At 44.3% G+C, this 143,819-nt stretch overlaps 2 protein-coding genes, 1 long non-coding RNA gene and 2 other non-coding genes across 6 annotated transcripts; 4 read left to right on the top strand and 1 right to left on the bottom strand.

The window, feature by feature from the left end:
• Positions 1-4,475: 4,475 nt before the first annotated feature.
• CLMP (CXADR like membrane protein) lies at positions 4,476-109,695 on the top strand. Of its 2 annotated transcripts, none has more exons than XM_066365306.1 (8): positions 4,476-4,571; positions 11,474-11,781; positions 91,540-91,697; positions 104,362-104,563; positions 105,624-105,791; positions 106,617-106,739; positions 107,316-107,457; positions 107,927-109,695. In XM_066365306.1, exons 2-8 carry the CDS (start codon positions 11,751-11,753, stop codon positions 108,225-108,227), a joined length of 1,125 nt encoding a protein of 374 aa, XP_066221403.1. In that variant the 5' UTR covers positions 4,476-4,571; positions 11,474-11,750; the 3' UTR covers positions 108,228-109,695. The 2 variants fall into 2 exon arrangements, with proteins under 2 accessions (XP_066221403.1, XP_066221404.1); XM_066365307.1 differs by lacking the exon at positions 4,476-4,571 and adding an exon at positions 11,271-11,320.
• LOC136392754 (uncharacterized) lies at positions 65,440-108,430 on the bottom strand. The gene is made up of 3 exons (XR_010748978.1): positions 108,347-108,430; positions 70,371-70,415; positions 65,440-66,499 (listed from the first exon to the last, which is right to left on the bottom strand). It is a non-coding gene; the product is annotated as an uncharacterized lncRNA (long non-coding RNA).
• A 4,385-nt stretch (positions 109,696-114,080) lies between the features above and the next one.
• On the top strand, positions 114,081-118,932 carry HSPA8 (heat shock protein family A (Hsp70) member 8). Its single transcript, XM_066365303.1, has 9 exons — positions 114,081-114,237; positions 114,947-115,156; positions 115,500-115,705; positions 116,130-116,282; positions 116,402-116,957; positions 117,172-117,374; positions 117,605-117,803; positions 117,998-118,230; positions 118,503-118,932. The coding sequence occupies exons 1-9, from the start codon at positions 114,096-114,098 to the stop codon at positions 118,686-118,688; spliced, it is 2,088 nt and encodes a 695-aa protein (XP_066221400.1). The 5' UTR covers positions 114,081-114,095; the 3' UTR covers positions 118,689-118,932.
• LOC136396392 (small nucleolar RNA SNORD14) lies at positions 117,019-117,105 on the top strand. The gene has a single exon (XR_010749680.1). It is a non-coding gene; the product is annotated as a small nucleolar RNA SNORD14 (small nucleolar RNA).
• LOC136396393 (small nucleolar RNA SNORD14) lies at positions 117,436-117,521 on the top strand. Its single transcript, XR_010749681.1, has one exon. It is a non-coding gene; the product is annotated as a small nucleolar RNA SNORD14 (small nucleolar RNA).
• Positions 118,933-143,819: the final 24,887 nt, after the last annotated feature.

Genomic DNA, 143,819 nt, shown 5'->3' on the forward strand with positions numbered 1-143,819 from the left:
GCCCTACCACTGAGCAAACCGGCCAGACCTACAAATATTTCTTTGAGTCTCTGCCTTCAATTCTTTTGAGTACATACCCAGAGGTGAGTAATTCTGTTTAATTTTTTGAGAAGCCATTGTACTGTCTTCCACAACAGCTATACCACCTTACGTTTCTACCAACAGTGCAAAGAGTTCTTAATCTGTACACAGCCACACTAAGACTTATTTTTTGTTTGTTTGTTTTTTTGTTAGTCATCCTAATAAATGTGTAGTTGGGTAATTTTTAAACCCATTACTGTCTGTGTCATTTTTTTCCCAGATTGGTCCTAGTGAAAGCAGGTTAACTTCCACTTGACATGTTAGCCCTAATCCCAGTCAGGAATCCCACAGAAGTCTTCCACTGGTCACCAGTGAAAGCACTCGAATAACTTGAGAAAATCTACGTCTTGTTCTTCAGGATAACAAAGCTGAAGTACAGTTCCTCCTCATAGGAATGTCATACATCTTTACTATGATGCATATTTGATAAAGGTACTTCCCTCCATAACCAGAGGGGGGGTGTGTGCGCGCAGGTGAGGGTGTGAGTCTACATGGATGCTAAGTGATGAGTTCCAAGAAGAATAATATGGTTGAAGGGATTGGCAGGCTGTCCTCCCAAACAACTCTAGAATCTGAGGATGTCATTTCATGTCTATGAGCTTCCTTCTTTAGTCTTTATCCACCCCTGCTCACATCAGCGGGATGAGCTAGATTGTATCTTTAAAGGATTTTTTTATTTTTTTGTATTTTTCTGAAGTTGGAAACGGGGAGGCAGTCAGACTCCTGCATGTGCCCAACCAGGATCCACCCAGCATGCCCACCAGGGGGCGATGCTCTGCCCATCTGGGGCATCGCTCTGCCGCAACCAGAGCCATTCTAGCACCTGAGGCAGAGGCCACAGAGCCATCCTCAGCACCCAGGCCAACTTTGCTCCAATGGAGCCTTGGCTGCAGGAGGGGAAGAGAGAGACAGAGAGAAAGGAGAGGGGGAGGGGTGGAGAAGCAGATGGGTGCTTCTCCTGTGTGCCCTGGCCGGGAATCGTACCCGGGACTCCCGCACACCAGGCCAATGCTCTACTACTGAGCCAACCGGCCAGGGCCTCTTTAAAGGATTTTGAAGAAAGTGCTCTGGGTATACAAGATGTAATTATATCTGATTATGTCCAGTGTTACCATTACATCACCTGGCAAAAACTGCTGGCTTCCCTATAAGTGGTTCAGAATATTGGGGAAGCTTGGGGCTGGTGAGCTTGGGGCTGGGAACCATTCTGAATCTCCCAACCTTGGGTATTCAAACCCTACCCACCCCAAAGGCCAACTCCTACATGAAGCAGTCCCTGATCACTACGTAGGAAGAAATACCTCCCTCCTTTTAAATTCAACAGCATTTCACCTATGCCTTTCTTAGGAGAAGGGTTGTTTTACCTGTGGTTTATGGTGATTTAAGAACATATCCCCTTTAAACTGGATGCCCCTTAGAGACAAAATCCAGTCCTGGTTTGCACAGAGTAAAAAGCAAAAGTTACCAAAAGCTCCCTGGCAAACCTATCTTGCTCTTGATTGATTGGCCAGAACTGTGCCACATGGCCTTCCACGTGGTGAAGGAAGCTGAGAAAGTGCATCCGTTTCTTAGCCTCTATGGTGGAAGTATGCTGGGAATAGGGCTGGTGAACCAGTGAACAGGGTCTTCCAGAGCTGTTTTTCTGCTCAGCACAGCCTCTGGAAGTCAGAGGAAAGAGACCCCAACCTGAGTTCTATGCCAGGTCCTGGGGCCCCTCTGTGTGTGTTATAGGTACACATTCAGCACTCTTGAATTGATTGATACTCTGACTGAGAAGCAGGGGGAACAGAGAACAAGGACCAACTCAATTAGATCTGGCACTGGCCTACAATTCACATTCTTAATAATACTTACCTTATATTCATGCCTGACCAGGTGGTGGTGCAGTGGATAGAGTGTTGGACTGGGATGCAGAGGACCCGGGTTCGAGACCCTGAGGTCGCCAGCTTGAGCGCGGGCTCATCTGGTTTGAGCAAAGCTCACCAGCTTGGACCCAAGGTCGCTGGCTTGAGCAAGGGGTCACTCAGTCTGCTGAAGGCCCATGGTCAAGGCACATATGAGAAAGCAATCAGTGAACAACTAAGGTGTCGCAACGAAAAACTAATGATTGATGCTTCTCATCTCTCTCCATTCCTGTCTGTCTGTCCCTGTCTATCCCTCTCTCTGACTTTCTCTCTGTCTCTGTAAAAAAAAAAAAAAAAAAAAAAGTAAACTTATATTCATAAAGAATAAAGAGTTTACAGAGCATTAGCCTCCCTGTTTTCTTTAGTAATGAAGACTTAGAGAGGTTGAATAATTTGTTCAAGATAACTCAGTAAATGACAGGTCTGAGAAGGGTATAATCCCAGTCTCCTGATGGTACACCTTATGCTCTGTCCACCACTCTACTGTCTCTCAGACAGTGGTGTTAGCCCACAGCTGTCCTACACCTCATCCCACCTCCTGGGAACAGCAGGGTCAGAGAGACACAAGACAATGCAAGAGGCTGTAAGACAGAAGCCTGAGTTTGTGTCATGTGTTTGTGGGTGTGTGGTGGTGGGGAACGTGAACAATATTTCTCCACCCCTCCTGTCCTTTCAGCGTGGCCACTGCAGACATCAGTCTTATCACTAAGCAGCTGCAAACAGCTGCTGACAGCTCCCAGCATCTCAGCCCACAAAAGTATGAGTTCCCCACAGGACACCAGTAGCATATCCAGGCTTTGCACATATTGTCCTCAGTTTCATTCCATGACTTCAACAGCCTAATCCATTTCTAGATAAAAATCCCAGCTCTTCCTTGGATCCAAATCACACCTGTTTTTGCTAGCAGACCCCATGGAGTTTTCTGTTCTCATTCTAGACCTTTCAGGAAAAGACAGAACCACTCTGTGGTCATTTTCCACACTGCTGGAAAAAGAATGAGCTGGTTGCTAGGCAACTGGTCTCAAGCTTGACTCTGTGTCTAACTTGAGCATGACCCTGACATAACACATCCCCTGGCTGAGTCTCAGTCTACAAATGAGGAGGCTAGACCAAAAAGAACTCCAGGGACCCATCCGGCTTGATAGCAGAGACAGCATGGCACGGGGGTGGAACTAACGCAGGCTTACAGCCTGGACGGAACTCGTCTCTGAGTGCAGAATGAATGAAAAGTACATCAGAGTGTCTTCTGGTTTGGTGGTTCGTGTCACAGAGGGAAATGTGCAACAGGATTCTCAGAAAATTCACCCATGTCTCTGGCAGCAGAATTGAAGCCAGACATAGGTTTGGTCACCCATGAGATCACCATTATGAGACAGTAACATGAGCACTGAACTCAGAAACAGACTAAAGTTTTTATAGCTTTCACGTCACCAATTAGCTGCGTGGCCCTAGACAAGTTTCTGTTCCTCACTGAGCTTGGGTCTTTTTGGTAAAATAAGGAAGTTAGATCAAATGCCTCTGGCTCCAGTTTCAAAATAATGATATGAAATTGAGTGTTTCATCTTATTTCTTTCTTACAGCTTCCTTATGACAGCTTGTGTTGTGGGCCATTCAGAGTGTTTTTAACCAAAGAAACACCTTCTTCTGATTTTGATCTCAACTCAGAGATGGGGAATTATGTGAGGAAGGGAGAAAGCACAGGATTACTTTTTAGTACTCCTTTTGCTGTGTGCCTCGAAGGAAGTCACTAGACTTCCATCACCCTTACAGGAGGGAGATTCTATCTTCCTCTTCTGTGGGAGGAGCTCCTGCAAAGCCAGTTACTGTGTCCTGCAGTCACGAAGGATACTGTTGCACTACTTAAGGGGTAGCCCTGGCTGGTTGGCTCAGAGGTGGAGCATCGGCCTGGCGTGCAGGAGTCCCGGGTTCGATTCCCGGCCAGGGCACACAGGAGAGGCACCCATCTGCTTCTCCACCCCTCCCCCTCTCCTTCCTCTCTGTCTCTCTCTTCCCCTCCCGCAACCGAGGCTCCATTGGAGCAAAGTTGGCCCGGGTGCTGAGGATGGCTCCATGGCCTCTGCATCAGGTGCTAGAATGGTTCTGGATGCAACAGAGCAATGCCCCAAATGGGCAGAGCATCGCCCCCTGGTGGGCATGCTGGGTGGATCCTGGTCAGGCGCATGCGGGAGTCTGTCTGACTGCCTCCTCGTTTCCAACTTCAGAAAAATACAAAAAAAAAAAAAAAAAGAGGGGGGACTAGAGTAGGAGTCTGCACTTTACTGAGTGCCGGTGTGCCCTGTGCTAGGTGCTTTCTTTGTATAGTCTCACTTTATGTAGTCTCGTGTATTCTTAACAACCATAATAGAAATCTCATTAGTGAAATGATGTAGGCTGAAAGAGGCTAAGAAGCTTGCCCAAATTAGCACAGTAAGGAGGGTTAAGGGATTTCAAAGTCAGCCTGTTTTGCCTTTCAGTTATGAGAGGATACAGTCAGAACTTGGCAATCTGCAGCCCAGAAGAGGGTCTTTTCAAGAACCGAACCATGTTGGCACCGTGATCCTGGACCTCCAGCCTCCCTCCAGAACTGTGAGAGATGAATTAGTTGTTTATTTTTTAAAAAAAAGAATCAGCCAATCTTCCCAAAGCCTGAACTCTGAATTGAAAGTAGGGTGGAGGGAGGAGCTGGGGAAGCCCAGATCTAATTGACCTCAGGAAAGAAGGTGGCCCGCAGAGCAGATTCTGGCTGTAAATCCTTAGGTCAGCAGCTATATAAACCATCTCTGTTTTCCATCTTGGTGCTTGACTCTCCCACTGGCCCCCTGAAAACTCCGCTGGTGTTGAAGGACAGACCTATGCATCTTGAATCCTGGCAGGTAGAAAAAGGCAGAAATCATGTCCTCTCTAACAAATGTCCTACAGAAAACACTAGCCCCACAGAATCCCTGCCTCCTCAGCTGGCCACACAGATCAAAGCTGGGGACTATCCTCTCATGGTGTGGGACAGAAGAGTGTCCAGCCATTCTCACCTCTGCCTTACTCCCAGGTCCTCTGAGAAGAGGACAGCTGCGTCCTCTACCGAGGTGACAACTCCGTTTTCCTTAGCCTCCATTCATAGACAGTGTTCCTCAGACACAGCCCCAGTAAAAGTTGTCCCATCAAGACTCTGAAAGCCAGCTGGGACCTCTTACCATCCAGTCATAAAAAGAGCCAGCACACTAAATGGCCAAGTCATTAAGTATCCTTGTGGGACAGGGAAGAATATATAAAGATAACTCCATTTTAATAGGAAAAGGAAATGAGACAGAAGTTGGCTCCTTTTTACTGCAGGGAATGGAATCCTATGAACTAAAAGGTTTATTGGAACAAATATTTATTGAGTCTCCCACATGTTAAACACTGTGGTAGGTGCGTTCATTACAGTCTTCCTTGTAACAGTGTTAGGAGAAGAGGAAAGGAGGACTCACTAAAGTGACCTATTCAAGGCCACTAAGAACCTAAACTGTCTGCCTACTAGCCCAGGGCTCTTTTTATTATTCCACAGCTGCCTTCTCCTAAATGCCCTCATGAGCACGAGTCATCATTAGAGACAACTGGGCATTGCTGGATACTGAGCTCAGAGTAGAAAGACATGGTCCCTGGACCCCAGCGCCCTATGAGATGAGACAACAGCACAGATCTCCCTCTTCCTCACTGTGCTCCCCTCCCACTCAGTTCCGAGGACGTCACCCCTGCCCAGGATGTCCTTGACTCTCTTACACTGGGTACAGTGTCCTGCTATCAGCTTCATAGGATGCTGCATTTTCCCCTTCTGAGTATTTCTCCTTGACATCTGATCGCTTGCTGGAATCAACATGAGCACCTGGAGGGCAAGGCCAACTTTAGCTTTATTCACCATTGACTTTCCAGGGCTTGGCACAACTAGATGCTTAATAAAGACTCACTGAACTATAAACTAAAAAGAAAAAAATTCAAAGATAGATGGATGGATGAATGAATTGATAAATGGATAATGATTTATCCTCCCCTCAAAGTTACCATGTCTCAAATTAAATGTATCTTTCCCTTCCTGACAAGTTATCTTACTTGTTAGCAGTACCATCAAAAGAGAGTGATGTATAAGGGCTTCCAATCAGCTGACTGAAAATCCCGCCTCAATCACTTACTAACCCTGGAATGATAAGCAATTTGTTTAAACTCTCCAAACCTTAGTTTCCACATTGTAATATGATACTATAAGGTTTATTAACAATGCTTAGAATCTCTGGACTCTGCTAGCAGGTCAACAATAGCTGCTATTAATCTTAGCATATGTAACAATGTATTACAGGGGTTGGGAACCTATGGCTCACAAGCCAGATGTGGCTCTTTTGATGGCTGCATCTGGCTCATAGACAAATCTTTAATAAAAAAAAAAATAACGTTAAAAATCTAAAACATTCTCATGTATTACAATCCATTCATTTCCTACCGCTCATGTTCATGGTTGCCGGTGGCTGGAGCCAATCACAGCTGTCCTCTGGGACAACACCAAATTTTTATTGGATAATGCCTAACGTACATGGGTCATTGTATAGCTCTCACAGAATTACATTTTAAAATATGTGGCGTTCATGGCTCACTCAGACAAAAAGGTTCCCGACCCCTGCTGTATTATATCTTTTTTTTTTTTTGTATTTTTTTTTTTTCTGAAGCTGGAAACGGGGAGAGACAGTCAGACAGACTCCCGCATGCGCCCGACCGGGATCCACCTGGCACGCCCACCAGGGGGCGATGCTCTGCCCACCAGGGGGTGATGCTCTGCCCCTCCGGGGCGTCGCTCTGTTGAGACCAGAGCCACTCCAGCGCCTGGGGCAGAGGCCAAGGAGCCATCCCCAGCGCCCGGGCCATCTTTGCTCCAATGGAGCCTCGCTGCAGGAGGGGAAGAGAGAGACAGAGAGGAAGGAGAGGGGGAGGGGTGGAGAAGCAGATGGGCGCTTCTCCTGTGTGCCCTGGCCGGGAATCGAACCTGGGACTTCTGCACGCCAGGCCGACGCTCTACCACTGAGCCAACCGGCCAGGGCCCTGTATTATATCATTTATGGTTAGCTTTGGTGCCTCTTTTGTCTTTTACTTCCTCTCCCACAATGACCATTGTATATTTAACCTGTCAAATCTTTCTTCAAAGTATCATCTCCATTCTTTTCTCCACCCTCATCTCATCTCCCCACTTAACGCAACAGGTTCCAACCAGCTCCTCTGGTTCAGAATTTCCTGCCAATCTTTTTATGCACACCCTGAGGCAGCTCTAGAAATCCTCTAGAGAAGAGGTTTAAGGCAGCCCTTGTTGGCTCCCCACAGAGTGGAGGCTAAGGGACATGTCTTCTTCTTTTTTTTTTTTTTTTTACAGTGACAGAGAGAGAGTCAGAGAGAGGGATAGATAGGGACAGACAGACAGGAATGGAGAGAGATGAGAAGCATCAATCCTTAGTTTTTCGTTGCGACACCTTAGTTGTTCATTGATTGCTTTCTCATATGTGCCTTGACCTTGGGGCTACAGCAGACCGAGTAACCCCTTGCTGGAGCCAGCAACCTTGGGTCCAAGCTGGTAAGCTTTGCTCAAACCAGATGAGCCCACGCTCAAGCTGGCGACCTCAGGGTCTCGAACCTGGGTCCTCTTCATCCCAGTCCGATGCTCTATCCACTGGCCACCACCCAGTCAGGGACGTGTCTTGAAGATGCATATCACTTTACAAAATGTTGGGAAACTGTCCACTGTCCATATTAAAGCATGGAGGTAGAAATTTTGATGAACATAAAAGGGGTACTAAAGCTCTTCAGCCTTGCCTGCCCCCTGGGGTCACCTCTGGGCAAACGCTGCCAATTTACATTTCTTAAACTATGCTTTTTCTCATCAAGGTCTGTTTTGCTAAAATATTTTCAATGAGTTTGGAAAAGTTCCAGAATCCTTTGGCTCACATACAGGACTCTTAACAATTTTGCTTCAGGCTAACTGTTCCAGGATATTTTGTTCCACACTAACTCCTCATTTTACGTATTTCAATTCTTTCAGTGTTCCCTGAACACACCCAACTTTATGTCTTCATCCAGGAGTGTCCCCACAGTGGTGCCACTCAGGTCCTTTTATCTAATGAAAGTCACCCCTTAAGGCCTGGCTCAAAAATTGTTCTTCCCAGGAATCTTCACAACCACCCCAGGCTACAGAGCTCCATCCTTTCTTGGAATACCCAGGGCTTCTTATTGTCAGGAAAATTTATCCTGCCACTTTTGAGGGTTGTTGTTGAAAGTTTTCCCATGTTGATGTTTTTTCTCCCACTGGACTGAGATGTCCATGTATGGTAAGGACTGCCATGTCCCTCTCTAGGTCCCCTGGCACCCAGCCCAATCACTGTGGGACACAGTGTAGGTAGGAAGTAGGTTGCTGAGTTACATAGCTGTCCTGAGAGGCACTCTACTCTTCTGACCCATAGATGCGCAACGACAGAAAAGAGGCTTCAAATTTTTAGAGACAGTCCTCTCTAGGGGCCAAGGACTCTCCCCAAATAATATATGCCAAGGGTCCACTGGCTATAGGACTTAGGACCTGGGGGAGCAAAGTGTTTTTGACCCAATAGCATTTCCTGTGCTTGTGACTAATGACTTGGAGCTGACCTCGTCTTGTTACCTTCAGCTTGAGCAACGTGAGTTTAAACACACATCAGCCTACACCCACACACGTCTGCCTTCATGTGCACACCACCCTGAAGCAAGACATGGTGTCACCAGATTCATGAGAAAGGCCACCAGCAATGAAGGATTTGAGATGGGGCCTTTAAGACTTCTGCAAAAAATGCCTTTTTTAGAGAGAAACAAAAGGAGGAATCTGGTGAAGAGCATCTAAGAATTCTTCGTATTATTTTGTAACTTTTCTGTAAGCCTGAAAGTATATCAGAACATCAAAGAGAATTTCAGAGCAGAAATAACAAAAGCCACCATCCCCGTACATACAGTTTCCCTCCCACTTTCCTCAGCCTTTACAAAGAATTAACATTTGAATACATTCATATACTAATTATATTTATGATTTTCCTCCTATTAGACAAGAAGTATGAAATGGAAAATGGAAGTACTCAGACTCAGAGAGAACTTTTAAACTCTTTATAAAATAATATTTTAGAATATTGATATTGTCACATTATATGATCTAGGCAAGATATTTAATCTGTCTAGATTACTGTTTTCCCACCTTTAAAATGGAATTTAAATATGCCTAGAACAGGGCCCTGGCCGGTTGGCTCAGTGGTAGAGTGTCGGCCTGGCGTGCAGGAGTCCCGGGCTCAATTCCCAGCCAGGGCACACAGGAGAGGCACCCATCTGCTTCTCCACCCCTCCCCCTCTCCTTCCTCTCTGTCTCTCTCTTCCCCTCCTGCAGCCAAGGCTCCATTGGAGCAAAGTTGGCCCAGGCGCTGGGGATGGCTCTGTGGCCTCTGCCTCAGGCAATAGAATGGCTCTGGTTGCAACAGAGCGACGCCCCCCCCCATGGGCAGAGCATCGCCCCCTGGTGGGCATGCCAGGTGGATCCCGGTCGGGCGCATGCGGGAGTCTGTCTGACTGCCTCGTTTCCAACTTCGGGAAAAAAAAAAAAAAAAAAAAAGGCCTATCACTTAGCATTGTCATAGGAATTAATTAAAAAGATAAATCTTAAATATTTACTATAATCCTGATTCGTCCATAACCTCCTGACCTGTGGTGGCACAGTAGATAAAGCGTCAACCTGGAAATGCTGAGGTTGCCGGTTCAAAACCCTGGGCTTGCCTGGTCAAGGCACATATGGGAGTTGATGCTTCCTGCTCCTCCCCCCTTCTCTCTCTCTCTCTCCCCCCTCTCTATAATGAATAAATAAAATCTTTAAAAAATAATTTTAAAAAATGTCCATAACCAAGTTTTACCCCCCTTTGTGTCCTCCACACCTAAAAGTATCCAGAGCAGAGTAGGTGCACAAGAATTACTGAAGTTGAGGAGGGAAGCAGTGAACAAATGTTAGACTTCTACTAAAGCAATTCTACAGCCAATCCCAATAGCCCCTGATTTTGCCATTTCTTTGGAATGACTTCTTAAAGAGTCCCTTAACCTCCCCAGGCCTCTGCTTTCTTCATCTATGAAATGGGTTGGTTTTCATGACAACCAGAAGCACTAGCTAAGTAGAGTGGACTATACAGATCCTGGGATCTAAAACCTTGGGGAGAGGACTGGCCCCAGCAGCCTGCCAGGCCTGGACAGTTCACCTCTTACAGCAACCTCGCTGCTCAGAGCTCTGGCTCAGATCCCAATATGAGCACTGGTAAGGTGGAAGCTGAGGGCTTCTCAGGCCTGCATGTGACTGAAGGGGCAGCCACTGCTCCAGGGACACCAGAGGCCGGGGTCAGAGAGTGAAGGTCCCGAGCCCTAGGACATGGCGCACTGCAGGAGCTGGATGGAGCTGGGGGCTGCTGTCACTGCCCTCCTCTTCTAGTCTCCTCCAGAGCTGGCTAGCTGCAGGGTCCTCAAGGATAGACTCCCAGAGCCCTCCCACCCCCCACCCCTCCTAGCCAGGTCCTTGGGGCTGCCTTCGGGGAGAGAAGGCCATGCCCTCTGCCTTCTTTTTCTCTCTGGAAGGAGGTGGTGCCTGCTTTGGCCAGGGTTCCTTGCAGTGCGGTTTGCTCCTTGCTGTGCGGCTTGCTCCATTGCTTCCTAGACCAGACACTCACTGCGCCCTGGCCCTTACCCCCCCGAGTGATGGCCAGCTCATCTCGCCCGGATGGGCTCCGGTAAATACTAACCGCAACTCCAAAAGAGCCAAGGCCAAAGGCCCCGGGAGAGCCAGGCAAAGGCGGCTGTGGTGCCAACCCAGGCAGAGTCAGGAGAGCAACAACCACACCGCCGCCGGACTGTCTTAACTGTCACTTTCAGGCTCGATTGTCTGCACCATCAGCCTGTCACTTCGCACAGACAAAACCAGACAAGGAGGCCAGGCAGAGGAGAAAGGAGAAAGGAAAAAGGGAGGGAGGAGGTGAGAGGTGGAGAGGCGAGAAGAATGTAAATACTCGAGAGCGAGAGGGAGAGAGGGAGAGAGGAAGAGGGAGAAAGGGCAGATTTGTGGGCGAAATGAAAGCAGAGGAGTGTTTGTGAGCGAGAAATAGATGCCAGAGAGCAGTGGAGAGGTCAAAGTGGGAACCGACACGGAGCAGCCCCACAAGGCCGCATCCCTCGGCTCTGAGCTCAAGTGTCACCGACCTACTCCCACCCAGAATCAACCCCACACCGCGCGCCCCGCGCAGCCACCCCGCCTCTGCTCGCCCCGAGTCCCCCCTGGCCCCGAGGTGGGGCCCTGCCCGCGATCCCCGCCGCGCACCCAGCGCGGGGAGGGCGGGGGCGGGCGAGGAGGGAGGGGCTGCCGGGAGGAGGCAACCATGTGGTTCCAGCTCACTCTATTTTTTCCCCCTCTTTCTTCACTCCTTTTTCTTTCCAAACAGGGAAAAGTGTTCCGCGAGCGGTAGCGTCCTTCAGCCTCGCTTTTCCTTCCCTAACCCGGGTCCCCGCTCCCGTCTGGGCGCCAGCTGGTGGAACGCGCGCTGAAAGCCTCTCGGCGACCCGGAGCGCGGGGCCGCTCCCGCCGCGGCACATGGCCGCAGCCACCCCGCAAGCACCCGCAGGCGCCGCGCCCAGCTCGCCCGAGGTCTGTCGGCTGCGCCCCGCCGCCCCGGAGCCAAGCAGCGGCTGAGCGGGGAGGTACCCGCGCCGGGCATCGGGATGACCCTCCTCCTCCTCCTCCTCTGGCTAGGTGAGTGCCTTGGGGCGGGCGGGACGGAGATCGGGTGACCCCAGCAAACACTCCCGCGTCCGGGACGAACGCTGGCTCTGGACGGTTGTCCCGCGGCCCCCGGAGTGAGCCTGACGCCTCTGCTCCGGCCTCCGGGCTGCGGAGGAACATCTGGCGGTGGAGCAGACTTGGGGCTGGAGGTGGTTTGGCTATGAACCGTTTGAGGTGGAGGGTCTTTTTCGGCGGCGGGGTGTTTAGTTTCAGGAGTATCTGGAGGAAACTGGAGAATTGGGGGAGGGAAGGTTTCTTTAGGAATTTTTGTGCCAGGTTCCTGAGGGTGGGGGGAGGTTTTTGTTTCAAACAGGCGCCTCCAGGGCCCAGATTGGAAACAGATGTGTTGAAGGGTCAGAGGAAGGGAAGAGGGAAGAGATGGGAGAGGAAAGGAGGAGAGAAAAAGGGCGAGCACCAGAAGAATCAGGAAGGTGCAAACTCAAAATTGACCCAGGAAAGAAAGAAGAGGGGAAAGGACAAGGATTGCAAAGGAAAGGGGAAAGAATGAACGTGAAGAAGAAGAGCAGGATTGAGAGGGAAGAGACAGAAAAATGGAATGGAATAGAACAGACAGAAACAGGTTTTGGGGCAAAAGGAAGAGCCCTCCTGTGCAGCCTTTCTGGGTGCCACCAAGGTAGGACTCCTGAAGCCAAAGAGTCCCTAAGGCATGACTCTTCTGGGCTGGAAGCAGGCAGGCTTGCAGGACTGGGCAGGACAGTACGCATCAGGGTGTGTGCACTCAAGAGCCGACAGGAGGGAGACTGTGACTATCTGAGATGCCAGGGGCAGGGAAGGCAGGCAGGAAAACTGAAGAAAAGTCAAGCTAAGCATGAGCAAAGCGCGGGTTTCACCAGGAGACAGGACCAAAAGTTAGCTAGAATCCAGAAAATCAAAGAGTCAGCCTGTGGAGGTAGAGTGAGCGCCACCCTGGACACCAGGCGGCCAGAGAACTAGCTGAGGCTGGTTTTGAACTGACTAGCTGAATGACCTTGGGCATTATATTCACTACTCATGGTCTTTGTTTCTTTAGCTCCAAAACAGTAGGTGGGTCCTAAGACCCTCCAGGTCTGACAGCCTACACAGCCTAGAATGCCAGGAGTTTGATGGGGCCTGATAGCTAGGAAAAATAAAATAAAAGTGAGAAGACACTAAAAAGTCACCCTGAAATGGCTGTCTAGAGAACTATTGTCTCTCTCTCTCTCTCTCTCTCTCTCTCTCTTTCTCTCCTCTCTTTCTACATTTTGAAACCTTACAAACCAACTAGGGTATAGGCATGCCTTATGCCAATAATCACCAGGTAAGAGGGCTTAAAGGTTGTGGACTAGCCAGAACTATTGCTCAAGTAGGCTAGAGGAGCAACTATTTTCTGAGCTCTTTTAGCTGCTGGCCAAGTATTGCAGTACCGCGCCTGTGCACAGCTAGTATATCTAGATAGCACCTTTGTCATCTTCACTGGCCTCTACCCCTAAGCTGCCAGTCACCAGATACTCAGTAGACCCAAACATCAGAGCTAACTTATTAAAAACAGCTGGAATTCCTTACTTACTGCACAGAGCACTTTATATGTACTATCTTGTTAACTCACTTATTCTTTATGTCAACCCGATTGGCTACCCATGTTATTATTCCCATTTTACAGATTAGGAAAGCAAGGTGGAACAAGGTCAAGTGACTTGCTCAAGGCCATCAGCTCATAATTAGTAGAGATGGGATTTGAATGTAGGTTGTCTGCCTCCAGAGATTGCTTATAAATCCACCATACTATACCACCTTCTATCAGAAGGGCTTTTATTTAAAAAAAAAAAATAGAGTTATTGAGGTGACACTCCTTGTCATAAATTATGCAGGTTTCAGGTGCGCAATTCTATAACACATCTCTGTACACTGTATTGTGTGTTCACCTCCCCCCCCCACCCCCAAGTCAAGTCTTCATCCATTACCATTTCAGAAGGATTCTTTTTTTTGTGTGTGTGGCAGAGACAAAGAGAGTCAGAGAGAGGGGCAGACAGACAGGAAGGGAGAGAGATGAGAAACATCAATTCTTTGTTGCGGTTCCTCAGTTGTCCATTGATTGCTTTCTCATATGTGCCTTGACTGGGGAGCTACAGCAGACCGAGTGACCCCTTGCTCGAGCCAGCGACCCCGGGTCCAAGCTGGTGAGCTTTGCTCAAACCAGATGAGCCCGTGCTCATGCTAGCAACCTCAGGGTCTCAAACCCGGGCCTTCCGCGTCCCAGTTCGACGCTCTATCCACTGTGCCACAGCCTGGTCAGGCCAGAAGGATCTTAAAGATGTTCTCTGCAGTGAAGCTCAGATTAGTCCTCTCCATGGAGCTTGAGATGTCAGCATGCCCTGGGTGGGGTGTGGGGTCCTAGGGTGAGGGAAACAAAACACCTTTGGGCAGAGTTGATAGTGGAAAGTGGAAAGTGACTTTGGCTTAAAAGGTCAGTTGAAATCTTCTGGCCATGATGATGGTTCTCCTCTTAGGTCAAGAGAAAAAGGAAATGACCAAGACATAGGTCAAAAGATGTCACCAAGCCCTGGCCGGTTGGCTCAGCGGTAGAGCGTTGGCCTGGCGTGCAGAAGTCCCGGGTTCAATTCCCGGCCAGGGCACACAGGAGAAGCGCCCATCTGCTTCTCCACCCCTCCCCCTCTCCTTCCTCTCTGTCTCTCTCTTCCCCTCCAGCAGCCGAGGCTCCATTGGAGCAGAGATGGCCCAGGCGCTGGGGATGGCTCCTTGGCCTCTGCCCCAGGCGCTAGAGTGGCTCTGGTCGCAACAGAGCGACGCCCCGGAGGGGCAGAGCATTGCCCCCTGGTGGGCAGAGCATCGCCCCTGGTGGGCGTGCCGGGTGGATCCCGGTTGGGTGCATGCGGGAGTCTGTCTGACTGTCTCTCCCCGTTTCCAGCTTCAGAAAAATACAAAAAAAAAAAAAAAAAAGAAAAAAAAAGATGTCACCAATTCACTGCCCTTTCTTATTGGGTGCCTACTATGTGTAATCACTCCTCTGGCAAGAAAATCTGTTGGGTTGATATTCTGTCTTTATAAAAGAAGCTACCCCTCATCATTTCTTTCTTGATTCTGTCTTTATACATTGTTACAAACTAAAGGCCATATGGAAGAAAAAAGTGGATTGTTGACTTAGAATTCTGCACACCTGGAAGCCCACCATTCACACCTACTATTATGCCATGCCGCATCTGTGCCTGGATCAAATATACTCAGACTCATGACATCTTGACTCTAAGTTGATGAAAATGTTCAAGTAAGAAGTCATAGAGGGCCTGACCTGTGGTGGCGCAGTGGATAAAGCGTCAGCCTGGAAATGCTGAGGTCGCCGGTTCGAAACCCTGGGCTTGCCTGGTCAAGGCACATATGGGAGTTGATGCTTCCTGCTCCTCCCCCCTTCTCTCTCTCTCTCTCTCTCTCTCTCTCTCTCTTCTCTGTCTCTCTCCCTCTCTCTCTCTCCTTTCTAAAATGAATAAAAAAAAAAAAGAAGTCATAGAGGAGATGAGCTGAGGATCGGAACAAAGGACGAGGCAGGAGACCTGAGATGAGGTTGGGGAGACAGAGACAAGCATCTGAGGGGAGCAACACTAAAGAAATTCTGCAAATGACATCCCTGCATGGCTCAGAGCCACTGGGAAGCACTCCTGTGGGCTAGCTGACCCTTATTTGCAAAGTGGCTTAGGGCCATGGTTATGCTTGGGCACTCTTTTTTTACAGAGACAGAGAGTGAGTCAGAAAGAGGAATAGATAGACAGGGACAGACAGACAGGAACGGAGAGATGAGAAGCATCAATCATTAGTTTTTCATTGCGTGTTGCAACACCTTAGTTGTTCATTGATTGCTCTCTCATATGTGCCTTGACCACGGGCCTTCAGCAGACCGAGTAACCCCTGCTGGAGCCAGCGACCTTGGGCTCAAGCTGGTGGAATTTTTGCTCAAACCAGATGAGCCCGCGCTCAAGCTGGCGACCTCGGGGTCTCGAACCTGAGTCCTCTGCATCCCAGTCTGATGCTCTATCCACTGCGCCACCGCCTGGTCAGGCTGCTTGGGCACTCTTTAAGGCAGGGGTCCCCAAACTTTTTACACAGGGGGCCAATTCACTGTCCCTAAGACCATTGGAGGGCCAGACTATAAAAAAAACTATGAACAAATCCCTATGCACACTGCACATACCTTATTTTAAAGTAAAAAAACAAAACGGGAACAAATACAATATTTAAAATAAAGAACAAGTAAATTTAAATCAACAAACTGACCAGTATTTCAATGGGAACTATGCTCCTCTCACTGACCACCAATAAAAGAGGTGCCCCTTCCAGAAGTGCAGCGGGGGCCGGATAAATGGCCTCAGGGGGCCGCATGTGGCCCGCGGGCCGTAGTTTGGGGACCCCTGCTTTAAGGAAAGGCAGAAAGAAAACTCACAGAATTGCCTGAATTCTAGAATCATTTACTGGTCCCTTGAAGGAACCATTCTAGGGCTGCTTCTGGTCAGTGGGAACATGGTTTCTGGCCTGTCTTTTTCTAGAGAATGCATAGTATTGAAAGGAAGTTGGGAGGGATAAGAGTTCATAGTCTGAACAAAGATGGACCAGTTGGCTCCTCTCTGGACGTGCCAGTGAATTAAATCAATTGGTTGTGAATGAAAAACTACTACCTTGAGCCCTATATAGGAGAGGGAGGGGAAACCGCATGGGCTCCCCAAACCTCGACCCCTCCTCTGACTATCACCCCTCCACAACCCCTGAAGCCAGTCCTCATTACCTCCTGAACTTCCCTCCTGGACTTCTGCCACAGTGCTCTCCTGCCTGAACTCTCTCTTCTCCACCCTGTGCACAGCTACCGGGGTCACCTTGTAAAACTGCTGGTATAATGCAAAGAATCTGCATTAGGAATCTGGCAAGCTCTCTGGGTTTTTGTTTGGACTCCCTTGTCTGTAAAATGGGGGTAGAGGCAGCATGAATTCAAAATTTCTGTCGATCTATGACCTTACGCCCCTCTTCCATAAAGCTTTATTCATCTCCATTGCTTATAATATTGAGTACAAACAACTTCATTCTCATATTGAGAGTCTTCTAGAATATCATTCCTGTCCTCTCCTTCCAACCCCCAGACAGCTCTTTAGAAAGCCTGGATTATTTCTTGTGCCCTAAACATGTCCCATACTTTTGTTTATGATCATTCCTACCCCAAAAGTGCCCTCTTAGTCTCTACCCCTTCAGATCAAAATCTTGTTTACTGTCCAAGTCTCACCTCAGATACCACTTCCTCCATACGCCCATCTATGACTTCATCAACAGAATATTTTTTCTTTCCTTCCTTTGCATCCCAATAGCCTTTCTACTATGTTGCTTTTGTCATATAGTGATCTGATACTTGTCTAATACCCAGTTAGAGTGTAAACTCCGTGCAGACAGGGGCACTGTCTCATTCACCTGGGTACCACTTTCAGTGCCTTACATAAACTAAAAACTTATGAACTATTTGTTACGATAATTATATTTTTGAAACATTTGAAAAAGTCAAAAGAGCCTGACCAGGTGGTGGTGCAGTGGATAGAGCGTCGGACTGGGATGTGGACGACCCAGGTTCGAGACCCCGAGGTCACCAGCTTGAGTGTGGGCTCATCTGGTTTGAGCAAAGCTCACCAGCTTGGACCCAAGGTCGCTGGCTCCAGCAAGGGGTTACTCGGTCTGCTGAAGGCCCGCGGTCAAGGCACATATGAGAAAGCAATCAATGAACAGCTAAGGTGTCGCAACAAAAAACTAATGATTGATGCTTCTCATCTCTCTCCGTTCCTGTCTGTCTATCCCTATCTATTTCTCTCTTTAACCTTCTCTCTGTCTCTGTAAAAAAAAAAAAAAAAAAAAATGTCTAGAAAATGTCAAAAGAGGTGAAAGATTTGGAGAATTATTACTCTGTGGGGCGACACAATACGAGGAGCCCAGTTTGAATTCAGCTTGTTGTTGTGCTTCCTTGCCCATTAATGCAAAATAGATCAATACTATTTATTTAAATTATACATAGAGCCATGGCCGGTTGGCTCAGCGGTAGAGCATGGGCCTGGCGTGCGGGGGACCCAGGTTCGATTCCCGGCCAGGGCACATAGGAGAGGCGCCCATTTGCTTCTCCCCCCCCCCTTCCTCTCTGTCTCTCTCTTCCCCTCCCGCAGCCGAGGCTCCATTGGAGCAAAGATGGCCCGGGCGCTGGGGATGGCTCCTTGGCCTCTGCCCCAGGCACTAGAGTGACTCTGGTCGTGGCAGAGCGACGCCCCGGAGGGGCAGAGCATAGCCCCCTGGTGGGCAGAGCGTCGTCCCTGGTGGGCGTGCTGAGTGGATCCCCGTCGGGCTCATGCGGGAGTCTGTCTGACTGTCTCTCCTCGTTTCCAGCTTCAGAAAAATACAAAAAAAAAAAAAAAAACAAAAAAAAAAAAATTATACATAGAACATTCCATGGACAGGAACCAGATATCATATTTGTTAGACAAACCTATTTTGTTATATTGAGTATGTTAGTACCAGGTTAACGATAGACTTTTTTACTGAAACTTCTGCCAGGATGGGGAAGGAGCTTTTTCTCCAGAAAATGAGTTTAAGGAAGGCTAGAATTCTGGTTCTTTGGTCTGTAGTTTAATGACAGGTCGCAGTAGAATTCCTTGTCCTTGCCTCATCTTCCCACATTAATGATGATGGTCATAATAATGATAGATTCCCAGTAGGCACGGATCTTGTCTCATCCTATTTTTGTCTTGTACTGAGCTGGGCTGTGTACATATGAGTGTATTTCATGAACGTACCTAATGATGATGACCTAGATAGACAGTTTTAAAAGGTAAAGTCAAAGATTGTCAGAAATGGGGGAAAGCTCAGAGACTATCTAAATCAATGGTTCAGAGAGATTTGGCTAAAGTTAAACAGCTAGTTTAGTAAAAGGTGGAGCCTAGCACCCTAATTCCATGATCTATCCAATCACACATTCTTGAAATAGAAGATGTCTCTCCCTCCTTTTTAGCTCAAGTAGTTAAGCTCCAAGATCACAGTTGCTCTTCAGAAGCTTCAGTTAAATGATCTAGATGCTGAAAAATTGGCATTGGCTTTAATGTTGAGAAATTGCCTGAAAAATAGGGCAGATGTCGTAACATTTCAATTTGGCCATTGTAACTGGGAATCTTGGAAACTTCTGCAATGCTTTGTATAATGTCTGGTATATTCAAGAAGAAGAGATTATACCCAAGGTCCCAAAGATGAGAGTGTGTGCCTACAAGAAATAGAATGAAGGCCCTGGCCAGTTTGCTCAGTGGTAGAGCATCGGCCTGGCGTGCAGGAGTCCTGGGTTTGATTCCTGGCCAGGGCACACGGGAGAAGCACCCATCTGCTTCTCCACCCCTCCCCCTCTCCCTCCTCTCTGTCTCTTCCCCTCCTGCAGCCAAAGCTCCATTGGAGCAAAGTTGGCCCCGGGCGCTGAGGATGGCTCCATGGCCTCTGCCTCAGGCACTAGAATGGCCCTGGTTGCAACAGAGCGACGCCCCAGATGGGCAGCATCGCCCCCTAGTGGGCGTGCCGGGTGGATCCCGGTCAGGCACATGCGGGAGTCTGTCTGACTGCCTCCCCGTTTCCAACTTCAGAAAAATACAAAAAAATATATATATATATATTAAAGCATGATGACAATGTGTACCCGTTAAGTATGCAGCTTAATGAGTCTCTTGCATAGATCTGAACTTGTCATTGGGTTTTGAAAGATGAATCGTATATTACTAGTTCACATGTAGCATCCAAGAGAGGATTATATGGATTATTATGACAGTAGAATTTATTTCTAACATTTATACAAGGTCTAGAAGTTTACATAGTAAATTCACATACCTTATCTCATCCTAAAATCGCTCTTTGAGAGCACATGTCATTATTATATCATTTTACAGATTGATAAACTGAGGCTTAGAGAAATAAAGTGAGTTTCTCAAGATTACCTTGTTAATACATAGTTGAGCCAGGACTTTGGAATCCAGGAACATTTGCTTTCCCATTTGCCAGGAGGCACGTAGTTATTCTGCAATCGAGGTTTCTGTGCTACAAAGAAGACAAGGGTAGGCTGACGCAGAGGCTTGTCTGACAGGGTTTCATACCATAAATCCCACAGTGGGATACAGAACATTTATCACTCCCCTCCCTTTCCACTTCATTCAAATGGTTAAGAAGTGGTTTGTTTGGGTTAATGACTATTGTATTATATATAACCCAGAATGATTTTGTATATCATATGTAGATTTAGTAATCTTTAGTTCCTTCTAATTAGAAGACTGTTAAAGTTCTCAGGGTTATTGTTGTAGAGACCTTGCCCTGTATTGGAGTCAAATGCATGAGTCTCCAATTATAGCTTATATAATAAGGAGCATGAGCTCCGTATTAACACACAGTCCTGTGGGAGGTTAACATGTGTGATTGGGTATGACCACTCTATCTGTTGCTTTTTCTAGTTAAATCCCTGTTTTCAGCAGGGGTGTTTTTTTGGGTTTTTTTTTTTTTTTTTTTTTGGTATTTTTCTGAAGCTGGAAACGAGGAGGCAGTCAGAGAGACTCCCGCATGCCCCTGACCAGGATCCACCCGGCACGCCCACCAGGGGGCGATGTTCTGCCCATCCAGGGCGTCGCTCTGTTGCAACCAGAGCCACTCTAGTGCCTGGGGCAGAGGCCATGGAGCCATCCCCAGCGCCCGGGGCCATCTTTTGCTCCAGTGGAGCGTTGGCTGCAGGAGGAGGGAGGGGAAGAGAGAGACAGAGAGGAAGGAGAGGGGGAGGGGGGGAGAAGCAGATGAGCGCTTCTCCTGTGTGCCCTGGCTGGGAATCGAACCCGGGACTTCTGCACGCCAGGCCGACGCTTTACCACTGAGCCAACCTGCCAGGGCTGTTTTCAGCAGTTTTGACTTTTTCTTCTCCACCCCCTGCTCCAAATGCAAACTATAGCAAAATCTGAGCTCCCTAACTGTCTGCATTTTGAAAAATAAGTTTATTTTCTTGGGCACCATATAGACCACAATGGGGAAGAATGCTGGAATGAAACAACCTTTATTTTGTTAGTGACAATCGGTTAGATCACTGAGCGTGCAGCCTCAGCCAAAGTCCGATGGTGATAAGACTAAAGACTGCCTTGTTTCACTAGAAGTCCTTTGTGTTCACACTCAGAGGAGAAAATGGACCAACATCTTCAGATGGTTCCCTGGTCATTGTGGAATAAGGTGTTTTTTTCCAAAACCAGGCAATAAAGGAGATCTGGAGAGCTCAGTCATAAAAGGTGACAGAGGAAAGAAAGGGGTAGAGCAGGAGAAAGAGGGAAAAGAGGAAAGCAGAAATAGCGACAGTAGAAGATGAACCAGATGAACTAAAATCATTGACCTGCTGTTTACAGAGCAGTTTCTCTGAGCTCATTGTATTTCAGGATGGCAGCCACAGCTCCTTGATCACCCTTTTAGGATCATTTTGGGAACTATATGTGTGTACTATAACATCTTCTACTTCATTCATGCCTTCTCACTCACCAAACACTTAAGGAGGGAGCTGCCATCGAGAGTTCAGGCTCTGTGCTAGGCTCTGAGACTTCAGTTATCCTAAAGGCAGAGTTTCTACCGTCTAAGAACACCCAATGGATGTGACATATTCGTAAAGAAAGAATTATAGAGCGCCGTAATGGGGGAAAGTACCAAGGTTTCTAGAAGCCCCAAGGAGGAAGCAATTTCATTATGTGCTAGCTTGTGGAGTGAGGGCATTTTTCTCCTGTGGGTCTTCAGGACTGTGCCTGCTATTCCTCCATCCCTTCCAGCACTTGCACGTTAGTGAGATGGGTGGATGGATTACTCCCATCATCAGAACAGATATTTAAGTGGTATGTGTCCTTGGCATTCAGCCAGGTGCTTCCTGGAGGGACTGAACCTCCCAATGGCCTTGCCTATTGAAAGTTATGGTCTCATTCTTCATCACAGCCTGCCAGCTAAATAGCTACTTCAATTTTCTCATCCCTTGTGAGATGTTTAAAAAAAAATGAGAGAAAGAGATATATCGATGAGTTTGTATGTCTTAATTATTAAGAATGTTGGTATATTTGCACAAGGTTGTCATGGTATTTGTCCACATGGAAATCAAATAGGATCAGCCAAGAAGAAATTTTCTGTTTTAGAAGAAAACCATTGTATTGGCTAGAAACTCAGCCCCTGACAGTCTTAATTTTTTCTTTTGTTTGGCGGATAGTGGGGAGAGGGAGGGTCAAATCCCAGTGAGGGAAATTGCTTTGTGATTTCATTGTTTAAATTTAGGTTTGGGTTTGTGGGGATCATTCAGACTGGGAGCAATAAGTCTTCTAACCCAGCCTCTGTCACTTCTCATTACTTCCAGTGACAGTTCCAATTATTTCCAATCACTCTTCAAGGGGTGCGCAGAGGGCACATAAGCTTCCATGTGGACCAGCAATGTAGCAACCTCTGTAACAGCCTGGCCTCAGGGTCCTCAGAGCCTGGCCCTGGGGTCCTCAGACCCTGGTGTTGAAGCTGGGTTGAGTCACTTCATAATTGTGTGGCCTTGGGCAGTGACTTCACCTTCCTTGCTGGGAGAGGCTCAGCCCCTGGATATTTGGAAGGTCTGTTTGCAGTCAGCTGACCTGGTGTTTACAGAGCAGGGTCAGCCGCAGGGCTTCAGACACTGCTGCTTTTCCACCTGCAAATGAGTTCCCAAATGTCCTTCAGGAAACTTCGCCCTGCTCTCAGACCCCAAGGGTTGCATAGAGCCCATCTGTGCCCCAACTGTCTGCAACTTCTCTGTAAGAGAAATGTATGTGTAAGAGATGCCGGCAGGTTGACCAGGCGACTTCACAGGGTGTGGCATCTCTGCTTAGGCTCTGCCCTCTCCACCATGCACTCCTGATTCCTTGTGTCAAGTTGGGCTGCCTCAGCCTGGGCTCACCCTGGATGGTTCATTTCCGCTTTCACTGTCAAGTTGTGTGTGTGTGTGTGTGTGTGTGTGTCAGAGACAGAGAGAGTCAGAGAGAGGGACAGACAAGGACAGACAGACAGGAAGGGAGAAAGAGGAGAAACAATTCTTTGTTGCAGATCCCTAGTTGTTCATTGACTGATTTCTCATATGTGCCTTGACCAGGGGGCTACAGCAGACCGAGTGACCCCTTGCTCAAGCCAGTGACCTTGGGCTCAAGCTGGTGAGCCTTGCTCAAATCAGATGAGCCTGAGCTCAAGCTGGCATCCTCGGGGTCTTGAACGTGGGTCCTCCACATCCCAGTCCGATGCTCTATCCACTATGCCACCACCTGGTCAGGCTTAAGTTGTGCTTTTTAAAGCACCAACTTTGTACTAGGCACTATGCTAAAGGCTTTCACCTGAGTAATTCCTTGTATCCTCATAGCAACCCGTGAGGCAAGTCTTGTGACCCCTATTTTATAAGAAAAGTGAGAAGCTGGATCCGCGGTTGTGCAGCTTGACTATAGCAAAGGGGAAGGTTGGAGCTGAGTTTGCCTTCTGCTTCCCCTCTGATGTGGGGAACATGAGAATGGAGAGACAGATGGATAACGGGGATATGGTGACATGATGCACAGGTAGCGGCCACTCAGGGACCGGGGTCTACCTGTCTGCGACGGTTAGGCCTAATAAGGAGCTATAAGTCCCTGCATTCCCCAATTTCTTGGCAGTCATTTGTCCTAGCCAAAATAAGACCCCAATGAGCCCAGCACCCATATTCAAGATGTGTCAAATTATATTTTCTTTTTAAAATTTGGAAGGAAAGGAAAACCTCAAGGTGAGAAGAAAAATGTTTTTTTTCCCACTGACTCAAACAGCAAAGAGTATGAGTCCTGTCTCTATTAAAAGGGGCTAAGCCGCATGTCCCAGATTTCTGCAGACCTAGAATTACCATGCAGAACGACTTCTTGGGCCAGGCAGGTAGGGTCTGGGTTTCCATGGGCCTGGTGGCCATCTGCTTTCCTCTGGTGGAGTTCCATCCCCTCCCCCTGCCCCAGCCAATAGGGAAGCATGCAGCCTTCCGCCTTTCCACCTCTCCACCCTCAAAGAACGAGAGACTGGAAATGGGGCCACCTCTCTGCAGCCTCCTTCTCTGCTCCACTGCCTCTCACTCTCTGTTCCGGGAGTCCTGCAGCTTCCCGAGCTCTGAGGAGTCCAGGTGACAGTCCCTCACATGTGTGCCACCTTAGGCCAGTCTTGCTGCCTCTCTTCCCTCTCAGGGCCTAGCGTGGCCTTCTCTCAGATCTGCCACTAAATGAGAGAGAGACAGAAAGAGAAAGATACACACACACACACACACACACACACACACACACACACAAAGAGGGACAGAGACAGAAAAAGACAGAAACACAGAGAAATTAACACACACAGAGAGACACAAAGAGAGATAGAGAGGGAACAGAGACAGATACAGAGACAGGTGGAATGAGTTTCTGGGAAGGCTAGAGGTTTAATATGTACAGGGACCAACAATCCAGATCGGCCCAGGATACAGAACACAGGATTTTTAGCACTAAAACCAGGACAGTCCTGAAAAAACCATGCAAGGGCCCACCCCAGTAGCACAGTTTCTCACTGTTGAAAGTGTGATCTTCAGACTAGCAGCCATGGAATCACCCGGGCACTGGTCATCAATGCAGAATCTCAGGCCCTACCCCAGACCCCCTGAACCAGAATCTGCAAGATCTTGCAGAATCCCCACGGAATAGAAAAGCCATCTGAGAACCTCTAGAACAGGACCTAACGCAGCTTTCACCACGGCTGGGGAGTTGGAGGGCTTGAATCTGAATCAGCTGCCCTCTGTAAAGCTTTTTTATAACTTCAGTTGATATATATTGACATGAAAACCTTAGATTTATAGGCAAGAAAGGTCTTATATTTGACACATTTGTGGTGAGACATGGGAGAGTGTCTTGATGCTGTACAAGCACGAAGTGATTGATGGTTAAGCTTTTCTGTCTGTCCTGGAAATGAGGATATTCTTATAAAGGCTCTGAAGTTTCTGGGTTGGTTCTCCCTGTTACTGAGGAGAGGCTGGAGCTGTCAGCAGCGGACAGCAAAGTCACCAGAGTGGGTTCAAGGACAGCAGTCGGCGATGCTCTTGGGGCCCGGGAACTGAGACACGCGACATAAAAGCACAGAAGGCAAAGCCCATCATGGAGCCATATTTGGCAAATAAATAGTGAGCTCTTGGGACTCATTTCCTAAAGGCATGAAGAGGCTATAAAAGCGGTATTCCAAACCTATGCGTTCCCCTGTGTGATGCCTGGCTACTCATCACAGGAACCTAACTGAGCTTTGCAAACAAGTTGTCAGTGTTTAGCTCCTGTCTTTCCCCAAGACCAGCACCATGCTTATCATGCACGGCAGGAACGGAGTCTGTGGTACAGGTGAGGGGCCAGTTGGCCTGGGCTGATCTCAAAGTAAACCTGGGTCAAAACACTGGTTCAAGTGCTTCACACGATGGCGGCGTGTCATCTTTTGTTCATTTCTTTTTTCTTAAAATTCGACTGTTGGATGTGAAAATAACAAGGTAGGAAAAGACATCTGCATTTCTGGAGTTGCAGAGTAGCCTCAAACCAAAAGCATGGTAACCCACTTTTGTCAACTTTCTCTCTATTCCAAGTCACATGCCCAGTAGGAACTCTGCAATAAGGGCAGCCCAGAGGAGGGGGCGACAGGCAGGCCTGGAGGTGGATGTGTTCATCCGTTCAGTTAGAGCTGTTTCAGACTAAACTGATTTCTGCTGTGATATTAACCCCACCCTGACACCAGCTGTCACTTGTCTTGTAATAGGGAGAGTTGGGTTGCTCCTGTAACTATTTCTTCTGTGCTGGTTTGTCTTCTCTGGGATCTCAAAAGGCTTGCTTGGTGTCAGTGGATTTGATAACATACAGATTTCCATCATGGAGCGGCTCCTCCCGGTTGGTTGGTACTGTGGGTGAGGGTGGAGTTGTACGTGACCCAAGACCTTGCTCATCACAGTCTGGCTGGGGGACCAAACTGACAGAGGGAAAAGCAAGTGGCAAAAGATGTCAAACAGAGTGTGATCAGATGCCAAAATATTTGGTACAGGCAGGAAGTGAAATGGGAGTTTTGGGAAAGGATAGTCATTAAGGTGTTAAGATCTGTTTTTGGCCAACAGTGGGGCAAGAATTGTGTAATGCGAAGTGAAGACACCATCACTTGAGGGCATTGTGTCAGAGGGTGAGTGAGGGGGTGGGAGCGTGGAGGGAGGGGGGAATGAGAAGGGGAGAGGGCTATTCAAGGGGGTGGAGACAGTTGTGAAATAGTTATTCTGGAAATGACACGCATTCCTAGTTTATAGGCCAATTTGGGGACCTTCCCCAGGTGGTGTTGAAAAATGACTCTGGGCATCTCACTCACTGGGCCTTTTTTTATACCCTGCATTAGGAGAGACTGGAACACAGAATCTCTAGGTCCTTGCTGCTCTGCACATGGAGGGCTCTGTGCTAGCCTTTGTGGGAGGTGTCCACAAAATGACTGCTCCTTGACCTCCCTGCTGGCTGTGAGCTGATGCTCTCACCTGCACTCCCAGCTGCCCCCTGCTCCCCTTGGCCCCTGCGGCCGCCCTGGCATTGCCCCCGTGCAAGCTCCTGCCCCTGGAGATGCCAGAGTCGCTCTCGTTTCAGGATCTTCACTCATGTTTCTCCCTCACCCTAGAATGCTCTTTCCCCGACCTTTGTGAGCCTGGATCTTTGCCCTCTGGGTTTCAGTGACTATTGCCTCTGAGAGATCTCTCCTGAGCTCCACCCACTCTTCCCAGTCTAACCGGAGGCTCTGCCTGGTCACCCTACATTACCCTGTTCTGTTTCCTTCTTAGCTTGTATCACAGTCTGAAATATTCTTTTCGACCTCTGTTCATGCACTTGTGTGCTGTCTGTTCCTACAAGAGTCTGGATTTTGTGTCATTGATTGCTGTATCCTTCATGCTAGAACAGTGCCTAATGCCGAAAAAGGTACTCAAAAAAGATATGATAAATAAACACATACGCTCTCTTCTGAATGGCATACATAGCAACGGAGACATTTTATAAATGAAAAGAGTCACTTAATGAACCCTTACTATGTGCGCAGCTCTTTGTATGCATTATTTCACTTAATCCTTACAACAGAAAAGGGCACGGAGTGTAACAGTGGTTAAGTCCTTACTGAAGGTCATACACAGCTAGTACGCCATGGAGTCAGGATTACAAGCCGGACAGTCTGACTTTAAAGCTGGTAACATAAGATAATACACTTTTTTTTTTTTCAAAGAAAGAGAGTCAGAGAGAGGGATAGATAGGGACAGACAGACAGGAATGGAGAGAGATGAGAAGCATCAATCATCAGTTTTTTTGTTGTGGCACTTTAGTTGTTCATTGATTGCTTTCTCATATGTGCCTTGACCTTGGGTTTACAGCAGACTGAGTAACCCCTTGCTCAAGCCAGCAACCTTGGTTCCAAGCTGGTGAGCTTTTTGCTCAAACCAGATGAGCCTGAGCTCAAGCTGGCAACCTCGAGGTCTTGAACCTGGGTCCTCTGCATCTCAATCTGATGCTCTATCCACTGTGCCACCGCCTGGTCAGGCGATAATATACTTATTGAAGTAATCTAAGCCAGCACTTCTCAGTCTTTTTTTTTTTTTTTTTTTTTTTTCATTTTTCCGAAGCTGGAAACGGGGAGGCAGTCAGACAGACTCCCGCATGCGCCCAACCGGGATCCACCCGGCATGCCCACCAGGGGGCGATGTTCTGCCCCTCTGGGGCATTGCTCTGCTGCATTCAGAGCCATTCTAGTGCCTGAGGCAGAGGCCACAGAGCCATCCCCAGCGCCCGGGCCAACTTTGCTCCAATAGAGCCTCGGCTGTGGGAGGGGAAGGGAGAGACAGAGAGGAAGGAGAGGGGGAGGGGTGGAGAAGCCAATGGGCGCTTCTCCTGTGTGCCCTGGTCGGGAATCGAACCCGGGACTCCTGCACGCCAGGCCGACGCTCTACCGCTGAGCCAACTGGCCAGGGCCACTTCTCAGTCTTTAAGGTGCTTATGAATCATCAGAGGTCTTGGAATGTAACAGCTGAATTTGGGGTGCCTGGGGTAGGGCTTGAGATTCTGTGTTTCCAACAAGTTCCCAGCCAGTGTTTCTGGTCTATGGAAAGAAAATACATCTCAGGAAGGAAAGGAGAGATGAGAGGAAAGAAACTGAGGCTCAGAGAGGTTAGGTGGCTTTCCTTAGATCATATGCTAGTAAATGTGGGACTCCAGCTCAGCGTCCTGGCTCCTAGCCCAAAGCTCTTTCAACAGTTTAGCACCCCATAGACTTACACACTGATGGAGGGAGACTTGACTTGAGGTGGTGAACATATAATACCATATACAGATGATGTATAATAGAATTGTACATTTGCAACCTATGTAGTACTTTGATTAACCAATGTCATCCCAATACATTCAATTAAAAAAATAAAACATCCACATATCTTCAAAGATCATTTGCAGGAATATAGATGCCTGAATTAGAGATTGCAAAGGGGCCTGTGATACTGGCATATTCCCCCAGCTATCCTGGGTCAAGGTACTCGGTTGCCCCTGGGCTTTCCATAATATGGTATGACAATTCTTGTTTTTGGTTTTGTTTTGTTTTTAGATTTTTTACTTTTATTTTATTGATTGATTTTTTTTTAAGAGAGAGAGGAGTGAGAGAGAAAGAAAGAGAAAGAAAGAGAAAGAGAGAGAAGGGGGAGGAGCAGGAAGCATCAACTCCCATATGTGCCTTGACGAGGTAAGCCCAAGGTTTCAAACCGGGACAATTCTTGTTTTGAGAAACAAAAGTTGTTACCCCAGAATTTCCAAACTTCTTCCTGGCACAGACATTTAGCTCTGTAGGTATGTGATCGCCTGTATACCCACTATCACTCTTTCTGCCTCATGGAAATAAAATGCCGCAATCAGGGGAAGAGCTGGAGGGCAGCTTTCTCCCAGACAGAAGAGCTGGAAGGGCCATGGTTCCTTTGCTGAGCGCTCTCCCCACAGAGCTGGCAGGCAGGTTTCATGTCTGAGTCTCCATCAACCTGGCTCACACTATTTGCCCTGCACTGGTGATTCCCTGCGACCCCATCCCAAGCAACTCGAGGGCCACTCAAACCTCTTCAGTGCTTACGGAGAGCCCTTGCCCTCTGAGACAGCTCTTATTGCTAGAAGGACTTCCCACTCTGAGCTGGAATCACCCTTCCCAGAAATTAGCACCAACCAAGGTAACAAAGATGAGTAAATGTCCTACTGGTTGTCCAAGTAAAGGGTCCTCCAACTTATAAAGTGATGTTTTGAAAACATTCATCTGGGATGGGCACTGTGCTGGACATTTTCCCATACATATCGCTTCATGTGATAGCCACAACACACCTGATATGCATAGTATCAACCTCCATTTTACAAATACAGAAACCAGTGCTCACAGAGAGCGGTGTAAGTGACTTGCCCCAAGAGCGATGGCCGATGAGCTTTAGAGACAGTGTCCTTTCTACTACATCAGAGTCACATGTCCCCCTTCTTCCTAGAAGTAAAGTTGATTCATGTTGGTCTACCATCCTGCTCTTTTCTTTTACAAAGTAAACACTCCTAGTTCCTTAACTCTTTCTCCTCAGTTATCATAATAATTGGGCTGACCATCATTAACTGACATCTTGTTATGTGCCGGCACCCAGTAGGTAGACTGAATTAATTTCTGTAAGAACCCTAAGATATTTCCATTTTATAGATGAGCAAAATGATGAAGCTTAGAGAAGTGATTTGTCTCATGTCACTCCATTAGTAAGTGCCCGAAAGCAAGGGTTTGAGCCTGTGTCTCTTAGACTGTGAAAAGGAGAAAAAGGCTGGAGTGAAGGGATGGAATGAGGACAGTGAGAATCCGAGTGAGAAATGGTGCAAACTTGGATGGTGTCCCATTTGAACTCTCTTTTGTGTGTGTGTGTGTGTGTGTGTGTGTGAGTGAGAGAGAGACAGACAGACAGAGGGACAGATAGGGACAGACAGACAGGAAGGGAGAGAGATGAGAAGCATCAGTTAGTTCTTCATTTTGGCACCTTAGTTGTTCATTGATTGTTTTCTCATATGTGCCTTGACCAAGGGGGCTACAGCAGACTGAGTGACCCCTTGCTCAAGCCAGCGACCATGGAGTCATGTCTATGATCCCATGCTCGAGCCAACGACCCCACACTCAAGCTGGCGACCTTGGGGTTTTGAATCTGTGTCCTCTGGGTCCCAGTCCGACACTCTATCTACTACACCACTGCCTGGTCAGGCTTATTTCAACTATCTTTACTGTGTTGGCAGGCTTGGCTTCCCCCACAGCATAGCTGAACAGTGCCTTCAGGGGAGCCTAATCTGTGTGAGGAAATAGGGCCTTGATTTTTGAGGGCATTGTTATTGAGGAGTGTATTTAACACCAATTCTAAGTACTTAAAAAAAAAAAAAGCTTTAATGAGCTCGAATTGGCACAACAATAAACTGCTCATATAGCAAGTACACAACTTGTTAAGTTTTGGCATCAGCCTGACCTGTGGTGGGCAGTGGATAAAGTGTCGACCTGGAAATGCTGAGGTCGCCGGTTCGAAACCCTGGGCTTGCCTGGTCAAGGCACATATGGGAGTTGATGCTTCCTGCTCCTTCCCCTTCTCTCTCTCTGTTTCTCTCTCTCTCCCTCTCTCTCTCCTTTCTAAAATGAATAAATAAAATTTAAAAAAGTTAAAAAAAGCTAAAAAAAAAAAAAGGAAAGTTTTGGCATCATGTATACACCATGAAACCATCACCATGATCAAGATATTTCTCAGTATGTCACAAATCCAAAAGGATGGCATCCCGGGTAATGAATTTTTGAGGTTCCGATCTTTGCGGAGGGGCCAGTAGGACGAGCCAGGCTGGAAAGATGGAAACTCATTTCTAATCTTTCTTGGAAAGCCTTGGAGGTTTAGACCGAGGCTCAGATATCACCCAGGACCCCTTTAGTCTTCCTTTGCTTCTAGACGTCCATACTGCTTCGCAGTTTTCTGATTTGTTTTGATCTGTTTGGCTTCTCACGATTCTCATGAACCTTCCATCTGGGTTTGAGAAGAAATTAACCATCAACGTTTTAGGTATGAAAAAGGAAGTGAAATGGAATCAAATGGAGCTGCCTCCCAGCTCACACAGCCCTCTTAGGGCTCTCAGCTCAGCCAGGATGAGGTCACTCACAAAGGTCTGCAGGAGAACACTCAGGGGACAGGAGGCACAGGGTGTCCTCTCTCCAGCTTCCCAGCTGCCCTTCTTCACCTCCTGAAACCCCCCAAATACAAACTGCATTAAAAGGAGCATCCCCCCCCCCCAAATAGTAAGAATTTCTAAGAATGGACTCAACGCAAATATAAAAGTTTGCTCTAAGATCACTATATGGCTTAAATACCATTTTTAACCCAAAGCCTTCCTCATTTCCCTCAGTTGAAGTAATCTTGGCTCCAAATTCCCATAAACTTTTCATTCATCACCTTCTACCCTTCGAAATATAACTGTTCACACACACCTGCTTTCACTTCCCGGACTGTAAGCTCTCTCTAGGCACAATCCTGGTTTGATCCATCGTTGCGTCCCCTGAAGGGTCTGTCACGTACTGCCCAATGGTGATGTTGAACAGATGAGTGAATGAGCCACCCTGTCCTAAACTTCAGGGAAAAGCTGTGTAGCTGGGCAATAAGCAGGACTCAGAGCTGCACATAGTGTTACCCCGGGTGTCTCTCACACCAGATATCACACGTGAAGTATTAGTGTATTATACACACCCAAAATGGTGATTCTCATCCGTGTGTTATAAATAGGGCCAAGGAGACACATACACTGCCTTCTTTATGTACACTGTTACTTCTCAGCCAAATTGAGGCTTGGCTGGACAGACTTGACTTAAGGAAGGAGTTGACTACTGTCACTGGTGAAGCAGTCTTTCAGGGGAGACATAGCTCCTGCCTCCAGTGGTTCTAGAAGGTGCTCTTGAGCCAGCACAGAATACGTAGTCAAGTGGGAGAATTGTACTGAGCAAGGTGGGGTGGGGGTTGTCTCAGCACCTAAATTCCCATTTGGAAAGAAGTCTACAAAGTATGGTGCCTGTGGGCCAGCAGCCCAACTTCCCATCCGGAGATAACTACTACTTGTGGATAAATGGAGAATGGCCCAAGTGATCAGGTTCCTTAGGTCACTTAGAAAGGGATTCATCTGTGGGTTAGACAAAATTTTATTTGAATTATAGGCTTGCCCAGATTACTTTTTCAGTTTTAAAGTGTTTTTCAGACTTAGATTTCAGGATCCGGTAAAATTTCAAAAATAAATTTGGGTACAAAATCAAAGACCCACTTTTTAAATATTGCGGGTATAGATATTTTAAAAAAATACACATGGACATGGACAACAGTGTGATGATTGCCAAGATGAGGGGAGGCAGTTGTGGGGGAAGGTAAAGAGGGTATAAGGGGGTAAATGGTGATGGAAGGAGACTTGATATGGGGTTGTGAATATGCAATATCAGTACAGATGATATGTTTAGAATTGGGCACCTGAAATTTGAATAATTTGGTTAACTAGTGTCACCCCAATTAATGCAATAAAAAAGGAAAAAATACAAACTATCATCCTGCTATTAAAATTATTCTTTTTTTTTTTCAAGGATAGAGTCAGAGAGAGGTATAGATAGGGACAGACAGACAGGAACAGAGAGAGTTGGGAAGCATCAATCATCAGTTTTTTGTTGCAACACCTTACTTGTTCATTGATTGCTTTCTCATATGTGCCTTGACCGCAGGCCTTCAGCAGACTGAGTAACCCCTTGCTCGAGCCAGCAACCTTGGGTCCAAGCTGGTGAACTTTTTGCTCAAGCCAGATAAGCCCGCACTCAAGCTGGCAACCTCGAGGTCTCGAACCTGGGTCCTTCTGCATCCCAGTTCAATGCTCTGCCACTGCGCCACCGCCTGGTCAGGCTTAAAATTATTCTTAAAAAAGGAAATGACATTTCAACAACAACAATAACAACAATAAAAAGACAGTTGACCACCATACGCAAACATCTCTGTCTACAACAGCTACATTGACTGAATGCTAACTATATATGCCAGGCACCATTCTAAGTATTTTACTGTTTTCTCATTTTACACCATACATATTACATCCTCTTTATTTTTGCTGACTTCCCTAAGAAGCTAGGAACATTTTATCATGGACCAGCAGTATCGGTTTGTACCCTAGAGTCCGGGGAACCTCTAGATGAGAGAACTTCTTGAAGTACCTCACAGCTCTAGGAGTCAACATTTCTATGAACCTTGAGGTCTCCACCTGTTGCAGAGACCAGGATAAGATCTTTCAGAGTAAACTCTTTATAAAGAATCCAGATGATAAACATCTTCCGCTGAAGTTTTCTTGGATGTTTGAGATCCACTGAGTTGTTTCCAGGTGCAGCTGAGACCCACAAGCTTGCAGCCTTTATCAACAAATGCAACGGCTCTAGTAAATTATAATCTAGCCAAAGCTAAAATGCTTTCAGCTACATTTTTGGGTCATGAAAGATGAAAACTACCACTTTTGTAAGAGAAAGCCTTTTTCCCCATCCTTGCTTGTAAATACAAAAGCTTAACATCAGACTATCATGTTTCACAATAGAACACAAACCAGATGGCTTAAGCCAGAGGAAAAAAAATGCTGGGTTGAGTAACTGGTATGAATTAAATGTCTTAAACAATCATGTTTAAAAAAACAACTAAGAGTGTTCTAATTTCTAACTTAAAGGAAATTCATGGGCGCCTGGAATATTGAGTATAAAGGACCTTAGCATGCCTCCTCTAAGACAGAAGCGTCTTCTTCAGAATGGGGACAATCCAGCAAGGTCATCCATTGTAAAGTCTCCCCAGAGACCAGGCATGTATTCAAAGGAGGAAGCAAGGACGAGGCTCTGTTATTTATTTTTTTGGTGCTTAACAAATCAGTTCAAGAAGACCCAATGTCAAGCCTAGCTGTGAAATATGACATTTCAGGAGACTGCTTCAGTATCGAGATGGAAAAGGAGCCAGGTTCAGGGTGGGGGAGAATGTGATTTAAGTTGGTCTTATCATCCCTCCTCTTTTAACTATCCTGCTTCCTTGGACAGGTAAGGAGGACACAGTTGGAATTTCCTATTGTGCATAGTATGAAAAATGGTAAACTAGTTGCTATTCCCAAAAAACTAGATTTTGGGAGGAAAATACAAGTAAGCATATTGTAGAAGAAAGAGCATTTAAATAAGTGTAACAAGAACTTCCTCTGAAGGACTAGATTCATAAAAGTTTAGACTCATAGGGCTGTAATTTTATTTTTCAATTACATTTGACATTCAGTATTATTTTATATTCGTTTTAGGCGTACAGCATAGAGGTTGGACAATGACATATTTTACAAAGGGTTCTCCCCAATAATTCTAGAATTCACCTACCACCAAACATAGTTATTATGATATTATTGACTATATTTCCTACGCTGTACTTTACATCCCCATGACGGTCTTATAGCTACCAATTTTTACTTCCTTAATCCCTTCACCTTTTTCACACTGTCCTCCAACTGCTCTTCTTTTTTTTTTTGTTTTTTTTTTTTTTGCTCTTCCATCTAACAACTGTCCGTCTGTTCTCTGAATCTCTGAGTCTGTCTCTATTTTGTTTGTTCATGCTTTTTGTTGTTCTTTATATTCTACTTATAACTGAAATCGTATTGAAGAGATTGTCTTTGCCCCATTGTGTATTCTTGCCTTCTTCCTCATAGATTGACCTTATAGGTGTGGGTTGATTTCTGGTCTCTCTATTCTGTTCCATTGATCTTTGTGTCTGTTTTTTACACCAGTATCATGCTGTTTTGATTACTATAGCCTTGTAACATAGGTTGATATCAGGTAGTGTGATATCTCCAACTTTGCTCTTTTTTTAAAATCAAGATGGCTGTGGCTATTGAAGGTTTTTCTGTGGTTCCATACACATTTTTGGATTATTTTTTCTCACTCTGTTAAAAATGGCATTGGTATGGCCCCATCTGGTTGGCTCAGTGATAGAGTATCAGCCCCACCTTGTGGATGTCCCAGGTTCGATTCCTGTCAGGGCACACAGGAGAAGTGACCATCTGCTTCTCTACCCTTCCCCCTCCTCTCTCTCTCTCTCTCTCTCTTTCCTTCCCGCAGCCAGGGCTGGATTGGTTCAAGTGCATCGGCCCCAGGTGCTGAGGATGGCTCTGTGGAGCCTCTGCCTCAGGCACTAAAAAATAGCTGGGTTGCTAGCATGGCCCCAGATGGGCAGAGCATTGGCACCAGACAGGGGTTGCAGGGTGAATCCCGGTTGGGGTGTATGCAGTAGTCTGTCTCTTTGCTTCCCCTCCTCTCACTTGGAAAAGAAGAAAAAAAAATGGCCCTCGTAGTTTGATAGGGATTGAACTGAATCAATAGATTGCTTTTGATAATATAGACATTTTCATGATGTTAATTCTTCCTACCCATGAGCATGGTATATACTTCTATATATTAGTATCTTCTTCAGTGTCTTTTAATTTTCCTAGCATAGGTCTTTTATCTCCTTGGTTAATTTTATTCCTAGGTATTTTTTATGCCATTATAAATGAGATTGTTTTTTAAAATTCTCTTTCTGATAGTTTGTTTTTGGTGTATACAAATGCAACTGATTTCTGAATGTTAATTTTTTATCCTATTACTTTACTGAATTCACCTATTAGTTTTTTGTTTTGTTTTGTTTTGTTTTTGGTAGAATCTTTAGAGTTCTCTCTATAGAATAAATATCATGTCATCTGGAAATCATGACTGTTTTACTTCTTCTTTTCCAATTTGATGACTTTAATTTCTTCTTCTTGTCTGATTGCTATGAGTAGGACTTCCAATACTATGTTGAATAAAAGTAATGAAAGCAAATATTTTTGTCTTTTTCTTGAACCTAAGAAAAATGCTTTTAGCTTTTCCCAATTGAGTACGATGCTGGCTGTGGTTTTGTCATATATGCCTTTATTAGATTGGTATTTGTTCCCTCTATTTCCACTTTACTGAGAGTTTTTATCATAAATGGGTGCTGGATTTTGTCAAATGCACTTTCTGTATCTATTGATGTGGTCATATGACTTTTATTCTTTATTTTATATATGAGCTGTATCATGTAAATTGATTTGCAGACATTGAATCAAACTTGCATCCCAGAAATAAATCCACAGGGCTGTAATTTTAAAAATCTGGTGGGGGAGTGGGACCCCCAGATTGCTCTATTTGTCATCTGCTAATTAAGCTTAGGTAAGTCACTTACTTCTGAGCCTTATCTGCAAAATGAGGATACTAATGCCCATTTTATAGAGGAGTAAGCTTAGGCCCTTACAGATTCAGAAACTTGGCCCAAGTCATGAGCAAATATATATCTTATTGCGAAGCCTTTTCTCTTTTCTCTGACCATACCAAGATGAGATCATATGCATTAAAATGTTTGTTATAAGCCAAGAACTGTGCAGCCATTCCCTTGTGGTGATTAGGCATGGACTTCTATCTGGCATGCACAAAGAGATGTGTCAGCCCACGTCTGAAGTATCCATAAATACACTTATGTGAGACTGTGCTTTACAGATATAAGCAATATTTTGGTCTGACTAGCATTAGAATGCTTTCGGAATCATAGGCCAGAACCAGGGCATCTCCCAGAAATCCAGGCTATGAGGAGGCTCCAGCCATAGGAGAAGCAGTCTTGGATCACAAAAAATTTCTCTTGCTCTGACTAATGGCAGCACTGACCTTCCCAGCATGAGTGATACTTGGCTCGCTCTGGGATGATCTGAGTCCTACTATCCTGTTCAAGAGGTTCAAGTAAACCATGTCTGCTCTTACTGGTCATTATACTGGAGAAGCCTGGGTAGAGGTGTTGACTTTGAGCAAATGATGCAGAGGAGCATGAAGCCAAGGTTGCAAAGTGTGACTTACCTGGTACCCGGGCAAGGTGTCATCAAGAAGGTGAAGAGGACCATGGCCCTTTCATAATGTCCCTCCAGGAACCCTCAGACATTATTGGTGGGGTGCAAATAGCACAGACCGTTTTAGAGAACTGTTTAAATGTCTGCTTCGGGAACTTTAGAAACATTCATAACCTTGGGCCAATAATTCCATCATTAGGAACCTATGCTAAAGAGAGAATCAAATAGAACATATAAAACTTCATGGACAAAAATGTTGACAATGGTAAAAACAAATGAAATGTCCCAAAATAAGTAGATTATGATCCTTAAATCTATACAACTGTTAATAAAACAAATATCAAAAAACTTTCATGATTTGGACAAATGCCCATGATATAAAAAAATAATAAAAATACTACAGAACTATGTATGTAGTAAAGTTTCACATATATATACATACATACATGTATACATAATATATGTATGTATGTATATACATACAAAAATGACTAAAAGGAAATTTTTCAGGTAGTGGCTATCTTCTTCAATATTTTAATCTCTATTTTCCAAGTTTTAAATAGTAAATATGTATAACATTTAGTTTTTAAATACTTGAAAGGTTTCTTAACTATTTAAGTGTCACTTAAATAGCTTTCTCTCTTGCTTGAATTAGTATAACAGCCCTCCCAACTGCCCCGCCTCCTCCTGCCCAACCCTCTTCCCAGCCCCACTTGTACTATCTCCAGGGCTATCATCTATGACTCTAAGCTGGGCAGGTATAATATCTTTGGAATAATACAAGCTGTGGCCACCTGTTGCCTCTAGACTAGAAAATAAGGTTCAAACCCCTTCGTATAAGCCATTGTTCCCCACAGAGGCCAGACTCTTTCAGATTTTCTGATCTTCATGCATGGTCTTCCTTCTGCTCAGAGTACCCTTTTCCCTCTTTTTCTACCTGTAAAGGCCTAGTTAGCCTTTAACTCCAAGCTCAGTTATGAACCCTTCTGTGCAGTTGTACCCGTTAGTCCCAACAGAGCTTGTTGCTGTTGGCTCTGCTTCCAAAGACTTTGCCCATAAAAGAATGTTTTAGCAAATATCATAATATGTTGTGATAAATCTATTTTAATGTCTCTTGCCCTCCTCCAATCTCCACATAAGAGCATAAAATTTTGAGGATGACATTTGAGACCCATTCGTCTTGGTATGCCCGCTGCCTGGCACAGAGGAGTTGTCCCGCGATAAGTATAAAGAAACTGGTGACTTGAGCTGGGACAGTGGAAGCAGCAGGAAGTTCTAATGACATGTAGACAGCATTTATAAGATGGCTGTGAACTGAGCTTCATATTTCAAAGCAGCAAAAAGCCACATAGGCTTCATGTGCAGCTAAACAGATTTAAGTTAGCCAGAAGGAGGAACTTCCACAGGTTGCTATCCCTGGAGTAGATGAATGATGGGGGCTGGTGGTATGCCGTCAGAATAGAGTAAAATTCTCTCTGTATAAGATGGGTTGGACATGGACCTTCCTGGAGACTGGAAGGTGGACAACGTGACCTCAGCCAGACCTAGGCTGCAGTGTACTGTCCGAGGAACCAGGGCAGGAAGCTCTCCTCTCTCCCAGAACCCCCTGTGGTTCAGCCATAGGCCCCGGGCAGGTTTCCATGTCAGCTGCCCTGCCAAACCCAGATCTGCAATTCAAACCTAAAGCCCTGCAGACAAAGAGGACTGTGTTAAAAGTAGGACCAATTGCACCCAAAGCCCAGCAGGGCTCTTGGCTCCCTACCACTCATTAGCATCATAAGTTTACATAAATATATATGAGGGCTGTGGCCGCCCCTGGGAGTCCCAGAGGCCCTTGCAGCCAAAGTAAATCTCTCCCTCCTTGCACCTCCTTCTTGGCCTTCAGAGCCCAGCTGCCTCAGGGAGCCCAGTGTTGTGAAGCTTCTACTCAACATGGGACTGACAGCTCACTTGCAGGATGCAAAAATAGAACATTTGGTCCTCTGGGTCCTCTGTCCTGCCTCTCCCCTCCTTGTAGCGGTCCTTCATACTCAGAGTCTCTGGAGAGAAGGGATTCCCCACTCTCCCTCTCATAGCCGCAATTCTGGAGACTCAAAGGCACAGCGGACCTGCTGTGTGGATGCAGCATAGGCCCATGTGAAGCCCAGACTGTACACTGCAAAACTCGGGGCCAAGGGAGATGAGGACACCGGGGCATTCCGTTTCTAAAGGACTCCAACTCTAAGGTCATATACAAAATAGGGAAGAAACCTGAGACGGCACTCAGAGAAGTGGAAATGAGAACGTAACCAGCAGCATATAAATCTTGTAAGATCAGGGAGAAGGGGTGGGATTTGAAGGAAGTGCTTGCTGCTAGATGCACTCTCAGAGGGCTTCTTGGAAGAGGTGATGTTGACAGGAAAAGGATGGAGTTGGGAAGGGTACTGTTAGGCTGGGACAGCAGCCCTCCTCTCTCCTTGGGGTACTGCAGGGCGATTGAAATGGCAGGAGAAAAGCAGCTCTCGAGGTTCTCAGACTCCCAAGAACAGACCCATCTCATTCCAAAGTAACTAAGCCAACGACCGCTGTTGTTCTAAGTCTGGAGGGAAAGAACGGCTTTCAGAGAAAAGCCACAAAATGAAGCCAATTGAATCCCGATGTATACGGGGAGAGCCCAGTGTGGAAGGCTGTCCCTTGGTGCTGTCTGGCTGAAGCTGGAATGCCCTGGCTCCAGCTGCGGGGTGTGGTGCCACAGCGCTGGCCAGATGCATGGCCCTCCCTCTGCACTTGCTCTGTGAGGAAAGCACATGTATGTATGTATCTTAGTGCACAGGAGGAGGGCAGGGTATGAGGTGGAAAGAGAAAATTAGGGTGGCAGGTTTCCAATGTGTGACAGCATTTTCAGATTCTTTGGAAAAGGTTTCTCTAGTCCCACCTCCTTTGCTGATCTTGGCAGCCTGACTTCCCTCTGTCACTTTAAGAACAGGCATTCTGCTTTCTGACCCGCCTTCCACCCTGAATTGTCTGTCTATCTTTCTTTTCTGAGCCTGATGAGGAAGGCCAGGTTCTGCATTGGCTTCTCCTGGGACGCCATTGTGTCCCCAGCCTTGTTGTGTGTGTGTGTGTGGGGGGGGGGGGGGAGACAGATTTCTCAGCCAGGGAGGCGCTCTGCCTTCCTCTGAGAACTTCAACTTGAATTCACAGCAGATTATGTTGGAAGGGATCCTTAGAGGTCATGAACATAAACTCATACTGCAAGCCCACAGTGAGGAGGTGACTTATTCAGAGCTGGGACTGACATTGGTGGTCATCTCCTGTGACTCTGGCAAGAAGTGACAGAACGGAAGCTGCAGTACAATCTTTGCTATCAAACCGGCCCCTGCTTCACCCCCATCTTTCTTTTTCTTTTTTCACCCCCCATCTTTCTGATTGATCATGTTGAAACCCTGAATAAGTTTTTGAAGTTCTCTGAGTGTCTGTTTCTTCAGGTGCCAAAAATACCCCAAAAGAGACAGAAAGAAAAGAAAAATAATACCTCTTCCTAGGCTGACCTATCAGATAATTGATAATAACAACTATCACTTACTGAGTCCTTCCCACGTGTCAAGTGACCTGCTGAGCTCTGGTGTGCATTACCCCCAAAGTACCTCGTGCCGGGACAAACACACAGTCATGCTCAACTGTGGTTGTTACTACACGTAGACCCGAACAATTGGCGCTCGTCATGGACCTAGCTCACCTTTGGCAGCAGACCCCTGAGATGGTGAAATTCTTACGGCTCCCAGTTTCTAAATGTCAGGAAGACCTAGAAGCGGAAGAGCGGGTCACGTTCAGCGTGAGCAGCACTTTGCTGACCTGCTCTCCTGCAGCGGGGAAAAGTCATCAAGTCCAAACACAGCCAGCTTTCATCTTGTTTAAACAAGGCAAGGAGGCAGGCAGGCAGGCAGCCTGTGGTCAGGGAGGAAGGAACAAGGGCTGTTTGGGATTCCATGTAGACTCTGGGCTATTGAAGCTGTCAGGCTGATACACAAGCTCTGTCAGGCTCGTAGCTCTTGGCTTTCTGGCGCTTCCTCCTGATGACCATTTATAGTCAATTCCTATGAAGAAGCGGTGTAGCCCCAGGGTTGGGTGTAAGTGATGAAGCTGGAGGAGAGGCACCTGGCCTTGGGGAAGCTATGGTCACTGCTAGAAAGCTCCCTATCGCCAAACACCACGATTTCCCAGAATGCGGGCTCAACTGCTCCCCCTTCAGGCCTGAGATGTAAGAGCAAACAGTGCCGAAGGGAGGTTGTTGGGCCGAAGAAATGGAAGGATTGTGGCCACAGATCAGAACAAATTCAGCCCCTATGCCCTTGCATTTTTATTTTATCTTCCCTCGAAATGTCATTCAAGTTTTTTATGAAGTTTGGAAATAGGAACCCTTTAACAGAGCTTGGGAAAGGGAAAGATGTCTTGAGAGCTCCCACAGTCCTGTCTGGTCATTGAACTTAGGGCAAGTTGTGCTTCTTTGCATCACTGATTTCCATGGTATCCGCTTTGAGAGCACGCTCACTACATTACACGGGGACTCTCTTAGTGCCTAGAACGATGAAAGATTAAGAAAAGGGGTTAGAAATAGGCTTGCAGATACGGGGTTGGGTAAAAAGAACACTACTCACTGTTCTCAAGACCAGCTGGGTGGGTTGCCAGCAGCTCAGGTAACTGCAAATAATGATAATTAAAAGGGGGAGGCTTGCTGGCTGCTGAGGCCACAGGAAACTAGTGCTTTGAAGTGGTCACCATGAGCCTGCACTCACATGCAAAAATGCAGACTAATAATAATGTCCTGTTAACTGGCTATCTGGGGGTGGATGGAGGAAGACTGGAGAAAGTCAGGAGACAGACAAGGAGCAATGATATTATTGTGCTAGGTCCCAGATACTGGGTCAGGAACTTCATACATGCTATTTTATTTTTTCATGTTCATGTCTTGGAAGGTTAGTTTCCTTCATATTTTACAGAGGAAGGCTCATAGAGGCTGAGTAACTTGCACAGGTTTCAGAGGAAGCATATGGTAAAACTAGGACTTGAACTTTTTTCTACTCTCTCGCGACACCAGGTTAGTTTCTTGTACAAAGTACTCCCCTGGGGGTGGCATGGGGGTAGGGATTACATGTCCTCAGGAAGCCAGAAGTTGCTACCATGGATAAGAGGATCCTTCCATGAGGCTGGTCTAACTAGAGAAGCTGTCTCCAGTTTGAAGAGGTCTCTTTTTATTAGAAGAACAGCCTGTACTCTGTACAGTGTGGAATGACACTGTCAAAGGCTCATATTTTTGGTTAATTTTTCTAGAATTCTGTAGAGATCATGACCTTTCTGTTATGACATCCTTTGTTGTTTGGCCAAATAAAAATGTACTTGATTATGCTACAACATTCTTTGGTTTGTTGCCTTTTTTCCTCCTCTTTTAGTTAGTTTTAATTCTAAGGATTCCCAGCTTCCTTTTACTAAACTTTAGGAGTTGATCATTACATCTTAAAAAAAAAAACTTTTTAGTACAAACTACAAGTTTCATTCATTCATTCAAATTTGTTGAGCACTTGCTGTATGCCTGACACTGGGTTCAATACTGGGATCAGGAGAATAACTAAACTTGTCTCTTCCTATAAGAGGCAGGTACATAAGCAAGTACAATGTAATATGTACCAAAACAACATGATGTTTAAAGCCCCGTAGAGATAGCTGTACTCATCAACTGGTTTTTCATTCATTAAAAAACAACAAAAACAGTTCATTGTAAGGCTTTATGTTGGGTACTGGGAAAACTTGAGTCTATGCGATCAGGGGAGATAGAGAAATTATATGTGCGAAGGGAGCAAAAATTTATAACAAATAAAGGCAATTTTTGGTATGCATATTAGCATCGATTTGCCTAGTAAATCATCTGTACTTTCCCTGGAAAAGAGCAAGCACTCAGTAAATGGAGGTATATATGGTTAGTTGTTATTATCCTCACTATTATCATTATTGTTGTTGACAACCATTTGGTGAATTGATTTGGATTTTTTTTTCTTATATATGCTGGGTAATATTGTCATTTCTCTGTGCACAGTGTGACTTCACCATACAATGATTTGGAGTAAAGATATAAAAATTAAGCAGACATTCTGGCTTTCAAAATATTCCTCTACCTATAATGGGCTCCTCGACCCATAGGCTGGTCAATGGTCTGGTCTTCTCAGCCTCACTGCAAACATTTTCTGACTCTAACTCCAACCCTTTATGATCCAGTCTTTAAAACATCTGACATTATCTTAGAATCTCCCTCCCCTTACTCCCAGCCTTCAGTAAGTTGTCAAGTTCCAGCAATCAGTGCTTTAGGGGCTCATTCACATGAAGATGCTGACTCAGTAGGGGCCTGAGATGGAGCCTGAGGTCCTGCATATCTAACAAGCGCCAGATGGTGCTGGCGCTCAGGGTCTCAGCACAGTGCTTTGAATAGTGAGCTGTCCATTGTAACCCCAAAGCTTCTCTTTCTTTCTTTCTTTTTTCCCCCTCTTTCCCAAGTGAGAGGAAGGGAGATAGACAAACTTCCGCATGCAATTCAATCGGGATCTACCCGGCAACCCCTGTCTGAGGCCCATGGTCTGCCCATCTGGGGCCATGCTCCCAACTGAGTTATTTTTAGTGCCTGAGGCCGAAGTTCCACAGAGCCATTCTCAGTGCTTGGGGCTGATGCGCTGGAACCAATCAAGCCATGGCTGTGGGAGAGGAAGAGAGAGAGATAGAGAGAGAAAATGGGAGCAGGAGGAGTGGAAAAGCAGATGATTGCTTCTCCTGTGTGTCCTGACCGGGAATCGAACCTGGGGCATCCACACACCAGGCTGAAGCTCTACCACTGAGCCAACCAACCAGGGCCCCAAAGCTTCTCTTTCAACTATCTTCCTCCTGCCATCCCCAGCTCAGGTCATCCTTACTTCTTCGGAGTCTAGACCCAAGTTCTCCCCTTGTTCTCTATCCTACATGCTTCTGCTAAATTCATCTTCCTAACATATAACTTCCCTCATATCACCACCCTGCTGTGATGCCTTCAGTGACCCCCCCACTGACTAGCACACTGAACACAAATTTTTCCCACTGAAATTAAGACTCTCTAAGATTTAGCAACGGCTTGTTCAGTGTGAGAAATCTTGTGATTCCCTTTGATTTATCCTATGCTTTATCCCCACTGCTTCTGTGCCTTGGGGACTTTGTGAGTCCTCTTCTTTCCATGGATGCTCCTTCCTGCTTCCAACTATGCCCCTGATTTCAGCACCCAAACTCTCTCTCTCTTTCAGGGCACAGCGGGCAACCGCTTCCACAGCTGGAAATGAGCTTGACAGTGCCATAGCTCTTTGCCCAAATATGGTTACTTATGTGCACTTTTATCTTCCCTGTGCATTCTAACCTTCTTCATCTCTCTCAGCAAGACCCATAGGTACGTCTTACAGGGTCTTGCTCCCAGCAAGCCCTCAATTCATTCATCCCAAGTGCCTGAAAGTTCTGCTTCCCACTTCCTTTACCGGACTCTCTTCTCTTTGTATTATTTATGCTCCAGTGTTAGATGTGTCTTAACATTATAAGCTACCTCAAGTCCTTTTTGGAAATCAGTGAGCTGTGATTCTTCAATAGTCATCTACAAAAGTAGATGTTTAGGAATGTTTGTGGAATAAATACATGAATGCTTTCTTCAGAGCCCGGTAAAGAGCAGCTTGCTGTCTGCCCTTCCCACTTCTTGCGTCTGGCCCTTTGGCTCATCTGTCCATGTAGAAGGTGCTCCTGCAATTCTTTGGAATTCTGTTCCACTTGAAGATGCTGGGTGAGCGCTCACTTCCCCAGACTTACCCCCAGGCAGAGCTGTTCTGTGGTGTTCAGTGGCACTGGGTTCAATGCCGCCCACTAGACTGTGAACTCCTTCATGTCCAGGGCCATGCTCTCTGCATCCCTGCATCTGCCTTGTTGCATACAGCCCAGTGGCTCCCAGCCCCAGCCCCACATCAATGTCTCTCTGCAACTTTGGAACTATTCAGGAGCCCTAACCTCCACCTCCCACACCAGGCTTATAGAATCAGATGGTTCTCAAATGGGAGTGTATGTGCTCCTGGAGAGCTTGTTAAAACACAGAGTGCTGGCCCCACCTCCAGAGATTGTGGAGTGGGACCAAGAATTGGTTTCTGCAACAAGTTCCCAGATGATGTTGACACTGGTCTGAAAAATGGCTCTTAGAGGACCATGATCTAGGGGTGAGGCCCGGCCATTCTGTTTCTAAGAAATGGAACCACAGTGCCTCTGACCCGCAGGCCGAGTGTGACTGGCTAGCACATGGAAAAGGGGCTTGATAAATAATTAATGGATTAAATGATTCACTTCATCTGTCTCAGTTCTAGCTCCACAAATAGATGATAAGTAACTTGTAGTCAGAGGCCGGGTCTTAGACTACTTCTCCTGCAATCTTCGTTAGGTAGAGCCCGGGGCTGGGCCCTGAGTTCGTACTCAGCACCTACTTTTGGACAAGTCACAGCCCTTTCCTGCCCCTTTTCAGTATTTCTGTCCAAGGAAAGCCAAGGAGAACTAAAGTTGCCTCTTTCAATCCTTGAATAAGAGGAATGCAAGTTCCTTGTCAATTTCTTTGAAGCATTAGTGCCTGAGATGTTTACAGGGAAGTATGCTCTAGCCATTCATTCTCTACATCTTAGGAAAGCAGAAAATTAAAAACCTGTCTCTGACCCAAACTATCTTAAATAATTCAGCATGATTCAAAAGTTCTTGTTCCCAAGGTTCTTGTGTCCCATATCTACTGTGCTTTCCTATTTTTTTTCTTCAAATACACAGTTGGTATTTATATGAGCCAGTGTTCAGGAAATCATTAAAACCTGTAGAGAAGCCACTCAACAAAATATGCTTCCAAGGACTATCCTTCCCAAAATGTCAGTATTTATTTATCTTCTCAGGGAAAAAAAATTAAGTTCATGAGAATACAGTAGGATTATTGCAATAAATTCTTATGACCAAGGTCTGTTCTGTGGTTCTTAGAGCATATACTAGCTTTTATATAAAATAGAATCATCATCATCATCTTCATCATCATCAGGTAGAAGTCCTTATAACAAATAAACATGGTAGATGTAAAAAAATGGATGACTTCTTCATTTTTTTCCCTTTTGGGCTAAAAATGGAAAAGAATTTTTAAAAGCAACAATTGCTAGTCAACTGAGAGTATTTGTAGTGAATTATGGAAAATACCCACTCATCCTGGCAGACTCAGGGCATGACCCCTGGCCCAGGGAGCTGCCCCTCCAATGTGCCCCAGCACAGCTCGGCATCTTTTCATCATGACAACCCTTACCTCACTGTCTTATGATTCGTCAGTTGACCATCCCCCTATTCTGTTAAGCATAAGACAGTTATCCTAAGATTGGAGCCATATAGACCAGCACAGACCAGGCGGTGGCGCAGTGGATAGAGCATCAGACTGGGATGCGGAAGACCCAGGTTCGAGACCCCGAGGTCACCAGCTTGAGCATGGGCTCATCTGGTTTGAGCAGAAGCTCACGAGCTTGAGCCCAAGGTCGTTGGCTCGAGCAAGGGGTTACTTGGTCTGCTGAAGGCCCGCAGTCAAGGCACATGTGAGAAAGCAATCAATGAACAACTAAGGTGTCACAACGAAAAACTGATGATTGATGCTTCTCATCTCTCTGTTCCTGTCTGTCTATTCCTCTCTTCTCTCTCTCTCTCTCTCTCTCTCTCTCTCTCTCTAAAAAAAAAACAAAAACAAAACCCCAGCACAGAACACCAATTTTCAGCATTTGATGACTCCATGCAGCGGGCTCTGCACAGAGATGTTACATACACTCAGATGGTCCACTTGCCTGCTTGTTGAGTATCATTTGTTGCCTGCAGCATGGTGCCCAAATGAGACACAAGGGGACACTAGTTACCCTTGTCACCCACTGGGTCTCTGTTTTGTTTTCACCCCATGATGGAGCCGCACGGCTCTGTCTTCAAAGTGGCCTGCAGGTACCCTGGAATGAGCACATTCTGGAAGGTTCATAGCCTGATATCTTCTGACTGAAAGTAGCTGTTAAATAGTTCTCAAGAGAGACTGGGATTTTGCTGGGCTTTCCAGACATTGTTTCAGTCTCTTTTAAAATCTCACTCTCACACACACACACACACACACACTCTCACACACACTCACACACACACACTCACACTCACACACACTCACACACACACACACACACACACACACACACACTCAAGTATGTTCATTTCTTTTATGCTTTGACAAATCATTGGTCTTTCCCACATTTTTCCAAATATCTTAGAACAGGCCTGTATAGCAATGACTTCATGAACTTCTTAAGGAAATGACTCTTTTATATTTGAATCCCCAGTGCCCAACTCAACTCCTGGCGTATAAAGGGGGCTACGGATCAGATATAGTATAGCAATTATATAGCTAGTATTCATTGAACATTTTTTTCTCGGCCACACTGTGAAGTCCCTTATGTGGTCATCTTATTTAAGCCTCACAGCACACCTTGTAGATGAGAACAACCTAGGACTCAGGGTGGGGGAAAGTACCAAGCCCAAGTTCAACAGCCAGAAAGGGCTAAAGCAGCTTTTGAACCCAGGTCTGTCTAGTTTCAAAGCCTATGTTTAACACAGCACAATACAAGGACAACAGTTGAACTATCCCTTGATTTTAGGGACTGAAGCAGTCTGCTGGCTTTGTTATCTATTGCTAAACTAAAATAATATACCCAACAGCAAAACATATATGAGAAAATAATGAGCAGTGCCTTTTTCAAGAGGGAGCTAAGTGAGACCCAGCTAGGTGAACAGGTCCACCAGGGCCAGCAGGCCGCAGTATCACCATCCCGGAAGTCCCCGAGTCTGATTTCTAGCACTAGGGACTGGTACTCCAATTGTCCACAGTGCCCGAATTCTCCTTTCCTGTTCTTGCTCTTAAATGGTCTTCTCCAGGAGAAGGCATTTTATCAAGATCGCATCATTCTATTATCTAGGCCTGCTGGGAGTTAGCCAGCTAACTCATTAAATGGGATTGCTTTCTCTGATTAATGAGATGGCAGGCTATAATTGGAAGGGCACTTCGAGGCCGAGAGGCAATAGTGACTTGCCTAAGATCCCAGGGGGGATCTTCGGTAGCTGATATTAGAACCCCAGTCACCTAATTCTGTCATCCAGGACTCTTTTCCTTCCACTGTCTTCCTACCTGACTTGCTGGGTACCAGAGTCTGAGCAGAGAACTACTTTTCAGGCAAATTGAACGATCTGTGCGGGAAGGTCTGTAAGACCAAACCTGGGGGTTTTGTGCAAGAGGGACCACATAGAAAGGATCCAAAACAAATGTATTTAATAAAGAAATGGCTGCAGGGACGGCAGTGGTGCAGTGCTAAGTCAGGGCCAAGAGCTCCCTTAGAGAAAGGCAGTCACTTCACCCCTCCCTCCCAGCCCTGGAGGGGGACGGAATAGTGCTCTTCAAACCCAGAGGCCAGAGTTCCAGTCTCTGCTCCATCCTTTACACACACATCATTTACACTTAGGCAAGTGATTCAACCTCTGGGCCTTTAGTTTTTCTGTATTCATGAAATATAGAGGATGTGCTGGGTGACTTCCAAAATATTCTATCACTGACATTCAGGAGGTTAGGCCTGATGTCCTAAAGCCATTCAGAATATTCCACTGCTGTGACGACCACCTCTCCAAGTTCCTCTAAATTTGACTTTAGAATGCACAGCCCACTGATAAATGGGTCCCAGGTATTTACTCCTCTGATTCCTTCATTCTCCTGGGAGTAACTGTATTCCTTAGTGTTTCTGCTCCTGAAACTGAAACATTAATTTGGTTATCAGTCTCAGCTGCAGTAGAAATATTAACTGGACTAATTAATCACCAGAGAAATAGATAGAGTGTCCAAGTAGTGATGCCCTTGGAGGTCTTTCCTGGAGCCATATGCCCTGTGCTCGGGATGCTTAGCAAATCTTTCTGGGAGGAAGGAAGCATCATTTGGGAGATGTTATCTGTGTGGTGGAGCACAGCTGGACATCTCTCTACTACATCTCTCCACCGTTTTGCATAGCTGGGGAAAGGGAGCATCATCTATGAGACTTTACCCTCGGCATGTAGCACAGCTGGGCTTTAGCCTACAAGGGAAGTCTCACAGATACTGCTTCCTTCCTTCCTCTACGCAAAGTGTCCAGTGGTCTATACTGCCTTGGGATAAGTGGCCCTCCTCCCACTTCTTGCATTAGTTATCTGTGGCCTCCTAACAAATTATTGACCCTCAGCTGAGTACCTTAAGGAAACAAAACATTTTTTATTTCTTAGTTTCTGTAGTTCTGGCTCAGGAGTGCCCCTGAGTTTTCAGTCAAACTGAGGTATGGTCATCTGAAGGCTTGCCTGAGACTCTGTATTAGTCTGCCTTAGTAACAGATCACAGACCGGGGGCTTAAACAACAGACATTTATTTTCTCGCAGTTCTGGAGGCTGGAAGTCCATGGTCAAGATGCCAGCAAATTCAGTTTCTTGTGAGGGCCCTTTCCCTGGCTTGCAAACAGCTGCCGTCTCACTATGTTCTCACATGGCCTTTCCTTGGTCCATGGGCACAGGGAGGAAAGGAAGGGTAGGAAGGGAGAGGGAGAAAGAAAGAGAGGGTGCTTTAGTATCTTTTCTTATGAGGACACTAATTCTCTAGATTAGGGCCCCACCCATATGACCTTGTTTAACCTTAATTACTTCCTTAAAGGCCCCATTTCCAAATATAGCCACATTGTAGGGTTAGGCCTTCAACATATAAATTGGGAGCGGGAAGCACAAACATTCAGTCCCCAACAGCTTCCAAGGTGACATACTTACATGGTGCTAGCTGTTGACAGGAGACCTCAGTGCCTCCCATGTGGGCTGCTCCATGAGCTGCTTTGTCATCCTTATGCCATAGAGCCTAGCATCCCCAGCAGAGAGCTATCCAAGAGAGCAAAATAGAAGCCACAATGTGTTTTATGGTCTAGTCTCAGAAGTCACACATCATCATTTCTGCGCAATCCTATTAATTACAAATGTCAGTCATATTCCATGTAGGGAAAAACCTCCAATTCACAAATGTGGGCCCATAAGTACCATAGGACAAGCCACTGCCTACATGTCATCCACAGAAGACTGTCCCACCAGACAATATGCCTACACATTCTACAGTTGTTTAGTAAGAGCATTAGGCAAGGGAGCTAGTGTTATGTCTTCAAGTTTACTGGCCCATATCCATCTGTAAAGCCAGTAGCTGTGGCCACTATCACAGCCGCCTGGCCCATGCAGGTTCTCATTTGATTCAGACAGACGGTAATGAAACAACAGAGCCAGGAACTGGTGGGCCATTACCTTTATCCTAGCTTGCACCCAGTGGGCAAGAAATACACACAGTGGGAAAACACTTCCCTTTCAATTCAGGGCTCCCAAAGCTACTGACTTATCCGAGTTTCCTAGAATCAAAGTTTTACCTCACCAGCCTTATTCACCTCTGTTCCCCATCTCCTTCTCTCTGCACAAACTCTGCACAAACTGGCTTCTCCTTCAGCACTCCACCATCTTGGCTGCTTCTCCTCTCCTCTACATGGCCTTTCTCTGCTCTTTCCTCTAATGCTAATCTCAGGAACCAAGAGAGAGCAAGCTCCCGGTCTGCCCCATTTTATAGTGTAGAAATCAAAACCTTTAATCCAATATACAAATAAGGAAGTCTCTGATACAAAGTCACTTAGAGTAGGAAAGGCTTAGTCTTAAAACTAAGCCTTAAGCTATAATGACCCTGCCTGCTTACAGCCTGTCCCCCATACCCAATGCAAACTATAAGCAAGCAAACCTATATATCATATTTACAAACTTATTTGACCAACACCATCACAAAGAGAAACTAGATTCTCAGTGACAAATGGAAGTCACGTTCAAGAGAAGGGACAGGACTTGAGTCTCAAAACTACCTAAGTGAGGAGGGTGACATGGTACGGCTTCAGCATATACTTTGTCCTGCCATGGAGAACAACAGCTGAGAAGTATGAGGCCTCATTGCAGGCCATCAACCCACCTTTTGGCAGAATGTCAGTATATGACAGATATGACAGGTGTCCAGTCCCAATGTCTTCTCTGAAAAAGAACAGAAAAGAATCAATGGAAGAAAAGACTAGGAATTTATAAGAAATTCCCTCAACCTAGAAGTTGAAAGACTAATACTTGTGAGCAAGTAAAGTGGGTCAGTTGTTTAAAAACAAATACTTCATCAATGTTATGCTCTGTATACCTGTTAATGCTGCTCCCAATTTAATTCACTGTGCAGTTCTTGTGAACGTTCCAGCCTGCCTCTGCTTAACTAGAGGGCAGAAGAAAAGAGGCTTTTGTATTTCTCGTACCTGGGCCAACATTTTAAGAGGGGGAGTAAATGTCTGGGGAGAGATGCGGTCATGGCCACAGGACTCAAAGGAGAGACGCTGGCAGGGGAGCAGAGGAAGTTCAGAGAGGAAGAGCAGGTAAAAGTTTTCAATTGTGCCCCCCCCATACAATAGCTGAAGCTTATATGCTCAGGCCTGGGGAGTGCTTAGTGCCTGCGGAAAGGGAAGAGCGCTGCGTTGCAGACGCTGGGCAAGCTTGAATGTCAGTGCTCTCTGCTGCACAAGCCCGAACCCTCGGGAACTCATCAACAGCGGGCCAGGGAGACGCTTCAATGTCAACTACATTTAATGTCATTGCTCTGTACTCTCTCGGCCAGATGCATTTTATGGACAAGAAATTTAGTTTTATGGAGAAAACCTTTAGGAAAAACACAAAACAAAACATCCTCACCGAACTTCCTTGGAGGGCAATGTCTAGCAGCCCAATGGCTCAAACACTCTTCCATAAGCTTCCCCTTCAGACATTTCTTACACAACCTCTATGCACAAAGTCCCTTCTTGGGCCCTATGGAATATTCAATAGAAGGCATAGCCCTGCACTTTAATCATGTGCAGTCTGGTAGGGATGTAAGCGACATATAACATGAAAGAATACAGGGGGAACTGTGGAGGCAAAGAAAAAAAAATGACAAGATACTTGGCAAATACTTCTCTAATTTGGCCTTTAGAGAACAATCAAAAGAGGTTGTTCTGTAGCGGGGTATTCGTGGGCTTGGGCCACCATACAAAGGACCACAGACTGGGTGACTTCAACAACAAGAGTGTGTTTCCTCACAATTCTGGGAGCTGGAAGTCCAAGATCATGGTGTCAACAGGGTTGGTGTTTTCTGAGGCCTCTCTCCTTGGCTTATAGGTGACCCTCTTCTCTCCCTTGCCTTCACATGGTCTTCCCTCTGTGTGTATCTGTGTCCTAATTTCCTCTTCTTGAGGGACATCAGTCATATTGGATTAGAACTCCACCCTAATGGTCCCATTTTAACTTAATTACCTCTGTAAAGATCTATGTCCAAATACAGTCACATTCTGAGTTATGGGGAGAAAGGGTTGGATTTGGGTTGGGGGGGACAGAAGTCAGCTCATGACAAAGGCTATTTAGTTAAGAGGAGGAACTATCCCACCCATGTGAAAAGTTACATAAATCTATCAATAAGGCTGCTGGCTGTGCTGCCTGCAGGTGTGCAGACTGTGGGCAGGAGCTGAGGTGATGAAGAAATTGCCAAGGACCAGTGTGGTTTAAAGAAGGCTTTACTTGAGAGGCGGGCATTGAGCTAACTAGAAAGGAAAGTGAGATTTGGATAAGAGTAGAGTGAGGGGGTGGGGAGAAGGACAGAGCATTCCAAGTGGCAGGGGTAGCATGGCAAATGATCCAGATGGGGCCCTGAGATGACAGGATTTGACTGCACCAATTATGTGAGACTAGAGCATTCATTGTGGGAGAGAGGTAGGGCTTGCGGAAACAAGCCTATACCGGGGTGTTGGGGGCTGGGCTGCAGTAGACTTTCTCTCCCTGGAGGCTTGTCCACTGGATAGTGAGGTAATAGCAACAGGAACGTTTGTGTATAGCCTCGTTCATAAATATCTCGTTTCCTGTGCACAACACTGAATGATATGAGCAGGGCATCATTACGACCATTCTGGGAATGAGAAGATTGAGGTGGAGAGGGTTTACATTGCGTGACCAGCAGATGTGAAGGCTACAATCAGAACTGTGCTGTGGGCTAATTCATCTGACAGACAGGCTGTGAAGAATGCTTTGGGGTGTGAAGAGGTGGGGGCAGGGAGCAATTAGAGATGAGAACAGGAGTGGTGTGATGAAGGCCTGAGTTCGGGGAGTGGTATAAAAGGAGAAAAATTTAAACAGAGTTACTGCGTTGGTTTTGATGAATAAACATGCTAAAAATAAAACACTATGAAATAAAAATACCCTCTAGAAGGGTAATGCATTTGGTCATCATCAGACTTCTGTATCTCAGCATGAAGTAATTTATCAGATTCCTCTCTGACGTTGGTAAGCAGGAACAGCGGGAAGGTAATGCAGCTATGTTCCCATATGAGTCTGACAAGCACTTAGTATGTACACTAGAGGTATGTATTTATATATCTGCTCTCCCACTAGACCATGAGTTCTTCCAGAAAAGTGATGGTATTGTACTCATTTATGTACCCAATACCTAGTGAAATTCTCCAGTAGTTAGAAGTGCAATCTATACCTTTTGAATGAATGGATGAATGAATGGAACACTGGCACAGGGGAGGAACAGCATCATAAGCAGATAGAAAGAGGCCTGAGGACAGGTATGAGTAACTTCACATGTGTCCCCAAGACTGTTTCATACACACTTAGGTATATTGAACCTACAAGAAATCTCTTACAAGGCCAAAAATCTTTTTCTTTCTTTCTCTCTTTCTTTCTGTCTTTCTTTCTTTCTTCCTTATTTTTAAATTGTTGGTGAAAAGAAAGGAAATAGTGAGGCAGACTCCTGCATTCGCCCTGACCGAGATCCACCCAGCAACCCATCTGGGGCTGATACTTGAGTATCGAGCTATTTTTAGTGCCTGAACCTGATGCATTCCAACCAACCAAGTTATCCTCAGACCCCAGCGCCATGCTCAAGCCAATAAAGCCACTGGCTGTGGGAGGGGAAGCGAGAGAGAAAGGGGAGAGAGAGGGAGCAAAGCAGATGGTTGCTTCTACTGTGTGCCCTGACCAAGAATTGAACCCGGATGTCCATATGCAGGGCTGATGCTCTATTTACTGAGCCACTGGCAAGGGCCACAGGCCAAAAATCTTCAAGTAGTGGTTTTGACCTCCAGGTCACTACAGGCCTTTTTTCACGTATGGACTTTATTTTACAGAATTGCTGGGGCATTAGCACATGGGATGTGAAATAACTTATTTCATAGAATAAGCTTCTAGGCAGAAAGCAGTGGTTTCCTGTCCATGCTTCATCCCATTGGTGCTCCAGGATTCTTTCCCATCTGCTCCCGGATGGTCTTCTGTCCTCTTTCTGCCTCCATCCCCATGCCGTGTCTCTACTTAGCATATGGCTGGGCTCCCAAAACACCTGTTTAATGAACAAAGCCGTCTGTAGAAACTGGTGAGATAAGATGGAAGGACCAAATCATCAGTGTATTGACTTGTTTTCCTCTCGTGATGTCTATCAAGAAGCCCAGGTGGGCTGGAGTCACTTGACTTCTGTTCTTTTATTCCCATGGGATATAACTGTAATCAGGGGCTCCTAAATCAGTGTATTTCAGAAAGTAGGTTCTCTGAAAACTACAAAGATGGGTAAGACAGTCACTGCCTTCCAGGAATTTATTCTCTCTGTGAAAAGAGCAAAGTCTTCCTAATTGGGGTTGAATTTATCCTGTTCTCTTTCTACATTAAGCAAATCCCATTCTCATGCATGTAGCAAAAGTGCTAAGATTTTGAGAAGCTAAACAGCACTTTATTTTTTTTTTAATCATAGCTCAGTGGGCTCTTTAGAGCCACGTGCTGTGGCATCTACTTTAGAGCCATATGCTTTGGTGATCATTTAGACATCTGCCTCTAGAAAATTTGGGGCTCCTAATGTCTGGCCCACCCCTCACTCGCGCCCCTTGCTTGAGCACATGCATTGATTGTACAGGAAATAAAATATACCCTTTGCCTTAAAATGCAATGAGTGAGTGCTATGTGAGGATACAGCCATGAGGGTGGAAGCTTCCCTAAATCTGCTTTTCTAACAAGGGACTGATGTGTCAAGTTGAAGCCGAGACATCAGGCTGATGCCCAGTACGTTGTCAAAGAAGAGGTCTTGATAATTTTTTAAAATTTTAGTATTGACCTTGGCCTTGTACCCAATTGGCTGTCTTCCTTGTAAATGTCAGGGAGATAGAGACAGGACTTCTGGGGAATGAGGGCAGAAGTTTAGGGAATTTGACATTTGGTCTTGGAGTTCTCCAATGCAAGTTCTATTCATCTCTTCGAAGGCCTGAGGTCTGGGGTTGAAAATCCCCGCTGCCCAAGGAAACAGTCCTAGACATCAATATCCATCCTTCATGCTGCACTTATGGATGAGAGTGAGGCGCAGAGAAGTCGAGTAACATGTTCAAATTCACATGGCTGTTAAGTAGCGGGACTTGGTTTCAAGCTCAGGTAGGCTCCAACATCTTCAGGTTGAACCACTCGAACAGATGAAAGCTGACAGCTGGATTGCTCCTCCCGGGGGGGTATCTGGATGTTAACAGGAGAAAAGCATCCTTAAGCCTTTCTGACTGCCTATGGACAGGATTATAAGCATCACTATTAGAATGGAGGAGATATGACGGAGAGCCTCTCATCTGAGTGGGATTGTGCCCTAAGACCCTAACTAGCATTCATGAGTCAGAGGGACTAATGCAGCCGGGGGTACCTGCACTTGGCCCAGAACTTGCATAAATCTTCTCCTCCAGGGAGGGCTATAGGGGTGAACTGAAGAGCAAGAGGTGACATGCAAAGTAACAAAGATAAGACAACAGGTGCTGCTTTCTTGTGCCCTCATCAAGCTCAGTAAGGCTAGGAAGTGCCACCTTGTTCTGCATTTTGTGGTGAGGGGCATGTTCACACCATAGCAGAGCACGCTGGCTCCATCAGGAAATGTGCAAGTGAAAGGGGTGTCCTCCCATTTCAGTTTCCGTGGGTCCAGATCTAGCAGAGCCCTTACTTCACACAGGACAACACAGCGTCTCTCAACTAGCCAGTCACAGTTGGTTGTTAGGATAACAGATCAAAGCACAAAGATAACCCTTTAATGTTACTCTAGAGCAGGGGTCCCCAAACTAGGCCTGTGGGGCGAATGCGGCCTTCTGAGGCCATTTATCCGGGCCCCGCCACACTTCTGGAAGGGGCACCTCTTTCATTGGTGGTCAGTGAGAGTACTGACCACAGTACTGGAGTACTGTATGTGGTGGCGCCACAATGCGGTAGTCACAGTACTACTTCCGGTGACGCTGGACGCATGCTTCATGGCTCCGGAAGCGCGTCATATCACTTGTTACAGCTAGCAGTGACAAATATGGAACCGGACATTGACCATCTCATTAGCCAAAAGCAGGCCCATAGTTCCCATTGAAATACTGGTCAGTTTGTTGATTTAAATTTACTTGTTCTTTATTTTAAATACTGTATTTGTTCCTGTTTTGTTTTTTTACTTTAAAATAAGATATGTGCAGTGTGCATAGGGATTTGTTCATAGTTTTATATATATATATTTTTTTACAGTGACAGAGAGTCAGAGAGAGGGACAGACAGACAGGAACAGAGAGAGATGAGAAGCATCAATCATTAGTTTTTTTTGTGACACCTTAGTTGTTCATTTATTGCTTTCTCATATGTGCCTTGACCATGGTGCTACAGCAGACCGAGTAACCCCTTGCTCGAGCCAGTGACCTTGGGTCCAAGCTGGTGAGCTTTTTTTGCTCAAACCAGATGAGCCCGTGCTCAAGCTGGCAACCTCGGGGTCTCAAACCTGGGTCATCTGCGTCCCAGTCTGACGCTCTATCCACTGCGCCACGGCCTGGTCAGGCCATAGTTTTTTTTTATAGTCTGGCCCTCCAATGGTCTGAGGGACAGTGAACTGGACCCCTGTGTAAAAATTTTGGAGACCGTTGCTCTAGAGCTCTGGAGCAATGCTGTCCAACAGACAATATAGACAAAATGCAAGGCTACTAACAACTTAAAATTTTCTAGGAGTCATTTTAAAAAAAAGGCAAGAGAAATGGATGAAATGAATTTTAAGAATATATTTTATTTTATTTAACCCTAAATATACAGAATATAAATATTTCAGCTTGTGATCAATGCAAGATGTGAACAACATATTTTATTCTCTTTTGATTGCACCAAATCTTCAAAATCCAGTGTGTGTGTTATGCTTAGGGTGCATCTCAATTGCAACGAGCCACTCTGCAAGTACACCAGAGCCACGTGTGGCTTAGTGGCTAGGACAGCTCCATAGTCCCCTCAGTCTGAGGGGCTGGGACAGTGGTCAGGCATAGCTTAGCTGCACCCTCTGCTTCGAGTCTCCCAAGGCCACACAGCCAATGTCTTGGCCGGTGCTGGCTTCTCATCTGGACGCTCAGCCGGGGAAGGATGCTCTCCCCATTCACAGGGCCGTTGGCAGCATTCTGGTTCCGTGGTTATAGGCCTGGGAGTTCCTGTGTTTTACTGGCAGTTGAGCAGAGACTACCCCAGGTCCCTGTCATGTGGCTCTCCCCATAGGCAGTTCACACATGACAGCTTGCTTCTTCAAGGCCAGCAGGAGTACTTCTAACTCCAGGCTGCTGGAGGGAGTTTTATGTAATTAACATAATCACACGAGTGACGGCCTTGGCCATAGTCTCTTGGTTAGAAGCAAGTCATGGTCCCACCTAATGCAAGGGCCAGGTATTTTATTTATAAAAAAAAACCATGAATACCAGGAGATAGAGATCATAGGGCCACCTTAAGGCCTGTCCATCTCAGTGGTATTATGCTCTTCAACACAGGTGGGTTGTGAGGGTCAGAGAGAATGATTGGCAATAGTCACTCAACTTGTAGGGGACTAAGGTCCATGTGTTCTAATTCCATGGCCAATGCTCCTTTCCCTACATCAGGACAGTGAGGTATGGATCCTGCCCTGAGGCAGCTTGCTAAAAAAATTGGGATGGAATCTAGTAATAAGGCCACCAAGTACTCTGCCATGTCCCCACAAAGGCAAGAGGCTCGACCCAGGGAGTAAGTTATCAGTGACTGCCACTATGTTCTTGATATGCTCCTCCCTGGACCAATCAGAGATACCATAGATGACATGTGGCACTTTGATTGTAGATAAGAAATTGTGAGCTCATGTCCAGGAGTAAAATGCTTATTTTATTTTATTTTTATTTTTTATTTATTTATTTTTTTTTACAGAGACAAAGAGAGTCAGAGAGAGGGATAGATAGGGACAGACAAGAACAAAGAGAGATGAGAAGCATCAATCATTAGTGTTTCATTGCAACACCTTAGTTGTTCATTGATTGATTTCTCATATGTGCCTTGACCGTGGGGCTACAGCAGACCAACTAAGCCCTTGCTCGAGCCAGTGACCTTGGGTCCAAGCTGGTGAGCTTTGCTCAAACCAGATGAGCCCGCACTCAAGCTGGCAACCTCGGGGTCTCGAACCTGGGTCCTCAGCATCCCAGTCCGACACACTATCCACTGTGCCACCGCCTGGCCAGGCTAACTGCCTATTTTAGAAATCTATCCAGCCAAGAACCTCATCCAGAACTTTTTCTAGGTGATTTTACACCAGGAATCCCGAACCCCCAATTTTCTTCTTCTTCCACTAGGACTTGAACTGTGGGACTCTGAAGTCCAAAACCACTTGCTCTGCCAGGTGCCATGGAAACTTGCCTAAAGAGTCACTCTCTAATCTTAGGCTCACAGTTCAACAAATTTTAAATCATATTGGTATTCCTCAGGGAAGTGCCCAGATGATCAGAACTCTCATTTTCTCCTCTATCCTACCCTGGACACCCAGGATCAAGGTCAAACCTGAAGTAAAACTTTGATTAACTTAATTTTCTCTTTCAGGCTCTGCCAGGGACAGTAGCCCATCTGCTGGGCCACAGTGGGGAGGAGGAAATTTGAATGAATAAGTTTGACTGAAGTCTTTGTGTGCACCATGCAAAATCATAGGCATTATAGAACACAGTCCCTGTCTTCAAAATGCGTTCACTGTGCTTTTAGGGAGGAAATACGTACATCATGAATGATGATTACAAGATAATGTAAGCCACCTCATAAAAATTATTGCAATTCACTCAGTAATAACTTATCATGGTTAAGTTATAAGTTATAATACAGGGTACATGCCTTAGCATTGCACAGAGGGAAATGCCCACTGTGAACCAAAATCTGGTAACCTGAGCTACTGTTAGAAAGAGACCTAGATTTAGAGCAGTGGCTCTCAAATGGGAACGATTTTGTTTACTAAGAAACATTTAGCAATGCTTGAAAATAATTTCTGATTGTCACAACCCGAAGGAAAGGATGAGGTTACAGAGTGGGTGCAACTAGCAAGCAGTGGACGGAGGCCAGGGATGCTGCTGTACAGGCCACCACACAGAGGACAGCCCCGCCCCCAACAAAGAAATACTTAGTCCCAGATGTCAATAGCACTGTAGGCGAAAAACTCTGATCTAGTGTTAGCAGAGTTTTAGTGAAGCCTTTTAGTGAGGTTGATGCGGGAGGGACCTAGGATTGGGATGAGGAAGGGGAAGGGGAAGGGTATAGAAGAGAAGCAGATGGAGGAACAACAGAGACACCAGGCCACCACCCCACACTCAATCTAGAGGGTTCACTCCATCAACTAATGACAACCCATCTTCAGACAAATGGATTGCCAACAGTAACAAGTGTAAAAATGCCCAAAGTTAGGATCTTAAAACATTACCACTGAAAGGATGCTTAGAGCTCTAGTCTAACCTCTTTGTACTCCAGATGTGGAAAGCTGAGCCCTAAAGTAAGGGACTTGATCACCCAAGGCCACAAAGGTTGTCACACAGCAGAAATGCTCTTGAACCCAGACCCACCCCCCATTCACAGGCCAGTCCTCTTTCTTCTGTTTTATTTTTTATTCTAACTGTGCAATATTAACTTTTTGAATATTTTGCATCCTACTGAGTTGGAAAGTATTCTTTAGCTCAGAGGTTTGCAAAGCCTTTCTGTAAAAGACAAAAAGTAGTAAACATTGTAGATTTGGTGGGCCATGCGATTTCTGGTTCCAAACACAGCGTTTAGGCAAAAGTCGGTTTACAATTGTTCATATGGAAAATAATATAATAATTAATAAGTAGTGATACCAGGAGTAAACTCTGTTTTGCGTACTCACTCACAGCGATAAGCCGACTTTTACCGCACCCTGTACTGCGCTCTTGTGGTGCGTGCTTTGTAGCCTTAGACAATACGGAAGCAGGAAGCAAGCGCTCCAATCAAGCTTATTTATGGACGCACTAAATTTACACTTCATATGATTTGCATGTGTCACAGAACATTAGTCTTTTATTTCTTTCAACTATTTAAAAATTTTTAAGCCATTTTGAACTCCTGACCATCCAAAAGGGGGGCGAGGGAGAGGAGACAGGAAGGCGGAGTGGGGCTGGACTTGGCCCAGAGGCCACCCCCGTGGGTGAGCTACTCTGCGGAACCCCCTCACTTCCCTCTCTCACCTTGTGTCATTATAAATGTCCTTTGGGAGTGGAAGGTAGATCTCTACATTCTAGCACCGAAAAATTTCCCAAACCTACCGAAAGTAAGTTACAGACAATTCAAGGCAAAACAAGGGTTTCTATTTCTGTACATAGAGCAAAATAAAGGAACATCTTCTAGAAGAACACGCATCAACTTAATAACAGAAAATGCTTGGGGGAGGGGAGGAGGATTGTGAAGAATGGCTCATGGGAGACCTTAAAGTGTGTTTACGTTTTATACTGAGAATATATTTATGTATTAGTCTTGTAACTTTATAAAGTTTTACATTTAAAAAGAGTTCATGTGTATCTTATCCTAGTTTGATAAATATGCTTTGCTACCCTCTTTTCCCTCCTCTCAACCCCTCCTTCCCCCCACGCGGTTCTCTCTGAGGGTTCAGGTAGAGAAACCTGGAGAGGGTTCTCCAGGCAAAGGCCCCAGGCCCTGAGGTTTCTATCGATAGCTACTCTCTGTTATTGGGGGCTGGGGAGATGCCCTTCCATTAAAAACCAAACAAAATGAAACGAAAAACAAACACTGCTCTTTTTGCTAAGGCACTGGTGGTCCAGGGCCCTTAGGACCTGACTCTGGAAGAGGAGGGAGACAGAAACGTGAGATTGAAGGCTGTCGGTTCCCTGGTGTCTGGGTCGCGGCTCTGGAAACGTCCAGCCCATGTGGTTTCAATCACCGAGCCTGGCGCCTTCCGCCCCACGCAGAAGCCCAGCAGCTCGGGCGCCCAACTGAATTCTTTGTTTGCGAGGAGCTGGGCCGCCGGCGGTGGCCTCCTTCGGAGAGCCTAGACTGTCCCCTTTGCATCAGAGACCGGAAATCGCAGGACAGCCCCAGGCACAGGCTGCAGGCTGTGCACTGGGAGAGCCCGCTGCTGAGGCTGCTCAGGATCCCTGGGGAGAGAGTAACCCTGAGACCTCTTGGCCCGCAGCGGCCAAAGCAAACAGCCACGCATGTCCCCAGCGCAGCCTCTGGTGAACTGTTTATTCTTAGGAGACGGTCCTCTCCCCTCTGGGACTCTCCCGGCTCCTGTAGCCTTTTCTTCTCTTTCCCTCCCGCTGCCCCTTCCTGCTCCTGAAAGGGCTTCCTCTGAATTTGATACCCCTTTGTGAACTTTCAAAAAAATGTCTGCAAGGAAAATTAAACATTGCAATGCAGAAAGTTATTTTGATTTTCTAGAAAAGTTGTACAGAAACGTCTATGGGGCTCAGGGAACTGGGCACGAGAGGATTACCTACCCAGTTTGGAATGACAGACCTGTCAGTCTATGTTGGCAGCTTTTCACATCTGCAACCAAACAAAGGCTGTTAGCCAGCCTGTAAGTAAACTCCACTTGTTAAAGTTATACTTAGTGCCTACATAGCAGAAGGTATTGCTTGAAAATAATAATCCAGGTGCCAGCTATGAAATGTTACACTGAAAATAAACCTATGGGCAAATAAAACTATGGGCGATCATCTTACTTCAAATAACCCAACACCCAGCCTGTACTCCTGAAAAATATCTCTGACAGGCACTTCACTTGGGACTTTTTCCCCTGTTCTTTCTTGGAACATTAAATGTCAGTCTTTAGCTTTGCACATACATAGCTTTAGTTTCTAGACTCTATAAGATTGCCATTTTTCATAGAAATTTTTTACTTTTGAGAGCATCAACACAACCCCTGCAAAGATGTTTGACATCTTTTCCGGGTATTTCGTTGTTTCAAGGTGAATAAGGAAAAAGGCTGAAAAACAGTGAACTTGTTTATGCTACTCCTGGATTTACTGCAGCTGGCCTCCACGAAACGAAGCCTTCCCCTCGCAGTCTGTTTGTCACATGGCTAACACAGTTCTCATGCTAGAGGGTAAATTGGAGCGTGAAACACCCCTGCTTAAAAGTTCCTTTGGCTCCTCGTTCTCTATGAGCCACAGATAAATGCTGATCTCCTTAGTATGTCATGGACACTGTTCCAGTCGGGCCCCATCCAGCTTTTCCAGCACATACCCAGTCTTTAGGTCCTGTCAATTCTACACCAAAGTGACTTTAAGTTTCTCGTCTTTCCCTAAACACATCTCCAGGTCATCCCAACAACTCTGGAATTCCTTAGTGGGCAAGATTAACCTCAGACCACAGAGAAACAGGAAACGTTAGGGTAACTGCTATTTAGAAAGTAGGTTTCGTGTCATAGGGCTGCGGCCCACTCACTGACTGTGTGCCCTGGTGTGGGACTGGATCAGCTCTGGAGAACAGAAACGATATCTGCAGTGCGCTCAGAGGAGGTGCTGTCTGTGTAGGCAGAGGCCCTGCCTTAGCATTTGGGGTGAGTTCTTCTTCCTTAGAAGTTTCTAACTTTCTTTCCGCTTTTGTACTCCTTATAATAATAGCTAAGATATAGTTTATACTATGTGCTATGTGCTTTAAAACAAGCATTCCTATGTTTAATCCTTACAATAACCTTGTGAAATGGGGACCATTATTATGCATTTTACAGAAGATAAAACTAGATTTAGAAGTTAAGGATCTTATTTAAGGCCATATAGTAAGTGGCAGTATCAGAACGCCTATCTGACCCAAGTCCACTCAGGTGACCACTCCCTATACTGTGTTTAAACCTACTATTTCAAGAATTTGGAGGAGATAAGTTCTATACTTGTTTTGTGATTGTCCATTTGTTTGTTTTGTTTTGCTTCTAACCTTAAATTCATAAAATTAAACTAAAAGAAATTGACAGTGTCCTCTGAGACTCAAAATATTGTTTTTTTCTTATTTATGGTCTAACCACTGTGGCTACTGAGAAATATTTCTTAATGGAACAGATGTGGCAAGTGAAATATCTATGCCTTTTATATTTGAGGGAGAGAACAAAGAGCTAAGACTAAATGGTCAAGCTGTTTTGGGGGAAGGAAAAATGATCATTTACATCCTGTTTTGGAATGCTGCACAGTCGGCCTTTGTATCTGCAGGTTAGCATCCATAGATTTAAGCACCCACAGATGAAAAATAAGGGGGGGGAATGGTTACATTGCTCCTGTTACGACAAACCTATGATTCTGTCCTTAAGCAGTTTATTTGACCTCTCTAAGCCTCAGTTTCATCACCTGTAAAATGGGAATTAAAATTATACCTACTTTATAGAGTGGTTGTACGGTTTAAGTAAGATAACGTTCATAGACCTCTTAGCAACTACTCAATAAAATTAGCTATTAGCATAGAAGTTTCACAGGGTTCCTCCTACCTCTATACATTTTATGACTCAATTTGAAAAAAAAAAGGTAGTAGTTAGGCTTAAAATTATTAGGTCTATAGTGACTTTTTTTTCTTGTCATTATTCCCTAAACAACACAGTGTTACAACTAAAGGTCTACCAGAAAGTTCTGTCTGTTTCTATCACAACAAGTTTCGACACGTAAGCACATGTTTATTTGGCGCATGTGTGCCTCTCTATTTTTATCACTTAATGTATACATACTGACGTAGCAAATTAACTAAAACAAAGTTGATTCACATTAGTCTTATGTGTGAAGCAATAGTGTACCCATGGCTACTGATAAAGTTCATTTATGCCACTGTAATTTTTACGAATTTCAACAAGGAAGAAATGCTACAGAAGCATGTAGAAATTTATTGAAAGTGTTTGGTGAAGGTACAGTTTCTGATAGGACATGCAGAAGATGGTTCGAAAAATTCGAAACAGGTGATTTCGACCTTTCTGATAAGCCACATTCTGAGTGACCATCTTTGATCGATGACGATGTTGTTAAGACCATGTTGGAGCAAGATCCTTTTCTGACAACATCGGAGATCGCAGAAAGGCTTAATTCAGCTCAGCAAACCATTTTGGACCATATTCGGAAGATAGTATTGCTGTGGAAATATTCAAGATGGGTGCCACATGAATTAAGTCAGAAGAATTTGGATGATTGAGGCGTCCAGAAACGGACAGAACTTTCCGGTAGACCTTATATTATACTTATCATTTACATTGTAAAGGTATTAGAATCAATTGAGGGATGATTTGAAGTATATGGAGGTTATGTGTAGGTTATATGCCATTTTCTATAACTCTGTTATTTAAGGGGGGGTCCTGGAACCAATATCCCTCAAATAACAAGAGACAACTGTACAGTATATTCTACTTAAAATCAATTTGAGGAAGAAAAAAGAAGATTATGCAAGTCTTAGCACATTTACCACTGTGCTTAAATATAAGGTGACCAACATTTTTACAATGAAAAGAAGGACAAAAAATAAATTGAAGAAAACAATACTGTAAATGAAAGAAACATTTTATTCATTGCAATAATAATACACAATAATATGCTAAATGCATAATAAAAACATTTGTAATATTTTATATTGTAATTATGCTTACATGCCTTTTAATTTTTAATAATAATTGTAAGAAAAAAGTACTCATTTAGTACTTTTCTATTGAATGAATTTTTTTTGTCAATTTATCATCTTGTAACAATATATTGTAAATATCTGAACAGGAAATATCTTTCATATTGAATTTTACATGAATTGTGCTTACCTGTCTATGATTGAATATTCACTGAGAAAGAAATAATCGTGAGTCTACACTGTCGTATGTGCCGTGTTGTGTTTCAGTAAGAAGTACACAAAGCCATTTGCACACTTGGTATATTGCACGCTCCCTCAAGATCTCCCATGCGAAGCTCCTGCATCTCATAATCGCATCTCGCCGCACTGTACTGATCCTTGACGAATCATCATGTCAAATACAAATACATCACATCACGCGCAATGGATCGGATCGACTCTGCATCGATCGAATACAGACATTTACAGATTAGTCTTCCAATATCAAAAAGGAGGACATGTAGGAGGACACTTTTCGAGGGAGGACGGAACTTACAAAAGAAGGACTGCCCTCCCTAAAGGAGGATGATTGGTCACTTTATATGCACATGTGTACCACAATAGTGTTAAGAAGCAACTTACAACCAAGTTTTAGATTTATGTATTACTTTCTTACTTATGAACTATTTTTTTTTCCAAATACTTTAAAAAAGGTTGCTCTATATTTTCCTACATGGTACAGGACACAGGAGTGGTGCTGGTCACAATGGGAAGGGACCGCCAGGCAGGGAAAGGGGACTCCTTTTTGTCTGGTTGACAGCCTCGCTTTTCACCGGGCTTAAATGAAGGCTGGTGAGAGTGTTTTCCCTGCTGACCTGTGTCGACACCATCCAGCCCATACCATTTTTCTTCTTAATTCCTGTCGCTCAGATTGTGAAGAACTATGTCTTCTTTTTTTCACTTTGCCAAACCTTTCCAGGGCAGAGCAAGGCTCTGAGTCTTGATGGCCCTGAGCCACTGCCAGCATCTCTCAGGTCTTCTAAGAGGCCCTGGTGGCTGTGAAGGTGGAACGGCTTCCAGGGGGCACTTACATCCCCGCAGTCCCCTACTCAGGCACCAGAGCTTTACATTTCCCAGTGATGAATGCCATGTAGTATTCTCTACTCCCACCCCTAACTTTCTTTACCTTCTTTTCTTTTTAATACTTTCACTTCCTCACCATCTGCATTCCTATAAAGGGAGGATTCTTCTCTGCCCTGCTTTAGCACACTCTTTCCTGAGTGTGGGCAGTGTTCTCTGTGTGGCTTAGCGGCTCTGACTGCTAAACAGAGCAAGAGACAACATTCAATTCTTGGCTCCCTAAGTTATATTTATTTCACTGGTATTTTGGGCTTGGAGCTTGCAACAAGGGAGAAATGGGTGTTTTGTTGAAAAGGAATTGGTAGGTGAGTTAGATGTGAAAGTAACATAATAGTTTCGGGGGGAGGGGAACAAACAGTCCCTTGGGAGTTATATAGCCTGGGTTCTGGTCCCAACTTTACCTTTAACTTGCATCAGTGTGAACAGTGGTTAAGACACAAACTTCAAATGACAAACGTATGGTTCAGAAAGTGGCTGTGCCATTTACAGATTGTATTTCCTCAGGCGGTTTATTTGATTTCTCCAAGCCTCAGTTTCATCCTCTGTAAAAAGAGAATAAAAATTGTATCTATTTTATAGAGTGGTTGTTAAGGTTTAAGTAAGATAATGTTCACAGAGCTCTTAGCAAGTGCTCAATAAGATTAGCTACTAGCGTAGAAGTGCCACAGGGTTCCTCCTATATCTGTACATGTTATGACTCAATTTGAAAAGGATCCTTGATAATTAAATTTTTAATTACTTTTTATTATTAACGTGTAGTTCTATTTTTTTGCTTTTGATTTTTAAGATGTTTCTTCCTGGTTTGTTTAGAATTTTTAAAATCATAAATTAGTGTTAAATTTGTTCAATTCTTTTCTTCATCTACTGAAATGATGTTGTTTTCCTCCTTTTGTATAAATATAGATTATTAGAATGATTGATTTTTTTTTTCAGTGAGAGTAGGGGAGATACAGAGTCAGACTTCTGCATACGCCCTGACAAGGATCCACCCAGCAACACCCCTATCTGGGGCCAATGCTCTGCCCATCTGGGTCCATGCTCACAATTGAACTGTTTTTAGCATGACCTGTGGTGGCGCAGTGGATAAAACATCAACCTGGAACACTGAGGTCACCGGTTCAAAACCCTGGGCTTGCCTGGTAAAGTCACATATGGAGTTGATGCTTCCTGCTCCTCCCCCTCCTCTTTCTCTCTGTCTCATTCTCTCTCCTCTCTAAAATAAATGAATAAATAAATAAATAAAAATTAAATTGAACTGTTTTTAGCATCTGAGGTGGAGGCTCCATGGAACCATCCTCAGTGCCTGGGGCTGATGCGCTTGAACCAATCGATCCATGGCTGCAGTGGGTGGGGGAGAGAGAGAGAGAAGGGAGAGGGAAGTGGAGAGAAGCAGATGGTTGCCTTTCCTGTGTGCCCTGACCGGAATCGAACCCAGATCTTCCACACGCCAGGTTGATGCTCTACGGTTGAGCCAACTGGCCAGGGCCAATTGACTTTTTTAATGTTAAACCAACCTTACTTGGTCTGATGCATAATTCTTTGTATTTATTGCTTGATTTGATTATGTTAAGGGATGATTACACCTATGTTCACGAGGAATATTGGTTTGTGATTTTTCGTGTGTGTGTGTGTGTGTGTGTGTGTGTGACACTTATCTGGTTTTCAGGATCAGAGTAAAATATGTTGAGAAGTGTTCTCTCCTTCTTTATTTTTGGGGCTTGGGTAGAATTGCTATCACTTTCTCTCCAGAAAGGTTTAGCTCTGTGAATGAGTCTGTCCTCTTTCTCTCTCTTTCGCTCTTTCAAATTTTGCACAATAGTCCTTAATAGTTTTTCTTTAAAAATTAGAAAAGAGAAAAAAATGTAAGACCTTTCAGCGTGTTGACTGCATAATAGAGTCTGTTTTATATCACACCAAAAGGTAAAGAAAAAATGACTGTGGCTACAGAGAAAACTATGTTAAGGGAAATGCAAAGGAAGGAAAATTTTCATGGAAAAAGAACAGCCTGACAGCTTGCTTCTGGTACTTTTGAGAAACTGCACTGTAAACCGGATTATTTAGCTTGGTTGTAAAACCAGGCAAAAGAAATCTGACACTTCAGAATCTACCACACAAAATCAAATATGTAAGAAATAAAAACTTTAAAATTAAATTTAAGGCCCTGGCTGGTTGGCTCAGTGGTAGCGTGTCGGCCTGGCGTGCAGAAGTCCCGGGTTGTGATTCCCGGCCAGGGCACACAGGAGAAGTGCCCATCTGCTTCTCCACCCCTCCCCCTCTCCTTCCTCTCTGTCTCTCTCTTCCCCTCCTGCAGCCGAGGCTCCATAGGAGCAAAGATGGCCCGGGCGCTGAGGATGGCTCCTTGGCCTCTGCCCCAGGCGCTAGAGTGGCTCTGGTCGCAACAGAGCGACGCCCCGGAGGGGCAGAGCATCACCCCCTGGTGGGCAGAGCGTTGCCCCTGGTGGGCGTGCCGGGTGGATCCCGGTTGGGCGCATGCGGGAGTCTGTCTGACTGTCTCTCCCCGTTTCCAGCTTCAGAAAAATAAAAAAAATAAAAAAATAATTAAATTTAAGTATCTGGATATAAATAAAGAACAAATGTTTTGACAAATGTAACAAGTTTTATGTTGGTGAAGTTGGTTATTATTTTCGAAGCTGCTTCCTCTGGTGTGGACTAATCTAATTGTTCCAATTGTTTTCATAATAGTGAGAAAAACAGAGCTAGTTTCTTCCCCTTGAAGCTTATAATTGTACGAATAAGACTCAGTAATAAAGAAAAATAATTATAAGTATAAAATTGTATTAAACCTGATAAATTAAATATAATTAAATGAATGTTATTAAGGAAAAGTATAGCAAGCTATGAACACGTAGTCCCATAAACCTGGCTCAATAGTTGAAAACCGGTCAATATTTACTTAATGAATGCATAAGTGATGAATAAATTAATTAGTACTTTCCAATGAGCTTTCCAGACAATTTCTGTGTCCCTCTGAAAAATTAATTAGTTCAGCTCCCATTCATTGAAAGCCTATTTGGTAACAAGTATTGAATAACTACATAGATGGATACAAAAATTTCTCTCCCTAGGGAGCTTAATGTCTAGTGGGAGAAAAGATGAGGAAATATATAGGCACAGGAAAATATGAAAATCATCATAGACGTGTCCATTCCCACTATGGGAAAACAGATAAATTCATGCCATTTGGGCAAAGCCACTATTTGACCTGGCTCCTTGGAAGAGGAAAACAGATTTTCCAAGCAGGGAAGGTGAAGTGACAGACAGCAGGAGCAACTTTTTGTGGTTGTGAACTGGACTGTGTCTTTGTCATGTACAAACGCTTACCCCAGCATACTGCCTCGTGGATGAGCAACATGGTCAGTTAGTTACTGGTACGTTTAGGAATTAGTCAATCCTGCTGTAGAAAGAGGGTGGAGGAAGCGAGATGAATGCGTACTAGGGACTGTGGTCTAAGACCATGTCTCGAAAAATCTTGAATGCTCACAAAATTTTCACTTGACCCTGCAGGGAGTGAGGAGACCACTAGAGGTTGTTAAGTAGGACATTGCTCGACAAATTCTTCCACTAAAGTGCTCCTAAGAGCAGAGGAGCACGCATGTCACCTCTGGGGACTTGGAAACATAGCCCAAACCACTTGCCTAAAGAAATGAGAGTATTTTTTTTTTTAAGTCTTGCTTTAGCTTAAAAATGCATAGCTGGATAGCTCAGTTGGTTAAAGCGTCATTGCCATATGCAAAAGTTGTGGGTTCAATCCCTAATCAAGGTTGATGTCAATGTTCCTGTCTTTTTATCTCTCTCCCTTCCTTTCTCTCTAAAATCAATAAGTTAAAAAAATTTTTTAATATGTATGAATTTTGTATTCTATTCCATGTATATATTTTAAAATATAGAACATTGTTTTCAATTACCTACCATTTAGTAAAATGACACTCTAAGAAAATGCTGATTATATGATTGTTCTATAACTCTCTGTGGCCTTGTCACTCTGCCTTTAACCACCCAAGGAGATGAGCATATCTTTTTGAGGAGTACAAAATAAGGAAAATATCCATTTTAGCTTACTACTGTATCTTCAGCACCTCCTACAGTGTCTGACACTTAGCCGGTGCTCAATGAGTATTTATTAAATGAGTGAATGAGGGGCATCGAGTGACACGACAGGACCAGGTATTCTAAAAAGTGACATGGACAGATAGCTGTTAGATTACAGAAGAGGCACACTGTAGATTGGGGATTCGGCACCGCAGGGCAGGTGTCTGCTGCCGCACAGGCCTGTGTGCTAAGTGAAATAAGCCCTCATCCCAATTCACTCACCTTTGACACCACCGCCCATCGAAAGCTTGGAGATTTTAGAGGGCATTGTTAGGTGGGGAGCAAAAGGAAGTCTCCACTTACCTCCAAGTTAACAGCAAAGAATGGTAAACCACTCAGCAGGGAAAACTGTAGATAAAAACAGAGACTATTGTTAAACTAGAAACAATAACCAAAAAATAAAAATAATTAGAGCTGTTCTCTAAGCTGTTCCTCTAGAAGCTTCCCTCTCCTAACTATCACCTCTGGTGACTTACTCCTTCCTGTCTGCCCCTCTTCTCTTTCCTGCGGTCCAACCTTGAGTCATAGATTCGCTCCTGCTCCAACAGCTCGCACTCACTCCTGCATCTCTGTCTTGACAAAGCTCCCTTCCACCTGTCACCTGTCCTGCCTACTGACATGCTATGATTCTTCAAACTGGAAGTCTTATTTCCCTCACTAATTTTCATCACCCATTGCCTGCCATCTCCTCTGAGCTCCTGTGGTTTCACAGGTTGTGCCAATTCTGTGCTGTCTTATTATAGTATTCTGTGATTCTGTCTATAACATATTGAATGCGCCGTGACGGCAGGAATCAGGACTCCCGGGTTAGTCCTCCCTCCATGTCTCCCACGGAACCCCTGTGCAATGCTGGAACATCACACGTGGTCAGGCTGCTGGTTCACTGGTGGACAGGGAGCTAGAAGTTAAGGAGGTCTGCCTGCAGGCCCCATGCAGCTCCTCACAGGGATTGCCATCAATTTCTCATGACCAAGAATCTTCAGATCTCTGCTAGAGTTCTGTAGAGTTCATGCCCCCAGAAAGGTCACAGCTGGTGGCCTACGTGATGTGCCCAGAAAAGCTGATTCCAGGACTAAAAACCACAGTGGCCTTAAAGACATGGAGAAAATGAAAGGTTTAAACAAATATTTTTCCTAGGAAGGCCTCAGTCTCTCGGAGGGTTTCCAAGTTGCAAACACAGCACAAGAGAGGAGGGTAGAGAGCCCTGCTGGGTGGAATGGGGCTTCATTCTCATTGAGCAAGACGGCTTCATCCCTAGGATTGCTGTACTCCTTTAACAAAAACCTAACTCATTTGCTCCCAACCTGAACCAGAACAGTTTAACTTCAATATGCCTGGTGAACAGGAAGGAAGGAAGAAAGGAAAAAAAATACATTAAAATTCCCAAACACGCCTGACCTGTGGTGGAGCAGTGGGATAAAGCGTCGACCTGGAAATGCTGAGGTCGCCGGTTCGAAACCCTGGGCTTGCCTGGTCAAGGCACATATGGGGAGTTGATGCTTCCTGCTCCTCCCCCCTTCTCTCTCTCTGTCTCTCCTCTCTCCCTCTCTCTCTCTCTCTCTCTCTCTCTCTCTCTGTCTCTCCCTCTCCTCTCTAAAATGAATAAATAAATAAAAAAAACAAAAAAAATTCACACACTTTTTGTCTATGGTCAAAATTAGCTAAATGACTGAGAGTTTCCTCATTCTAAATGAGGCTTGCTTTCGCATGTTTCTGCCACACTTCTCAGACAAGCTCATGTGGAGAAGAAGCTTCTGGAAACCAGCAGCTTTCTTTCTCCATTTTTGTCCTGCTGAGCAAAGGGTGTTGCAGGAGAAATGCTTTTCAGCAAGAGTGTGACCGCCCTGTCTCCAATGAAAACAACCTGATGACAAGGACTAGCAGTTCTGTTCCTGAAGGACTGTCCTGTCAGGCACAGGGTTAGACAACAGTATCACAGTCCAAGGGTGCCATCTTGCAAAGGTGACTGTTGAACAGGGGAAGTAGGAGGATAAAAGGCGTGGAAATGATCTTTTTTTGTTGTTGTTGTTTGGTTTTTTTGTTGTTGTTTTTTTGTTGTTTTTTTACAGGGACAGAGAGAGTCAGAGAGAGGGATAGATAGGGACAGACAGACAGGAATGGAGAGAGATGAGAAGCATCAATCATCAGTTTTTCGTTGCAACACCTTAGTTGTTCATTGATTGCTTTCTCATATGTGCCTTGACCGGGGGCCTTCAGCAGACGGAGTAACTCCTTGCTGGAGCCAGAGACCTTGGGTCCAAGCTGGTGAGCTTTTTGCTCAAGCCAGATGAGCCCGCGCTCAAGCTGGCAACCTCGGGGTCTTGAACCTGGGTCCTTCCACATCCCAGTCCGATGCTCTATCTACTGCGCCACCACCTGGTCAGGCAGAAATGATCGTTTTTAATTCTCAAAAATGGAGCAGAAAAAAATGTGTTGAAGACAATATCTGCCCCAAGCTCCCCTGGTATTTAAGGTAATGTGGTGGATTAAACACAGGTGTTTTTCTGTTTCCTCACCAATTTCCATTGAGTTGAAATTAAAAGGATAAATAAATGAATGTAAATCTACAAGGACAAGAAAATGGGGGCCCCAGCCAGTGGCTCAGTGGACAAACCGTTGGCCTGGCATATGGACATCCTGGGTTCGATTTTCAGTCAGCGCACACAGGAAAAGCGACCATCTGCTTCTCACCTTATTCCTCTCCCCCTTCTCTCTCTCTTCCCCTCCCCAGCCAGTGGCTCAATTGGTTCCAGCATGGTCCCTGGCACTGAGGATAGCTCTTTTGGAGCGCATAAATCTCAGGCACTAAAAATAGCTTGGTACTTGAGCACTGGCCCAAATGAGGTTGCTGGGCAGATCCTGGGTAGGGCACATGTAGGAGTCTGCCTCACTATCTCCTTCCTCTTACCTAAGAGAGACAGAGAGAGAAAGAGAGAGAGAATGGGGTACCAGGAAGTAGATGCAGGAGAGATACTGACTTACGAAATCACAGTAGCTGAAACCCCACTGCTAATGGAGGGCAAGCCAGTTCAAGAAAAGACTCAAACCCTGAAAGCTACACAGATACAACAAAGAATTGAGTTGACACATGAGGGATCAGGAGAAAATCTATTTAAAGAAAGCAGTTAGCTATCTAAGTTTCTCCTTCTGCACCCTCTCCAGAGAAGCCCCCACTCCTTCCCATTGCACAGGAGGAGGGATTTGGAGAACCAGACATCAGGCACTACAAAAAGCAGAGGACCAAACTGTAAACACGATTTGCCCTAAGTCAGTGTTTAGAGGCCTTTTCTCAGAGGCTGTTTGATTTGCATCTTTAGTAGGACACCCCTGGCCTGTTACCCACCCAGCTTATAGATCATTAGCAGTCTATTCACCTCCCATTGACAGATGGGTGATTTAATAATTGTTTTCTGGAGAAACAGAACAGCCTTGAAGACACTGACATTTGGGAATTCCACCATAAAAAAGCCTACAGAGAAATCTCCTGTAAGAGACCCTGTTCCCTCACTAAGCTTCAAAAACAGCTTTTTAGTAACTCTCTACCCAAAATGATACATTTGAGAAAAGTGAGAGAAAGACAAGTAGAAACAGAGACTGTGCAAGGAACCCTGTGATTAATATCCCTCGATATAGCCCTGGCCAGACAGCTTGATTGGTTAGAGCACTGTCCCAAAGCAGAGAGGTTGCTAGTTTGATCCCCCATCAAGGCACATACAGGAAAAGATCAAGGGATGAAATTTAGGATGCTTTGCAAAAGGAAGAGCTAATGATAACAGCAATATTGAACATTTACTATATACCAGGCCTGCACTAAAACTAACTTCATTTTCATAAAATGCTTTAATCCTCACCTAAAGCCCATGAGTCGGGTACAATTATTTTCCCCATATTATATATGATAGAACTGAAATACAGAGAGGATAAGGAACTTGCCAAAGGTTATACAGCTCTAAAGGAATGTATATTAAATGTACTTGAATCCCTGATTTTAATGACTACCATATAATACCTCCCCATAGATCCTCTGAAAAAACTTTTAAAACAACTCAATCAGACCTTCTGGTCCAGATGGCTGCATAGGTAAACATGGTACTTATCTCCCTCCACAAAAATATCAAAACTACAACTAAACTGTGGAACAAATTTCATTCAAATTTTCATGAAATCTGGCTGAATGGAAGTCCCATCACTAAAATTAAAGAGCCATATTGAGAATGGTAGGAGGGGCAGAGAGATGGAACCAGCTAGTCCCACACCCAAGTGTGGCAGATGAAAATAGGGAGGAATGGCTCAGCTGCAGGGTGAGGAATATCTCACCCTGAGGAGTGAAGGGACCCAGATCCACACCAGGCCCCACAGCCCATGGTTTCAGTGCCAAGAAGAGAAGTTCCCAAAACTTCTGGTAAAAACCGATGGGGATTGTGGCTGAGTGAGACAGAGGGCTGCTGAAGTTCCAGGCATTCTTCCTAAAAGACCTCCACATGCACTTACTCTGACCCACTACCTCTGAGCTCCAGCCTTGGAGCAGCAGCTTAAAAGGTACCAGAGACATACAAGGAGGAAATTAATTGTCTGGCATCAAGATGAGATCTGAGGGGATAACGTTCTCCTAGACAGAAGAGCCGGCAGAGGCCATTGCTCCTTTTCTGAGCCTTCCCCCCACAGAGCTGGCAGGCACGCACCATATCTGAGACTCCATCAGTATGGCTCACACTGTTTGCTCCACCTCAGTGATTCCCTGAGGTGCTTCCCCACCCAACTTTCGGGTCCACACAAGCTGTTTCCAGTGGCTTTTCCATATGTATGGCTGTTTTAGTTCATTCTTCAGATTTTTCTAAAACCTCTTAAACAAGCAGCATCTGGCCTCAGTGTGCCCTGTGCCTCTCATTAAAGTGGCCCCAGTCCCAGCACTAGCAGCTGCCGGATTTGTTTCACAGCTTGGCCTCACATGGGCACCTCCAATCCCAACGCAAGTAGCAGTCATATGCAGATCGCTTTGTAGCTCATGCTGGGTGGCCCTGAGCAGAACACAGGCAGTGGTTGACCTTGGCCTGCACCTTCTGGGAGGCCTCAGAGCCAATGCACCCAGTGGACAGCTTCAAACCACACCGAAGCACCACCACTCAACCACCTCCACAATCAACACACTCACGGGGCAGACTCAGGAGGCACCAGAGCCACACTGAAGTAAGTCCTGCTCTGTGGGGTGGGTCCCTAAACAGCTGGTCCTCCACAGTGCTTGGTGGTCAGTGGTTGCAGCCAGTCCTTGCAGCAGACCAGCCTAGAGGTAAATCCCTCCCACTGACATGCTGACTACAGGAGGAAGATATACACAGCCTACACGGGAGGGTACACCTCAAGTGCCCAGGGTAGGTGATCCGGGTGGCTGTGCCACTGGATTCTACAGGACACCTACATAAGGCCACTCTACCCAGCCTGGGAGATGTAGCAGCTCTTCCTAATACATAGAAACAGACACAGGGAGGCTGCCAAAATGAGGAGGCGAAAAAACATGTTCCAAGTGAAAGAACAAAACAAAACTCCAGAGAAAGAACTAAACAAAATAGAGACAAGCAATCTACCAAATGCAGAGTTCAAAACACTGGTTGTAAGGATGCTCACGGAGAACCTCAAAGCATAAAAAGGACCAGTCAGAAAGGAAGGATACACTAACTGAAATGAAGAATAATTCACAGGAAATCAACAGTAGAATAGATGAGATTCAAATCAGCAATTTGGACTATAAGGAAGCAAAAAAATACCCAATTAGAACAGCAAAAAGAAAAAAATTTAAAAAAATAGGGACAGTGTAAGGAGCCTCTAGGACAACTTCAACTGTACCAACATCTGCACCCCAGGGGGTGCTGGGAGGGAAAAGAGACAACAAGAAATTGAAAACCTGATTGAAAAAATAATAATGGAAAACTTCCGTGACCTGATGAAGGAAATAGACAAACAAGTCCAGGAAGCATAGACAGTCCCAAACAAAACGAACCCAAAGAGGCCCACACCAAGACCAGTGGTAAGATTCAGCCGGTTGGCACTGGTTTGGCAGAACTGATAAGTAATTTTTTATTGAGTTAGGCAAACCAGTTGTTAAAATGGCACTTGTAATCAGGGTCTCTCTAAGGTGGGCGCCTGGGCAGTCATTCAATGTGGAAATCACAAATTTACATTCCTTATCCCTTTTTAACATTGATCTGTGCAACAGTGTATTGTAAGCGCCCGTAGTAATGTTCATTCCGTCCATTGGTAAAAAAAATTGCAAGTGAGGACGCCAATCAAGAAGCAATATGGAAATATCTTAAATAACAGTTTTATTGTTTTTTGTCAGGTATTATTTAATATTTTTTCATTAATACTTTAAAACTATTATAATCTAGATTTGTGTACCTCTTTTATTGTTTTTATTTAAGTATTAAATGCATAAAATAGGCCCTGGCCGGTTGGCTTAGCGGTAGAGCGTCGGCCTGGCGTGCGGGGGACCCGGGTTCGATTCCCGGCCAGGGCACATAGGAGAAGCGCCCATTTGCTTCTCCACCCCCTCCCCTCCTTCCTCTCTGTCTCTCTCTTCCCCTCCCGCAGCCAAGGCTCCATTGGAGCAAAGATGGCCCGGGCGTTGGGGATGGCTCCTTGGCCTCTGCCCCAGGCGCTAGAGTGGCTCTGGTCGCGGCAGTGCGACACCCCGGAGGGGCAGAGCATCGCCCCCTGGTGGGCAGAGTGTCGCCCCTTGGTGGGCAGAGCGTCGCCCCCTGGTAGGCGTGCCGGGTGGATCCGGGTCGGGCGCATGCGGGAGTCTGTCTGACTGTCTTTCCCCGTTTCCAGCTTCAGAAAAATACAAAAAATAAAAAATAAAAATAAATAAAAAAAATAAATGCATAAAATAATAAATTACCTTTTGGTATATTGTTTTATACTTAAAATGGACATTAGGGCAGAGAATCGGTTGTTAGATTGTTTGAATCCTGCCACTGACCAAGACATATCATAATTAAAATACAAAAGGTTAAAGACAAAGAGAGAATGTTAAAAGCAGCAAGAGAAAAGCAGTTAGTGACTTAAAAGGATGATTTCATAAGACTGTCAGTTGATTTCTCAACAGAAACTTTGCAGGCCAGAGCAATTGGCAAGAAATATTCAAACTGATGAAAACCAAGGACCTTCATCTAAGGTTACTCTACCCATGAAAGCTATTATTTAGAATGAAAAGACAGATAAAAAGCTTCCCAGACAAGAAAAAGCTGAAGGAGTTTGTCACCACCAAAATCAGTATTACATGGAATGTTAAAGGGTCTTCTTTAAGAAGATAAAAAAGTCAAGAACAGCATAGGGAATATAATCAGTATAGTCTAATAACTATGTATGGAGTCACATAGGTGCAAAAATTACTGGGATAATCACTGAGTAAGGTATGTAATATCAATCACTGGGGTGTACACCTGAAACTAATATAATAATGAATGCCAACTGTAATTGAAAACTAAAAAATAAATTAAAAAGACAATTCAATCAAACAACATGAGAAAAAAAGATAAAATTAGAGGCTCAATCTAGGAGGTTCACTATCTGACATATGCTTACAAAAAGGAAGAAGAGAAAATGGAAGGAATTATTTTTAAATAGCATAATAACATTTCTGACATTTAAATAAGTTTTCAGATTAAATGATGTAACAATAAATAAATGGGGAATAAAAGACCTACACTGAAAAGTCATCATAGTAAAATTTCACAAATCTATGGATGAAGCTAAGACCCTAAAAAAGTGGCATCAACTATGGCCAGGTAGCTGAGTTGGTTAGAGCATCAGCCTGATATGCCAAAGTTATGGATTCAATCCCTGGTCAGGGCACAAACAAGAATCAACCAATGAGTGCATTAAAATATGGAATAATAAATTGATGTTCTTCTCTCTTTTCTTCTTTTCTCTTTCTAAAATCAATAAATAAAAACAGTTTTTAAAAGTGGCATTAGACTTTGGATGATGGGAATGCAGCATAATCAAATGTCAAAATAACCTGGAGATGTTTTCTCTGAACATATGTACCCTGATTTATCAATGTCACCCCATTAAAATTAATAATAAAAAAAATGGCATTAGAGCCTGACCAGGCAGTGGCATAGTGCATAGAGCATTGGTCTGGGATGCCGAGGACCCAGGTTCAAAACCCCAAGGTCGCCAGTCTGAGCACTGGTTCATCTGGCTTGAGTGCAAGGTCTCTGGCTCAAGCGTGAGATCATAAACATGACCCTATGGTTGCTGGCTTGAGCCCAGAGATCACTGGCTTGAAGCCCAAGGTCGCTGGCTTGAGCAAGGGGTCACTGGCTTGGCTGGAGTCCCCCGGTCAAGGCACATATGAGAAAGCAATCAATGAACAATTAGGGTGCTGCAACTATGAGTTGATGTTTCTCATCTCTCTCCCTTCTTGTCTGTCCCAGAAAGGAAAGAAGGGAGGGGGGGGAGGGAGGGAGGGAAGGAAGGAAGGAAGGAAGGAAGGAAGGAAGGAAGGAAGGAAGGAAGGAAGGAAGGAAGGAAGGAAGGAAGGAAGGAAGGAAGGAGAAATGGCATTAGACTTCTAAATAGTAATTCTGGAAGCTAGAAGTCAATGGAGCAATGCATTCTGAAATTTGAGTAAAAATTATATCTAACTTAACATTCTATACACAGTTGGCGCATAAATCAGGTGTGAGACATAGAGTTGCACACGGAATGGAGGCAGTTGCCTGCAGCGGGAACCTGAGGGCCGAGTCCAGCTATTCACTGTATACCATTTTTTTCTGTTTGAATGTTTATCAAATACTTATAGTACATTACTCAAGAATGTTTTCAAAGAGTTTTAAGTATGCTAATAATGAACTGGATTTGGGAATCAGCTTAACTAACACAGCACTTGGGTGATTTGTTCTTCACTACTCCTCCTCCCACAAAGCCTGACGAACTCCGGGTCTGTAGGCCGAGAGAAAGGAAGATCAGCCAGAACCTGTTTGCTGCATGGCTGACAATGCAAAGATCATCTGGAAGACAGTCTTCTGGGAAGCCAGACTCATCTTTAGGTCATTTAAATAAGTACGTGAGTGTAGATGAGTGAGTGAGCATGCAGCAACCGTTTGAGTCATTTGGGTGTGGTTGAGTGACAGGAAAGAAGTCACATTAGGGGAAATTACTTGGCGTTTTGAATCCTCCCTTGCTGAGACCTGACGTTTTCTGCAGGAACATATATACTGTGTGTAGGAAGCCAAATTGCAATGCTGTGTCTATCCTTGCCACCTTAATGGGAGAATCTGAAGTCTGGTTGAGCGCTTTATCAGCGTACCATCATTAAGGAGCATACCGACCACGGTCCGGGTTTTTAAATGCCTTTATCTGTCTGTGGGAGAAGAGGAGGTCTGAGATGCTTCTCATGAAGCATGAGCTAAGCCTGATTGAAGTTCTGTTCCCACACATGATGTAAGAATATACTAGTTATTTTTAAGCCCTTTTTTAAAAAGTCTGTGTTAAATATATTGTATGGTCATCTGTTCAGGGACATGTTAATAAGAATATATTCTAGCACTTTACCCAAAGGATAGGTCAATAGCATCAACCTTTTGAAGAAAGACTACCATGTTCTTTAACATTGGATATAATATCCCATATGGAAATTACTGTTTTTCACATTATATCTGCTGTGATTTTTGGAGATAATTCCTCCCCCTTGTCAATATCAAGATGACACAGGTTTTGTAAAAATTTCCCATAACATATTTCAGGAAAATGTGTTACCAGAGTGATATGAAGATTCTAGTTTACATTATGTGGAGAGCATAAGAATTCTTCTGGTCAGACTGAGTTGAGACGTTGGCTCTACCAATTGTTAGCACTGAAATCTTAGCAAGTTACTTAGCCTCTCTGAGTTTTGGGTTTTGTTTTCTAAAATGAGGCAAATCCTTGCCTCATAGTGTTAAATAATCATGTGGATTTTTAGGTATAAATATATACAGACCTTGGCTGGGTAGTGCAGTTGGATAGAGTGTCCTCCCAATATACCAACGTTTCGGGTTTAATCCTTGGTCAGGGCACAAACAGGAATCAACTTATGAATGCATAAAAAAGTGGAACAAAAAAACAATGTTTTGCTCTCTTTTACTCTTTCTCTCTCTCTTCCTCTGTCTCTAAAATCAATTAAAAATAATATGTATATGCATATATACATATATGCAAATAATATATATACATATATCTTCCTTAACATACAGTAATTGGCATATAGTAAGCACTCAATAAATGCTAAATATTAAAAGCATTTTTATAACTTTCAGATAAACTAACAATAAACTACAATTTCCACTTATTCTGCATAATGACACTCAAAATATGTATGGAAAGAATTGTGAAATCTGAGCAGCGCTATACAAAATTGGAAGTGGTAGTATTCAGCATTATATCTCTATACAACAGGAAAATTCATGTCAGAATCTACTCTTAAGGGATGTTGTAATTACAAAAAAAAAAGTCTAGTGAATCGGTTAAAGCATTTTTAATTTTTTTAAAGACAATGATTATCCCTTTGAGTGGTGAGGCAGAGAAAATTAATGGATACTTTTTGTAACTTGTACTGAATTGTGTGGTGGGTAGCCTCTAAGATGTTCTCCAATGATTCCTGCCTCCTAGTGTAGCCCTCTCCTTGAGAGTGGGCTAGAATTACTTAATTGCTTATAACGAGTAGAACATGGCAACAGTGATGAGATGTTTCCTCTGAGTTTCCCTCTTGAGTGCTTTCTTGTGCTCCCTCTTGGATTACTCATCTGGAGAAAGCCAGCTGCCATATGGTGAGGCAGCCCAATGAAGACACTCATGTGGTGAGGGATGGCACCTGCCAACAACCACACAGGTAAGCTTAGAAATGGACTTCTCCCACCGCAGTTAAACCTTCAGATAAGACCACAGCCCAGCCAACAGTTTTATTGCACTTCATGAGAGACCCTCAGCCAGAGCTACTCAGCAAAGCTCTGCTCAGATTCCTGACCCACAGAAACTACAAGATCTGTTTGTTGGGGAGGGGGAAGGTAGGAGAGGATCAAAGAGGGATAAATGATGATGGAAGGAAACTTGATTTGGGGTGGTGAACACACAGTACAATATATTGGTGATGTATTATAGAACTGTACCCCTGAAACCTATATCATTTTATTAACTGATGTCCCCCTAATAAATTCAATTTTTAAAAAATTTGTAAAAATGTCAACACTGAAAAACAAGAGAAATATTTTTTATCTAAGTAAACAAAAATAAATCAATAACAATGTACACATTAAAAAAAGATAGGTTTGTTGTTTTGAGATGCTAAGTTTTGGGACAATGTATTATGCAGCAAAGCATAATAAATAGTACAATATATGCACAGAAAAATGCACAATTGTTAGCGTATGGCTTGATGAATTTTACAAAATTAACATACTCAAGTAATAAGCACCCTAATCTAGAGAGAGAACATGGCCAGTCCCTTAGGAGCCTCCCACGTATCTTCTACTCACTACCCCTTCTTCCAAGAGTAACCACTATCTGCACTTTTAACAGCTTTTCTGTATACAATCAAGAGTAAAGAAAGAAGATGATGAAGAGCTCTGAGGGAACTCATAGGAAGACTAGCATGACTCTAGATTCATAAAACTTTTGTTAAATCTATATAGTGAGTGTCAGTATGATATACTGTTAAGGGGATGGATGTTAAGCATTAAAATGGTTGGATTAGAATCATGGCTCTTCTCCTTACTGTACGACCTTGGGCAAATTAATCTCTCTGCATCTCAGTGTCTTTGCCTGTAGAATGAGGATTATAATGCTGCTTGCCTGGCACAGTTGTTGAGATGGTTAAAAATGGAAGTGCATATAATTCAAGTGGAACAATGCTCATAATAAGTGCCCCCAAATTGCTAGCTATTATCAATAAATGCTTTCATATGGGGGGGATTTAAAATGTATTGGATGATAAATTTGTACCATTTATCATTTTGTTTGTTTCATGGCTCTTTTATCTGTCCCTAGAGAGGGTGACTGAGGGCAGACAGAGATGCAGCTCAGACCGGCCATCTTTGTTATTAGCTTTGATTGGGCGGTGAACGGGGAATAAAAAATGAAAGGCTGAAAGAGGTTTTCATTTATCAGCGGATTTCAGTGGTCAGTGAACTCTTGAGTCTCCATTGCCATACATTCCTAAAAATGGACTATTGCCCTCTCAGTAGTAAGTCTGTGTCCATTTTTCATTTCTCCCCTGTTCAAATCTCACTGCAGAAGGTAATAAAAGATTTAGATGTAGAAAGCGACATGACATTTGGAATGAGAGAGGCTATAAATAGACAGGTCAATGAAACTGAGGAGTGAGGGATCTGGTTCCCAGAGTCCCAGAACCAAAGGCACCCGCTCCCGCCTCGTCTTGTGCACTGACTCAGGTGTGCTTGTTAAGGGTCCCTAGGCAGCTGTGTGTATGTTGTTGCTATGTATGTGACTGTGGGCGTATGCATGGGCCATGTACTAGCATATTACCTAGGACAGAACTCTGAGGGATAAGTGAGTGGATTATTTCTGAGTGGCAGAGTGATCCTTGTGGACCAGGTTACTCCCTTTCCCCTGAAAATAATTACTATAGATAACCAGGATGAAAATTACACCCAGATAGCCAACCTTAATTCTGTAGGACAGTGACACAGCTGACATGATGATGATGTGATATTACTGACCAGTCTGTGAGAACTTGTTAGGACAAAGGGTTCCACAGTGATGTTCCCATCAGTCAAGAGCTGAGGTCAGTTTAGCTACTGGCACCCTAAGCAGTCAAGCTGCCCTTCTCCATCTTTGGAATGCCATCACCACATTTATAGCTGCCAAAATTCCAACCTAATATTCAATATCCAGGTTAAAGACTATTTTTTCTATGAAGCCATTTCAGAGCACCATGGTGACCTTCCTTCCCTCAATTCCTATAGCTGCTCCCATTCATTGAACAAAGTCCACTCTCGGTGATTCTACTCTGGGTGCCGACTATTGTGTCCATGTTCCTGTTTGGAGCACCTAGAGCCCGAAGCATTGAGGATAAAGTGTTTATTTAAGGAAATGCTGTAGAAATCACTATCCCTGAATATCCTACCTATGACATTATCAAAAAAATGTTGATACAGACCTGTCAAGATTTTAGAACAGTTTTACTGTGATTTCAGATGATCAGTGATACTAAAAGCATGTGAATAATTTCATAAAATTCGGCAGAATAGTTTTAAATATAAAATTTCCCTGAAGGTGAACAATGACCTTGGCAGGGCTTCCCAAGCTTGAGACTCTACTATACATAACCAGAGCATTCTGAATTTTGTAATTCAGGGAGATACTGGCCTAGAACAAAGACTAAACTTTCAGATCCAAAGGACTTTCGGCAATTTTTTTTTTTTTTACAGAGACAGAGAGAGAGTCAGAGAGAGGGACAGATAGGGACAGACAGGAATGGAGAGAGATGAGAAGCAGCAATCATTAGTTTCTCGTTGCGACACCTTAGTTGTTCATTGATTGCTTTCTCATATGTGCCTTGACCATGGGGCTTCAGCAGACCAAGTAACCCCTTGCTCAAGCCAGCGACCTTGGGTCCAAGCTAGTGAGCTTTGCTCAAACTAGATGAGCCCGCGCTCAAGCTGGTGACCTCGGGGTCTCGAACCTGGGTCTTCCGCATCCCAGTCCGATACTCTATCCACTGTGCCACCGCCTGGTCAGGCACCTTCGACATTTTTATTTATTTACTTTTTGTGTGTGTGTGTGTGAGTGTGTGGCAGAGCGAGTCGGAGAGGGACAGACAGATAGGAAGGGAGAGAGATGAGAAACATCAATTCTTTGTTAAGGTTCCTTAATTGTTCATTGATTGATTTCTCATATGTGCCTTGACCCGGGGGGGGCTATAGCAGACCGAGTGACCCCTTGCTTGAGCCAGCGACCTTTGGCTCAAGCTGGTGAGCCTTGCTCAAACCTGATGAGCCCACACTCAAGCTGGCGACCTCGGGGTCTCAAACCTGGGTCCTCTGCATCCCAGTCCGACGCTCTATCCACTGCGCCACTGCCTGGTCAGGCCCTTTGGCATTCTTTTGCTGATTTCTAAGGCCCTCTATGCCATTGGGGACAGATTTTTGTTCCTTACTTCTTTGTGTTTTCTTGCAGACTCTGTTTAAACAATATTGCATAGGACTAGAGTTATTAATTTAGCTCACAATACATTCTGCAATTAAAATAAGGGTATTTTTTTAGTATTATACAAAGTAAAATCTAGAAAAAAGTTAAAACAGTGACAATGAGGTTATTAAAATTGTGTATGTTTCTATTTCCTTGATAAAATTCCTTTCAAATTCCTGATCATATTTTCTAAGATTTCCAGTTTTTTTCCCACGGTCCTTGAAAATTAAATGCAGGGTTTTAAATTTTAGCATGTAACTACAAGTGGGAACAAGCTTAAACCCAAGGTCGTTTATAATTATTTGTCAATTATAATCCTTTCTATTAATAATGTAAGAAGTATATTAAAGGTCAGGTGTGCATAATCCTCTGGAAGTAAATTCTGCCCCCTTGTGGTTTAAAACGTCCACAGCTGGGGGGAAACACTGGTTGCCGGGGCCAGTTCCTTTCTGGTTTTTTCAAAGGTCCTTTCAACAATGTTTATAAGTAATGTTTACAATGGAACAAATGTATAAATTGTGTAAAAACTGATTGAAGGTGTCAAATGCATGGACAGATAGCAGTATGCATTTGTGTCTTACGCTTTCATCCCATTCAACTACGACAGTGCCTTGACTATAGTAAGCACTCAATAACCATTTCATAGAATACTATAGATAGGGAGGACATTAAACATTGAGTTCAACATCCACATATAAGAATCCCTTTCACAGCCTTTGATATATCCCCTACTTGAATGACGCTAATAGTGAAAAACGTACTAAATGATACAGCTCAGTCTCTTATCAGAAAGTCTATCAGCATATTAAGCCCAAATGGAATAAGTCTTTCCCAACACAATCATGTCATCTCAGAACTGGAAAGAAGTGTTGGAGATCTCCCAGTCTATTATTTTATGGTTGAAGCTATTGTGCTATCTGGACCTAACTGTACGTTCTGGGACAACACCCAATAAGCCTATTACTTGTTTGGTAGCTTTTGAAACATTGGAAGGTAACTACCATGCTGCCCCTCCATCTTCCATCCTCCTTACTTTTCACCTATAATTGTGTCAACTATTCCTCATGTGACACGTTTTTTTGTTTGTTTGTTTGTTTGTTTTCTGAAGCTGGAAACGGGGAGAGACAGTCAGACAGACTCCCGCATACCCCCGACCGGGATCCACCCGGCACGCCCACCAGGGGCGAGGCTCTGACCACCAGGGGGCGATGCTCTGCCCCTCCGGGGCGTCGCTCTGCCGCGACCAGAGCCACTCTAGCGCCTGGGGCAGAGGCCAAGGAGCCATCCCCAGCGCCCGGGCCATCTTTGCTCCAATGGAGCCTTGGCAGCGGGAGGGGAAGAGAGAGACAGAGAGGAAGGAGGGGGTGGGGGTGGAGAAGCAAATGGGCGCTTCTCCTATGTGCCCTGGCCGGGAATCGAACCCGGGTCCCCCGCACGCCAGGCCGACTCTCTACCGCTGAGCCAACTGGCCAGGGCAATGTGTGACATGTTTTTGATCCCATTCTCTCCTGGTCAAAACCTCTGGATGTCAACATCTGTGTCAATGTCCCTCTCTGTGTACAGCATCTGGAACAGAGCACATATGCTGTACACATGCCTGCCTGCTTTTCTCATCTAGGGCATAGTGACCTTGTTACTCCCCATTTTGGGACATCTAACTTCTTCTAATGCAGCTTAGACTCCATCAGCTTCTTCAGTAGCCATATTACAGTGCTAGTCCTGTGCTTAGCTATAGCTGTAGCTTTGAACACTTGCCTCTGTAAATGGCATCTTGTTTTGGGGTCAAGATTCTAGTTAGCAAGCCCTTAAGTGTTTCCAATCAGATCAGGTGTGCTGCCTAGCTCTGTGCTGTTCACATTTGAATCAATATGATCTCTGTGTTGCCAACCAGCCAATTTCAAAGGCAATGACCTTTGGCGCGGGAAAGAGAATAGAATGAAAATTGGAGGTGAGCTCATGTCCCCACTGTGCTATCCTTCAGACATGTGGCCTCAGCTGGGTGGTCTTCAGTTTTCTCTTCTTTAAAGCAGAGGTGATAACATTAGCTTACTGTGAGCTCATGGGGCTCACAATGAGATTATGCATTTGAATAAGCTGAGCTAAATAAATGTAAAGTACCAGTATTACTAATCATTAGCTTTCACATGGTTTGAGGGAGGAGGAGAAACTGTTCTTAATGGGTGAAGAGCTCAATACAAATTTTTAATAAGACTAAATATATACAAAGTACCTACTGAGACAGTTTTTCACTGAGGGGAAGGAAAGAGAATTGATCATTTTACATTAGCCTGTGTCTAATCTAAAACCTTCAACTCTTTGCCCTGGCTGGGTAGTTCAGTTGGTTGGAGCATTGTTCCAATACGCCAAGGTTGTGGGTTCAATCCCCAGTCAGGGCACATATAAGAATCAACCAGTAATTGCATAAATACCGAGTCGAAGAGCAAATTGATTTCTCTTTCTCTCTCTCTTTCTATCCCTTTCTCTCCCTCTAAAATCAACTTTAAAAAATTAAAAATAAATTAAAATGTCAGCTCTCTTCTGTCAGGACATTTCCCCTTTCCTTCTCCAAGGAATAGGGAAGAGGCTCCATATCTGCTCTCTCCACCAGACACACACACCTGGACCAAATCTAAGGCTGCCACCTTGGTCCTTGCACCCACACCACTAATTTTAGGGGCTCCAGGAACAAATACGGGGGGGGGAGATAACAAGGCACCACATTGATTCCCAGATGTCTGAAATTCCGCTGATATCTATTTGCAAGTTTTCTCTAAATATCGACTATGTGTTTGTATTTGAGAAGACATTCAAATGCATCCGTGCTTTAGCAGCTCTTAGTGAATGTAGTTTTTCTTTTCTGAAGACATGAGAGATTCTGGGGTTGGGTCAGGAAGACAAAAGATGTAGAGGAGGAACTTCCCTGGTTCCCAGTGAGGGAGGCTGACAGAAGGCTGACGCTGCTCATCTGCCCCAGCTGCCCCCTTCACCAGGAATGCGTTTTCCTTCCCACACATCTGTGCAGGAAGTCTGTCTCTCTATCAGCACTAGCTCAGTCTCACACCAGAAGTCTCCGTATAGCTCTTGTCAGAAATGATCTTTTACCTGGCTAGTGGTGGCGCAGTGGATAGAATGTTGACCTGGATGCTGAGGTCCCAGGTTCGAAACCCTGATATCACCTGCTTGACAGGCTTGAGTGCAGGATTATTGACATGATCCCAAGGTCTCTGGCTTGAGCCCAAAGGTCTCTGGCTTGAGCAAGGGGTCACTGGCTTGGCTTGAGCCCCTCAGTCAAAAATGTGAGAAGCAATCAATGAACAAGTAAAGTGACGCAACTACAAGTTAATGCTTCTCATCTTTCTTCCTTCCTGTCTCTCTCCCTCTCACTAAAAAGAAAGAAAGAAATGATCTTTTATACAATATTATTTTTAAAAACTTTTTATTGAATTTATTGGGGTGATATTAGTTGATAAAACTATACCGGCTCCAGGTGCATAGTTCTACAATATTAGTTATTTTTTTAGGTGTGATAATGAGACTGAGGTTGGGAGAAGAGTAATCTTGTTTTTAGGAGGCACTTGATGAAACATTTAGAGGTAAAGTGTCATGCTATCCACAATTTATATTCAATTGGTGCAGCAGAGATGTATATATGCAGAAAGAGATAAGGCAAATATGGCCAAATGTGAACAGTTATCAAGCAAAATGACTTAAACTCCTCACGATTCTGCTCTACCTCCTCAGCATATTTTTCTGTTTTTTCTTGTCTTACAAAGTACAGTGTGTATTGTTATTATTAATAGTAATGACCATTCTTTGAGTATGTACTGTATACCTTGTGCCAGTGCCAGACATTTACATATATCCTTACAACAGTTTTTCACAGTGGTTGGTTTTTTTAATTATTAATTTTTAGAGAGAGGAGAGAGAGAGAGAGAGAGAGAGAGAGAAAAGGAGAAGGGAGGAGCAGGAAGCATCAACTCACAGTAGTTGCTTCCTTTATGTGCCTTGACCGGGCAAGCCCAGGGTTTCGAACCTGCATCCTCAGCATTCTAGGTCAACGCTTTATCCACTGTGCCACCATAGGTCAGGCCGCAGTGGATGTTTTTATACTCATTTTACAGAGAAGAAAAAGACTTAGCATGGTCAGGGAACTCATTGGTCTTTAAGCCATTACTTAAAGTCACATCTATCTAACTACAAAGCTTATACTCTCTGCCTGACCTGTGGTGGCGTAGTGGATAAAGCATCGACCTGGAAATGCTGAGGTCGCCAGTTCGAAACCCTGGGCTTGCCTGGTCAAGGCACATATGGGAGTTGATGCTTCCAGCTCCTCTCCCCCTTCTCTCTCTCTGTCTCTCCTCTCTCTCTGTCTCTCTCTCTCTCTCTCTCTCTCTCTGTCTCTCCCTCTCCTCTCTAAAAAATGAATAAATAAAAAATTAAAAAAAAAGCTTATACTCTTTCTGTTGCATCATACTGTATCTTGAATTGCATATTGTTCCAGAAAGTCTGGAAGATACATGCTACACCCACAAACATACGCACGCACGTGCATGTGCACACTTGGCTTCCATGTGCATTATGCGCGTGTACACAGAGATGTGTACACTGTCATCTTCCAGCACCTCTCCCCACTGTCAAATGCTGCAGGACACCCTGACATCCAGTGGAGATGATTCCCTTCCTTGCGTTTCTGCCACTAACTACCTTGTGCCTTGACATTTCAATTCTCCAGGTGGATGGTTCCTCATAAATTAAATCTTGATGATCTCTAAGACCTTTCCTAACTATGATGAGTACTTGAATGGCCAGGGAACCCAAGGCTGATCACTGAGGGTTTAGATTGACTCCTCCCACTCACCCACCAGGCAGCAGACCCATGCTCAGAAGCCCCACAAGCATTGCCAAGCCTTGTTGCATGCAGAGCCCAGGCCCCTGTGCACTACAGAACAGGGGTGTGGGTTTAAAAAGCACAGAAAGACCTGAGAAATCTACAGGGGTCCCAGTGGCCTCCTTGGGTCTGGAAAGCTGAGGTTCAGGGAACACTAGATGTGCAGAAATTGATCCCGAGGCTCCCGGTCTTGGTAAAGTCATTTGTATTTAGGGCAGCCCTTCCCTGCCCTGCTTTATTTAACTCTGGGTATGGTATAAATAGAACTTGCTGCTCTGGCAAAGCACACCACCCACCACGATGTTCCTTTCCTTTGGGGACATCAACGAAACCTGAGCCTTTGTTTCCCTCTAGTGGCTCAAATTGGCAACTTTCATAGCTGATTTTTGCATTTATTTATTCAATGTATAGGAAGTGCCTTCTGTGTGCACCAAATTGGTGCTAGGTTCCTTAGCTTTGCCGGGGGTGTGGAACGCTGGTTTCATTTGAGCTTTGTGTCTGATGGAAAGGGATGAGGGACAGAAACCAGAACTCCTCCTTACAAGCTGAGCTTAGTACAGTGCAAACCGGCTAATTTCCCTGCTGCTATATAGCTGCTTTATGGAGACTGAGGGAGGTTGGGTTTGATATAGGGTATTCCTCCCCCTAAATGAGTTGTGGGGTGCTGGGCTGATTCCTTTATCCCCGGGCCTCCATTTGCTCATTGGTAAAAATGAGTGCATGGCTTAGATCAAATCAACCTAACAAATATTTATGAAGCACTTGCCGTGTGTGAGGCCAGGGGCTGGGTGCTGTGGGAGTGCAGTGATGAATGGTAGTTAATCTTGAGGAGTTTACTGGCTAGTGGGAGAACCAGACATCCAGGAAGTCATATAAACCATGAGTCACATGTGCATAGCATGGCTCTCAGAAAGTGAACTTTGCAGTGAGACAGATCTGGGTGGAGATTCTGCTCGGTCACTTCCTGGCTCTGTGATGTTGGGCAGGTTGCTAACTCCCTCTTTACATTTCCTCAATAAATTTGGACAGTAATCCTTTCTCCATCTATCTGAGCGCTGATTCTAGAGCCAAACCATATGCAGCGCTCTCTAAATGGTGGCCACTCCATTGCAATGTCAAGTTCTGAACAGAAATAACAAAAACCTTGTGGAGAATGTCAGTAAGATCCTAAAAGGGACTTTCCCTGTTGCTTCTGAAGTCTCCTTCTTATGCTCAGCATAGTTCTATGGGCCCTTTTCTGTGCCGTGAAGCTTGGGGATCCACCTGCTGCTGCTCTTAGGGTGGGTACCTCTGAGGGCACTAACCCAGTCAGCCCTCTGTATAAAGAACCATGATCTATCTCTCCTGCTTCTTTCTTCCTTATTTCATCTTCCTGCAGATAAGAATACAGCCCCGTCTCGCAGACAAGAATACAGCCCCTTTTCTTTCCCCACAGATTTGCAACTTCCATTTTGGGAAATGAATAGGGAATAAGAGAGGTAGCTTATATGCATCTGTGAGTCATGATCCTTGATCTTTAGTACTTAAAATCCTTCTGAGCCCTGGCCGGGAAGCTCAGTTGGTGAGAGCACCATACAAATATGCTAAGGTGTGGGCTCAATCCCCAGTTAGGGCACATATAAGAATCAACCAATGGCCCTGGCCGGTTGGCTCAGTGGTAGAGCGTTGGCCTGGCATGTAGGAGTTCTGGGTTCGATTCCCAGCCAGGGCACACAGGAGAAGCGGCCATCTGCTTCTCCACCCCTCCCCCTCTCCTTCCTCTCTGTCTCTCTCTTCCCCTCCCGCAGCCAAGGCTCCATTGGAGCAAAGTTGGCGCGGGCGCTGGGGATGGCTCCTTGGCCTCTGCCTCAGGCGCTAGAATGGCCCTGGTTGCAACAGAGCAACGCCCCAGATGGGCAGAGCATCGCCCCCTGGTGGGCATGCCAGATGGATCCCTGTTGGGCGCATGCAAGAGTGTCTGACTGCCTCCCCATTTCCAACTTCGGGGGAAAAAAAAAGAATCAACCAATGAATGCATGAATAACTGGAACAACAAATAGATGTTTTTCTCTCTTGCTTACTCTCTAAAATCAATTTATCAATTCTAACAAAACCATAATGTTGTTCACCTGAGTGATTTCATTATTCATAAAAACCCTATAAGGTAGGAAAGACAGGTGTTAGTAGAAGTGTAATTTGGGGATTAAGGGAACACGGTTGAGGAAGTAATGATGAATTCAGTTAATGGAGTAGCCAGCGTGATCCTGGGACTTCTCGCCCATCTGGTCCAGGATTCTTCCAACACCTTGACCTGCCCCTTGCCCACAGGAACATCCAATAATGATTAGTTGTAATATTTGCTTTCCACTCATTGCCATCCAGTTTCTGCCTTACTCATGAAAGGTTTTCCTCTTTCAGTTTCCTACTATGTTGGAACCTTGGGGACTTACACTGAGATCAAGAGAGTGGCAGAGGAAAAGGTCACTTTGCCCTGTCATCATCAGTTGGGGCTTCCAGAAAAAGACACCCTGGATATCGAATGGCTGCTCACTGATACTGAAGGGAACCAGAAAGTGGTGAGTATAGACCTGCTGGAGCACTTCCACCACTCTTCCTCAGCCTGCTCGCTTTGCCTTCCTTAGTCCTCCAGTCTTCTCACTGGGTCAGAAAAAGCTAGAGTGGTGTTTTGTTTTGTTTTTTCCCCCTTCTTTCCCAAGTGAGAGAAGGAGAGAGAGAGAGAGAGAGAGAGAGACTATTACATGCACCACAACCAGGATCTACCAGGCAACCTTGTCTGGGGCGGATGCTCTGCCCATCTGGGGCCATGCTCGCAACCCAGCTATTTTCAGCACCTGAGGCAGGGAGGTTCCATGGAGCCATCCTCAGTGCTGGGAGCTAACACAATCCAACCAACCAAGCCATGGCTGCGGGAAGGGAAGTAAGAGAGAGAGAGAGAGAGAAAAGGGGAGGGGGATGGATAAAGAAGCAGATGGTCACTTTTCCTATATGCCCTGACAGGGAATCAAACCCAGGACATCCACATGCTGGATCGGCCACTGAGCTAACCAGTCAGGGCCTAGAATTTCTTTTTTCATCTGGCTAATAGATCAAGGACTGTAGATACAAATCTATAAACAAGAAAGGGTATGTGGATTGTGAGAAGAAGAGCTTCTATGTTCTTTGGGGGAAGTGAGAACTATTGGAAAGTCATCTGTCATTTGCCCAGAGAGGGGATCTGCACTATTGACACCTTTCCTAGAAAGGGGACCACAGTACAGTAGCTGGGTCTCTAGGCAAGGGGGCCAGAACTACACCCACAGTAGGAAGCCTGCTCCTCCTCCTCTGAAACCGTTACCAACTGCCTGTGCTTCAGCTTTGCACAAAGTCATTATTCCAAGCTCTAAGACTGCTTAATATGGTAAACGTGTGGTACAGAGGGAGAAGTACAGGACGTAAATGAAAATGTTTATTACATTTAACGGGCCAGCAAAAGAATCGATGCTGATTGTGTAGCTGGAAAATAAAGGAGCAGGTACTGGGTCTTCAGGGTCCAGGTTGCATAGGGCCACTGGGAGGGTCATTGGTTTTTACAAACATTTGGCAGTGTGAACAGAACTTCCATGACTCTGGATCTCCCGGGCTGGCCCTTATTAGAGAATGCGAGCTGCATAACCTACCGTTACCCTCTGCCTTGGCTGCATTCAGCCACTGTATCTATCCTCAGCCTAGGTTTTCTAACAAAACCATTCTCACTCCCTTTACCCACTGACTTATGGTCCTAAATTTTTTGTTGCAAGTTTTGTGATTAAAAAAAAAAAATCTGTAACCTAAGAAAGCTCACCTTAGACTTTCTTTTACAGTACTTCACTTCTTTCCTTATAAACAATGAAAAGTTTCCCTTTCTACTGCGTATACTCCTGATTTCATAAGATGGTTTTATTGGACAGAAACCAAGGTTTTCACTAAAAATACATTACAGTACAGGATCCCTGTTGGAGTTTAACCTGCTTAAAAAGCTGCCTACTTCACCTTGTTATTTTGATACTGCTTGTCGTTTTGTTCTCATAACACATTATCCTGAGACTCTATTCTCTGTAGAGCAGGGTCACCTTAACCTGAGCATGTTTATTTCAACAACTTCTTAGTCAGTCTCAGGTCTGAATGAAGTAAATAAGAGCACAATGTCCTTCAATAAAAACTAAGAGAATCAATCCTCTCTTCTATCATCCATCTAAATGTTTTCTTTTAAAGGAAAGAAGAATTGCTTGGTTATGTAGCCAGGTGAATGAACATAAGGGTTAGAAAGTTATTATCAATTAAAGAAGGCTACTGATGCCTGTCCCGTGGTGGCGCAGTGGATAAAGCGTCGACCTGGAATGCCGAGGTCACCTGTTCGAAACCCTGGGCTTGCCCGGTCAAGGCACATATGAGAAGCAACTATGAGTTCATGCTTACCGCTCCTCCCCCTTGCCTTTCTCTCTCTCTTTCCTCTCTCTAAAATCAATAAATAAAATCTTTAAAAAAAAAAAGGACACTGATACTGCTTCTGCTCTCACTCTGATAAACAGTCACCGCTCCCTCCTTAGCTTCAGTCATTCAGATTATACAAATTTATTCTGCACTTACTGGTATTCCATGCTAGTGAGGAAGACATTGGAGTCTCTAGCTTCTTGGAGTATACAGTGAAATGACATTCAAAAATTTGTTTATATAAAAATATGTATATTTTTAAGTAGAGTGCAATAAGTATTAGCTACACACCAGGCACAAGTCTGTTTAGCACATATTATGTAATTTAACTTAATCCTCACAAGATTGTTAGTCCCATTTTGAAAATAAGGAACTGAAGTTTGTGCACACAGACACACAAGGGAAGAAAATTGCTTAAGGCCACCCATTTTGCATTTTGACATTAGGCGCTCTTAAGTCAGTACCTGGGCTGTTAACAACTAGCTATATTACCTTCCTAAATAATTTGAAATTATAATATGTGCTGTGTAAGAAATAAGGAGATTGCGAGGAGAAAATTCTTCCAGACAGAGCTAACTATGCAAAGACCCTGATGATGGAAAAAGTTTGGTGCTATTGGAAGTTCTCAAACATTAAAAATCAATTTGGTATAAATCAAGATTGCCTCAGTAAAACAAAAATCTATTTTAAAAAATTGATGTAGTTAAACTTAATAAATATGGATTCCCACTATACAGGCACTCTATCTGAAGGAACTAGTTGAAGAGGTAAATATCATGATAGAGATAAAAAGAGTGTTCTAGATAGATATAAAGGAGGAGCCATTGGCCAAGAGTAGTTGGAGGAGGGGAGAGGTCAAGATGCACTTCATGGCCGTGGCCTGGTTGGCTCAGTGGATAAAGTGTTGTCCCTGCGCTCTGAGGTCACCAGTTTCATCCCTGGTTGGGTCATTTACGAGAAGCAATAAATGAGTGCACAACTAACTAGCTTCTAGTTATTTCCTGTTGCTGACATGTTTCATCCTCTCCTCATTGTCCCATGGGTTTGGCATTTCTATGGCTACTTCTTCTAACTCCGTTCGCCCCCTCACCCCCACCCCCAAGAAACTTACCTATCCTATGGAGTGCAAAAGGACATGGGGCCAAGAATGCCCTGCAAACATTTTAAACAAGTGACACATTGATAGAAGGGCTGTGATCCTCAGTCTTCCTGGTCTAAGTGTAAAGCAGAAGCCTTTCAGTTGAATGCTAGGGACCCTATAGAAATAGTTGGAAAATACTATGTTACCTGCATTGTTCTGAGTCAGAGTTCTTAGGTTTTATCTCGGGGGTGGGGGTGGGGGCTAAGAAATGACCCAGATGTGATGTTGGCCACAGCCTGTGGCAGGAGGTTGATTGCATGTCAAGGGACAAAAAGAGAATAGAAACCTTCCCCGGCCCTGCAAATTCACTGGGCAATGCAGTCATTAATAAATGGATGCAGGAGGGCCTCAGTTTCAGAGTAGGGGGTGTACACCATCCTTGGCAAGGCACTCTCCAAATATTTATTCAACAAAAGGAGCGGCTTTTAATCTAAGCCATTTATTGGAGAGACTCGCTTCCTGAATCTCCTTAATCTTATCTTTCACTTTTCACTGCAACTTGTGCCTTTTTTTTTTTTCTTGAATGCAAGGAGTTAATATTTCTGAGTATTTAGAACAGTGCCTAGCTCAAAATAAATACCATATCAGTGTTGGCCAAGTAAGAACAAAAAACTCTGGCCTGACCAGGCGGTGGCGCAGTGGATAGAGCGTCGAACTGGGACGCGGAGGACCCAGGTTTGAGGCCCCAAGGTTGCCAGCTTGAGCACGGGCTCATCGGGTTTGAGCAAGGCTCACCAGCTTGAGCCCAAGGTCGCTGGCTTGAGCAAGGGGTCACTTGGTCGCTATAGCGCCCCCCCTCAAGGCACATATGAGAAATCAATCAATGAACAACTAAGGAACTGCAACAAAGAATTGATATTTCTCATCTCTCTCCCTTCCTGTCCGTCTGTCCCTCTCTCTGACTCTATCTCTGCCACAAAAAAATAAAAAAATAATAAAAAGAACAAAATACCGTGACTGAATTGCATTATGTTGATATATTTCTGAGCCCATGCCTGATTGACACTCCTGAACCCAGAACCAAGCACCATGCTTTGTCACTAAATGGTCACTGGTCGAAGGAACAATGCCCTTTCACAGATTTCATCGCTTAAAATTCTGTCATCCTGTGAATTCAAGAGCATAAGAAGTATCATACTAATTTTCTTTTACTATTTGAGTAGAAGTAGGCTTTTATTCATGTCCCCAAAAAATGTGTAATCTAAACCTTTTAGACTTGAAAAGGTGAAGGCTCTTGCCCAAACAATATTTTAGAGCTAGGATCTGAACCCAAGATTTCCATAGCTACACCCCCTTCCTTTTCTCAGCCCTTCCCTCAGAACTTGCAGCTTCTATTGAAAAGAATGCAGAAATTCAAGACAAATTCTGTCTGGGAGTAAACACCGAACATCTGATTGAAATTAGCGTATTTTTCCCTCCATAAGACGCACCAGAACATAAGACACACCTAGAATATTAAGGAAGAAAATAAGAAAAAAAATATTTTGAACCAAATGGTATATTAAAATGTTTAATAAAATACCGTATTTTTCACTCCATAAGACACACAGGCATTTCCTCCTCCCCTTTGGGGGGGGGGGGGGAGTGCGTCTTATGGAGCGAAAAATGTATAGATTTCCTGTACTTTCCATAATATTCCTCAGCGTGAAGATGTTTAGGGGACAACTCCTTCTGATGTATGTGGGGGTTAGGGGCAAATTTTCAGGTTAGGTTTAGGGAGAGATCCTCTATTGCCGTGATCAAGAGAGGAATTAGATCTCCAGAAGGCTGCTTCCCCTACCCCCACTTCCTTACTGCCTCCTCCCTTACTTAGCATGTGGTTTCAAGTTTCAACTAGGCTGAGGCTTTAGGAAAGGGAATTAGGAGGAAGGAGTCATCACCCAGAGGTAAAGCAGGAAATGTGAACACAGGCTGCACTTGAATGTTAAGCTAAAGAGATCCAAGATGACAATCATTTATTGGACTGAGGTTGGTGCTACTTCACTCTGAGTTCTGTCCATGTAAGAACATTTTTTTTTTATTTATTCATTTTGAGAGAGGAGAGAGAGACAGAGGGAGAGAGAGAGAGAAGGGGGGAGGAGCTGGAAGCATCAACTCCCATATGTGCCTTGACCAGGCAAGCCCAGGATTTCGAACCGGCGACCTCAGCATTTCCAGGTCGACACTTTATCCACTGCGCCACCACAGGTCAGGCCAGAACATTTATTTTTATAAAACTGTATTTGAGCCCATGAGAGTGGATCTCAACAGACTGAAGTAACTGCTTCAGAGAATAATGGTTTGCAGTTTCTTTTATGTACTTGGAATACAAGAGGCGATATAGGACGATTATTAAGGTGAAAAATTGTCCTCCTTTAGGGAGGACAGCCCTTCTTTTGTAAGTTTTGTCCTCCCTCAAAAAGTGTCCTCCTACATGTCCTCCTTTTTGATATTGGAAGACTAATCTGTAAATGTCTGTATTCGATTGATGCAGAGTTGACCCATTGCGTGTGATATGACGCATTTGTATCTAAATGAGTACTTTTTTCTTACAATTATTATTAAAAATTAATAGGCATGTAAGCATAATTACAATATAAAATATTATAAATGTTTTTATTATGCATTTATATTATAGTGTATTATTTTTGCAATGAATAAAATGTTTATGATATTGTTTTCTTCAATTTATTTTTTGTCTTCCTTTTCTTCGTAAAAAACTTGGTCACTTTACGATTATAGAAAGGTGACAGAAAACAAAGCTGGACTTGGATTGCAGGACAGTTAATAAGATTATGTGCTCTCTTGAGGGTGGTTATGGCTGATTTCAAAGGTGTGTTAATCCCTGGCCTGTGGTGGTGGATGGATAAAAAAGTCGATCTGGAACCTTGAGGTCACCGGTTTGAAACCTTGGGCTCGCCAAGTCATATATGCCTATATGATAAGCAATCAGTGAACAACTAAAGTGGAAGCGACTCTGAGTTGATACTTCTCGCTCCCTCCTTTCTCTGTCTGTAAAATCTTAAAAAATAAAATAAGGTGTGTTATCCTAGATAGGCTACTTAAGACAAAGATAAAACATTTACAACCAAGTTATATGCCTCCATGACCTGCCCAGTTAAGAATTTATGATCAAATCACCCTGTGAGGTTACTTTTGTCCCACAGTTCTCATCTTTGTGTAGATATCCTCTACTGTTGTAAAGTAGCGTACCTTAATTCCACAGGTTATGTAGAGACACCAAGGCAGGATACAGAAGAATTTTTTAAGAGGAGGTTTATTAATAAGCCGGTTGCATATGACTTACACAGGATATAGCTGACCCAAATCGTGTCGCCTCAAATATAGCCCTGAGGCTAGTTATATACACTTGACCACATACAGGTTGGGGGGAAAGGAGGGGGAGCATGACACAATAATCAATCATTAACAAGCTTATAACATTTGTTCTACCTCCCAGAGGTACATACGTCAATCACACGATTTCAGGATGGGAGGGGGCTTACATGATGTCAGAGGATAAGCGTTTGTAAATTGCCCATTAAGGAAAAAGAAAAGAGAGAGGAAAGGGCTACTTAAATCTTTCTTCCCTTCCCCCTGCACCTGGCTAGCTGTTTACCTTCTTCCTCACAGGTTTGGGGAAGAGTGGGGGTCCAAGCCTCCTTCCTCTTTTCATTCAAAACCTAGTACAAAAACCTCTCTATTTACAATATAATAGCCCTTCCTAAGCATGAATGCAATTGGCCACAATATAAATGCACACACAAGTATAAAAGTCATATTTACAAAAACTCTCTGAATACTTGGCCTAAGTCATAAAAATGCCTTTTAAGCCTCTTAGTAAAAGGGGTTTCTTATCTCAATACATAGTATGTCCTTGTAAGCCAGGAAACTCTCGCATTCCTCTCCCTCCATTCTCCACAGAAAGGAGGGGGCAAGAAACCTGACTCTTCCTTCTAAAATATGGATGTTAATTTTTGCAATTCTTCTGTACCTTACCACACTACCTGCCTCTTTTCCCTTCTCTTTTCATGGCCTTTACTTGCATGCCTTCATCCATCTTGTCTCATAGCTTTAAATGCCATCCACGTGCTTATTACCACATGCATATCCCTAGTCTATGCCTCACCCCTGAACATCGGACAGCTGCTTATTCGTGGCCTCCTTTGGGTATCTAACCGGTATCTCAAATGTAGTAAGTCCAAAATTAGACTCCTGTTCCTTCTCCCCACCCTACACACTCTACCCCCAGACCCACTCTGCCCAGTTTTTCTCTTTTTTGTTAATGGCAATTCTCTCCTTCCTGGTTTATGCCAGAAATCTGACAGTAGCCCTTGAAGCCCCTCTTTTTCTCATAACCATAATACACATTTAAATGAGGTGGTCAGTGTTGCAAAATGCATTTCATTCTATTTTCAGAATACATTCAGAATCTGATGACTTATCCTCTCCGCTGCTGCCATACTGAACCTTCACTACAACAGCTTCTTGACTGGTTTTCCTATTTCTACTCTTGGCCCCCTACAGCCGTTTTTAAAACATACATCATATCATGATATTCTTCTGCTCAAAATCCTATAGTAGCCTCCCATTTCCTTTAGAGTAAAAGCTATCATCTTTACAGAGGACCGTGAGGCTCCACATGATCTGGCCCCACTGCCTGACCTCACCTACTGTTCTGCTGGCTCTCTCTAGCTACCTGGCTTTCCTGGCCCTCGTGCATGCAGGACCGTTCCACCTTAGGGCCTGTGCATTGGCTCTCTTTCCCCTAGGTAGCTCCAGGCTAGTTCCACATCTCCTTTCAAGTGTTTGCTCTAATGTCACCTCTGGTGAGGTCTACCTTAATTGCCTTATTTAAATTGCAATCTGTCCCCCTGGCCTACAATCACCCTTCCTTGCTCTATTATTTTCATAATATTTCATGCTGTCAAATGTCCCATGTATTTTCCTGTGTCTGTTTCCTCTCACTAGAATATATTCCAGCCTTACTTTTGGGAGATGACTTTCTTCTATCCTTTCTTTCATCTCCTAAAAATTCTCTAACTGTTCATGCTTACCAATTTTCTGAAAAATATCTTTGAAGAGTTTTTTTACCCTGGCCCATTGGCTCAGTGGTAGAGCGTTGGCCTGGCGATCCCTGGTCGGGGCACACAGGAGAAGCGACCATCTGCTTATTCACCCTTCCCCCTCCCCTTCTCTCTCTGTTTCTCTCTCTCTCTTCTCCTCCTGCAGCCATGGCTCAATTAGTTAGAGTTCATTGGCCCTGGATGTTGAGGATGGTTCTGTGGAGCCCCCACCTCAGGCACTAAAAATAGCTTGGTTGAGAGCATTGGCCTTAGATGGGGTTTATCAGGCGGATTCCAGTGGGGGAGCATGTAGGAGTGTGTCTCTCTATTTCCCCTTCTCTCACTTAGAGAAAAAAAGGAAAAGGAAGAGTTCATTTTAGCCTTTGGGAGCAGCCTGAATGCTCTGTCCCAGTGAACATACCCCCATTCTCCATTTTCCCTCTACCCCACATTCCAGGCAGAAGGAAACATTCCTCCTAGTTCTCTGCCCAGTAGCCCCGTTATAGTCTAATGGAGGGACTCAGTAAGTTGAACGGGAAAATCATATACTGAGAGGCAACAGAGTGTCAGGGCTGGGGGAGCAGGTTTCAAGAGATTTTATTTTCCTCCTTATCAATAGAGGATCTCTTGCCTTGGTCAGGTAGCTCAGTTGGTTGGAGCATCGTCCTGCTACAGCAGAGTTGCTGGTTCGATCCATGGTCAGGGCACATACAAGGGCCAACCAATGAATGCATAAATAAATTGGAGCAACACATTGATGTCTCTCTCTATCTGCCTCCCTCTCTATCTCTAAAATAAATAAATTTTAAACAATAGTAACTTTATATACATAAAAAAGAGGATCTCTCACTACCCCGGCCTGAAATCTGGACCCAACTCCTCACAGACACCACAGAGAGCTAGCTGCCTTCTGAATAGTATCTTCATGCTTAGAGTCCAGGTTTTCTGGAAATGAATTAAAGAGTGTAATTTTCCTCATGTATTAATTTCCACAGAAAAGTTGGTGGCATTTGAGTTAGGCTTTGAAAAATGAGTAGACTTAGAGGCAGGGAGAAAAGAGATGATGGCAGGATTCCAGATACACAGAAGGGCACTAAACAAAGGCACACAGGGACATGGGAATCTGCAGAGCCCATTGCTGGCTGCAGCTGTGTTATTTATTTTTATTTTAATCTTTTTTTTTTTGTTTCTCTTTCCTTTTCCTTTTTTCTTCTTCTTATATTTTGGCTGCAGCGGTTTTAAATTGTTTCACTTCTATCTAAGCCCTGAACGCCAGCCTCAATCACATGATACTCTGCAACTGTTTAAAAATGCTCTCAGAAAAGACTCGGAGCCATTCAATAACATGTCCATCCTTTCTGTCTTCGTTATATAAAACTCTCAGTCTCATGTGTTTTGCCCTTACCACCCTCTTCTCCTTTCTCTGCATATTCTGTTTCTTCAGCTAATATTTATTGAGCTCGCTGGCCTGTGGAGTTCGAAAACAAGCAGGAATAAGACACAGTTTCTACCCTGAGGACCCCACAGTCTGGTGAAGAAAACCATTAATGGTTCCCCAACACCTTTCATGATGGCCAGATTCAGACCAGTGTCCTCAAAATGATCTCTGCTTTCCCTGCCCAATCTTATCCCTCTTTAATCCACCTCCCGTACCTTACTGCAATCAGATTACATTCTTTCCCTGTTTTAAATATGAGTTATGCTTTCTTGGTACTTACAGGCCTTTGCCCATTACATTTTCCCACTTATAAACTCCCTTTTATCCATCCCTCCACATGAAGAATCCTTATTCTTTTTTTTTTTTTCCTTTACTTTACTGAATTTAGAGAGAGAAAGGGAGAGAGATAGGAACACCAATCTGTTCCTGTATATGCTCTGACAGGATTGAACCTGCAACCTCTGTGCTTCCAGACGATGCTCTAACCAACCGAGCTATCTGGCCAGGGCCCTGTTGTTTCTTCTAAATCCAAAAGCAATGTTAACTCCTCATGAACTCTTCCCTGTATGACACTCAGACTAAGCAAGATATTTTTTCTTTGCTCCAGATTGCATTTCTCTGTGTCATTTTTTTTTTTAAATTTGAGCATACGTTTATTACAGCTATTCCCTAGGCCGGGAATAGTGAAACAAGGAAGGGCTTAGGATGGAAGAAGCAACAGGAGAGCCTAGGCGGGGCTGCTATTAGCTGATTGAAAAGTCAAAGAAAAAGGACCTTGGATACAGTTTCAGGGGTTTTGCTGCCCGCTGTTCCCCTGATGGCAAATCCCATGGGAGCCCCCAGAGTTTAAAAGAAAAAAAGTACGGTACGTGCCTGAGAAAAAAGCAGGGGTGAGCTCAACCGAGCTATCCAGCCGGGACTCTGCACCAGTGTCACATGAGGAGAGACTGTAACAGAAATGAGGTAATGGACCGAGAGCCAGAAAGGGGCTCAAGAACTAAACGTTGTGATGCAGATGGATGAAAATTGAGTAAAAATCAAGATTATTATTTTTTCTTTGGAAAATCTAAACTTTGGTTTCGCCACCTGAGAAGACAAAGAGATGCAGCTCATGTGTATTTCATGGAAGGAAAGAACACAATTTTTTCCCACCTAATTTACTAATGAAATTTAAGTAAATAAATTTTTTAAAAAGCCAAACAGTGAAGCCCTCAGTATTGAATTTATTGGGATGACATTGGTTAATAAAATTATATAGGTTTCATGTGCATCATACATCACCTGTATACTGTATTGTGTTCACCACCCCAAGTCAAGTCTCCTTCCAACACCATTTATCCCCCCCGAATTTTTTTTGTCAGTTGCAGTTGACATTCAGTATAGAACTGACTTTTAACCATTAACTTCTACTCCTTACCTCTCTAATCCCTTCAACTGGACTCTAAAAAGATTTTGTAAGAACTTTTGGAAAGAGCCGTTAATGAGTAGTGAAATGAATACACATAGAAAAGGAAAGGGGAGAAAAGTAACGGTGGTATACCAGAACAATGAACTGGATGGCTTTAGATGGATGTGTTCAACTCGGGTTCTGCTACCTGTATGAATTGAGAACAATGATTACTTGGAAAAGTTGTGTGAGAAACTAGATATAAAAGCACCAAGCACAAGGACTATAATGTACTTTGAGTACATCGCATGCAAGTGGTAGGCTGTGCAAAAGTTTGCAAGGGTATGCAAAAAGTAAAAAAGGGGAGGGTAAGTCTTGCTCCCCATCCTTATCCTCTGTCCTCTACCATTATGTATACTTATTATGCATTTCCTTCTTTCCTTGATTTAGCTGTAATGATGTAACTCAAATTTAAAATCCCTTACTTATAAAATGGAATTTTTCTGAACATTTAATGAAATATTATTTTATAATTAAAATGCTATTTAAATATGAGGTGTTATTATTATTTAGCCAGAGAGAGACAGAGACAGAGAGAGATCCGAGATAGGGACAGACAGACAGACAGGAAGGGAGAGAGATGAGAAGCATCAATTATTCCTTGCAGCACCTTAGCTGTTCATCGCTTTCTCATGTGTCTTGACTGGGGGGAGGGTGCAGGGGAGATCTCCAGCCAAGCCAGTGACCTCGTGCTCAAGCTGACAACCTTGGGGTTTTGAACCTGGGTCCTTTAGGTCCCAGGCCAATGCTCTATCCACTGTACCACAACAGGGTCAGACTTATTATTTTGTGGGGTTTTTTTGAAGATTTTTGTGGGGAATCACCTATCTGATCTTGAACCCTCTATAACTTGGATTAAGTTAAAAAGCCCTGAGTGTGAATGGTGATGTGAATATAATCCTCTGTTGCAAACACAGGGAAATAGGTTCCTTGGATGTGAACACCAAGGAACTGTGTGGGCGACCTTTGTGCAAACACAAAGGAATGCATATGAATGGGCTTTAGGAAATTAGCCTAGAGATTTATAGATTGCCCCTCCCTTTGTGCTTCTTAGTTAACAAAAGAAAAAGAATGTACTGACCAAAATTAGCCTTTTCTCCATGTCAGCAAGAAGTACATTAGTCATTCTTTCCCTTTATCACCTGATCTCCCTGTCCTGTAGTCCTGTTACCTTTGTCTGCTTTTGATCAATAAAAGCTTTGGGAGAAGGAGACTCAGGAGGTCAGTCTCTCTTGACTGCCTCTCCCTCCTGAGAACAGTTTGTGGCTTGAGCAGTTTTTTCATGCAACACTGGTAGTTCCCAGCAGGCTGGAGGACTACAGATTTATATTTTAATGATTTTAGAGACAGGAGAGAGAGACAGAAGAGGGGGAGGAGCAGGAAGCATCAACTCACAGATGTTGCCTCTGGCATATGCCTTAACCGGGCAAGCCCAGAGTTTCGAACCAGTGATCTCATCATTCCAGGTCCACACCTTACCCACTCTGCCACCACAGGTCAGGTGCAGTGTTATTATTCTTAAAAGGAAAAGCAAAGCCTAGATACTGTATTTTAAACTTGATTTAGAACAGAGGTCACTGAGATTCTCAGTATCAGCCCTATGCTTGACTGCCGTGTTCCACTGGGAATATGCCCATTCCTCAGCAGGAGAGGGAGGCTGAGATGACACTGCTTGACCCTGCCTTGGTCTATCCCACAGGTGATCACTTACTCCAGCCATCATGTGTACAATAACCTGACTGAGGAACACAAGGGCCGAGTGGCCTTTGCATCCAATTTCCTGGCAGGAGATGCCTCCCTGCAGATTGAGCCTCTGAAGCCCAGTGATGAGGGCCAGTACACTTGCAAGGTGAAGAATTCAGGGCGCTATGTGTGGAGCCATGTCGTCTTAAAAGTCTTAGGTAAGATAGAGTGCCAAGGTAAATGCCTATATCTTATTAATAAAGTCTGTGTGATGGACAGCCACATGCATCACAGAGCTACAAAACGTCTTGTTCAGCACTTTTTAAAAACTGACTTTATTGGAGTGACATTGGTTAATAAAAGTATACAGGTCTGGGTGTACAATTCTATAATACACCATCTGCATATTGTATTGTGTTCACTACTGAGTTGTTCAGTACTTTGAATTATACATTCGGAGATTATCTACTCCAGCTCCCTGGGAAGAAGTTGTGTATGTTCTATATTTTATCCATAATGAAAAAGAAAAAAAATCACAATTTCCCATAAGTAGCCCATTAAAAAAATTAAATATCATCTAATATTTGAAAGATATCCTTATATTTAACTTAAATCTCTCAGATATGGTTCAAATTCATGTTTCTTTTTTATTTTTATTTTTTATAAGCCTAAGTTTATTTAGAAAGTCCTAGAGACAGAGGAAGTGCACCATGGAAGAAGTGAGCCAGCTGGACTGTGTGGGCCAAAGAAACAGGTTACAGAGGCAGAGAAGGGCCTTGGAGCCTAGGAGAGAGGAAGGAAGAAAACACGCCTTGGCAGGAGAGGATAAAGGCACTGGCGTGCTCCAGAGAGATCCGCACTTTTCTTTTTTTAAACAGGAACTACTAAGTTCTGCCTAATATCTTCCAAATTAATAAACTTCTATCCCTGTTTCAGTATTAGTAAAACCACACTCAATTTTCCTAAAATTTCCAATTAAATGTTTCTTCTTTGAGAAGTAATGATGTAGTTTCTGTGGCAGCCTCTGAAAATGACAACAGCACCACTGGAAGCAGGTGGAATTAGGTGTATGTGTGTGCAAGGGATAGAGGTGGGTGTATTTCTGGGGGTGATGCAGCACATGGCTAGGTAACTAGGTAAAGGCTATTGAATCCCCACTCAAAAGTTAACCAGAGGGATAGCTGAAGAAACAACTCAACAGGACAGAGTTCTTCCACTGACTCTACCCTGTATGGATCTTTGAGTCGTTGTTTTGTTTGTTTGTTTGCTTTTTGTCAGTGAGACCATCCAAGCCCAAGTGTGAGCTGGAAGGAGAACTGACAGAAGGCAGTGACCTGACTCTGCAGTGTGAGTCATCCTCTGGCACTCAGCCCATTGTGTACCACTGGCAGCGAATCCGGGAGAAGGAGAGCGACAATGACTCTCTGCCTCCCAAATCTAGGAGAGGTAAATCATCTACCACTCTACTGAGCAACAGGACACTACTCTGTCCATGAATTCTACATCTGGTTTTGACAGCAACTCGCCATGTGATCTTGAATACATTACTGAACCCCTTTGTACTTCACTTTTCATCCATAAACTGGGATTGTCTTTTCTTTCCTCAAATGGATTGTAAAAGTGGTGAAAGACATTAGAAAGAAATGTACCATATAAATCCATTGTATCGGCCCTGGCCGGTTGGCTCAGCGGTAGAGCGTCGGCCTGGCATGCGGGGGACCCGGGTTCGATTCCCGGCCAGGGCACATAGGAGAAGCGCCCATTTGCTTCTCCACGCCCCCTCCTTCCTCTCTGTCTCTCTCTTCCCCTCCCTCAGCCAAGGCTCCATTGGAGCAAAGAGGGCCCGGGCGCTGGGGATGGCTCCTTGGCCTCTGCCTCAGGCGCTAGTGGCTCTGGTCGCGGCAGAGCATCGCCCCCTGGTGGGCAGAGCGTCCGCCCCTGGTGGGCGTGCCGGGTGGATCCCGGTCAGGCGCATGCGGGAGTCTGTCTGACTGTCTCTCCCCGTTTCCAGCTTCAAAAAAATACAAAAAAAAAAAAAAAAAAATCCATTGTATCTAATTATCTTGGTTAGTATCCCGTAAATGTTCACAACCTTCTATTACTTTTGAGGTTTCACTTTCTTCCTTCATTCCAAAATGGAATCGATTCTATCATCTATCTCATCCTCACCAAACTGTATTAGAGAATCTTAGGTCAATGATGTAATACAGTAAACAATAAACCTAGACCCTGTCACTAAAGGAATTCCTGTCATTCTTTCTGCTTGTGTAGACTACAAAAACCCGGGACGCGTTCTGCTGCAGAACCTCACCATGTCCTCCTCCGGACTCTACCAGTGCACAGCAGGCAATGAGGCTGGGAAGGAAAGCTGTGTGGTGCGAGTCACTGTGAAGTGTAAGTATATCCAAATAGTCTGGGTTGTTTTCTGGGTTTTTTGCATTGTGGTTCAGTGTAAACGTGTGTAAGCATGAGTAAGAGGAAGGTCAAGGTGAAAATCTTTCTTTCCAAAAGAACATGGCTATCACTAAAATAAGTTCAGCAGTTGCAAGGACCATTTAACAGTTGTAGTTAAAGCTATATTCACAACTATGTGTGAGTTTACCAGTTCCCTAAAGAAATTTACTACATCTAGGACGGGATTAAATGGAGATTTCCTTTATGTGTGTAAATTCCCCTTTCAAAAGGGTAACTTCTACTGTTTTCAGAGCTTTTCCTGTGTTTGCAGTTTCTCAAAAATAATCAGCTTAAAATAATCTTAAAAGCAAAGACACATATTTGGAATGGCAAATTATACTACCCTTCCACATCAAGAGGGATAGTCATTCATAAGAGTGGTAAATGCGAAACTCAGGAAGGCAGATACAAAGATCTGGAAATACTCATCCAGTGCAGGGTTTGTGGTTTTTAAGTTCGTGTATTTTACTAGCTTATGTTTCATTTCATTTCTGCTTTTTGTTTCTGAGAAAACAGATGTACAAAGCATTGGCATGGTTGCAGGAGCAGTGACAGGCATGGTGGCCGGAGTGCTGCTGATTTTCCTCTTGGTGTGGCTGCTAATCCGAAGGAAAGACAAAAAGAGATACGAGGAAGAAGAGCGACCTAATGAAATTCGGTAACCTCCCTCCACAATCTCCCCTTTCACTAGGCTTCCTTTACGTAGTGACCAGCCAACATACATGTCCTGTTTTCTCTTAACCAGGAATCTGTTTAAAGGATTATTCTGGTAGTTAGAGTTCCAGCCTAGGACAGAAAAGTCTGGCTGACCTGGACTTTATTGTGAAACTCTCTCCTCAACAGAGACAAGGGATCAACTTGACATTACTTCTGACTGAATTCTGTTTAGAAAGGGCACCAGGCATGACCTACGAGCCATGAAAGGGTTTACGCAGACAGCCCCAATTCAAGGGGAGTCTCACCATCTCAGTGGTGACTGCACGTTCTCCCAGAGTAACACATGTCCCATCTGCCTGTGCCAAACATTAAGTCTCAGAAAACGGAGAACTCCATGCTTCCCTAAACGACTGCCTTCCAATGCTATTACTTGAGATTTACAGCTTGTGGAATTTATTTTTTCTCCTCAGAGAGGACGCGGAAGCCCCGAAGGCCCGCCTGGTGAAGCCCAGCTCCTCCTCCTCGGGCTCTCGGAGCTCCCACTCCGGCTCTTCCACCACCCGCTCCACCGCAAACAGCGCCTCACGCAGCCAGCGGACACTGTCCAGCGAGGCGGCGCCCCGGCCAGGGCTTGCCACCCATGCCTACAGCCTCATGGGGCCAGAGGGCAGGGGCTCTGAACCAAAGAAAGTCCACCATGCTACCTTGAGCAAAGCAGAAACCACACCCAGCATGATCCCCAACCAGAGCCGACCTTTCCAAACTGTCTGAATTACAGTGGACTTGGGCTCCCATGCTTTCCTAGGAGTCAGAATCTTAGGACTTTTCTAGTCACTATAGCTCAGTCACCAGCCACACAATCCCCTCGAATCACGTGAGAGGTCACTTACGTAGCAGGGAGCATTGCACCGAACAGATTCCAGTGAGCACTCTTATACAACACACCAAATCAGAAAAAGGATGTAAGCTGATCATCTCCAAAAAGGCGTCTCGTTTTGCCTTTAGACAAGCGTGGGGGAAAGTAGGGGTCTTCATCTGCATATTTCCTGACCAGGACCTGTGAGGAGAAAGGTTGAGGAAAGGGGAAGTGACCCCTCGTAAAACTTCTCACCTGAGATTTTTTTTAATCACTACTTCACAACTGTCAAGAAATGAGGTCTTGTTCATAAATTTTCTATGCCTTTTTGCAAACCTATTGGATTACTGTGATTATCCAGAGAGTCAAACAGAACCCACAGCCTTATATTACACATTTCTGCACTATGTACCAGGATTACTGCTTCTGAGGAACTCCAAAAAAGGAAAAGTCTCTTCTATTCTACTTGACTTCATTTAACGTAACGTTTGGATATTAATGTCAAGAAGAACTGAAATAACAAGGGACAGAGAAGAATAACTGAGTGACTCCCGCTTTAACCACCACTAATTTTCCTCTACTTATTTTAACCATAAGAGAACTAAAAAAAGGAGTCCAAAATGTGTGACAAGGAACTGTGAAAAACTTTTCATCTTAATGTTCAGAGGGTCAGTGACAAATAATAGAAATGTATACTGGAATAATTGTGGGTTTCCCCTCAAATCAGATGTCTTTAAGGACTTCGCTGATGGATAACATTGGAGGAAGAGAACACTCACTATATGTCATTTAACAATGTCCTTAGAAAGAATTCTTACAGAGGAAACGCTCTTTTAAAGATGCTGAAAGATCATCTTACATACCATTAGTCTTTCTGAGAACATACAAAACCAGAATTTCAAGACTGACTAGACTAGGAAGGAAGATTAGATCAATTTTCTTCGAGTGGCATAAGGAAGTTTAGAATCATGCCAAACTTGGCACTTTCTCTATTTGATTCATTTTAGAGAAAGGATGTGAACCTGGGACTTTTAATGATTCTAGGCCTTCAAGTATCAGAAAGCTCAGGAATTGCCAACAGTTCCTAATGGGACTGCAAGCACGTCAAAATCATTCCTGCCTGAGAAGTGACCCAGAAGTTCAGTCCTCTACCAGCTGAGTCTCTGAGGATGTCTAGCTCTAGACTACAAGGAAATGGAATTAACGTTTAGGGGAGAGATGGCGAGGATAACTAGTGAGTGGCAGGATTGGTCTGGGTTAATTAATGTCTGGTAACATTTTGTCAACATCTTGGAAAAAAATTAGCAGAAATGATTTACCAGGACAGCTCTCAGAAAAGCTGATTCATGGAAGAAGAAAGACGTCTGAAAAATTAAACAAACAGCAGCCTCCAATACAATAAGTTGCCCTTTTAATATACTGCTCACAAAAATTAGGGGGATGTTTTATAGCTTCATATTCATTTGGAAATATCCCCTAATTTTTGTGAGCAGATAGTTTTGACTACTCTGCTACTCAAATTCATCCTACAGCAAGAATTCAAAATCTGAAATAGCCCTTTGGGGGCCCTAGTGAAAATGTCAACAGATGATTGCTAGAGCAAATAATTTATTATTAAAAGGGCAGCAAGCTGTAGAAAAGAAAGAGTAAAGCCGAATATGGTAAAATGGAAATAAAGATGCTTAAAGGGAAAATGCTGATCTGGGATTCCGCCCCATTTCTCTGGTTTTTCATGTCTACAGTTAATTCTCACAACAGTGTCCTCAGATAGTGCAAATCATTTCCTTCTCAAGCCCTTTAAGAAATAGGGGTTTATCCTTGGGTGAAAATTTTCTTCTGAGTTTTGTCTTACTCTAAAAAAAGTTGGGAAATAAGAGACATCAAGGGAGAGAGCATTTGAGATCTTGCTTCCTAGTATATGTCATCAATTTGGCTCAAAATAAACTCTTACTAAAAAAAGACATTGAGAAAGTAGTGCAAACACTGTCTGGTGTTAGTTTAAGAGGGCCAACATATTTGGAATGTTTCTTACACTAACACTGCCTCATTGTAAAATATAACATCCTTTACTTTACTTATTCTGGTAGTGGTATACAGCAATGTATCACTTCTGCTGTATAATACTGAAAATTCTCATTCCCAGAGTACCTGAGCCAAAGAAAGACAGTAACTATGGAGGCTGCAGCTCTACCATCACTAGCAATTTTGCTCTAATCATTTCCTACCTTTGAACCTATGGTTTCCTGCCCATGCCTTTGAAAGTAGGAATAAGTCCCCTCTGCATGAAAAGAATGTTTAGGATATATAAACATCTAGTTATCATAAGACTAAAATACCAGCTGAATAATCCAGATTATTTTGGAAATCTATTCACACTGGAAATCTATGAAAAAGTCACAAAACTGGTAGCTACCTAAAAATCTGAGAAATTTTAGGGCTTGAGATTCTGAGACAAGGTGCTAAAGTCTTAGCAATAATAGTGCACTTCTCTTGGGAGTAAGGCTTTTGGGGTCAGATATGACAAGCTCTGGGCTTAAGATAAAGTTTGAACCAGTACTGGTTTCAAACCACATTCCATTAACTTTGTAAGTCAAATAAATTTGATTCTTGAATATGAAACAAACCAAGGATCAAGTAACAGTAGAAGAAAAACATGTTTGTAGGGAGAAGATACAGGATCATGTGAATGTTTAGAGAGTAAACATTTCAATAAAATACATAAACCAAACTTAAAATTGTAAAATAATGAAATTGATGCCTTTGTTGTTACCCTGTATAAAAACAATTTCAGAATTGCTGTTGCCAAAATACAAAATTTTGCTTCATTTCTGTTAAGCTCTTTATATTTCAATCTTAATTTCTAAGTTGCCTTGTAACCGGAACTTTGATCACAAAAACAAGTATTTAATACAGATGCATCTGTTGTACCAGCAATTAAAAAATAAATAAGGTGATACTGTAGGAGAGGCTGAAGCTCATATAACCTACCCTGGAAATTTGTTCATTAGCTTTCTGCCAGCTGAAGGACAAAGAACTCAGACTGATTATGATCTATTGTCTATTGATTTCAGTCACACATATACCACGTGCGTTCTTCTCACAGGCAAGAGGCTGTAGTCCTGGAGACACCAAACGGGCCGGATGAGTGTGAGCACTCGGGTCCCTAAGTTCATGAAGAGTTCTTGCCCTTGAGGTCTTGACAAAAACAACAATATTTACTAAGCAAATATTTTATGCCTAGGTAAAGTACTAAGGGGTTCAAATAAGTCTGAAAAAAATTCACGGTTATTTTTATTTTTGTATTTTTCTGAAGTGAGAAGGGGGGGAGGCAGACAGACTCCTGCATGCACTGGATCGGGATCCACCGGGCACGCCCACCAGGGGGCGATGCTTGGCCCTTCCGGAGCGTTGTTCTGTTACAACCTGAGCCATTTTAGCACCTGAGGTAGAGGCCATGGTGCCATTTTCAGCGCGCCGGCCAACTTTGCCCAATGGAGCCTTGGCTACGGAAGGGGAAGAGAGACAGAGAGGAAGGAGAGGGGGAGAGGTGGAGAAGCAGATGGGCACTTCTCCTGTGTGCCCTGGCCCAGAATTGAACCTGAGACTTCCACACACCAGGCCGACGCTCTACCACGGAGCCAACCGACCAGGGCCTAAAAATTCACGGTTATTAAATGAGTTAATATATGCAAAGCACTTAGAAGAGTACTTGGCATGAAACAAGCATTCAAAACTGTTCATCATAACCCTTTCCACCAGTCAGAAACCCTTGGCCTCAGACTATTCCACTGCCTGTCCAGACTTTAATTTTAGAAACTAAATGTGTTTGAAACCCTGTGTGTTTAAAAAGGTGAAGAAAGACATTTGTAATAGCCTGAATTTTAAATATATAAATTCAAAATCATTCTATTTCCTAAGAACACAGTCCAAGTCCTAGAAGCATTTTGAGTGACTAGAATCAGAGGTTATCTGTTTGGCTTTTTTTCAATTACTGGTATTTGGTGCAATACCACCTGGCTCAATGGTTAAAATGTAGGCTGTTCAGAAGTTGGTTGCAAAATACAAAGTGTAGTTCACAGACTGATTGTACTCAACGAATTGGGTGGGAATTGCAGGTTCCAAGGGAAAGTGAAAGGAGCCTGCCACAGCACCCATCTTCCTGGAGCTCGTTTCCTGTGTTTCTCAAAAGGAAGTTACACAATGTAAAACTAATCAAAAAGAGCAAAGAATTTGGAATCAAGGGAGCTAGGTTTGTAGCTCAGCTAGTTGATTATCACCCCCAAAGAACATCTCTGAAACTCATTTTTCTCCTAACACAGGGATGAATAATATATACCTCAGGAAGTTGTTTTGATGATTAAATGAAGTAACAAATGAAAGCACCACCTTGTCAAATCATCATATCAATTTAATTTCTTGAGAGGGCAAGAGTTCAGTATATGCCTCCACGGAATCAAGCCAACACCCCCCCCCCCCCCAAAAAAAAAAAAAAAAAAAAGGCAAATAAAGAAAATCAATGGTTGGATCTGCCTCCAGGCTACACCGGCTTTGACAAGGACGAGGTGCCCTGCCTCTCTGAAAAAACATTGTATTCAAGACACAGAGAGGCTCTTAGAATGACGAGGCCGAAGTACCTGCCGCATACACAACCTAAAATTTTAGACACTGTGTTTTGTGCACTTGATCAGTTCTGTTTTTATGCCGTCTCTGCATAGCACCTCGCTTAGTTTTTTTTTTTTTATAAAAGTCAAAGCAGGAAGGATACTACCTCACTTAGAAGAGACTCCCAAGTTTAACCCAAGGACACGGAGGCCAAAGGAACCTGGCTTTCTGACGCCTGGTTCCCCCACCCAGACAAACTCGCTGTCTTTTCTTTTCCAAATAACCGAGAGGCCCGGCCCAGAGGTCGAATTTGTACCGGGCGGTGGGGAGTGGCTGAGGGGTCCGGGCTCGCAGTGTCCAGACCCAGGGCCCAGTCCTGGGGAACGGGCCGGGATGAGTGTGAGCACTCAGGTCCCTGGACCTCTGCAGCCGGGGCTGCCGGCCTCCAGCTGCCGCGGGGAAGTGGAGCTTCTGGGGCCTACCTGGCTAACCTGTCCCACCCGGCGCGTGCGGGCCTGGCGGCCCCCCAAACCCCAGAGCTGGGGGCCCCTAGGTGAGTGTCCCGAGCAGCGCCCCGGCCCCTTGGGGTCAGCCCGAGCCCGAGGGCACGCCAGCAGCGAAACGTGGGTCCAGGAAGCTGGGGGGGGCCGGCGCGCCATCCGCCATGCCCGGGTGGGGACCGGGGGGCGCCGAACGAGGTCCCGCATGGGGGAGGGGCGCGACAACCTTCGCGGCCATTTTGTCCTAGCTCCACTTCCGTCTCCTCTCCCGGCTGCCGTTCGGGACCCTCCCTTCATGCCCTGTGCCCTGCTCCCCGGGTACCGCCCGGTCCCGATCGCGGCCAGAACGCCGTCATTGGTTGGTCCGGGGGTTCACCCCCCTCCAGCTCGCCCTCCTACCGCCCGCCGGTGCCCTTGGGGGCGCAGGCGCAGAAGCGGCCGCGCCCTTCCCCCGCCCGGGGTAACTGAGGACTCCCGCGCGCGGGCTCCCTCGGCCCCACCCGCCCTTTCCCCGGGGCCGCTCCGACCGCGGGGGCGAGAATGAAAGTTCCAGAACGCTGCGGTGAGTGCGTCATCGCGAGGCGGAGTGAATGGGGACGGATGGGGCGAGGCTCGGGCCGAGCGGGTTAGACATTGGGGCTCCTGAAGGCAGTCGCGCGCTCATTGGCCGAGGTCGCTCTGATGGGCAGCCGGCAGGGCGGGTCCCTTCTGGAAGGTTCTGAGGCAGGCTATAAGAGACAGGGCGGCGGGCGGAAGCCGGTCTCATTGAACGAGGGGGCAGCTGTCCAGAAGAGTGTCTTTGCCTGCAGTCCGTGTACTCCCGGTAAGGCCCTTGTCCTTGGAAGCCGTGGTAGCTTGGCAGGAAAGGTGGGGTGCGGCCAGGCCGGCGGGTTCGCGGTGCCGCCGGGGTTCCCAGCGGCTGCTGTAGGCCGTGTGCGGGGAGTGCTGTGTATAGTTAGGCAGCTCGGGTGCGGGGAGGTTGCGCCCGGGGCTGTAGCGGGGTGGCTGGTGGGCCGGGGGTGCCGCCATCCGCCCGCACGCGGCGGCGGGGAGGGGGCGGAAGGGCGGCGTCCACCTCCTGGCGCGGAGGTGGAGCGTCTTCCAGCTGCCGGTCCGGCTCGGCTCCTGCTCCTATACAGACAGGTTCCTTCCTGGCTTAGAAGGACTAGGCGTTGTTGGCAGGCGCCCAAGATAGGAAGGGGGCTCTGGGAGCACAGGCCACGCTGGCTCGGGGAGCGCCAGCTGTAGGGAAGCGTGGGAGGCATGGAAGGTTCCGCTCCGAGCTTCAGGCCACGTGGTCGTCAGTGACGCAGACCCTCCGGGCAGATGCTCGCTTTAGCCAGGGGCGGGCTCTGCTGCGTTTGGCAGGGCAACCCACGATGCAGCAACCTTATTTTCTCTGATCGTCCCGCGTGGTTACACCCGCAGGGGTCGTGTTCAAGGGGGGGTTACTTTAGTAGTCATATCTAACAGGGATGATTTCACTTTTTTAACAAAGGAAATATTTGTAAGTGCTTCAATTTTCTTTCTAGCAACCATGTCTAAGGGACCTGCAGTTGGCATTGATCTTGGCACCACCTACTCTTGCGTGGGTGTTTTCCAGCACGGAAAAGTGGAAATAATAGCCAATGACCAAGGAAACCGAACCACCCCAAGTTATGTCGCCTTTACTGACACCGAGCGATTGATCGGTGATGCTGCAAAAAATCAAGTTGCAATGAATCCTACCAACACTGTTTTTGGTAAGTCTCTAAAGTTTAATTAAGGCATGAGTTAATTAAGTTAGGCTAGGAACATGTAATTTGAGAAATTCAAGTTTAAAAGTAGCCAGGAAAGCCCTGAGTGTTGGAAAAAAAAATTTAAGAGCTCAAATGAAGTAGATTTGAGCCATAACCCTTTGTAACTTGCTTAGGCTATACTTTTTGAGGTATCAGGATATCAGGAAAACTTGGATGAGCTTTGCTGACCACACAGAAGTTGAAATCGTTTACTATAAATCTGGGCTGTCAGTATTTGAGTGAGAGCTAAGGTATTTTATAATTAAGAAACTTGAAAATTTAGATTTTAATTTGATAAATTTTGCAGATGCCAAACGCTTGATTGGACGTAGATTTGATGATGCTGTTGTCCAATCTGATATGAAGCACTGGCCCTTCATGGTGGTGAATGATGCTGGCAGACCCAAGGTCCAAGTAGAATACAAGGGAGAGACAAAAAGTTTCTATCCAGAAGAGGTGTCTTCCATGGTGTTGACAAAGATGAAGGAAATTGCAGAGGCCTACCTTGGAAAGGTGAGTGCCTTTAGGATCCTCCCAGGTTCTTGGAAGGAGCAGCTGTCGCTGGCATGCGCCCAAGATAGGGGAGTGGGTTTCTGGGAGCATAGGCCATGCTGGCCTGGGGAGCACCTGCTGTGGGGAAGTCCTGGGAGGCATGGAACGTTAAGCTATGAGCTTCAGGCCACGTGGTTCAGGGAGAAGAGGTAGCTGGAGATTGCTACACTAGATATTAGGTTTCCTGGTGGGTGGACAGTGTGGGTTCTGAGCAAGAATATCCAGAAGTTTTTGTCAAAACCTTCCTGTTTATTTTCATCAGAATGTTTTTTGTTACTTGTTGTATTTTGAGTGTATTCAAGTAGGTGGTGATTGTGGGACTACCAAAGTTTTTATGAACTGACTGCAGTAGTTTGGCTTTAATTTTTTGTTTTTCTATTCCTAGACTGTAACCAATGCTGTCGTCACAGTACCCGCTTACTTCAATGACTCTCAGCGTCAGGCTACCAAAGATGCTGGAACCATTGCTGGTCTCAATGTACTTAGAATCATCAATGAGCCAACTGCTGCTGCTATTGCTTACGGCTTAGACAAAAAGGTATGCAGTGATCTATGAATGCCTGAGTTGCTTTAAGAATTAGTTAAGCTTCAATAAAAAATTGAGCCATCAGAAATAAGTGTAGGTAGGAAGTTAATACATTTTTATTCTAATGGCAGGTGGGAGCTGAAAGGAACGTGCTGATCTTTGACTTAGGAGGTGGCACTTTCGATGTGTCAATTCTCACAATTGAAGATGGAATCTTTGAGGTCAAATCTACAGCTGGGGATACCCACTTAGGTGGAGAAGACTTTGACAACCGAATGGTCAATCATTTTATTGCAGAGTTCAAGCGCAAGCATAAGAAGGACATCAGCGAGAACAAGAGGGCTGTCCGCCGCCTTCGTACTGCCTGCGAACGTGCTAAGCGCACTCTCTCTTCCAGCACCCAGGCCAGTATTGAGATTGATTCGCTCTATGAAGGAATCGACTTCTATACCTCTATCACCCGTGCTCGATTTGAAGAATTAAATGCCGACCTTTTCCGTGGCACCTTGGATCCTGTAGAGAAAGCACTTCGAGATGCCAAGCTTGACAAGTCCCAAATCCATGATATTGTCCTGGTGGGTGGCTCTACCCGTATCCCCAAGATTCAGAAACTCCTGCAGGACTTCTTCAATGGAAAAGAATTGAATAAGAGCATCAACCCTGATGAGGCTGTTGCTTATGGTGCAGGTAATCTCTCTGTCCTAGTTTGAACAATTTTAAAAAGGTGGCCTTTTAGGCTTAAACTGACTCGCTGTGATGAATGATTCTTAAACATTCGTAGTTTCCACTAAAAGCTTAGCTAATGATAGTATGACTTCCTTGGATGTCTGAGCGATTGAGATTTGTTAAAGAAAAAAATAGTTTTGCAGCAGGTTTTTTCTAACTTAACTTTTTACTCTAGCTGTCCAAGCAGCCATCCTCTCTGGAGACAAATCTGAAAATGTTCAAGATTTGCTGCTGTTGGATGTCACTCCTCTTTCCCTTGGCATTGAGACTGCTGGTGGAGTCATGACTGTCCTCATCAAGCGCAATACTACCATTCCTACCAAGCAGACGCAAACCTTCACTACCTATTCTGACAACCAGCCTGGTGTGCTCATTCAGGTACGTTTCTTTCACCTTGGTCTGACATACTGAGGTTCTGTAAAACTAGGGAAGGCTTGGACCGCTGTGATGATGGATTCCAAAACCATTCGTAGTTTCCACCAGAAGTCTCATGTTGGTCAGTTCCTTCCTTGGATGTCTGAGCGATCAGTCTTCCTCAATTGAGTTTATACTTGGAACATTGTAATACAGGAACCTTGTAATTCTCTAGTAATTTGTTTTCTTCCAAGGTTTACGAAGGTGAACGTGCCATGACCAAGGATAACAACCTGCTTGGCAAGTTTGAACTCACAGGCATACCTCCTGCACCTCGTGGCGTTCCTCAGATTGAGGTCACTTTTGATATTGATGCCAATGGCATCCTCAATGTCTCTGCTGTGGATAAGAGTACAGGGAAAGAGAACAAGATTACCATCACTAACGACAAAGGTAAGTTCAACTTCATTGTAGCAGTGCCATCTGGTTTTAGGGCATGCTTTGGGTCTTAACGGTTGCATGTCCCGAATGTTCCTGCTGCACCCTCCCACCTCCCAGGACATTTAGCCAAGAGGTTACTTACTGCTATTGGAGTTCCAATTGTAGGTTTCAAATGTTAACAGGCCATGCTTAAATTAACTCCATAGGCCGCCTGAGCAAGGAAGACATTGAGCGGATGGTCCAGGAGGCCGAGAAGTACAAAGCTGAAGATGAGAAGCAGAGGGACAAGGTGTCCTCCAAGAATTCACTTGAATCGTATGCATTCAACATGAAAGCAACTGTTGAAGATGAAAAACTTCAAGGCAAGATCAATGACGATGACAAACAGAAGATTCTTGATAAGTGCAATGAAATAATCAACTGGCTTGATAAGAACCAGGTTTGTAATTTTTTAAAGTTGAGTTGAGGTGTAGGTATAGGACATTAGTAAATGCTTAGATGGGTTTACAAGTGGGTAGGGTCACAGTGATGAATGGACCACACATTCGCGGTTTCCACCAGAATTCATTGTGTTGGCAATTAGCTTCCTTCCTTGGATGTCTGAGTGACCCAAGGGATAACGTGTAGGGTTTGTTGTGACAGCAGACTTCTTGTTCAATGTCTTTTGCATCAGGCATGAACTTTACTTGATTTTTTTGTTTCTCTTACCAGACTGCAGAAAAGGAAGAATTTGAACATCAGCAGAAAGAGTTGGAAAAAGTCTGCAACCCGATCATTACTAAGCTGTACCAGAGTGCAGGAGGCATGCCAGGAGGAATGCCTGGGGGCTTCCCTGGTGGTGGAGCCCCTCCATCTGGTGGTGCCTCTTCTGGGCCCACCATTGAAGAGGTTGATTAAGCCAACCTTGAGCATAGATTGAGCATTGTTCCACATAAAATATTTAAGGACCCAAATTTGTAGCAAATTCTATGGCAGTTTTAAAAAATTGAACTGCTGTATAGTTAAATAACTGGGCATTCTCAATACTTGAATACGGACTGTGTGCACAGGGAAAGGAAATAATGCACTTTATAAGCACTGTTATTGTAAAGTGGAAAATGCGATGTCTTAAATAAAACTATTTAAAATTGGCACCATACAATTGTCTGAATTCACCTTTTATAAGGTCAGGATTTACTTCTGGCCTAAGTGACTTACATAATAGTTTCTGTTTTGTCAATTACAGATTATTAACTGGAGCAAATACTTAAGGAAGGTTTTAAATATAAAAGGAAGTGGGGAGGATTTATAATTTGGGCCTTTTTTAGGTTCATAAATTACTACATAGCACTCCTAGCCATAAAACTACAGGTAGCAAACTAATTTTTGATGTGACGGAAGTGTTAGAAAAAGTGGGAGGATGAATCCCAAATATTGGATACTCCATAGGACTCAAATTTCAGGCTTTTTAAATTGGATTTAATGGGTAATGCTGGTCAAAATTTGGGTTTTAGATAAACTAAAAGTTACCTTGTTTATCCCAAGTGATTGAGGTTATGAAGATGGCCACTTTGAACAAAAGTATCCATTTGGAACTCTGCAGTAGTGTAGTGTAATTCTGAACCTGTGGAAATGCAAAAGATGCCCTCAGAAGCTAAATTCATACCAGGTTCATTTGCTGTTTCCTTAGTGAGGGCTGAGGGTTAACTAGAAGAGTTTGGCTGTCAGTTGCCCTGGTTGGGGGGGGGGGGGTGTCTTCTCACCTTTGAATCAAACTTGATTTTTAAAAGTGTTAAGCAGCTAACAAGTTTTGATCAGATTTAATCCTGGCCAACCTAACCCCTCAAAATTACAGGCTGAAGTAGAGGCAGACGTGGATTGTGAACAGTTTAGTTTACTAGATCTGGTCCAACTTGATTTTAGGAGCAAAGGCCTTAATGGACCTTTGTTCACTGGATTATAAGCAAAGACAAGTCTTCTGTGAGTCACTTTTCCCCTAGGGGCCTCCCATTTCCTCAAACGTGCAGTAAGGTGATTGCTGAAGTTATTCAATGGCCTGGTGTTGCAAACTTGTCTGTCACCTGGTCAGTTTTGGATTGGTGAACCCTGTCATGGTGAGTGTCTTAGGTCACAATGCAGGCTCAGTGGTGTAACTCAACCTCTGAGCCTTCCTTTAGCCTCAGAGTCAAGCCCAAGTGGCATCTAATAGGCTATAAATTAGATTTCATCAGAACAATGCCTAATAACCTCTCGGCGTTATCCTAGTTCAGTGAGCATAACAAAGAGGCTGTCATAAAACAGCTGCAGTTAATTTTCCTTTATGTGTATAAACATCAGTGAAACAGATTGGGGAGATAAAAATGGCAGTGTTTCCTTTACGCAGCTGGAAGGAACAACACGTTGCTGGGCCTGTCATAGAAAAGAATTGGGGCTTGGGAGGAAGGTGGGAATGAACTGTTATAATCTGAACAATACTAATTACAGATAAGGACTCAGAGGTCCAGAGAAGTAAATTAATCGGGGTGTCGGGGGTGGGGGGACTCAGGCATTCAAATTCTTGAAAACTATCCCCAAACCTGTATTTTTGCCCCTGTACAGTAGTGTCGTGAATTACGAAGGGCCAGCTCATCTCAATACAGAGAACTTTACTTTAAAACCTGTACTGTGGGATTTCTGCTTACTGGGGTGGGGTGTGTGTGTGGGGGGGTGTTAATGACACATGAAATTATGTCTTTAATTTGGTCCCGATACTCATCCTTGGAGTTCCCTTTCACATGTTTTTTCCCAGTACTTAAAGATTTTCCTTTGAAGAAGTCTAAACAAAGGAGATTTGAGGATCCCAGTGATTCAAATCAAATTTTTTTTTTTTTTAAACTTTGCTCCGTTCTGTTTTTTTACTTTTTTTTATGTTTTATTTTTTTACAGAGACAGAGTGAGTCAGAGAGAGGGATAGACAGGGACAGACAGACAGGAACGGAGAGAGATGAGAAGCATCAATCATTAGTTTTCCATTGTGCGTTGCAACACCTTAGTTGTTCATTGATTCCTTTCTCATATGTGCCTTGACCGCGGGCCTTCAGCAGACCGAGTAACCCCTTGCTGGAGCCAGCGACCCTGGGTTCAAGCTGGTGGACTTTTGCTCAAACCAGATGAGCCCGCGCTCAAGCTGGCGAGCTCAGGGTCTTGAACTTGGGTCCTCTGCATCCCAGTCCGCTGCGCCACCGCCTGGTCAGGCTGCTCCGTTCTGTTTTTAACTAGGCTTCTGCTGTGGGCCCAGCCCTGCATGGGGAAGTGAATGCAAAGTAAAGATAAGTTCCAGCCTTCTGGGTAACAGGAGAGACTGACATGCACAAGATAAATTGAGGACAATTACTAAGTGAGAGTAGAGTGCACAAAATAGCATAATTGTGGGAAAACCCTGAAAAGAGTATTACAAGTTGTTTATTGGAGAAAACTTAGAGGAAGATGCAGAGAAGGTGGCCATAGGAACACCAATATTTACCATTTTCCATTCAGTGTAGTGTTAACAAATAGCTTCTGCTTCTTTTACTTGATTCTCTTAACCTTATAAGGGAAGAATGTCTAGACGGGGTAGTCAACATTTTTATACCTACTGCCCACTTTTGTATCTCTGTTAGTAAAATTTTCTAACTGCCCACTGGTTCCACAGTAGTGGTGATTTATAAAGTAGGGAAGTAACTTTACTTTATAAAATTTATAAAGCAGAGTTACAGCAAGTTAAAGCATATAATAATTACCAAGTACTTAATGTCTGATTTTTGCTAAGTTTGGCAGAATAAATCTTTATAAAACAACTTACTATAGTTAAATCTATTTTTTATTTATACTTTGGTTGCTCTCCTACTGCCCACCATGAAAGCTGGAACGCCCCCTAGTGGGCGGTAGGGACCAGGTTGACTACCACTGTTCTAGATGGTCTAGCCGTGCATGCATAAATCTACAATATGTAGGGTGGTGAGACCAATTGTACTTTTGCATGAATTCTTGTAAGTAGGTTGTGGTTGTTAGGAGGAAATGTCATGGCCTAGATGGCTGGTTCAAAATTTGCTTAGGGCACTAGACAGGATTGGGAAGACGGAACAAAAAACTCACTGTCCCTCAACTTCCATGTCCAGCTTTAAGAGTTACATGTTGGTTTCAGCAGAACTTCCTTAACAATAACATCTTTTAAAATGCGTTTTTAGTACCATACTTGTTTTACTCAACAGCAATTGTTATACTTTTAAACTACTAAGGAAATAACCTTTGTCTTTTTCTTAAATTTTTTTTTTTAGCTTTTATTTATTGACTTTTGGAGAGATGGGACAGAGAGAGATAGAGAAAGAGGGAAGAATCTGCTGGTAGTAGTTGCTTCCTGTATGTGCCTTGACCAGGCAAGCCCAGGAAGTGAACCGGCAACCTCAGCATTCCAGGTTGATGCTTTATACACCGCACCACCACAGGTCAGCAATAATCTTTGTCTTTAAGTATATATAGATATATATTTTATTTATTGACTTTAGAGAGAGAGGAAGGGAGAAACATTGATTTGCTACTGCATTTATTTGTGCATTCATTGGCATATTGGAATGACACTAACCAACTGAGCTATCCTACTAGGGCATAACTTGTCTTTAAAGCCACAGCAATACAATTATTCCCAACAATATTACTGTAATGCTTATTTACTTAAAATGTAACATAAAGAAATAAAATTTAAAAAAAAGATAAAATAAAGCCCCAAGAATAAAAATAAAATGATAATGCCTCAAACAATCATCTTCTCAAACAATATTTATTGAGTACCTACAATGTTCTGGGATTCGTGCTTTTATAGAAAAAATAACCTTCATTTTAGAATATTTATTTATTTGTTTGTTTATTTTCCAAGTGAGAAGAAGGGAGATAAGAGAGACAGACTCCCACATGGGCCCTGACCAGAATCCACCTAGTAACCCATCTGGGACCAATGCTCTGCCCATCTGGCGCCATGCTCACAACCAAGCTATTTTTAGTACCTGAGGCTGAGGCTCCACGTAGCCATCCCCAGTGCCCTGGGGCTGATGCGCTTGAATCAATTGAGCCATGGCTGTGGGAGAAGAGAGAGAAAGAGAGAAAAAGGGGAGGGGAAGGGTTACTTCTCCTGTGTGCCTTGCCTGGGAATCAAACTCAGGACATTCACATGCTGGACCAATGCTCTACCACTAAGTCAACTGGCCAGGGCCGAAAATACCTTAATTTAAAATTTTTTTTATTTTAGAGAAGGGAGAGAGAGAGACATCGATTTATTGTTCCACTTATTTATGCAATTGTTGGTTGATCTTTTTATGTGCTCTGACCAGAGTTCAAAACCACAATCTTGGCATATCGGGACAAAGCTCTAACCAACTGAGTTACCTGACCAGAGCTGAATTTTGTTAAGATAGAATGGAGTAACGTAGTGGGGCATAAATAGGAAAGGTTGGGAAATTTTTGAGGTGTGTGTATGGCTGTAAGGACATCTTTGTCCACTAGATGGCAGTAGCTATTTATAAAACAACTATCAGAGCCGCTGAAGGAAGTTGCTGGACATTTTACACTAAAGGTTGTGCTTTTTTTAAAATTGAATTTATTGGGGTGACATTTGTTAATAAATTAAATAGGTTTCAAGTGTACCATTCTTTAATACATCACCTGTATACCTGTGGGGCAAAAGTAGGTTTATAGTTGTTCGTATGGAAAATAATACAATTACTAAATAATAATACAGGAATAAACTCTGTGTTTTGCATACTCACTAGGCAAATGAAAGTTGGCAATAACAACTGCCTGCCAAAACTTTTTTTTTTAACAACTGCCAAAATCTTTGACCTGAAGGACTTGTTAATGCCCTTGGACTGCCCCTGAGACTGGGGCAGTATGTAGAGGGAGTGGGGGAGCAGCGGCAGTGCAGCCCCCGTTGCAGTCTGGGAGGGCAGCCGGGGAGCCTGCCTGGAGGACGCAGTCTGTTCTAAGCTAGGCCACGGTTCAGGACATTCAGAGGGTGCCAGCCAGCCCCGCAGCCCTATGAAAAAGGCTGTAAACCTTCTTAACCTTGGATGAGGCGAGGGTTTCTTAGATAGGACACCAAAAGCACAAACAACAAAAGAAATAATAGATATATTGAAATTCACAAAAATGACAAATTTTGGCATCAAAGGAAATCACCAAGAAAGTAAAGAAAGACAACCCACAGAATGGGAGAAAGTACTTGCAAGTCATATAGCTAATAAAGAACTGGTATCCAGAATATAGAAAGAACAATTTGCTAATTAAAAAAAAAAAAAGACAAACCAATTATTTATTTATTAGCAAGAGAGAGAGAGAGAGAGACAGAGATGAGAAGCATATACTCATAGTTGCAGCACCTTAGTTGTTCATTGATTGCTTTCTCATATGTACCTTGACTGGAGGGTTCCAGCCAAGCCAGTGACCCCTTGCTCAAGCCAGCGACCTTGGGCTCAAGTCAGCAGCCTTGGGCTTCAAGCCACCAACCATGGGGTTATGTCTCTGATCCCATGCTCAAGCTGGCGACCCTGTGCTCAAGCTGGCGAGTGCACACTCAAGCTGGTGACTTTGGGGTTTTGAACCTGGGTCCTCAGCATCCCAGGCTGATGCTTTATCCACTGTGCTACCACCCACTCAGGCCATTGGTTGATTCTTGTATGTGCCCTGACCAGGGATCAAACCTGCAGCCTTGGCACATGGAGAAGGTGCTCTATCCAACTGAGCTACCCGGCCAGAGCTAGAATTATAAACTTGAAATGAATGAATTTTGTGGTATATATAGTATATATAACTATAGTATATATAGCTATATATACTATATATATTATAGTTCTCAATAAGCAGTTTTATTATTTTTCTGAAGAAAAAAAAAAAGAGGCTGCAGAGTTGTCTTACCTGAGGGGAGGGAGGGAAAGACAATGAGAGTGAATACAAATGAGAGAGTGTGTGTCTTGCTCTTGTAATTGGGAAGGTGGAGGAGGAGAAACAATGAAAATATAAGCTACAAGTTACTCCCAAGGAATAGAGTACATGGCTGTGTTGTTTTGCTTTCCCAGATTGATTTACATATAATGGACACACAATATTGTATAAGTTTACATTTTAGTTGATACACTTACATATTGTGAAATGATTACCCCAGTAGGGCTACTTACCACCTCATCACCTCACAAAATTACCATTTTCCTTTTTGTGGTGAAAACAGTTAAGATTTACTGTCATAGCAACTTCTAAGAATATAATACAGTGTTGTTAACAATAATCACTGTGCTGTCCATTAGATTTCCAGGAGTTTTTCATTCATTTTATAACTGGAAGTTTGTACCCATTGATCAACATCTCCTTTGCTGTCATTTTCTATGTCATTTGAGATAGCAGACTCTCAAACCCCATTTTATATCCAGGGGTTGAAAGAAATTAGATTGAACTGAAAAGAAAGCAGGCTGCAGGCAGTGACCACTTGAAAAGACATTAGAAATATTCCCTAGACATTGCTTCCTTTGTTTTTTGATTTGATGTTTCTCATATTTCTGTCTATCAGAGACTGACTCTGCTGTTTACTGTGTATGTGTGACCCTAGACAAGATATTCTCACCGACACTGAGTTTCTTTACCTATGAAATGAGATTAGGATACTCAACTATTTTGTTTGTTATGAGAAGTGAATGACCCATATGTATGGACCATTTAGCTCTGGGCCTGACTCATAGAGTAAGTGCTCAGTGAAGGCTATTAGTAACTATTAATTAGATTATAATAATTACTAATATTTCCTAAGGCTGCCATAACAAAGTACCAAAGACTGTGTGGCTGAAAAGAACAGAAATGGATGGTCTCACAGCTCTGGAACGCTAGCAGTCTGAAATCAAGGTGCTGGCAGGCCTGCTCTCTCTGAATGCACGGGGGAAGTCAGTTTCTCACCTCCCTCCTCGCTGCAGGGATGTCTCTGGTGTTCCCTGGCTTATAGATGCTTAGTTCCCATCCCATGTCTCTCTCCTTCCTGTGTGTCTCCACCCTGTTCTCCCTCTGTGCATGTCTATTTCTGCATCCAGATTTCCCCCTGGTGTCATACAGACCCCAGTCATATTGGATTAGGGCCCACCTAATGGTCTCATTTTTAAAATTTGATCACTTTCATAAAAACCCAATTTCCAAATAAGATCAAGTCATTATGAGATAGTGGGGATTTGTACTTTCCTATATCTTTTTCTGGGGGGGGGGGGAGATGGGGACACATAGTTCATTCAACCCCTGATGATCACATTTCATTCCTGTTATCACAGAAGAAAAATCCTCTCCCCAGCTTTTGCACAAAAACAGAAAGTATGCCCTAGACAACATTCAAATACCTGTTCTTTTCAAGGGGCCAACAAAAAAAGGCTTTTTAATTACAATCTCCTTCCCTGAAAGTGGGTCCCGCCGCTGACCCCCCGCTGTGGCGGGGTTCCCCTCTATCGCTTTCCCAGCCCCTCCAAATTCCCAAACAATGCCTAATTCTATTATTTCTAGTGATTTCCCCATGGGCAGCAGTTTATTTCTGTCATCATGTCTCTGATGAAATCTTTAGCTGTGAAATGTTTAGTCCAATCCCAGCAAATCGTGTATAGTATTAACATGTCACAAGCTGCCCGCGGCCTGCATTATGCAGTAATTTGGAAGCGAGAGAAGTGAGAATATAGGGCCAGGCTTCCTTTGTGAGCTCGCATTAATGCTGGCGCTGGTGAAGTCAACTGACAGCCCATCGATTCGGGCTAATGGTGCTTCGAGGGGGCAGAATTGGGGCGAGGCAGGGAATAAAGGATAACGGCCAGTCACTGGGTTCCTGGCAGCTTTTAATCTATTATTGCCCCCTTTTAATGCAACTTCCGTGTCAACTGCATTTACTTCCACCAGCTCCGCCTGCTGGGCTGAACTGTGAAGCCAGTGGGATGCCACCACCGGAGTGGCCCAGAGTTCTCCGTTATTGATTCTTTGATGCTCTGGGGTGTGAATTGTAATTATTTCATTAAGCCCTTTAATGGGTATCAACTATGAACCTTCCCCAGCCCAGGCTGGGGTGGCCAGGGCAAGGTCCGCATCATTAATCTGTGTTCATCTCGTTGCCACCAATTGTCCTATCCTCGACCCTTTTTTCCCCTCCTATTATTGCGTCTATGGTTTTAGTGGGAAGCAGGTCGATCTGCTCTGAGAGAGGAGCTGGGAAGAGAAGTCGGCTGATTTGGGGAGGCTGGAGAGGTGGCCACGGTGGAGCAGACTGCACCGTTGGCTATGCACACCAAGGGACTGGCTAATTACTCGGTCAGATCTGCTCTGCCCAGTTCCGGTTTGCTTGTGCAAGGAGGTGATGCCCGATACCTTGGGACCAAGCAAGAGATCTCGCAGCCACTTCCTTTTGTGACTTTGAGTCCTACTGTCATGCAGGGATATTCTACCTCCTCACTTAAGTCATTCATCAATCTTACTGGAGCGCTGTGAATATGATGGAGTACAAAAATTGCCTTGTGCCCTCAAGGTTGCCTTAATTCCGGGAAGGGGCAGAAGACACTAATGAGCATGGAGAAGGGGTGAAGTACAGGGAGCTATGGCAACCCAGGAAAGGGGCCCTGGCCCCACTTGGGGGTCAGGTAAACCTTCCTGGAGAGACAAATGCCTAAACTGAACCTGAAGAATGAGTAGGAGATAGGCACAGGAAAGCTGAAGGGCGTCCTAGTCAGTGGGAACAGCATGTTTCAAAGGCCTGGAAGGGAAAGAAGGGACATGAAACTTGGGGGACTTTATCTGGTCAAGTAAGGCCAGCACTTTGTATGCAGAGGGAATATGTCCCTCCCCAACCCATTCTTATCTGCTACCCACCTGCCATTGTGATAAATCTCATTACCTGCCATTGTGATAAATCTCATCAGGAGACACAGGAAAACCCACGTATGAGTCCCATGTGGCATTTCCCATCATTTTACTGGGCACTTTCTAGTTTCCGCCATCTTTTCTTTTAGGCAGAGAGTAATTTTTATCTTAGATCCTTTACTTGTTTGGTTTGTATGGTGGTTTTCAATCATGGTCACCATTTTTTTTTTTTTTTTTTTTTTTTCTGAAGCTGGAAACGGGGAGAGACAGACAGACTCCCGCATGCGCCCGACCGGGATCCACCCGGCACGCCCACCAGGGGCAACGCTCTGCCCACCAGGGGGTGATGCTCTGCCCCTCCGGGGCGTCGCTCTGCCACGACCAGAGCCACTCTAGCGCCTGGGGCAGAGGCCAAGGAGCCATCCCCAGCGTCCGGGCCATCTTTGCTCCAATGGAGCCTTGGCTGCGGGAGAGGAAGAGAGAGACAGAGAGGAAGGAGGGGGGTGGTGGAGAAGCAAATGGGCGCTTCTCCTGTGTGCCCTGGCCGGGAATCGAACCCGGGTACCCCGCCAGGCCGACGCTCTACCGCTGAGCCAACCGGCCAGGGCCTTTTTTTTTTTTTTTTGACACTGCTGTCATTAAGGTATGGAGTCTAATCCTCTCCCACTGAATATGAGTCATCTTCAGGGACTGACTTCTGATAGCTAGAACATAGGGTGAGTAACATAACTCCCCGGTTTAGATTATTAAACCCATGCTGCTTCCATCTGGCTCTCTGGACATTCTGGACATTTGCTGTAAGAGTCATCAGCAGTAGGAGAGATCTTGCCTGAAAATTGGTCAGCAGAGACCAGTCAAGCCCCAGTTTCTGAGCAAAATAAATTATTGTAATTATTTGAATTTACTTTTAGTGTGATTTGTTACACAGCAATAAATAACTGGAACACTTATATTTGGTTAAGTTTGCGTTTGATTACTATAGTTTTATAGTTGAGTCTTAAAACCAGGTAGTATGAGTCCCCTAGTTTGTTTTCACTCTTCTAGATCTTTTTCTTTTCCATGTAAATTTTAAAAATCAACTCAGTTTCTAAAAAATAAAACCAAAAATAGGCTGCTTGAATTATGATTGGGATTTATATAAATGACTCTATATAGTATATTAGGTAAAGTTGACATCTTAACAATGTTGAGTACCAATCCATCAATATAGTATATTTCTATTAATTTATTTCAGTCTTTTACAATTTCTGTCAGCAATGTTTTGTAGTTTAATATTTTTTGTTTATTAGTTTTTAGAGAGAGAGAAAGATATGTTTTTCCACTTATTTATGCATTCATTCATTGATTCTTATATCAATGCCCTCACTGGGGATTGAACCTGCAACCTTGATGATTGGGACAACACTCCAACCAACTGAGCTACCTGGTGAGGGTGTTGTTTCGTAGCTTAGAATGAAGAAATCTTGCATCTTTTGTTAAATTGGTTCCTAATTACATTTTTATGTTATTGTAAATAGAACTGTTTATTAAATTTTATTTTCAAATTAATTGCTTTTACTTTGTAGGAATAGAATTTAACTTAAATATTGACCATGCATTGTGTGATTTTGCTCAATTCACTTATTAATTATAGTAATGATTTTTTGGAGTTTCTTTAGATTTTTTTTCACAAGCAATAAGTAAAGATGGTTTTTCTTTTTTTTCCAGTCTGTACACCTTTATTTCTTTTTCCTTCCTTATTGCTTTGGCTAGGACCTCTAGTAAACTGTTGGATAGAATGGTGAGAGTGGACATCTTTGCCTTGTTTTTGATCTTAGGAGAAAAGTATTTAATATTTCACCATTAAATAAAATGTTAACTTTGGGTTTTTCATAAATGTCCATAGGTTGGGTTTGGGTGTCATGCTTACATTAAGAATAAATTTGTTTGCCTGACCAGGTGGCGGCACAGTGGATAGAGCATCAGACTGGGATGCAGAGGACCCAGGTTCAAGACCCCGAGGTCTCCAGCTTCAGCGCGGGCTCATCTGGTTTGACCAAAAGCTCACCAGCTTGGACCCAAGGTCGCTGGCTTGAGCAAGGGGTTACTCAGCTGAAGGCCCCCGGTCAAGGCACATATGAGAAATCAATCAATGAACAACTAAGGTGTCGCAACGAAAAACTAATGATTAATGGTTCTCATCTTTCTCCGTTCCTGTCTGTCTGTCCCTATCTATCCCTCTCTCTCTCTGTCTCTGTAAAAAAAAAAAAAAAATTAAAAAATTAAAAAAAAAAAAAGAATAAATTTGTTTGCCTGACCAGGCGGTGGCGCAGTGGATAGAGCATCAGACTGGGATGCAGAGGACCCAGGTTCAAGAACCCGAGGTCGCCAGCTTGAGTGTGGGCTCATCTGGTTTGAGCAAAGCTCACCAGCTTGCACCCAAGGTTGCTGGCTTGAGCAAGGGGTTACTCGGTCTTCTGTAGCCCCACGGTCAAGGCACATATGAGAAAGCAATCAATGAACAACTAAGGTGTCGCAATGAAAAACTAATGATTGATGCTTCTCATCTCTCTCCGTTCCTGTCTGTCTGTCCCTATCTACCCCTCTCTCTGACTCACTCTCTGTAAAAAAAAAAAAGAATAAATTTGTTGAGCATGCCAACCTATTCATAATAAAACTGTCAGCAGAGATCACGATGGAGGAAGAGGACTAATACAAATGAACATAGGAGTGTGGCCTCGCCATTTACAGGAACTAATTGAAATTGAAGTAGAAGTGTTGCAAGAGGAGGCTATCTGAGCTAGCCTGGGAAGAATGGAGATAGGTAGAGCCTAGAGAGAATCAAATCCTGTGGATTTAGAATGGCTTCCTTTTTCCTCTCCACCTGGTAATCAACTCACTTTTCAAAAGCCAGCTGAAATCTGTTCTCTCTCAAGCTTTCCTAGGCAAAGTTGGTGACAGCCCCACTCACTGATCCCTATACAGTTCACAACTCTTAGCACAGCACTTTTCAAACACTTTGGAGATGTTTGTGTCCCTAGCTGCGTTCCCCACTTGTCAGTGAGATCCTCTGAGGCTGGGGCCATATCTTTGTTTTCATATGTCCTCTAGTCCCTGCCTTTCTGAGAATTATGGAATAGAGTCAGAGCTCTGGGGTTTGGGTACTGTATTCCCCCAGCTGTGCAAACCTCAATAAGTTTTCCTTCTAACAATGCTTTTATTTAAAATATCCAGGGGTGGTGCATAGGTGGAGGATGCCTGAACTGTTAGGTCAAGGAAACAGGTGTGGAGTGGGGGAGGTAATTTGCAGAGTCAAATAGGCCACTTGCTTTAGGGCAGGCTCATTTGAACTCAACACAATGATTGATTTCCTAACATTTAGAGCAACCTGTCAATTCATATCAATGCTGAGAAAGCAGCTGGCATGTTTATGATGTTATGCTGACTCCAGAGGGGTGGGATGAACCTCACAGTCTTCCTGTCCTAAGGAGCCCATAGTGGAGAAGTCAACGGAAGGCTCTGTTAGGTAGGAAAAAGGAAAGCACGAGGAGAGTGGGATAACTCTTTGTGAATAGTTGAAATGTGTGAGTATATGGAGGTCAGAACTGGCATCACAGCTAAATGGAAGTGGCAGGAGGCAATCTGAGGGCTATTATGCCAGTCACTGAGTTTTTGTCTCCAGCTCTAAACCCATTCCTTCAGACTCTGCCTTTTGCTGTTGGGCCTGGGATTCTAAAAAACACATTTCTCCTTGCCATCTGGGTCCTTGTTTAGTCCCTTGAAGGGGGCATCAAAGGGAGACTAGAAAGCAGGAAGAAGGACAAGGGACTTCCATCACCCAGCAGTGACCCTCCACCACATGGTGGCAATTGGTTCTAGTTTCTAGCTTTTTTCCAGCACATCTTAAACAAACATCATTGTGCCCTTCAGAGGGTTGTCAGTGCTGGGTGAAATCGCTTCCTTAGAGGTTGAATCCCAGCTCCATTAGGGTCTCCTCCAAGCTCCCGAAGCACCAGCAACAGCCAAGCAGCACCCCTTCCTTAGAGAGCTGACTGCAGCCTTATGGGCCTATCCTCTAAGCTTTCAGGCTCCGATAGCCTCCCCCTTCCCTTCATGCCCCAGCCTTAGAAGGGGTCACCATTCCAGAAGTTGCTATCGCAGTCTCCCCTTTTACCTTTGTCAGTTATCAATAACTACTTAATCATGTTCTATAGGCATTTCTCTCCATTGAGACCCTTAGTGTGGTTTCTTAACCAGCCCCTGACACAATTATTATCAAGAAACCTTTTATTATAACCAATTAGACTGGTTAAAAACTAAATGCATGACTTTGGAGGTTATAACTCTTCACTGCTAAACCTTTGAAATTACAGAATGTATAGACCTGGAAGTATGTTTGGAAACCATCTATTGCACCCCATTATTTTACCAAAGCCCAGAAAATTAACTAGTTTGCTAAAAAAGTATGCTACTTCATTTAACCCTTCTACATAGCATGCCCTACAGGCAAGGCACTGTCTAACATGATAAGTATTAGCGCATTTAGATTTATTTATTTATTTATTTACAGGGACAGAGAGAGAGTCAGAGAGAGGGATAGATAGGGACAAACAGACAGGAACTGAGAGAGATGAGAAGCATCAATCATCAGTTTTTCTTTGCGACACCTTAGTTGTTCATTGATTGCTTTTTCATATGTGCCTTGACCATGGGTCTTCAGCAGACCGAGTAACCCCTTGCTCGAGCCAGCAACCTTGGGTCCAAGCTGGTGAGCTTTTTGCTCAAGCCAGATGAGCCTGCGCTCAAGCTGACGACCTTGGGGTCTCGAACCTGGGTCCTTCTGCATCCCAGTCTGATGCTCTATCCACTGCGCCACCGCCTGGTCAGGCCGCATTTAGTTTTTATAAAGACATTCTCCACCAGGTATTATAATATTATTATTCCCCCCTTTCTAGAGTAGAAAACATAAGATTCAGAGAGGTTAGGTACCTTGCCCAATCACACAGGTTGAAAATTGCTGAGTTGAAATTTGGATAAAGATTTCTGGCTTGAGTTCCTACTTTGTATCATTTTCTTTATGTTGTCATAAACTAGCAGTAGAGTCGAGGACAACTGACTTCCCCTCCAGTCTTCTGTTACCGCCACACTGACGGTAGGCAGATTGCCACTGTCCACCAGACGCCCACACTGATGCACCTTCCAACTCTCAGGTGCTAATTTCTCTTAGATTTTGATAAATTTCCTATTAAAATTCCATATTGTCTTTATTCACCACCAAAGTTAAAAGCTCTCTAGTTTTTTTGCACAGTTTTGGGCTCTGTACAGAGTAGACAGATGCTCAATACATATTTAAAGAAAGCCTAAGTATATAATTACTGTTAATAGTATTAATAGTAAAAGCAACACTAATATTCATATTACTTCTTTAAAATTTTAAGATTAAAATATTTTAATTTTGGTAAAATAAATATAAAGTAAAATTTACTATCTTAACAATTTTTAAGTATACAGTTCAGTAGCGTTAACATTTTTGGGTTGTTGTACAACTAATCTCCTGAAGTTTTCATCTTGAGAAACTGGAACTCTATGAACACTTTTTTTTTTTTTTTTTACAGAGACAAAAAGAGAATCAGAGAGAGGGATAGATAGGGACAGACAGACAGGAACGGAGAGAGATGAGAAGCATCAATCATTAGTTTTTCGTTGCAACACGTTAGCTGTTCATTGATTGCTTTTTCATATGTGCCTTGACCGCGGGCCTTTAGCAGACCGAGTAACCCCTTGCTCAAGCCAGCAACCTTGGGTTCATGCTGGTGAGAGCTTTGTTCAAACCAGATGAGCCTGTGCTCAAGCTGGCGACCTCGAGGTCTCGAAGCGGGGTCCTTTGCATCCCAGTCCAACGCTCTGTCCATTGTGCCACCGCCTGGTCAGGCCAAGAAACTAGAACTCTATATCCGTTAAACAACAACTCCTCATTTCCTGCCTCGCCCTCAACTGCCGGAAACTACCGTTTTACTTTCTCTTTCTAAAGCGTGACCACCCTAGATGCCTCATATAATCTATATCTTTTTATAACAAATCAACTCTACATTTATAATCTTACTTGATTACAACAATAATCGTATAAGCAGGCAGGGCAGAGACTCTCAGAGATACCTGGACCATTTCCATTTCTTTCAGCTCTAAGAAATGCCGAACCAAGATTACAAAAATTGTGGCATATTTGAACATTTTATTTTTTTTATTATTTATTTATTTATTTTTTTCTGAAGCTGGAAACGGGGAGAGACAGTCAGACAGACTCCCGCATGCGCCGACCGGGATCCACCCGGCACGCCCACCAGGGGGCAACGCTCTGCCCACCAGGGGGCGATGCTCTGCCCCTCCGGGGCGTCGCTGTGCCGCGACCAGAGCCACTCTAGCGCCTGGGGCAGAGGCCAAGGAGCCATCCCCAGCGCCCGGGCCATCTTTGCTCCAATGGAGCCTTGGCTGCAGGAGGGGAAGAGAGAGACAGAAAGGAAGGAGGGGGGGGGGGGGTTGGAGAAGCAAATGGGCACTTCTCCTATGTGCCCTGGCTGGGAATCGAACCCGGGTCCCCCGCACTCCAGGCCGATGCTCTACCGCTGAGCCAACCGGCCAGGGCCTATTTGAACATTTTAATCAAATGAATGAGTGCCTTAAGAATGCAATGCCATGACTTGTCCCAGACTAATTTATTTTAAAAGGTCATTAAAAAATAATTAAAATAAGTAAAATTTCTTAGAGTGTACTGCTCAGGGTGTGGTCTAAAAATGACATGTTTCAAATTGAATGAACATTCTGTTCAATCTTGTTAGTATTTCTCATTGGCTGGATATATATTTATTTTGAGATAATACCAAAATCTAAATGTAATGCCCTTCATTAAGGTGAGGCTCTTCTTCCTTTCTACCAATCCTTCCCATTATAAAAAGCCATGGGACAGACATCATCCTCATTTTTACAAAGCAGAGGGGTCTCAGCCAGTACTGCTCTGAGCTGAAGACAGGAGGGTAGGTAAACTTGATGGTGGGGTCAAGAATCAAAGTCAGGTTTTAGCGTTAAGCCAGTTCATACCACCAAGCATCACACCCAACTGACCAGGGACATCTCCCTTTTAGTTCACTGCTAACACAGTCAGAATGTCAGGATGGCCGGCCACAGTGCAGGATGCCTCCGGGTTCTCCTGGGCATGCTGTTTGAAAATGCCGACTGAGATCTCCAGCTCTGGGAGCAGTCCAGAAGAGGCCTGACTACCATCGTCTGAATTTGTTGCAGAGGGGATTCAAAAATGGGGTGGGAGTGGGGCGGAGTGAGTTGCCTTCGATTATTTCCAACCTCTCTCCAGACACCTGCAGCACCTGGATGAGCCCAAATCGTCGCACCTCTCTACTATCTGGGGAAAAGCTGTCTGGGCTGCACACTGTCGTTTCCTTACCTTTGCATTTACAGCAACCTGCCTCTGGTTGTCGGCCAGCCACAGCTTAATTCGAGCAATTGGGCTCTGGTTTCCCCAGGAAAACCGTCCAGACACCTCAGCCATCCATCAGTATTCTCTCCAGCCCTCCATCACTGCTCACCGCGGGCCGGCTCAACCCGCGCTGACCTCATCTCCTTGCACAGAGCAGAGGAGGATTTGGAAAAAATTAGTTCTATTAGTGACTCCCTGAAACACTCCGTTTACTTGTGATATGACAAATATTTCAGCCATTAGGATCTCTCCGTCTCTTATCATCTTAAATGCACTCACTTACATTCCAAATCACTACTTAATTTAAAAGCCTATTTGTTGAGATTGTCACAGGCCCAGGGAAAAGGGGAGACAGACACTCATCGCTGGCTCAAATAGGAGTCAGACTTGGAACTTTGATTGTATCTTTCTCCCCAAGACTTATGCTCAGTCAGGTACAATCCAAACACTTGGAAAAAAAAAAAAACTTAAAGGGAAACCCACGCCGTAGAGACTTATAAACTCTGCTTGGAAGTGGCAGTGTGGCATGGTGACCTTGGGCAAAGGACATTATTGCTGGTGTCCTCGTGCTCCCTGACCCCTGGATATAGCAACTTATTCAGTCCACACTTAATGAACCCCCAAAATATGCTAGACAATGTGACAGATTCTGAGGGAAAAAGATAAATGAGTTGTGTCTCTGTGCTCAAAGTTGTTCTCAGTTTATTATTAACAATAAACATTTATTGAGCACTTACTGTTTGCCAACTATGCTAAATACTATACATTTTTTTTTTTTTGCATTTAATCCATACCATAATCTTAAGAGTTAGGTACTATGTTTTATTCCATTTTAGAAATGAAGAGACTAGTCTGTCTGACTTATAATATTAAACACTGTGCAGTGCTATCTCCTCAAATAAGACTTTTCCTAGTGGAATTTCTAAATAGTCCCCAAAACAGACCACTTTCAATATGTGTGTGTATTGCATGGTCGAGTTATTTATATGCTGTCAGATCTGCAGCAGGTACAAACTTATTCTCCACATATAAGAGGTAAGGGCTGATAGCATTCATACCTCTGTCAGCTTGTCTAGCCAGCACACTTCAGAAATCTTGTCATTTAGATTTCTATATACTTCTTGTTTTTTCTTACTTTAGTATCTTTGGCACCATTTGAGGTTTTGGCAATGTTTGTTTGTTTCAGAGTTTCTCAGCTGTGTTAAGGGAAGCAGGAAGGAGAGGTATCCTACCTGGGCTTGGGTTTGAAGATTAAAAGCAGAGATAGCAAACTCCTTGGGACACAGCATGGAGGTGATGGGACGTATAATATTAACTTGGGTGGCTCCTAGGTCACACCCTGTCTGTGCTAGGAGACTTGGCCCCTCATCTCCCTGCCATAGCTGTTGAGTCAGAGGTAGACTGCTGCCTCAAACCTAGAGCCCAGAGATCTGGACACCAGACTCAGAGCAGCCATGCTTATGACATTGCACAACTGCTGCTGCAGACATTCCCTATAGCAGTTACCTATTGCTGTGTAACAAACAACCTCAAAATATAGTGTCTTAAAACGTCAATTTGTTACTTCTCATGATCCTGCAAGTTGGTTGGACAGCTCTTCATCTGGGCCCACTCATGCAGCTGCATTCAGGTGGCACATTGACGGGGGCCTGAGCTCTGCAGGGAGCCTGCAGTGGCTTCCTTCTCATGTGGTCTGGCCTCCCCCTAGAGTCTAGGGGCCACACTCTTCACGTGGCAAAGAGAGTGTGCGAAGAGGGAAGGGGCCCAGACATTGCAGCCCAGGTATTCCCCGGCACTCTACCATCCAGAATCAAGGAGTAGAGACAGGGACTCCATTTCCTGGTGAAAGGAGCTGCAAATAACTGTGACCAGAGAATGGACTTTGAATACAAAAGAGATGCAAATTATTTGTGGCCTTTCACCATTAGGTGGTGGAGTCTGTTCTCTCAACCCTGGCATCTGGGATCTCCTGGTGATGTTCTTTGACCAACAGAACGTAGCAGAAGTGATGTAAGCTGCCAAGATAGGTCTTTCAGCTCCACTCGCACCCACTTGCCATCATCACCCTGTGAAGGAGCCGGGTTTAGCCTCCTTGAGGATAAAAGACCCCGTGGAGAGGGAGGTCCAGTCTCCCCGGCTTTCCCAGATGAGCCTGCCCCCAGTTTATCCACCAGCTGAATGTTGTCATGTGGAAGTCCAGGAGAACCCAACGGAATAATTTCCAGCCAATCCATAGCATTGTAAGAAATAATATGTTGTGGTTGTTTTAAGCCACTCAGTTTTGTGGTGGTTTGTTACGCTGCACTAGGTAAATAAAACAGCCCCAGCTGCCCTGCTCAAAGGACTTTGCCCAGGTATAATTGGGCAGCACTTGTTTTGATTTTATGACTAATCTCCTAATAGATCACCCCCCCCCCCAGGCAGCCTTGCTTGTAAAGAATATTTAGAATAAGGGAACCCCTAGCAAAGGGAAGACTCTCAGTATATTCTGAACTGCTTGGTCCCTCAGGTGGAGGATCTCTGCCCCCTACCCCTAAAAAAAGAAGAAGGAAAAGGAAGAAATTAGAATTTATTGCATAATCTCTATTTGCCAAGATCTTAACTTTAGCTTTTAAAAATTTATTATTTAGCCTAACCTGTGTTGGCTCAGTGGATAAAGTATCAACCTGGAATATAGAGGTTGCCAGTTCAAAACCTGGGCTTGCCTGGTCAAAGCACATACGGGAAGCAAATACGAGTTGATGCTTCCTGCTCCCCCACTTCTCTCCTCTCTCTAAGATTAAATAAATAAAGTGTTAGTAAATAAAATCTTTTAAAAAAATGTTTATAATTTTTTCCATGCATTGAAAATCTTAGTTCTTGACAACAGTATTATAATTAATTATTACTTATAGCATTATTCTATAATAAATAAAATAGTTCCCCTGCATGCAGGGACCACACTACGCAACCAGTCACTGGTAGACATTTGAGCTGTTTCCAATCATTTGTAATTACAAATAATGCTGCAAAGATGAACTTCTTTATTATATGTGGCTTAAGTGTCTGTTTGTCGCCGATAGCTTATTGGTTGTTTGTGTAACTGTACTAGCCAATGGTGTGAAGTTGCCACGGCTGAACGCAAATTGAACGGGTCAGGGGGAAGGTGAACATTTGTTTGCATTGGCAATCATCTGCTTTTGAAACAATTTAAGGCTGAACGCAAATTGAGCATGCAATCATCTGTTTTACATAAAAACTACGTCTTAACATAATTTCTTTTAAGAGTGCCTCCTAGAAAATACAGCACTGAAGAGGAGAGAAAAGGAGCTAGAGCTGCACAAAAATGGCTTTCTCGACAAAAAGAAACCACTGAGCAGAGAAAGACAAGACTTACTTCAGTCGCAGAGCAAATGCGTCTTTCTTGGCAAAATGAGACTGATGAGCATAGAGAAACAAGGCTTGCCTCAGATGCAAGACAAAAAAGCCTGTCTCGACAAAATGAGTCCCTTGAACAAAGGCAGGAGAGAAATGCAAAAAAATGACAGAGTAATGCTGACCGAAACGCTGATGGAAAGATCTACACAAGAAATGTTGTGTACAAAGAGATCTTTGACATGTGAATTAACATTTTATTATTTAAATCACCTTTATTTATTGAGCTAGCAGTGGCTCTTAAGAAATGTACCGCAGCCTGACCAGGCGGTGGCACAGTGGACAGAGCGTTGGACTGGGATGCGGAAGGATCCAGGTTCGAGACCCAAAGTTCACCAACTTGAGCGCGGGCTCATCTGGTTTGAGCAAAAGCTCACCAGCTTGGACCCAAGGTTGCTGGCTCAAGCAAGGGGTTACTCGGTCTGTTGAAGACCCGTGGTCAAGGCACATATAAGAAAGCAATCAATGAACAACTAAGGTGTCGCAACAAAAAACTGATGATTGATGCTTCTCATCTCTCTCTGTTCCTGTCTGTCTGTCCCTATCTATCCCTCTCTCTGATTCTCTGTCTCTGTAAAAATAAATAAATAAATAAATAAATAAATAAATAAATAAGAAATGTACCGCCAGTGGTTTCCTTCATTGCACTCTAAGCAATTAAGCAAGTAGAAGGGGGAAACCCCATGGGGCACTGAGCAAAGGGGCATCCTCGCCGCCTGCCCTGGGTAATTCAGTTTGAATTAGCAGACATCTTTGCACAAATCATTTTAATTACAATTTAAAATATCTAGAACAGTGGTCATTTCGTATGACCGCCGGGCTTTCTAGTTGTATATAGGTCATTTTGAATGTTGGCTCATGCACCTTTGGGATGGGGAAGGATTGTTAGTAGTGAGATTTCTGGGTCAAAGAGTAAATGCATGAGGCCCTGGCCAGCTCACTCAGTGGTAGAGCATCGGCCCGGCATGTGGAAGTCCCAGGTTTGATTCCCAGTCAGGGCACACAGGAGAAATGACCATCTGCTTCTCCCCCACCCCCTTCTCCTTTCTCTCTATTTCTCTCTTCCTCTCCCACAGCCAAGGCTTCATGGGAGCAAAGTTGTCCTGGGCACTGAGGATGGCTCCATGGCCTCCACCTCAGGCACTAGAACAGCTCTGGTTGCAATGGCGCAGGGGTCATCAATCTTTTTATAAAAACTGCCCACTTTTGCAGTGCTGGTCTACCTGGTCTCTACTGCCCACTAGTGGGCATTCCAGCTTTCATGGTGGGCCAATCGTGTGCCGTTTGGTTGCTCTGCTACCACCCACCATGAAATCTGAAATGCCCACTAGTGGGCAGTAGGGACCAGGTTGATCAGCACTGCAAAAGTGGACAGGGTTTTTGTTTTTGTTGTTGTTGTTTTTTTTACAGAGACAGAAAGAGGGATAGATAGGGACAGACAGACAGGAATGGAGAGAGATGAGAAGCATCAATCATCAGTTTCTTGTTACGACACCTTAGTTGTTCATTGATTGCTTTCTCACATGTGCCTTGACCGTGGGCCTTCAGCAGACTGAGTAACCTCTTGCTCAAGCCAGCGACTTTGGGTCCAAGCTGGTGAGCTTTGCTCAAACCAGATGAGCCTGCACTCAAGCTGGCGACCTTGGGGTCTCGAACCTGGGTCCTCCGCATTCCAGTCCAATGCTCTATCCACTGCACCACCGCCTGGTAAGGCTGTGAGCAGTTTTTATAAATAGTTTGATGACACCTGCTGGAGCAAAGCCCCAGATGGGCAGAGCATCGCCCCCTAGTGGGCATGCTGTGTGGATACTGGTTCGGCACATGTGGGAGTCTGTCTGACTTCCTCCCTGCTTCTAACTTAGGAAAAATACAAAAAAAAAAAAAAAAAGAGTACATGCATATATTTTTCTGGATATTTACAAATCCTCTTCTAATAGGGCATTGCCTTTCTGAATCCTCAACAACAATGAATGAGTTTCTATTCCTCACTACTTTGTTGAGAGACTACTGTCGCGAATTTTGGGATTTCTGCAGTCTGATCAGTCTGACAAATGAAAAGTAGCATCTCAGTAGAGTTTTGTTTTGCATTGCTTTTTTTCCTTTTTCTTTTTCTTTTTTAGAGAGAGATGAGAAGTATCAACTCATAGTTGTGGCACGTTAGCTGTGCATTGATTGAATGTTTTCTCATATGTGCCTTGACGGGGGAGGGGGGGGCTCCAGCCAAGCCAGTGACCCCTCATTCAAGCCAGCGACCTTGGGCTCAAGCCAGCTACCATGGGGTCATGTCCCATGTCTATTGCTCAAGCTGGCAACCTCACACTCAAGCTGCTGAGCCCGCACTCAAGCTAGTTACCTCAGGGTTTCAAACCTGTGTCCTCAGGTCCCAGGCTGATGCTCTAGCCATTGTGCCACTGCCTGGTCAGGCTGCATTGCTCTGTGTGTGTGTGTGTGTGTGTTTATTTTCTGAAGTTGGAAACGGGGAGGCAGTCAGACAGACTCCCGCATGCACCCGACCGGGATCCACCCAGCATGCCCACCAGGGGGCGATGCTCTGCCCATCTGGGGTGTTGCTCTGTTGCAACCAGAGCCATTCTAGCGCCTGAGGCAGAGGCCATAGAGCCATCCTCAGCACCCAGGCCAACTTTGCTCCAATGAAGCCTTGGCTGCAGTAGGGGAAGAGAGAGACAGAGAGGAAGGAGAGGGGGAGGGGTGGAGAAGCAGGTGGGTGCTTCTCCTGTGAGCCCTGGCCAGTAATCAAACCTGGGACTCCTGCACACCAGGCCGACGCTCTACCACTGAGCCAACTGGCCAGGGCCAGGCTGCATTGCTCTTATTATGAGTGAGTGAGTGCATCTTATGTTTGGATGGCCGTTTTAATTTTTGATGCTGTTCAAACCTTTGTGTGGACTTTTAACCATATTGATATACAACTACCTTTAATTTTGCAACAACTCAATGAGTTAGTGGGTTGGTATCATTATGTCCCCTTATAAAGATGAAAAAAATGGCAGATAAGAGAGGTTAAGTAACTTACCCAAGGTTGCACAGCTAATATGCAGTTGAAGTCAAGTTGCCTGCCTGTTAGGTCCTGTGGATTTTTTGTGGGGCCTATTTCCAGGAGGGAACTTGGAGCTCTTGTGTTTTGTTTTTTATTTTTTTGTTTTTGTTTTCTTGTTATGCATTTTCATACAAGAGTGCCTTTGCTTATATATTTTTTATTTATTTATTTATTTATTTATTTATTTATTTATTTTACAGAGACAGAGAGAGGGTCAGAGAGAGGGATAGACAGGGACAGACAGACAGAAACGGAGAGAGATGAGAAGCATCAATCATCAGTTTTTCATTGTGACACCTTAGCTGTTCATTGACTGCTTTCTTATATGTGCCTTGACTATGGGCCTTCAGCAGACCAAGTAACCCCTTGCTCAAGCCAGCAACTTTGGGTGCAAGCTGATGAGCTTTGCTCAAAGCAGATGAGTCTGCGCTCAAGCTGGCAACCCCGGGGTCTTGAACCTAGTCCTTCCGCATCCCAGTTCGACGCTCTACCCATTGCGCCACCGCCTGGTCGGGCTTGTGTTTTGTTTTTAATAGAGGATCAGTGCGTGAGTTCACATCTATAACATAGGATGCTTCAGGAGTTTTGTCATGACTGGGACTGAAGAAGGGCTTACAACAAGGAGGATGGTGCCCAGCGGACACCTAGCAGCACCGGGCACACTGGGGCATTTTGAGGACAACGGTGAGAGACCTGCAACCTATTTAATTCTGTTAGAGAATCAGTGAGGTGCTTGATGAAGCCATTAAGTGGGGTTCGTGTCTCCATTCTACTTATAAGACTCCAGGAGGGCAAATGCTGATGGAAATTTATTGATTTTTTTTCTGCCTTTACCGAATGGGTCAAAAACATGGTACAACACTGCTGGTTCCAATTAAAATCACCTGTTAGCTTACAAAGGTTGGCCCTTTCTGCCCTCCCCTGCCTCCCCCATGTAAAAAGGGTTTAAAAGATTTTCATTTAATTGATTTGCTGTAAAATGCCCTTTACAATTACCCAGATAAACTAGGCATCACCTGTGGAGTAAGAGCCAATTTGAGCTGTTTATCAAGACTTTGCCTCTGGCCAGTTCTCACCCTGGGATCTGAGTCTCTGTATTGATAGCTTGCATCTGTCAACATTGGATATTTTTAGTGGGCGGCAGAAAGCTTTTAGGGAGATGGGGATGGTGGCTGCATCTCTGAGCAGGTGAAGAAAGCAGGATGGGGTTTTTGTGTGTGTGGAATGAGAATGGTCCATTGTGCTGAAAACAAGTTCGGAAAATCAGCCTGGGCCCCATGTGCCTAAAAATAATCAGAGTTGGCCCCACTTAAAAATCAGGCCATGAGCCTCCAGGAAATGGGAATATGAGTATTAAAGAGTACTGAGTAACACAATTTCCCCGGTTTCTTTTGGTTTCAATTTCATGTAAAGCTATGTTGAATGTCAGAAGGGAGAAGTTGAGGAGGTGCTGAGAGAGTTATGCGTGTATTTTGGAGCTGGTGGGTAGTAGGAGATGTGAATTTACAGATGGTGAGAAACAAAGAAAGACATTGGGTATTAGGGCTTGTGTATTTCTCAAACCATCCACTCGAATCCACTTAATCATGGAGTGTCAGTCCTGGCTAAAGAATCATGAAAAAATTTGGTGCCAAAAAACAAACAAACCCAAAAGTCAAGTAAATATAGAAGGGGAAAGTTAAATTCTGGAAAATATAGACCAATAATCTTGAAACTGATCATGGCAAAGTTCTAGAATAAATCATGAAAAAAAAAGTTTTCTAAGACTTTGAGAGATGATAGTGGGTCACTGAGAATCAGAGTTTCCATTCTGATTGTTATAAAACAGGAAAGTGCTCTAGACACAGTGAGTCTTGACATAGTAGAGTGGTTGATGAGAATAAGTGATGGAATACTCATGAAAGTTCTTGGCACATAGTAGATGCAATATTATTGCACTGCCTCAGGCTGTCATAATATCCATCAGAGTCAAACTACTTCATAGATTTGTCTATTGTTGCCATCTCTACTTCCCCATCTCCTTCCCACTTGACTCTTTTCTACCAACACTGCTCTTTCTACAGTGACCTCCCGGTTAGTAAATTCAGCAAATAGTCACAGTTCTCATTTTGCTTGAACGCTTCAAGAATTTTGACATTCATTAAAGGATTTCTCCCTCCTCTTTGAAACCTTTTCTTTCTTTTCAGCCTCTGGCACCACACTCTCCTGAATTTTCTCTTTTCTACTTGCTCACTTCCCA

Source organism: Saccopteryx leptura, chromosome 2 (genome assembly GCF_036850995.1).
Source record: "Saccopteryx leptura isolate mSacLep1 chromosome 2, mSacLep1_pri_phased_curated, whole genome shotgun sequence".
Classification (NCBI taxonomy): Eukaryota; Metazoa; Chordata; class Mammalia; order Chiroptera; family Emballonuridae; genus Saccopteryx; species Saccopteryx leptura.

What these genes read in the sequence shown, in the direction of transcription:
- CLMP (XM_066365306.1), top strand. Translation starts at nt 11,751, where the DNA reads ATGACCCTCCTCCTCCTCCTCCTCTGGCTAG. An exon ending in GCCTCCCAAATCTAGGAGAG is followed by an intron (nt 105,792 to 106,616) that starts GTAAATCATCTA and finishes CTGCTTGTGTAG; the next exon opens with ACTACAAAAACCCGGGACGC. An exon ending in GAGCGACCTAATGAAATTCG is followed by an intron (nt 107,458 to 107,926) that starts GTAACCTCCCTC and finishes TTTTCTCCTCAG; the next exon opens with AGAGGACGCGGAAGCCCCGA.
- HSPA8 (XM_066365303.1), top strand. Translation starts at nt 114,096, where the DNA reads ATGGGCAGCCGGCAGGGCGGGTCCCTTCTGGAAGGTTCTGAGGCAGGC. An exon ending in TACCATCACTAACGACAAAG is followed by an intron (nt 117,804 to 117,997) that starts GTAAGTTCAACT and finishes TTAACTCCATAG; the next exon opens with GCCGCCTGAGCAAGGAAGAC. An exon ending in ACTGGCTTGATAAGAACCAG is followed by an intron (nt 118,231 to 118,502) that starts GTTTGTAATTTT and finishes TTCTCTTACCAG; the next exon opens with ACTGCAGAAAAGGAAGAATT.